This window comes from Petromyzon marinus (genome assembly GCF_048934315.1).
Source record: "Petromyzon marinus isolate PM22_M1 ecotype Great Lakes invasive population chromosome 84 unlocalized genomic scaffold, UKy_Petmar_22M1.pri1.0 chr84_unloc.2, whole genome shotgun sequence".
NCBI lineage: Eukaryota > Metazoa > Chordata > Hyperoartia > Petromyzontiformes > Petromyzontidae > Petromyzon > Petromyzon marinus.
Window position 1 is genome coordinate 273,214 of NW_027422639.1, and position 144,179 is coordinate 417,392.

Sequence of the window (144,179 nt, forward strand, 5' to 3'; positions counted from 1 at the left end):
GAGTAGCAGCACCTACACACAGACAAAGATCCTCCAGGTAGTCTTTAGCAGGCTGTAGTGGCAAGTGCTGTTAGTAGCGAGTAGCAGCACCTGCACACACAGACAAAGATCCCCCAGGTAGCCTCTAGCAGGCTGTAGGTGTATGTGCTGTTATTATCGAGTAGCAGCACCTACACACACAGACAAAAATCCCCCAGGTAGCCTCTAGCAGGCTGTAGGGGCAAGTACTCTTAGTAGCGAGTTGCAGCACCTACACACACAGACAAAGATCCCCCAGGTAGCGTTTAGCAGGCTGTAGGGGCAAGTGCTGTGAGGAGCGAGTAGCAGCCCCTACACACACACACACAGACAAAGATCCCCCAGGTAGCCTATAACAGGCTGTAGGGGCAAGTGTTGTTAGTAGCGAGTATCACAACCTACACACACAAATCTGCCCCAGGTAGCCTCTAGCAGGCTGTAGGGGCAAGTGCTGTTATTAGCGAGTAGAAACATCTACACACACACAGACAAACATCCCCCAGGTAGCCTCTAGCAGGCTGTACAGGCAAGTGCTATGAGTAGCGTGTAGCAGCACCTACACACACAGACAAAGATCCCCCAGGTTGCCTCTAGCAGGCTGTAGGGGCAACAGCTGCTAGTAGCAACTAGCAACACCTACATACACACAGACAAAGATCCCCCAGGTAGCCTCTAGCAGGCTGTAGGTGCAAGTACTGTGTGTAGGGAGTAGCAGCACCTACACACAGACAGACAGAGATCCCCCAGGTAGCCTCTAGCAGGATGTAGGGACAAGTGCTGTTAGTAGCGAGTAGCAGCACCTACACACAGACAGACAAAGATCCCCTAGGTAGCCTCTAGCAGGCTGTAGAGGCAAGTGCTGTTGGTAGCGAGTAGCAGCACCTACACACACACAGACAAATATCTCCCAGGTAGCCTTTAGCAGGCTGTAGGGGCAAATGTTGTTAGTAGCGAGTAGCAGCACCTACACACACAGACAAATATCTCCCAGGTAGCCTCTAGCAGGCTGTAGGGGCAAGTGCTGTTAGTAGCGAGTAGCAGCACCTACACACAGACAAAGATCCTCCAGGTAGTCTCTAGCAGGCTGTAGTGGCAAGTGCTGTTAGTAGCGAGTAGCAGCACCTGCACAAACAGACAAAGATCCCCCAGGTAGCCTCTAGCAGGCTGTAGGTGTATGTGCTGTTATTATCGAGTAGCAGCACCTACACACACAGACAGAGCTCCCCCAGGTAGCCTCTAGCGGGCTGTAGGGGCAAGTGCTCTTAGTAGCGAGTAGCAGCACCTACACACACAGACAAAGGTCCCCCAGGTAGCGTCTAGCAGGCTGTAGGGGTATGTGCTGTTAGTAGCGAGTAGCAGCACCTACACACAGACAAAGATCCCCCAGGTAGCCTCTAGCAGAATGTAGGGGCAAGTGCTGTGAGTAGCGAGTAGCAGCACCTACACACACAGACAAAGATCCCCGAGGTAGCCTCTAGCAGGCTGTAGGGGCAAGTGCTGTTAGTAGCGTATAGCGCCACGTACACACACACAGACAAAGATCCCCCAGGTAACCTCTAGCAGTCTGTAGGGGCAAGTGCTGTTAGTAGCGAGTATCAGAACCTACACACACAAAGCTCCCCAGGTAGCCTCTAGCAGGCTGTAGGGGCAAGTGCTGTTATTAGCGAGTAGAAGCATCTACACACACACAGACAAAGATCCCCCAGGTAGCCTCAAGCAGGCTTTAGGGGCAAGTGCTGTGAGTAGCGTGTAGCAGCACCTACACACACAGACAAAGATCACCCAGGTTGCCTCTAGCAGGCTCTAGGGGCAAGTGCTGTTAGTTGCGAGTAGCCGCATATACACAAACAGACAAAGATCCCCCAGGTAGCCTTGAGCAGGCTGTAGGGGCAATTGCTGCTGGTAGCGAGTAGCAGCACCTACACACAGACAAAGATCCCTCAGGTAGCCTCTAGCAGGCTGAAGGCACAAGTGCTGTTAGTAACCAGTATCAGATCCTACACACACAAAGCCCCCCAGGTAGCCTCTAACAGGCTGTAGGGGAAAGTGCTGTTAGTAGCGAGTAGCAGCACCTACACACACACAGACACAGATCCCCCAGGTAGCCTCCAGCAGGCTGTAGGGGTATGTGCTGTTAGTAGCGAGTAGCATCACCTAAACACACACAGACAAAGATCCCCCAGGTAGCCTCTAGCAGGCTGTAGGGGCAAGTGCTGTGAGTAGCGAGTAGCAGCACCTACACACACAGACAAAGATCCCCCAGGTAGCCTTTAGCAGGCTGTAGGGGCAAGTGCTGTTATTAGCGAGTAGCAGCACCTACACACACACAGACAAAGATCCCCCAGGTAGCCTCTAGCAGGCTGTAGGGGCAAGTGCTGTGAGTAGCGAGTAGCAGCACCTACACACACAGACAAAGATCCCCTAGGTAGCCTCTAACAGGGCTGTAGGGGCAAGTGCTGTTAGTGGCGGGTAGTAGCACCTACACACAGACAAAGATCCCCCAGATAGCCTCCAGCAGGGCTGTAGGGGCAAGTGCTGTTAGTAGCGAGTAGCAGCACCTACACGCACACAGACAAAGATCTCCCAGGTAGCCTCTAGTAGGCTGTAGGGGCAAGTGCTGTGTATAGTGAGTAGAAGTAACGACACACACAGACAAAGATCCCCCAGGTAGCCTCTAGCAGGCTGTAGGGGCAAGTGCTGTTAGTAGCGAGTAGCAGCACCTACATAAACACAGACAAAGATCCCCCAGGTAGCCTCTTGCAGGCTGTAGGGGCAAGTGCTGTCAGTAGCGAGTAGCAGCACCTACACACACAGACAAAGATCCCCCAGGTAGCCTCTAGCAGGCTGTAGGGGCAAGTGCTGCTAGTAGCGAGTAGCTGCACCTACATACACACAGACAAAGATCCCCCAGGTAGCCTCAAGCAGGCTGTAGGGGCAAGAGCTGTGAGTAGCGAGTAGCAGCACCTACACACACACAGACAACGATCCCCCAGGTAGCCTCTACAAGGGCTGTAGGGGCAAGTGCTTTTAGTAGCGAGTAGCTGCACCTACACACACAGACAAAGATCCCCCAGGTAGCCTCTAGCAGGCTGTAGGGGCAAGTGCTGTGAGTCACAAGTAGCAGCACCTACACACAGACAAAGATCCCCCAGGTAGCCTCTAGCAGGCTGTAGGGGTTTGTGCTGTTAGTAGCGAGTAGCATCACCTACACACACAGACAAAGATCTCCCAGGTAGCCTCTAGCAGGCTGTAGGGGCAAGTGCTGTTAGTAGCGAGTAGAAGCACCTACACACACACAGACAAAGATCTCCCAGGTAGCCTCTAGCAGGCTGTAGGGGCAAGTGCTGTTAGTAGCGAGTAGCTGCACCTACACACAAACAAATATCCCCCAGGTAGCCTCTAGCAGGCTGTAGTGGCAAGTGCTGTTAGTAGCGAGTAGCAGCACCTACACACACAGACAAAAATCCCCCAGGTAGCCTCTAGCAGGGTGTAGGGGCAAGTACTCTTAGTAGCCAGTTGCAGCACCTACACACACAGACAAAGATCCCCCAGGTAGCGTTTAGCAGGCTGTAGGGGCAAGTGCTGTGAGGAGCGAGTAGCAGCCCCTACACACACAGACAAAGATCCCCCAGGTAGCCTATAACAGGCTGTAGGGGCAAGTGTTGTTAGTAGCGAGTATCACAACCTACACACACAAATCTGCCCCAGGTAGCCTCTAGCAGGCTGTAGGGGCAAGTGCTGTTATTAGCGAGTAGAAACATCTACACACACAGACAAACATCCCCCAGGTAGCCTCTAGCAGGCTGTACAGGCAAGTGCTATGAGTAGCGTGTAGCAGCACCTACACACACAGACAAAGATCCCCCAGGTTGCCTCTAGCAGGCTGTAGGGGCAACAGCTGCTAGTAGCAACTTGCAACACCTACATACACACAGACAAAGATCCCCCAGGTAGCCTCTAGCAGGCTGTAGGTGCAAGTACTGTGTGTAGGGAGTAGCAGCACCTACACACAGACAGACAGAGATCCCCCAGGTAGCCTCTAGCAGGATGTAGGGACAAGTGCTGTTAGTAGCGAGTAGCAGCACCTACACACAGACAGACAAAGATCCCCTAGGTAGCCTCTAGCAGGCTGTAGAGGCAAGTGCTGTTAGTAGCGAGTAGCAGCACCTACACACACACAGACAAATATCTCCCAGGTAGCCTCTAGCAGGCTGTAGGGGCAAATGTTGTTAGTAGCGAGTAGCAGCACCTACACACACAGACAAATATCTCCCAGGTAGCCTCTAGCAGGCTGTAGGGGCAAGTGCTGTTAGTAGCGAGTAGCAGCACCTACACACAGACAAAGATCCTCCAGGTAGTCTTTAGCAGGCTGTAGTGGCAAGTGCTGTTAGTAGCGAGTAGCAGCACCTGCACACACAGACAAAGATCCCCCAGGTAGCCTCTAGCAGGCTGTAGGTGTATGTGCTGTTATTATCGAGTAGCAGCACCTACACACACAGACAAAAATCCCCCAGGTAGCCTCTAGCAGGCTGTAGGGGCAAGTACTCTTAGTAGCGAGTTGCAGCACCTACACACACAGACAAAGATCCCCCAGGTAGCGTTTAGCAGGCTGTAGGGGCAAGTGCTGTGAGGAGCGAGTAGCAGCCCCTACACACACACACAGACAAAGATCCCCCAGGTAGCCTATAACAGGCTGTAGGGGCAAGTGTTGTTAGTAGCGAGTATCACAACCTACACACACAAATCTGCCCCAGGTAGCCTCTAGCAGGCTGTAGGGGCAAGTGCTGTTATTAGCGAGTAGAAACATCTACACACACACAGACAAACATCCCCCAGGTAGCCTCTAGCAGGCTGTACAGGCAAGTGCTATGAGTAGCGTGTAGCAGCACCTACACACACAGACAAAGATCCCCCAGGTTGCCTCTAGCAGGCTGTAGGGGCAACAGCTGCTAGTAGCAACTAGCAACACCTACATACACACAGACAAAGATCCCCCAGGTAGCCTCTAGCAGGCTGTAGGTGCAAGTACTGTGTGTAGGGAGTAGCAGCACCTACACACAGACAGACAGAGATCCCCCAGGTAGCCTCTAGCAGGATGTAGGGACAAGTGCTGTTAGTAGCGAGTAGCAGCACCTACACACAGACAGACAAAGATCCCCTAGGTAGCCTCTAGCAGGCTGTAGAGGCAAGTGCTGTTGGTAGCGAGTAGCAGCACCTACACACACACAGACAAATATCTCCCAGGTAGCCTTTAGCAGGCTGTAGGGGCAAATGTTGTTAGTAGCGAGTAGCAGCACCTACACACACAGACAAATATCTCCCAGGTAGCCTCTAGCAGGCTGTAGGGGCAAGTGCTGTTAGTAGCGAGTAGCAGCACCTACACACAGACAAAGATCCTCCAGGTAGTCTCTAGCAGGCTGTAGTGGCAAGTGCTGTTAGTAGCGAGTAGCAGCACCTGCACAAACAGACAAAGATCCCCCAGGTAGCCTCTAGCAGGCTGTAGGTGTATGTGCTGTTATTATCGAGTAGCAGCACCTACACACACAGACAGAGCTCCCCCAGGTAGCCTCTAGCGGGCTGTAGGGGCAAGTGCTCTTAGTAGCGAGTAGCAGCACCTACACACACAGACAAAGGTCCCCCAGGTAGCGTCTAGCAGGCTGTAGGGGTATGTGCTGTTAGTAGCGAGTAGCAGCACCTACACACAGACAAAGATCCCCCAGGTAGCCTCTAGCAGAATGTAGGGGCAAGTGCTGTGAGTAGCGAGTAGCAGCACCTACACACACAGACAAAGATCCCCGAGGTAGCCTCTAGCAGGCTGTAGGGGCAAGTGCTGTTAGTAGCGTATAGCGCCACCTACACACACACAGACAAAGATCCCCCAGGTAACCTCTAGCAGTCTGTAGGGGCAAGTGCTGTTAGTAGCGAGTATCAGAACCTACACACACAAAGCTCCCCAGGTAGCCTCTAGCAGGCTGTAGGGGCAAGTGCTGTTATTAGCGAGTAGAAGCATCTACACACACACAGACAAAGATCCCCCAGGTAGCCTCAAGCAGGCTTTAGGGGCAAGTGCTGTGAGTAGCGTGTAGCAGCACCTACACACACAGACAAAGATCACCCAGGTTGCCTCTAGCAGGCTCTAGGGGCAAGTGCTGTTAGTTGCGAGTAGCCGCATATACACAAACAGACAAAGATCCCCCAGGTAGCCTTGAGCAGGCTGTAGGGGCAATTGCTGCTGGTAGCGAGTAGCAGCACCTACACACAGACAAAGATCCCTCAGGTAGCCTCTAGCAGGCTGAAGGCACAAGTGCTGTTAGTAACCAGTATCAGATCCTACACACACAAAGCCCCCCAGGTAGCCTCTAACAGGCTGTAGGGGAAAGTGCTGTTAGTAGCGAGTAGCATCACCTAAACACACACAGACAAATATCTCCCAGGTAGCCTCTAGCAGGCTGTAGGGGCAAGTGTTGTTAGTAGCGAGTAGCAGCACCTACACACACACAGACAAATATCTCCCAGGTAGCCTCTAGCAGGCTGTAGGGGCAAGTGCTGTGAGTAGCGTGTAGCAGCACCTACACACACAGACAAAGATCCCCCAGGTAGCCTCTAGCAGGCTCTAGGGGCAAGTGCTGTTAGTAGCGAGTATCCGCATATACACAAACAGACAAAGATCCCCCAGGTAGCCTCTAGCAGGCTGTAGGGGCAATTGCTGCTGGTAGCGAGTAGCAGCACCTACACACAGACAAAGATCCCCCAGGTAGCCTCTAGCAGGCTGTAGGGGCAAGTGCTGTTAGTAACCAGTATCAGATCCTACACACACAAAGCCCCCCAGGTAGCCTCTAGCAGGCTGTAGGGGAAAGTGCTGTTAGTAGCGAGTAGCAGCACCTACACACAGACAAAGATATCCCAGGTAGCCTCTAGCAGGCTGTAGGGGCAGGTGCTGTTAATATCGAGTAGCAGCACCTACACATACACAGACAAAGATCTCCCAGGTAGCCTCTAGCATGCTGTAGGGGCAAGTGCTGTTAGTAGCGAGTACCAGCACCCACACACAGACAAAGATCCCCCAGGTAGCCTCTAGCAGGCTGTAGTGGCAAGTGCTGTTATTTGCGAGTAGCAGCACCTACACATACAGACAAAGCTCCCCCAGGTAGCCTCTATCAGGCTGTTGGGGCAAGTGCTCTTAGTAGCGTGTAGCAGCACCTACACACACAGACAAAGATCTCCCAGGTAGCCTCTATCAGGCTGTTGGGGCAAGTGTTGCTAGTAGCAAGTAGCAGCAACTACATACACAGAGACAAAGATCCCCCACGTAGCCTCTAGCAGGCTGTAGGGGCAAGTGCTGTGAGTAGCGAGTAGCAGCACCTACACACACAGACAAAGATCCCCTAGGTAGTCTCTAGCAGGGGGTAGGGGCAAGTGCTGCTAGTAGCAAGTAGCAGCAACTACATACACAGAGACAAAGATCCCCCAGGTAGCCTCTAGCAGGCTGTCGGGGCAAGTGCTGCTGGTAGCGAGTAGAAGCACCTACACATACAGACAAAGATCCCCCAGGTAGCTTCTAGCAGGGCTGTAGGGGCAAGTGCTGTTAGTAGCGAATAGCAGCACCTACAAACACACAGACGAGGATCCCCCAGGTAGCCTCTTGCAGGCTGTAGGGGCAAGTGCTGTTAGTAGCGAGTAGCACCACCTACACACACACAGACAAAGATCCTCCAGGTAGTCTCTAGCAGGCTGTAGGGGCAAGTGCTGTTACTAGCGAGTAGCAGCACCTACACACAGACAAAAATCCCCCAGGTAGCCTCTAGCAGGCTGTGGTGGCAAGTGCTTTGAGTAGCGAGTAGGAGCACCTACACACACAGACAAAGATCCCCCAGGTAGCCTCTAGTAGGCTGTAGGGGCAAGTGCTGTTAGTAGCGAGTAACAGCACCTACACACACAAAGATCTCCCAGGTAGCCTCTAGCAGAGCTGTAGGGGCAAGTGCTGTTAGTAGCGAGTAGCAGCACCTACACACAGAGACAAATATCCCCCAGGTAGCCTCTAGCAGGCTGTAGGGGCAAGTGCTGTTATTAGCGAGTAGAAGCACCTACACACAGGCAAATATATCCCAGGTAGTCTCTAGCAGGCTGTAGGGGCAAGTGCTGTTAGTACAGACTGGCAGCACCTACACACGCACAGACAAAGATCCCCCAGGTAGCCTCTAGCATGCATTGGGGGCAAGTGCTGTTAGTAGCGAGTAACATCACCTACACACACAGACAAATATCTCCCAGGTAGCCTCTAGCAGGCTGTAGGGACAAGTGCTGTTAGTAGCGAGTAGCAGCACCTACACACAGACAAAGATCCCCCAGATAGCCTCTAGCAGGGGGTAGGGGCAAGTGCTGCTAGTAGCAAGTAGCAGTAACTACATACACACAGATAAAGATCCCCCAGGTAGCCTCTAGCAGGCTGTAGGGGCAAGTGCTGCTAGTAGCAACTAGCAGCACCTACATACACACGGACAAAGATCCCCCAGCTAGCCTCTAGCAGTCTGTAGGGGCAAGTGCTGGTAGTAGCGAGTAGGAGCACCTACATACACACAGACAAAGATCCCCCAGGTAGCCTCTAGCAGGCTGTAGGGGCAAGTGCTGCTAGTAGCAACTAGCAGCACCTACATACACACGGACAAAGATCCCCCAGATAGTCTCTAGCAGGCTGTAGGGGAAAGTGCTGTTAGTAGCGAGTAGCAGTATATACACACACAGACAAAGATCCCCCAGGTAGCCTCTAGCAGGCTGTAGGGGTATGTGCTGTTAGCAGCGAGTAGCAGCACCTACACACACACAGAAAGATCCCCTAGTTAACCTCTAGCAGGCTGTAGAGGCAAGTGCTGTTAGTAGCGTATAGCAGCACCTACACATAGACAAAGATCTCCCAGGTAGCCTCTAGCAGGCTGTAGGGGCAGGTGCTGTTAATATCGAGTAGCAGCACCTACACATACACAGACAAAGATCTCCCAGGTAGCCTCTAGCATGCTGTAGGGGCAAGTGCTGTTAGTAGCGAGTACTAGCACCCACACACAGACAAAGATCCCCCATGTAGCCTCTAGCAGGCTGTAGTGGCAAGTGCTGTTAGTAGCGTGGAGCAGCACCTACACACACAGACAAAGATCTCCCAGGTAGCCTCTATCAGGCTGTTGGGGCAAGTGTTGCTAGTAGCAAGTAGCAACAACTACATACACAGAGATAAAGATCCCCCACGTAGCCTCTAGCAGGCTGTAGGGGCAAGTGCTGTGAGTAGCGAGTAGCAGCACCTACACACACAGACAAAGATCCCCTAGGTAGCCTCTAGCAGGGGGTAGGGTCAAGTGCTGCTAGTAGCAAGTAGCAGCAACTACATACACAGAGACAAAGATCCCCCAGGTAGCCTCTAGCAGGCTGTCGGGGCAAGTGCTGCTGGTAGCGAGTAGCAGCACCTACACATACAGACAAAGATCCCCCAGGTAGCTTCTAGCAGGGCTGTAGGGGCAAGTGCTGTTAGTAGCGAATAGCAGCACCTACAAACACACAGACGAGGATCCCCCAGGTAGCCTCTAGCAGGCTGTAGGGGCAAGTGCTGTTAGTAGCGAGTAGCACCACCTACACACACACAGACAAAGATCCTCCAGGTAGTCTCTAGCAGGCTGTAGGGGCAAGTGCTGTTACTAGCGAGTAGCAGCACCTACACACAGACAAAAATCCCCCAGGTAGCCTCTAGCAGGCTGTGGGGGCAAGTGCTGTGAGTAGCGAGTAGGAGCACCTACACACACAGACAAAGATCCCCCAGGTAGCCTCTAATACGCTGTAGGGGCAAGTGCTGTTAGTAGCGAGTAACAGCACCTACACACACAAAGATCTCCCAGGTAGCCTCTAGCAGAGCTGTAGGGGCAAGTGCTGTTAGTACAGACTGGCAGCACCTACACACGCACAGACAAAGATCCCCCAGGTAGCCTCTAGCATGCATTGGGGGCAAGTGCTGTTAGTAGCGAGTAACATCACCTACACACACAGACAAATATCTCCCAGGTAGCCTCTAGTAGGCTGTAGGGACAAGTGATGTTAGTAGCGAGTAGCAGCACCTACACACAGACAAAGATCCCCCAGATAGCCTCTAGCAGGGGGTAGGGGCAAGTGCTGCTAGTAGCAAGTAGCAGTAACTACATACACACAGACAAAGATCCCCCAGGTAGCCTCTAGCAGGCTGTAGGGGCAAGTGCTGCTAGTAGCAAATAGCAGCACCTACATACACACGGACAAAGATCCCCCAGCTAGCCTCTAGCCGTCTGTAGGGGCAAGTGCTGTTAGTAGCGAGTAGGAGTACCTACACACACACAGACAAAGATCCCCCAGATAGTCTCTAGCAGGCTGTAGGGGCAAGTGCTGGTAGCGAGTAGCAGCACCTACACACAGAAAAAGATCCCCCAGGTAGCCTCTAGCAGGCTGTAGGGGCAAGTGCTGTTAGTAGCGAGTAGCCGCATATACAAACAGACAAAGATCCCCCAGGTAGCCTCTAGCAGGCTGTAGGGGCAAGTGCTGTTAGTAGCAAGTAGAAGCACCAACACACACAGACAAAGATCCCCCACGTAGCCTCGGGCAGGATGTAGGGGCAAGTGCTGTTTGGAGCGAGTAGCCGCATATACACACAGAGACAAAGATCCTTCAGGTAGCCTCTAGCAGGCTGTAGGGGCAAGTGCTGTTAGTAGCGAGTAGCAGCACCTACACACACAGACAAAGATCCCCCCGTAGCCTCTAGCAGACTGTAGGGGCAAGTGCTGTTAGTAGCGAATAGCAGCATCTACACACACACAGACAAAGATCCCCCAGGTAGCCTTTAGCAGGCTGGAGGGGCAAGTGCTGTTATTAGCGAGTAGCAGCACCGACACACACAGACAAAAGATCCCCCAGGTAGCCTCTAGCAGGCTGTAGGGGCAAGTGCTGCTGGTAGCGAGTAGCAGCACCTACACACACAAAGACAAGATCCCCCAGGTAGCCTCTAGCAGGCTGTAGGGGCAAGTGCTGTTAGTTGCGAGTAGCAGCACCTACACACACCCACAGACAAAGATCCACCAGGTAGCCTCTAGCAGTCTGTAGGGGCAAGTGGTGTTAGGAGCGAGTAGCAGCACCTACACACAGAGACAAAGATACCTCAGGTAGCCTCTAGCAGGCTGTAGGGGCAAGTGCTGTTAGTTGCGAGTAGCAGCACCTACAAACACAGACAAAGATACCCCAGGTAGCCTCTAGCAGGCTGTAGGGGCTAGTGCTGTCAGTAGCGGGTAGTAGCACCTACAAACACAGATAAACATCCCCCAAGTAGCCTCTAGCAGGCTGTAGGGGCAAGTGCTGTTAGTAGCGCGTAGCAGCATCTACACACACACAGACAAAGATCCCCCAGGTAGCCTCTAGCAGGCTGTCGGGGCAAGTGCTGTTAGTAGCGAGTAGCCGCATACACACAGACAAAGATCCCCCAGGTAGCCTCTAGCAGGCTGTAGGGGCAAGTGCTGTTAGTAGCAAGTAGCAGCACATACACACACAGACAAAGATGCCCCAGGTAGCCTCTAGCAGGCTGTAGGGGCAAGTGCTGTTAGTAGCAAGTAGAAGCACCTACACACACAGACAAAGATCCCCCAGGTAACATCGAGCAGGATGTAGGGGCAAGTGCTGTTAGTAGCGAGTAGCAGCATCTCCACAGACACAGACAAAGATCCCCCACGTAGCCTTTAGCAGGCTGTAGGGGCAAGTGCTGTTATTAGCGAGTAGCAGCACCGACACACACAGACAAAAGATCCCCCAGGTAGCCTCTAGCAGGCTGTAGGGGCAAGTGCTGTTAGTTGCGAGTAGCAGCACCTACACACAGAGACAAAGATACCCCAGGTAGCCTCTAGCAGGCTGTAGGGGCAAGTGCTGTTAGTTGCGAGTAGCATCACCTACACAGGCCCACAGACAAAGATCCCCCAGGTAGCCTCTAGCAGTCTGTAGGGGCAAGTGGTGTTAGGAGCGAGTAGCAGCACCTACACACACAGACAAAGATACCCCAGGTAGTCTCTAGCAGGCTGTAGGGGCAAGTGCTGTTGGTAGCGAGTAGCAGCACCTACACACACACAAAGATCCCCCAGGTAGCCTCTAGCAGGCTGTACGGGCAAGTGCTGTTAGTAGCGAGAAGCAGCATCTGCACAGACATAGACAAAGATCCCCCAGGTAGCCTCTAGCAGGCTGTAGGGGCAAGTGCTGTTGGTAGCGAGTAGCAGCACCTACACACAGACAAGATACCCCAGGTAGCCACTAGCAGGCTGTAGGGGCAAGTGCTGTGAGTAGCGTGTAGTAGCACCTACAATCACAGATAAACATCCCCCAGGTAGCCTCTAGCAGGCTGTAGGGGCAAGTGCTGTTAGTAGCGAGTAGCAGCACCTACACAGACATAGACAAAGATCCCCCATGTAGCCTCTAGCAGGCTGTAGGGGCAAGTGCTGTTGGTAGCGAGTAGCAGCACTTACACACAGACAAAGATACCCCAGGTAGCCTCTAGCAGGCTGTAGGGGCTAGTTGTGTTAGTAGCGAGTAGCAGCACCTACAGACAGACACAAATCCCCCAGGTAGCCTCTAGCAGGCTGTAGGGGCAAGTGCTGTTGTTAGCAAATAGCAGCACCTACACACAGACAAAGATCCCCAGGTAGCCTCTAGCAGGCTGTAGGGGCAAGTGCTGTGAGTAGCGAGTAGCAGCACCTACACACACAGACAAAGATCCCCCAGATAGCCTCTATGAGGATGTAGGGGCAAGTGCTGTTAGGAGCGAGTAGCAGCACCTAGACGCAGACAAAGATCCCCCAGGTAGCCTCTAGCAGGCTGTAGGGGCACGTGTTGTGAGTAACGAGTAGCAGCACCTACACACAGACAAAGATCTCCCAGGTAGCCTTATGCAGGCTGTACGGGCAAGTGCTGTGAGTAGCGAGTAACAGCACCTACACACACAGACAAAGATCCCCCAGGTAGCCTCTAGCAGGGCTGTAGGTGCAAGTGCTGTTAGTAGCAAGTAGCAGCACCTACACACACAGACAAAGAACCCCCAGATAGCCTCTAGCAGGCTGTATGGGCAAGTGCTGTTAGTAGCAAGTAGAAGCACCTACACCTACACACACAGACAAAGATCCCCCAGGTAGCCACTAGCAGGGTGTAGGGTTAAGTGCTGCTGGTAGCGAGTAGCAGCACCTACACACAGACAAAGATCCCCCAGGTAGCCTCTAACAGGCTGTAGGGGCAAGTGCTGTTAGTAGCGAGTTTCAGAACCTACACACAGACAAAGATCCCCCAGGTAGCCTCTAGCAGGCTGTAGGGGCAAGTGCTGTTAGTAGCAAGTAGAAGCACCTACACCTACACACACAGACAAAGATCCCCCAGGTAGCCTCGAGCAGGATGCAGGGGCAAGTGCTGTTAGGCGCGAGTAGCCGCATATACACACAGAGACAAAGATCCTTCAGGTAGCCTCTAGCAGGCTGTAGGGGCAAGTGCTGTTAGTAGCGAGTAGCAGCATCTACACACACACAGACAAAGATCCCCCAGGTAGCCTTTAGCTGGTTGTAGGGGCAAGTGCTGTTATTAGCGAGTAGCAGCACGGACACACACAGACAAAAGATCCCCCAGGTAGCCTCTAGCAGGCTGTAGGGGCAAGTGCTGCTGGTAGCGAGTAGCAGCACCTACACACACACAGACAAAGATCCCCCAGGTAGCCTCTAGCAGGCTGTAGGGGCAAGTGCTGTTAGTTGCGAATAGCAGGACCTACACAGACATAGGCAAAGATCCCCTAGGTAGCCTCTAGCAGGCTGTAGGGGCAAGTGCTGTTTGTAGCGAGTAGCAGCACTTACACACAGACAAAGATAACCCAGGTAGCCTCTAGCAGGCTGTAGGGGCAAGTGCTGTGAGTAGCGGGTAGTAGCACCTACAAACACAGATAAACATCCCCCAGGTAGACTCTAGCAGGCTGTAGGGCAAGTGCTGTTAGTTGCGAGTAGCAGCACCTACACACACCCACAGACAAAGATCCCCCAGGTAGCCTCTAGCAGGATGTAGGGGCAAGTGCTGTTAGTAGCAAGTAGCACCACTTACACACACACACAGACAAAGATCCCCCAGGTAGCCTCTAGCAGGCTGTAGGTGCAAGTGCTGGGAGTAGCGAGTAGCAGCACCTACACACACAGACAAAGATCCCCCAGGTAGCCTCTAGTAAGCTCTAGGGCCAAGTGCCGTGAGTAGCGAGTAGCAGCACCTACACACACACACAGACAAAGATCCCCCAGGTAGCCTCTAGCAGGTGTGTAGGGGCAAGTGCTGCTGGTAGCGAGTAGCAGCACCTACACACACAGACAAAGATACCTCAGGTAGCCTCTAGCAGGGCTGTAGGGGCAAGTGCTGTTAGTAGCGAATACCAGCACCTACAAACACAGACAAAGATCCCCCAGGTAGCCTCTAGCAGGCTGTAGGGGCAAGTGCTGTGAGTAGCGAGTAGCAGCACCTACACACAGACAAAGATCCCCCAGGTAGCCTCTAGCAGGCTGTACGGGCAAGTGCTGTTAGTAGCGAGTAGCAGCACCTACACACAGACACAAATCCCCCAGGTAGCCTCTAGCAGGCTGTAGGGGCAAGTGCTGTTGTTAGCAAATAACAGCACCTACACACAGACAAAGATCCCCCAGGTAGCCTCTAGCAGGCTGTAGGGGCAAGTGCTGTGAGTAGCTAGTAAAAGCACCTACACACACAGACAAAGATCCCCCAGATAGCCTCTAGCAGGATGTAGGGGCAAGTGCTGTTAGGAGCGAGTAGCAGCACCTACACACAGACAAAGATCCCCCAGGTAGCCTCTAGCAGGCTGTAGGGGCAAGTGTTGTGAGTAACGAGTAGCAGCACCTACACACACAGACAAAGATCTCCCAGGTAGCCTTAGGCAGGCTGTACGGGCAAGTGCTGTGAGTAGCGAGTAACAGCACCTACACACACAGACAAAGATCCCCCAGGTAGCCTCTAGCAGGGCTGTAGGGGCAAGTGCTGTTAGTAGCGAGTAGCAGCATATATACACAGACAAATATCCCCCAGGTAGCCTCTAGCAGGCTGTACGGGCAAGTGCTGTTAGTAGCGAGTAGCAGCACCTACACACAAACAGATAAATATCCCCCAGGTAACTAGCAGGCTGTAGGGGCAAGTGCTGTTCGTAGGGAGTAGCAGCACCTACACACAGACAAAGATCCCCCAGGTAGCCTCTAGCAGGCTGTAGGGGCAACTGCTCTTAGTAGCAAGTAGCAGCACCTACATACACACAGACAAAGAACCCCCAGGTAGCCTCTAGCAGGCTGTATGGGCAAGTGCTCCTGGTAGCGAGTAGCAGCACCTACACACACAGACAAAGATCCCCCAGGTAGCCTCTAGCAGGGTGTAGGGGTAAGTGCTGCTGGTAGCGAGTAGCAGCACCTACACACAGACAAAGATCCCCCAGGTAGCCTCTAACAGGCTGTAGGGGCAAGTGCTGTTAGTAGCGAGTTGCAGAACCTACACACACAAAGCTCCCCCAGGTAGCCTCTAGCAGGTTGTAGGGGTAAGTGCTGTTAGTAGCGAGAAGCAGCACCTACACACACACAGACAAAGATCCACCAGGTAGCCTCTAACAGGCTGTAGGGGCAAGTGCTGTTAGTAGCGAGAAGCAGCATCTGCACAGACATAGACAAAGATCCCCCAGGTAGCCTCTAGCAGGCTGTACGGGCAAGTGCTGTTAGTAGCGAGAAGCAGCATCTGCACAGACATAGACAAAGATCCCCCAGGTAGCCTCTAGCAGGCTGTAGGGGCAAGTGCTGTTGGTAGCGAGTAGCAGCACCTACACACAGACAAGATACCTCAGGTAGCCACTAGCAGGCTGTAGGGGCAAGTGCTGTGAGTAGCGGGTAGTAGCACCTACACACACACAGACAAAGATCCCCCAGGTAGTCTCTAGCAGGCTGTAGGGGCAAGTGCTGTTGGTAGCGAGTAGCAGCACTTACACACAGACAAAGATACCCCAGGTAGCCTCTAGCAGGCTGTAGGGGCATGTGCTGTGATTAGCGGGTAGTAGCACCTACAAACACAGATAAACATCCCCCAGGTAGCCTCTAGCAGGCTGTAGGGGCAAGTGGTGTTAGTAGCGAGTAGCAGCACCTACAGACAGACACAAATCCCCCAGGTAGCCTCTAGCAGGCTGTAGGGGCAAGTGCTGTTGTTAGCAAATAGCAGCACCTACACACAGACAAAGATCCCCAGGTAGCCTTTAGCAGGCTGTAGGGGCAAGTGCTGTGAGTAGCGAGTAGCAGCACCTACACACACAGACAAAGATCCCCCAGATAGCCTCTATGAGGATGTAGGGGCAAGTGCTGTTAGGAGCGAGTAGCAGCACCTACACACAGACAAAGATCCCCCAGGTAGCCTCTAGCAGGCTGTACGGGCAAGTGCTGTGAGTAGCGAGTAACAGCACCTACACACACAGACAAAGATCCCCCAGGTAGCCTCTAGCAGGGCTGTAGGTGCAAGTGCTGTTAGTAGCAAGGAGCAGCACCTACACACACAAAGAACCCCCAGGTAGCCTCTAGCAGGCTGTATGGGCAAGTGCCCCTGGTAGCGAGTAGCAGCACCTACACACACAGACAAAGATCCCCCAGGTAGCCTCTAGCAGGGCTGTAGGTGCAAGTGCTGTTAGTAGCAAGGAGCAGCACCTACACACACAGACAAAGATCCCCCAGGTAGCCTCTAGCAGGGTGTAGGGGTAAGTGCTGCTGGTAGCGAGTAGCAGCACCTACACACAGACAAAGATCCCCCAGGTAGCCTCTAACAGGCTGTAGGGGCAAGTGCTGTTAGTAGCGAGTAGCAGCATCTACACACACACAGACAAAGATCCCCCAGGTAGCCTTTAGCTGGTTGTAGGGGCAAGTGCTGTTATTAGCGAGTAGCAGCACGGACACACACAGACAAAAGATCCCCCAGGTAGCCTCTAGCAGACTGTAGGGGCAAGTGCTGCTGGTAGCGAGTAGCAGCACCTACACACACACAGACAAAGATCCCCCAGGTAGCCTCTAGCAGGCTGTAGGGGCAAGTGCTGTTAGTTGCGAATAGTAGCACCTACACAGACATAGACAAAGATCCCCTAGGTAGCCTCTAGCAGGCTGTAGGGGCAAGTGCTGTGAGTAGCGGGTAGTAGCACCTACAAACACAGATAAACATCCCCCAGGTAGCCTCTAGCAGGATGTAGGGGCAAGTGCTGTTAGTAGCAAGTAGCACCACTTACACACACACACAGACAAAGATCCCCCAGGTAGCCTCTAGCAGGCTGTAGGTGCAAGTGCTGGGAGTAGCGAGTAGCAGCACCTACATACACCCACAGACAAAGATCCCCCAGGTAGCCTCTAGCAGGCTGTAGGGTCAAGTTCTGTGAGTAGCGAGTAGCAGAACCTACACACACAGACAAAGATCCCCCAGGTAGCCTCTAGTAAGCTCTAGGGCCAAGTGCCGTGAGTAGCGAGTAGCAGCACCTACACACACACAGACAAAGATCCCCCAGGTAGCCTCTAGCAGGTGTGTAGGGGCAAGTGCTGCTGGTAGCGAGTAGCAGCACCTACACACACAGACAAAGATACCTCAGGTAGCCTCTAGCAGGGCTGTAGGGGCAAGTGCAGTTAGTAGCGAATACCAGCACCTACACACACAGACAAAGATCCCCCAGGTAGCCTCTAGCAGGCTGTAGGGGCAAGTGCTGTGAGTAGCGAGTAGCAGCACCTACACACAGTCAAAGATCCCCCAGGTAGCCTCTAGCAGGCTGTACGGGCAAGTGCTGTTTGTAGCGAGTAGCAGCACCTACACACAGACACAAATCCCCCAGGTAGCCTCTAGCAGGCTGTAGGGGCAAGTGCTGTTGTTAGCAAATAACAGCACCTACACACAGACAAAGATCCCCCAGGTAGCCTCTAGCAGGCTGTAGGGGCAAGTGCTGTGAGTAGCTAGTAAAAGCACCTACACACACAGACAAAGATCCCCCAGATAGCCTCTAGCAGGATGTAGGGGCAAGTGCTGTTAGGAGCGAGTAGCAGCACCTACACACAGACAAAGATCCCCCAGGTAGCCTCTAGCAGGCTGTAGGGGCAAGTGTTGTGAGTAACGAGTAGCAGCACCTACACACACAGACAAAGATCTCCCAGGTAGCCTTAGGCAGGCTGTACGGGCAAGTGCTGTGAGTACCGCGTAACAGCACCTACACACACAGACAAAGATCCCCCAGGTAGCCTCTAGCAGGGCTGTAGGGGCAAGTGCTGTTAGTAGCGAGTAGCAGCATATATACACAGACAAATATCCCCCAGGTAGCCTCTAGCAGGCTTTACGGGCAAGTGCTGTTAGTAGCGAGTAGCAGCACCTACACAAACACAGATAAATATCCCCCAGGTAACTAGCAGGCTGTAGGGGCAAGTGCTGTTCGTAGGGAGTAGCAGCACCTACACACAGACAAAGATCCCCCAGGTAGCCTCTAGCAGGCTGTAGGGGCAACTGCTGTTAGTAGCAAGTAGCAGCACCTACATACACACAGACAAAGAACCCCCAGGTAGCCTCTAGCAGGCTGTATGGGCAAGTGCTCCTGGTAGCGAGTAGCAGCACCTACACACACAGACAAAGATCCCCCAGGTAGCCTCTAACAGGGTGTAGGGGTAAGTGCTGTTAGTAGCGAGAAGCAGCATCTACACACACACAGACTAAGATCCCCCAGGTAGCCTCTAGCAGGCTGTAGGGGCAAGTGCTGTTATTAGCGAGTAGCAGCACCTAGACACAGACAAAGATCCCCCAGGTAGCCTCTAACAGGCTGTAGGGGCAGAGTGCTGTGAGTAGCGAGTAGCAGCACCTACACACACACAGACAAAGATCCCCCAGGTAGCCTCTAGCAAGCTGTAGGGGCAAGTGCTGCTGGTAGCGAGTAGCAACACCTACACACACAGACAAAGATCTCCCAGGTAGCCTCTAGCAGGGCTGTAGGGGCAAGTGCTGTTTGTAGCGAGTAGCTGCACCTACACACACAAACAAAGATCCCCCAGGTAGCCTCTAGCAAGATGTAGGGGTAATTCCTGCTGGTAGTGAGTGTGGCGGTTAGTCTGTGGGTCTCTGTGTGGTGAGTCTGTGGGTCTCTGTGTGGTGAGTCTGTGGGTCTCTGTGTGGTGAGTCTATGGGTCTCTGTGTGATGAGTCTATGGGTCTCTGTGTGGTGAGTCTATGGGTCTCTGTGTGATGAGTCTATGCGTCTCTGTGTGGTGATTCTGTGGGTCTCTTTGTGGTGGTGAGTCTGTGGGTCTCTGTGTGGTAAGTGTGGGTCTCTGTGTGGTGAGTCTGTGGTTCTCTGTGTGGTGAGTCTGTGGGTCTCTGTGTGGTGAGTCTATGGGTCTCTGTGTGGTGAGTCTATGGGTCTCTGTGTGGTGAGTCTATGGGTCTCTGTTTGGTGAATCTATGGGTCTCTGTGTGGTGAGTATATGGGTCTCTGTGTGGTGAGTCTGTGGGTCTCTGTGTGGGGAGTCTGTGGGTCTCTGTGTGGTGAGTCTGTGGGTCTCTGTGTGGTGAGTCTGTGGGTCTCTGTGTGGTGAGTCTGTGGGTCTCTGTGTAGTGAGTCTGTGGGTCTCTGTGTGGTGAGTCTGTGGGTCTCTGTGTGATGAGAGAGAGAGAGCTAAGAGAGAGCTAAGAGCGAGCTAAGAGAGCTAAAAGAGAGCTAAGAGAGAGGTAAGAGAGAGCTAAGGGAGAGCTAAGAAAGAGCTAAGAGAGATCTAAGACAGAGCTAAGGGAGCGCTAAGAGAGAGCTAAGAGAGAGCTAAGAGAGAGCTAAGAGTGAGAGATCTAAGAGAGAGCTAAGAGAGATCTAAGAGAGAGCTAAGAGAGAGATCTTAGAGAGAGCTAAGAGAGAGCTAATAGTGAGCTAAGAAAGATCTAAGAGAGAGTTAAGAGAGCTAAGAGAGCTAAGAGAGAGCTAAGAGAGAGCTAAGAGAGAGCTAAGAGAGAGCTAAGAGAGAGCTAAGAGAGATCTAAAAGAGAGCTAAGAGAGCTAAGAGAGAGCTAAGAGAGAGCTAAGAGAAAGCTAAGAGAGAGCTAAGAGAGAGCTAAGAGAGAGCTAAGAGAGATCTAAAAGAGAGCTAAGAGAGAGCTAAGAGAGAGCTAAGAGAGAACTAAGAGAGAGCTAAGAGAGAGATTTCCTCGTGGAAATTCCGGCAGTTCATCTAACCTTAAACCTAACCTCCAGGTGAAGAGGAGGAAGCAAAAACCTCTCACCCCTCCCCTCACCCCCCTCACCCCTCCCCTCAGCCCCCTCACCCCCCCTCACCCCTCCCCTCACCCCTCCCCTCACCCCTCCCCTCACCCCTCCCCTCACCCCCCTCACCCCCCCTCACCCCTCCCCTCACCCCTCACCTCACCCCCCTCACCCCCCCACACCCACTCAGGGGTGGACAGTCCTCCACTCGGGGCAGCAGACTGCCAAACAACAGGGTGTGGCTCTTCTTTTTAACAAAAGAATGAAGGGGGCGTGGGAGCGTGGCGGTGAGGTGTGGGAAGCTGCAAGTCCCAGGCTACTTTGGGCTCGCCTTCCCATCAACCGGAGGCGAGGAGTGGTGGTCGTGGTTACTTATGCCCCCACCGAAGATGAACATCCGTGGAGGGATGCAGGCAAAGCCGATGAGTCAGATGCCTTCTATGACCTCCTGTCACAGGTGCTGGCTAAAGTGGCACCTCGGGATAGAGTTATCATGTTGGGTGACTTCAATGCCCGGAGTGATTGGAGGGCATGGGCCAGATCAGCTCAATAACAACGGTAGGAGGCTGCTAGATTTTTGTGCAGCCCATGGGCTTGTAATTACCAATACGCTGTTCCGGCATCAGCGCATCCACACAACATCATGGATGCATGCCTGGTCCAAGCAAGAACATCTGCTGGACTACATAGTGACGGACCAGCGGATGCGAGCCCATGTCCTTGACACCAGGACCTACCGTGGAGCTGATCTGCCCTCTGACCATCGACTAGTCATCTGTAAGATGCGCCTGCCATTCTTCCACTCCGGTGGTGGGTGTACACCCAGGACCCCATTCCAACCTAAAGTGGCCTGGTCTCAGTTATCTGATGAAAGTTGCAAGCGAGAATTTCATCATCGCGTGCGGCTGGGGTTGGCATCGTCCCTCATTCCTCCTGATGTCGAGGGTTAATAGGCGAGGTTTAGGACTGTGACTCATGCAGCTGTATTGGCTGCTTTGGGTACGCGGTCCAGACCTCCCCAGAGACCCAGGCTGACAGAGGAGGTGTTCAGGATGGTTTAGAAAAAACGACAGGCCCACTGTCATCGGCTACAAAATCCCACGTCAGAGAATGAGGAGGCTTACCGCAGCCTTCGCTCGGAGATTCGGAGAGCCGTGAGGTGCTGCAAGGATGGGTGGTGGTCGCGTGTTGCTGAGGAGATGGAGTCTGCCTTAGTGGTCCGCGATCACAAATCTCTATTTAACTCCATCAAAAAAGTAACCTGCAGCGCCACACCTATTACCATCATTAGGGGAAAAACGGTGATTCAAGCTCCGACCCCCAGGAACAGGTTTGCAGATTTGCTGAGCATTTCTGTGAGGTCCTGGGGGAGGGGAAATCCCTCAGCCAGGAAAACATCGTGGCACAAAGTGGGGATGACCCTGCTGAGGCTGCGGTGCCTCAAATATTGGAATAAGTCACCCCCTGTGAGTGGCTGGCTGAGGTGCCATCTGTTGAGGAAGTACTGAAGGCCATCCGGAGGCTGAGACCAGGAAAGGCACCGGGCAGAGATGATCTCCCAAGCGTAATGCTGAGGGAGGGTGGCGTATGTGCACAGACTGCCCTACATGACATCATAACAACAGTGTGGACCACTGGACGGGTTCCGCAGGATTGGAAGGATTCCCTGGCGGCCCCCCTCTTCAAGAAGGGGGACCGCACAGACTGTAACAACTACAGGGGCATCTCACTCCTCAGTGTGCCGGGAAAGGTCCTGGCAAGGATTATTCAACATCGCCTTGGCAGGCACGCTGAGGAGAGGCTTGCAGAGCCCCAATGCGGTTTCAGGAAAGGGCGGTCCTGCACAGATGCCATTTTCTCTGTCCGTCTGCTACAGCAGAGGTGTAGGGAATTCCTGCAAGACCTACATCTCTGCTTTATTGACCTGGTCAAGGCCTATGCTACCATCAGTAGGCCTGGGCTCTGGGTTGTTCTTCGTGCTTTTGGAGTCCCTGACCCTCATTAAGGACCTTCATGATGGTGAGCGGGCCCGGGTATTACTACGTGGTCGGGAGTCAGAGCCATTCCCTGTACACCTTGGGGTGCGACAGGGATGTCCTCTGGCTCCCACATTATTTAACATATATTTTGACCACGTAGTTCGTGAAGCCTTCAATAGCTGTACCGGGGGAATCTCCATATGGTACAGATATAATGGGAGGCTGATCGATGCCTGGGTGCGGTCAAGGGATGGCTTCCCATTGCTCAACCACGTTATGTATGCCGATGATTTGGTAATAGCTGCTCATTCAGAGGAGGAGTTGGAGACGCTGCTGCTGAGACTGGAGCGTGCCACTAAGAGATGGGGCCTTACCATCAGCCCCACCAAAATTAAGCAACTGCCTGGGTATTTTGTACCATCGGACACTCCACCCCCACAATTCCCAATCGGTGATGGGGCAGTTGTGGAGAGAGTGGAGAGTTTCCCATACTTGGGCAGTGTGCTTATGACCGGCTCCAGTTTAACAGCAGAGGTCTCACTCCGAATCAGTCGAGCGGCAATATCTTTTCATCGGTTGCGTAACGCTGTGTTGAAGCTACCTGGTCTGTCGCTCCGCACTAAGCTTCAGGTCTTCTCGGCCACGATCATTCCCTCCCTTCTCTACGCTTGCGAAACGTGGATCCTCTTAATGGAGCATCTTCGCCGGTTGGAAACATTTAGGCTGGCCTGCCTATCCATCCTGGGTTTAACCAGGCTGGATTGTGTGAGGAGCTCACAAATCCTCGAAAGATCTGGGCAAGGTCCCATCGGTGAGCTACTCCGGCAGGCAAGGCTGCGATGGCTGGGTCATGTAGCCCGCATGCCCAGCCACCGCATGCCGAAACAGCTTTTGTTCGGCCGGATCGAGGAGGCTAAATGGGCGTGGCACGGGCTAGAGAAGAGATGGAGTGATGCGGTACAGGAGGACGTGGAGCTGAGTGGACTTGCCGATGACTGGTACCAGCGGTGTCAAGATCGGCCTCTGTGGAGGAGGCTCGTGAATAACGCTACTGGGCAGTTGGAGGCAGTCGCCCTCCAACAACAACGGAGGGCGGAGGAGCGACGCTCACAACAACTAGCGGAGAGCCGGGTGGCTAAAGCACAGCAAGTTGGCACAGTAGGGGGCACAGGTGGTGCATCAGCCAGTCATCTCAGTCAGTCGACCCGTGGCACCTGGGTCTGCCCCGTGACCTTCTGCCAACGGGCGTTCGACACTTCACGTGGCCTCAAGGTGCACATGGCCTGGCACAAGCGTCGTGGTGACGTCACCGCCACTTAGTGGCGAATGGCGCTTGTTGTTGTGGGTGTTGTGTCAATGTGTGTGTCTGTGTGTAGCTGTGTGTGTGTCTGTGATGTGGAGACTCACATGAGTAGCTGGTGTAGATGTGTAGTAAACATCACCACTGGGGAGACAAAGGCGGCCGGGCGTGGTGTTCGCCACCCCCTGGTGTGCCGTGCCGGCCTTCACAGGTTTCAAACAACAGCACTTGCCCCTACAGCCTGCTAGAGGCTACCTGGGGGATCTTTGTCTGTGTGTGTGTAGGTGCTGCTACTCGCTACTAACAGCACTTGCTCCTACAGCCTGCTAGAGGCTACCTGGGGGATCTTTGTCTGTGTGTGTAGGTGCTGATACTCCCTACTAGCAGCACTTGCCCCTACAGCCTGCTAGAGGCTACCTGGGGGATCTTTGTCTCTGTGTGTGTAGGTGCTGCTACTCGCTACTAACAGCACTTGCCCCTACAGCCTGCTAGAGGCTACCTGGGGGATCTTTGTCTGTGTGTGTGTAGGTGCTGCTACTCGCTACTCACAACACTTGCCCCTACAGCCCTGCTAGAGGCTACCTGGGGGATCTTTGTCTGTGTGTGTAGGTGCTGCTACTCGCTACTCACAGCACTTGCCCCTACAGCCTGCTAGAGGCTACCTGGGGGATCTTTGTCTGTGTGTGTAGGTGCTGCTACTCGCTACTAACAGCACTTGCCCCTACAGCCCTGCTAGAGGCTACCTGGGGGATCTTTGTGTGTGTGTGTAGGTGCTGCTACTCGCTACTAACAGCACTTGCCCCTACAGCCTGTTAGAGGCTACCTGGGGGATCTTTGTCTGTGTGTGTAGGTGCTGCTACTCGCTACTAACAGCACTTGCCCCTACAGCCCTGCTAGAGGCTACCTGGGAGATCTTTGTCTGTGTGTGTAGGTGCTGCTACTCGCTACTAACAGCACTTGCCCCTACAGCCCTGCTAGAGGCTACCTGGGAGATCTTTGTCTGTGTGTGTAGGTGCTGCTACTCTCTACTAACAGCACTTGCCCCTACAGCCCTGCTAGAGGCTACCTGGGGGATCTTTGTCTTTGTGCAGAGCAGTAGAATGGGGAAGTGGCGTCACGCGTGCTGTCCCGTGCGATGACGTGACGTCATGCGCTCGGGGCAGCAGAATGACGTCACGGCTCCTCAAGTATAAAAGGGGGGGGGGGGGGGTGGTGACCCTCCGTGACGTAAGCGGGGTCGTGACTGGCGGCTCGAATCGTAGAAGGGTGTAACAGGGAGCGGTGGGCAGGGATGGGTACCCCTACCCCTGTGGGTGTTGTTAACATTTGTAATGAACCCTTGGCGGAAGCCCTTGACTCACCTCAGCCTCCGAGTGAGGCGTCGGGAAGTTCTCGACATTCGTAAAAAATAAAAACCCCGACTTTATTCAAAGTGGATCAATTTTACTCGCGAGACGTAAAATCCATCCGTGCGGAATTCTCCCCCCCCTCGAGAGTGTCATTCTCAGGACTCTCCCTTAGCTCTCTCTTAGCTCTCTCTTAACTCTCCCTTAGCTCTCTCTTAACTCTCCCTTAGCTCTCCCTTAGCTCTCTCTTAACTCTCCCTTAGCTCTCTCTTAATTCTCTTAGCTCTCCCTTAGCTCTCTCTCTTAGCTCTCTCTTAATTCTCTCTTAACTCTCTCTTAGCTCTCTCTTAACTCTCTTAGCTCTCCCTTAGCGCTCTCTCTTAGATCTCTCTTAACTCTCCCTTAGCTCTCTATTAGCTCTCTCTTAACTCTCTTAGCTCTCTCTTAACTCTCTCTTAGCTCTCTCTTAACTCTCTCTTAGCTCTCTCTTAGCTCTCTCTTAACTCTCTCTTAGCTCTCTCTTAACTCTCCCTTAGCTTTCTCTTAGCTCTCTCTTAGCTCTCTCTCAGCGCTCTCTTAGCGCTCTCTTAACTCTCCCTTAGCTCTCTCTTAGCTCTCTCTCTTAGCTCTCCCTTAGCTCTCTCTTAGCTCTCTTTTAACTCTCCCTTAGCTCTCTCTTAGCGCTCTCTTAACTCTCCCTTCGCTCTCTCTTAGCTCTCTCTTAGCTCTCTCTTAACTCTCCCTTAGCTCTCTATTAGCTCTCTCTTAGCTCTCCCTTAGCTCTCTCTTAGATCTCCATTTGCTCTCTCTTAGCTCTCTCTTAGCTCTCTCATAGCTCTCTCTTAGCTCTCTCTTAGCTCTCTCTTAGCTCTCTTAACTCTCTCTTAGCTCTCTCTTAGCTCTCTCTTAGCTCTCCCTTAGCTCTCTCTTAGCTCTCTCTTAGCTCTCTCTTAACTCTCTCTTAGCTCTCTCTTAGCTCTCTTAGCTCTCCCTTAGCTCTCTCTTAGCTCTCTCTTAACTCTCTCTTAGCTCTCTCTTAGCTCTCTCTTAGCTCTCTCTTAACTCTCTCTTAGCTCTCTCTTAGCTCTCTCTCAGCTCTCTCTTAGCTCTCTCTTAGCTCTCTTTTAGATCTCTTAGCTCTCCCTTAGCTCTCTCTTAGCTCTCTCTTAGCTCTCTCAGCTCTCCCTTAGCTCTCCCTTAGCTCTCTCTTAACTCTCTTAGCTCTCTCTTAACTCTCTCTTAGCTCTCTCTTAACTCTCTCTTAACTCTCTCTTAGCTCTCTCTTAGCTCTCTCTTAGCTCTCCCTTATCTCTCTCTTAGCTCTCTTTTAGCTCTCTCTTAACTCTCCCTTAGCTCTCTCTTAGCGCTCTCTTAACTCTCTCTTAGCTCTCTCTTAGCTCTCTCTTAGCTCTCTCTTAACTCTCTCTTAGCTCTCCCTTAGCTCTCTCTCAGCTCTCTCTCTTAGCTCTCTCTTAGCTCTCTCTTAACTCTCTCTTAGCTCTCTCTCTTAGCTCTCTTAGCTCTCCCTTAGCTCTCTCTTAGCTCTCTCTTAACTCTCTCTTAGCTCTCTCTTAGCTCTCTCTTAGCTCTCTCTTAACTCTCTCTTAGCTCTCTCTCTTAGCTCTCTTAGCTCTCCCTTAGCTCTCTCTTAACTCTCTCTTAGCTCTCTCTTAACTCTCTTAGCTCTCTCTTCGCTCTCTCTTAGCTCTCTCTTAGCTCTCTCTTAGCTCTCTGTTAACTCTCTCTTATCTCTCCCTTAGCTCTCTCTTAGCTCTCCCTTAGCTCTCTCTTAGCTCTCTCTTAACTCTCTCTTAGCTCTCTCTTAGCTCTCTCTTAGCTCTCCCTTAGCTCTCCCCTCTCTTTTAGCTCTCTCTTAGCTCTCTCTCTTAGCTCTCTCTTAGCTCTCTCTCTTAGCTCTCTTAGCTCTCTCTTCACTCTCCCCCCTCTCTCTTAACTCTCTCTTAGCTCTCTCCTAGCTCTCTCTTAGCTCTCTCTTAGCTCTCCCCTCTCTCTTAGCTCTTCCTTAGCTCTCCCTTAACTCTCTCTTAGCTCTCTTCGCTCTATCTTAACTCTCTCTTAGCTCTCTCTTAGCTCTCTCTTAACGCTCTCTTAGCGCTCCCTTAACTCTCTCTTAACTCTCTCTTAACTCTCTCTTAGCTCTCCCTTAGCTCTCTCTTCGCTCTCTCTTAGCTCTCCCTTAGCTCTCTCTTAATTCTCTCTTAATTCTCTCTTAGCTCTCCCTTAGCTCTCCCTTAGCTCTCCCTTAGCTCGCTATCTTAGCTCTCCTCCTTCTCTCTTAGCTCTCTCTTAACTCTTTTAGCTCTCCCTCTTAGCTCTCTCTTAACTCTCTCTTAACTCTCTCTTAGCTCTCTCTTAGCTCTCTCTTAACTCTCTCTTAGCTCTCTCTTAACTCTCTCTTAGCTCCCTTAACTCTCTCTTAACTCTCTCTTAGCTCCCTTAACTCTCTCTTAACTCTCTCTTAGCTCTCTCTTAACTCTCTCTTAGCCCTCTCTTAGCTCCCTTAACTCTCCCTTAGCTCTCTCTTAGCTCTCTCTTAGCTCTCTCTTCGCTCTCCCCCCCTCCACGCGCTGCGCTGACGTCACCCCCAGGTGCCGGGGAGAGGGCGGGGGGAAGCCCGGTGGGGCGATCACGTGACCGTGGCACCTGCCCCCCCGCTACCGCCCCCGCCCTCCGTTGCCACGACGACCGCAGGCTTCGCCTGAGCGCGCAGGCCGCAGGCCTCCCGCCACCAAAATTCGCTTCAATCGAAGGCGCTGAACGGGCGCAGATTTTGTCGTCAAAAGTCACCAGTCGCTGAGAGTGGTGGTGATGATGGTGGTGGTGGTGACGATGTTGCTATTATCCACTTGGCGTCGCTGCTATCACTCCGTGTGATGTTCAGGTCACCCTGAACAAACAGCTCAGTGGGATTCAGCTCACATCATGAACACCGAGTTGCGTGGATTGTTTAAAGTTCTCTGTGTCCGTGGCTCTCCTCGTCACCTTCTTAGCTGCTAAGCAGGAACCTTTGATGGCGTTATTAAAAGTATTTAAATACGAGATAAAGTGTTACCCTTTCTGGCTGTACAACAGCAGACGTTGCGTTAAGATGTTCAAACACCGAACAGAAAGCTCGCGAGCCCTGTGGAAACCAGGAGAACCTCACAAATCTGGTCCTCGTGGCCATTGTTCATGTCCGTTTCAAAGTCAATGCCATTTCTATTCTCAATATCCTTGCAAAAAAGGTTTTCGCTTGGTGCTTGAACATCTCCAACGCAACGGTTTGAACATCTTTAGCACAGGAATGCGAACTAGTCTCCTATTTCACTGCAGGTCAAGGGAAGTCCCTTTGATGTAGCTGCTTAGCGTGAGCTGTCGATGTGAGTGGCATTGTCCTGGTGCTGGCCCTCTGCCGCCCTCTGCCCCTGGCCTAACGCCGTCTGAGACGAGGTTCTGAAGGGTGCCGCCTCTACCGTGGAGCGAATTCGTGTCAAAGACATCACAATCATCATCACCATCATCATCACCATCATCACCACCATCATCACCATCATCACCACCACCATCATCATCACCACCATCATCATCACCACCATCATCACCATCATCACCACCACCATCATCATCATTATCACCACCATCATCACCATCATTATCACCACCATCATCACCATCATCATCACCACCATCATCACCACCACCATCATCACCATCATCACCACCACCATCATCATCATCACCATCATCATCACCATCATCACCACCATCATCACCATCATCATCACCACCACCATCATGATAACCACCATCACCACCACCACCATCATCACCACCATCATCATCACCACCACCACCATTACCACCACCACCATGACCATCACCACCACCACCATCATCACCACCACCATCATCATCACCACCACCACCATGACCATCACCACCATCATCATCACCATCACCACCACCATTACCACCACCACCATGATCATCACCACCATCATCACCACCACCATCATCACCATCATCACCACCATCATCGCCACCACCATCATCACCACCACCATCACCACCATCACCACCATTACCACCACCACCATCACCACCACCATGACCATCACCACCATCATCACCACCACCGCCATCACCACCACCATCACCACCATCACCATCATCATCACCACCATCACCATCACCGCCGCCACCATCATCACCACAACCACCATCACCACCACAACCACCACCACCACAACCATCACCACCACGACAACCACCATCACCACCGCCGTGAGACGCGAGTTTTTATTCTCGAGACTTGAAACGAGGCGCGGTCCGGCACTTCAAACAGCTGCTGCCCACGCTCTGCAGTCCCCGACGTACGAGGGTGTTCCCCGCTCACCAGTGACACACAGACACACACACACACTGACACACAGTCACACTGACACACTGACACACACTAACACACACTGACACACAGACACACACAGACACACACACAGTCACACTGACACACACACTGACACACACTAACACACACACTGACAAACTGACACATACACTGACACACACTGACACACACACACTGACACACACTGACACACACACACTGACACACACTGACACACACTGACACACTTGACACACACACACTGACACACACACTGACACACACACTGACACACACTGACACACACACTGGCACACACACTGACACACTGACACACACACACACACACTGACACACACACTGACACACACACTGACACACACACTGACACACACACACTGACACACACACACACTGACACACACACTGACACACACACTGACACACACTGACACACACACACACACTGACACACACACTGACGCACACTGACACACACACACTGACACACACACACTGACACACAGACACGCCGAGCAGCAACAGGCCGCGTGAGGCGTCTATTGCAGGTGCTGCCCCTTTGACAAATCATGTAAACACAATTACTAAACAGTTCATTAAATAGCAATTAAATATCAATAAATTAAATGGCAAACAATTAAATAAAATTAAATAAATAAGTGGACACCCGTGCGCTGTGGGCACCTTGCGGTGTGGGCGAGCACTACACAGACAAAGGTCCCCCAGGTAGTCCACACAGTGCTAGAGGGGCAGGAGCTGTCTCTCCCCAGTGCTGATAGACATACACAGTGCGCTAACCGCTGCACCACCACTCCCCCCACACTCACAGTGCGCTAACCACTGCACAACCACTCCCCCCACACTCACAGTGCGCTAACCACTGCACCACCACTCCCCCCACACTCACAGTGCGCTAACCACTGCACCACCACTCCCCCCACACTCACAGTGCGCTAACCACTGCACCACCACTCCCCCCACACTCACAGTGCGCTAACCACTGCACCACCACTCCCCCCACACTCATACAGTGGATGTAGCTGTAGTGTAGCTGTAGCGTAGCTGTAGTGTAGCTGTAGTCTAGTGTAGCTGTAGTGTAGCTGTAGTGTAGTGTAGCTGTAGTGTAGCTGTAGTGTAGTGTAGCTGTAGTGTAGCTGTGGTGTAGTGTAGCTGTAGTGTAGCTGTAGTGTAGGTGTAGCTGTAGTGTAGCTGTAGTGTAGCTGTAGTGTAGTGTAGCTGTAGTGTAGCTGTAGTGTAGTGTAGCTGTAGAGTAGCTGTAGTGTAGCTGTAGTGTAGTGTAGCTGTAGTGTAGCTGTAGTGTAGCTGTAGCTGTGGTGTAGCTGTAGCTGTAGAGTAGCTGCAGTGTAGCTGTAGTGTAGTGTAGCTGTAGAGTAGCTGTAGTGTAGCTGTAGTGTAGCTGTAGTGTAGTGTAGCTGTAGAGTAGCTGTAGTGTAGCTGTAGTGTAGCTGTAGCTGTAGAGTAGCTGTAGTGTAGCTGTAGTGTAGCTGTAGAGTAGCTGTAGAGTAGCTGTAGTGTAGTGTAGCTGTAGTCTAGCTGTAGCTGGCTATGTGCGCGCTAGTAGTCGTAGCGTCTTGTGGAGCTGTGCACGGAGCTCCCTCAGCAGCAGCAGAGCTCTGAGGGCTGCGTCGGGGCCCTCCCAGAAGTCGCGCGACGCGTACGTCTCGTGGAGCTGCACGCCTCCACCAGGGGGCCCACCTCCACCAGGGGGCCCGGGGGGGCACAGTGAGGAGATCTACGGGGAGGGAGAGAGAGAGAGGAGTGGTGAGTGAGTGGTGAGTGAGTGGGTGGTGAGTGGTGAGTGAGTGGTGAGTGAGTGGTGGGTGGTGAGTGGGTGGTGAGTGGTGAGTGGTGGGTGGTGAGTGAGTGGTGAGTGAGTGGGTGAGTGAGTGAGTGGGTGAGTGAGTGGGTGGGTGAGTGAGTAGGTGGTGAGTGGTGAGTGAGTGGTGAGTGAGTGGTGAGTGAGTGGGTGAGTGAGTGGGTGAGTGAGTGGGTGGGTGGTGAGTGGGTGGTGAGTGGTGAGTGAGTGAGTGGGTGAGTGAGTGGTGAGTGAGTGGGTGAGTGAGTGAGTGGGTGAGTGAGTGGGTGGGTGAGTGGGTGAGTGAGTGAGTGGGTGAGTGGGTGAGTGAGTAAGTGCGTGAGTGAGTGGTGAGTGAGTGAGTGGGTGAGTGAGTGAGTGGTGAATGAGTGGGTGAGTGAGTCAGTGAGTGTCTGAGTGGGTGAGTGAGTGAGTGTGTGAGTGAGTGAGTGATTGAGTGGGTGAGTGAGTGAGTGGGTGAGTGAGTGAGTGGGTGAGTGAGTGAGTGGGTGAGTGAGTGAGTGGGTGAGTGGTGAGTGAGTGGTGAGTGAGTTGTGAGTGAGTGAGCGAGTGGTGAGTGACTGGTGAGTCGGTGAGTGAGTGGTGAGTGAGTGGTGAGCGAGTGGTGAGCGAGTGGTGAGTCGGTGAGTGAGTGGTGAGTGAGTGGTGAGTCGGTGAGTGAGTGGTGAGTGAGTGGTGAGTGAGTGGTGAGTCGGTGAGTGAGTGGTGAGCGAGTGGTGAGTCGCAGAATGGTGGTGAGCGAGTGGTGAGTGAGTGGTGAGTCGGTGAGTGTATGAGTGAGTGAGTGGTGAGTGAGTGAGTGAGTGGTGAGTAAGCGAGCGAGCGGTGAGCGAGCGGTGAGTCTGTGAATGGTGAGTGAGTGGTGAGTGCTGAGTGTGTGAGTGAACGAGCAAGTGGTGAGCGAGTGGTGAGCGAGTTAGTGAGTGTGTGAGTGAGCGAGCGAGCGGTGACCGAGTGGTGAGTGAGTCGGTGAGCGAGTTGGTGAGTGTGTGAGTGAGCGAGTGAGTGGGTGTGTGTGTGAGTGAGTGGTGAGTGAGTGTCTGAGCGAGTCGGTGAATGTGGAAGTGAGTGAGCAAGCGGCGAGCGAGTGGTGAGTGAGTCGGTGAGTGAGTTGGTGAACGAGTCGGTGAGCGAGTGGTGAGCGAGTGAGTTGGTGAGTGTGTGAGTGAGCGAGCGAGTGGTGAGTGAGCGAGCGAGCGGCGAGTGAGTGAGTGAGTGGTGAGTGGGTGTGTAAGTGAGTGTGTGAGTGAGTGAGTGGTGAGTGGGTGAGTGAGTGAGCGAGTGGTGAGCGAGTGGTGAGTGAGTAAGTGAGCGAGCGATCGGTGAGTCGGTGAATGGTGAGTGAGTGGTGAGTGAGTGTGTGAGTGGTGAGTGTGTGAGTGAGTGAGCGAGTCGGTGAGCGAGCGGCGAGCGAGTGGTGAGTGAGTCGGTGAGTGAGTGAGCGAACGAGTCGGTGAGTGGGTGAGTGAGTGGGTGAGTGAGTGGGTGAGTGGTGAGTGAGTGTGTGAGTGAGCGAGTGAGTGTGTGAGTGAGTGTGTGAGTGAGTGAGTGTGTGAGTGAGTGTGTGAGTGAGTGTGTGAGTGAGTGAGCGAGTGAGTGTGTGAGTGTGTGAGTGAGTGAGTGTGTGAGTGAGTGTGTGAGTGAGCGAGTGAGTGTGTGAGTGAGTGTGTGAGTGGTGAGTGAGTGTGTGAGTGAGCGAGTGAGTGTGTGAGTGAGTGGGTGAGTGAGTGGGTGAGTGAGTGACTGAGTGTGTGAGTGAGTGAGCGAGTGAGTGTGTGAGTGAGTGTGTGAGTGAGTGAGTTTGTGAGTGAGTGTGTGAGTGGTGAGTGAGTGTGTGAGTGAGCGCGTGAGTGTGTGAGTGAGTGTGTGAGTGAGTGAGTGGTGAGTGAGTGAGTGTGTGAGTGAGTGTGTGAGTGAGCGAGTGAGTGTGTGAGTGTGTGAGTGAGTGAGTGTGTGAGTGAGTGTGTGAGTGGTGAGTGAGTGTGTGAGTGTGTGAGTGAGCGAGCGAGTGGTGACCGAGTCGGTGAGCGAGTGGTGAGTGGTGAGTGAGTGTGTGAGTGAGCGAGCGAGTGGTGAGTGAGTGGTGAGTGAGTGGGTGAGTGAGTGAGTAGGTGAGTGAGTGAGTGGGTGTGTGAGTGAGTGTGTGAGTGAGTGAGTGGTGAGTGAGTGTGTGAGTGGTGAGTGAGTGAGTGTGTGAGTGAGTGAGTGTGTGAGTGAGTGAGTGGGTGTGTGAGTGAGTGTGTGAGTGAGTGGTGAGTGAGTGTGTGAGTGAGTGAGTGTGTGAGTGAGTGTGTGAGTGTGTGAGTGAGTGAGTGTGTGAGTGAGTGTGTGAGTGGTGAGTGGTTAGTGAGTGTGTGAGTGAGAGAGTGAGTGTGTGAGTGAGTGTGTGAGTGGTGAGTGAGTGTGTGAGTGAGCGAATGAGTGTGTGAGTGTGTGAGTGAGTGGGTGAGTGAGTGGGTGAGTGAGTGACTGAGTGTGTGAGTGAGTGAGCGAGTGAGTGTGTGAGTGAGTGTGTGAGTGAGTGAGTGTGTGAGTGAGTGTGTGAGTGTGTGAGTGAGCGAGTGAGTGTGTGAGTGAGTGTGTGAGTGAGTGAGTGGTGAGTGAGTGAGTGTGTGAGTGAGTGTGTGAGTGAGCGAGTGAGTGTGTGAGTGTGTGAGTGAGTGAGTGTGTGAGTGAGTGTGTGAGTGGTGAGTGAGTGTGTGAGTGAGCGAGCGAGTGGTGACCGAGTCGGTGAGCGAGTGGTGAGTGAGTGGTGAGTGAGTGTGTGAGTGAGCGAGCGAGTGGTGAGTGAGTGATGAGTGAGTGGGTGAGTGAGTGAGTAGGTGAGTGAGTGAGTGGGTGTGTGAGTGAGTGTGTGAGTGAGTGAGTGGTGAGTGAGTGTGTGAGTGAGTGGTGAGTGAGTGAGTGTGTGAGTGAGTGAGTGTGTGAGTGAGTGAGTGGGTGTGTGAGTGAGTGTGTGAGTGAGTGGTGAGTGAGTGAGTGTGTGAGTGAGTGGTGAGTGAGTGGTGAGTGAGTGAGTGTGTGAGTGAGTGGTGAGTGAGTGGTGAGTGAGTGAGTGTGTGAGTGAGTGAGTGTGTGAGTGAGTGAGTGTGTGGGTGTGTGAGTGAGTGAGTGGGGAGTGAGTGGTGAGTGAGTGGTGAGTGAGTGGGGAGTGAGTGGTGAGTGAGTGAGTGTGTGAGTGAGTGGTGAGTGAGTGGTGAGTGAGTGGTGAGTGAGTGAGTGTGTGAGTGAGTGAGTGTGTGAGTGAGTGAGTGTGTGAGTGAGTGAGTGGGTGTGTGAGTGAGTGTGTGAGTGAGTGGTGAGTGAGTGGTGAGTGAGTGAGTGTGTAAGTGAGTGAGTGAGTGTGTGAGTGTGTGAGTGAGTGAGTGGTGAGTGTTGAGTGAGTGAGTGTGTAAGTGAGTGGTGAGTGAGTGAGTGTGTGAGTGAGTGGTGAGTGAGTGGTGAGTGAGTGAGTGTGTGAGTGAGTGGTGAGTGAGTGGTGAGTGAGTGGTGAGTGAGTGGTGAGTGAGTGTGTAAGTGAGTGAGTGAGTGTGTGAGTGTGTGAGTGGTGAGTGGTGAGTGAGTGTGTAAGTAAGTGAGTGTGTGAGTGAGTGAGTGGTGAGTGAGTGGTGAGTGTGTGAGTGAGTGAGTGTGTGAGTGGTGAGTGAGTGGTGAGTGAGTGTGTAAGTGAGTGAGTGTGTGAGCGGGCGAGCGAGCGGCGAGCGAGTCGGCGAGCTCCTCACCTTTGTGTTGATGTGCCGCACGAGGTCCCGCAGATCGAGCTCCAGGCTCCGCGAGTCGGGGTGAGTGAGCGGTGAGCAGGGGGCGTGGCCTGGCGAGCGAGGGGCGATGGTGAGCGAGTGGTGAGCGAGCGCGAGGTACTCGCGGTACAGCTGCAGGTTCCTCACCTCGGCGCTCAGCTGCTCGCAAGTCTGCACGGGGTGGGGGGCACGGAGTTTGTTAGGCGAGTTTGTCTACACGGTACAAACTCCTCGGGGGTGGGTGGGTGAGGGGGTGGGTGAGGGGGTGGGTGAGGGGGTGGGTGAGGGGGTGGGTGAGTGAGTGAGTGGGTGAGTGGGTGAGGGGGTGAGTGGGTGAGGGGGTGAGTGAGTGAGGGGGTGAGTGAGTGAGGGGGTGAGTGAGTGAGGGGGTGAGTGAGTGGGTGAGGGTTTGAGTGGGTGAGGGGGTGAGTGAGTGGGTGGGTGGATGAGGGAGTGGGTGAGTAGGCGGGTGGGTGAGTGGGTGAGTAGGTGGGTGGGTGAGTGGGTGAGGGGGTGAGTGGGTGAGTGAGTGGGTGGGTGGGTGAGTGAGTGGGTGAGTAGGTGGGTGGTTGAGTGAGTGGGTGAGGGGGTGAGTGGGTGAGGGGGTGAGTGGGTGAGTGGGTGAGTAGGTAGGTGAGGGGGTGAGTGAGTGGGTGAGTGAGTGAGGGGGTGAGTGAGTGAGTGGGTGGGTGGGTGAGTGAGTGGGTGAGTAGGTGGGTGGTTGAGTGAGTGGGTGAGGGGGTGAGTGGGTGAGGGGGTGAGTGAGTGGGTAGGTGAGGGGGTGAGTGAGTGGGTGAGTGAGTGAGTGAGGGGGTGAGTGAGTGAGTGGGTGAGGGGGTGGGTGAGTGGGTGGGTGAGGGGGTGAGTGAGTGAGGGGGTGAGTGAGTGGGTGGGTGGTTGAGGTGGTAGGCGAGTGAGTGAGTCTTTGTGAGTCTTTGCGAGTGAGTAGCAGTGCTAGTTAGTGCTAGTTTGTAGTAGCAGTCGGTAGTAGTTAGTACCATTGGTAGTCTCCACTGGGCTGAGATGGACTGGGCTGAGGGCAGGCCTGGTAACGTGGAGTGGGGCGCCTCGAACAAAGCATCACAGAACCTGGACAGCGCCTGGCACGCACACAGACACACAGCCACACAATCTTACTATTTATACTTTCATATTTATACTATACTACCAAGCGGCGGCGGTGACGTCACCAAGCGGCGGCGGTGACGTCACCAAACGGCGGCGGTGACGTCACCAAGCGGCGGTGGTTCATAGTTCATTTCATAGTTTCATTTATTTGGTATAGCCCTGTGAGCCATTCGGCTCTTGAATCGGGTGCAACCACAACAAACAAAAACACGAACAAGAAAAAACATCTTAAAGTGACTTTGTGTGATTGTGCAAACAGAAAAATCCAGGAAAAAAACCATCAAAATATTCCTGAAATAGCACCGTACACCAACGCTGTCACTGTGGGGTTTGTGTGTGCACGTGCGAGTGAGTGTGTGCGCGTGTGCCTGTGTCTGTGTCCGGCAAACAACCCCCTAACTCCTCGCGGTGCCGGACGGGCAACTCTGTCGTGGACAGTGCCGTGGTGGGAAGGCCAATTCCGTTTGGCCCTCTCCCCTCAGGGCGTCTGTGGCCACCACAGCGGCTAAACGGGGGCTCTGGACGGGTGCGAGGGGCTGGTAACCCCTCCACCTTCAATTAATTACCGCTAAACCGCGAATTAAGTATACAACTAATACACTTGTGCCGGAGGCCCCGGGGGGCCAGGCGTCTATGACGTCTCCTGGCCAAACCCCAATTGGCGGAGCCAGGAGATTGAATCTCTACCCTCGGGGCTCCTCCAGAAACAAAGAAAAGCCACTTCGTGTGGCCACGTGGAATGTCCGAATGCTCACTGCGGAGGAGAGGCTGCCACTCCTCTGTCGGGAGCTGGACCGGTACCGCCTGGATCTCTGTGGCATTCAGGAGGTCCGGTGGACCGGTCTGGCTCCTGCCACCATGAGGGGTGGACAATCCTCTACTCGGGGCAGCAGACTGCCAAACAACAGGGTGTAGCTCTTCTTCTGATAAAATAATGAATGGCGTGGGAGCATGGCGGTGAGGTTTGGGAAGGTGTAAGCCTCAGGCTACTTTGGGCTCGCCTTCCGATCAACCGGAGGTGAGGAGTGGTGGTCGTGGTTACTTATGCCCCCCCCCCCACCGAAGGCGAACATCCGTGGAGGGATGCAGGCTGAGGTGCCATCTGTTGAGGAAGTACTGAGGGCGATCCGGAGTCTGAGACCAGGAAAGGCAGCGGGCAGAGATGATCTCCCAAGCGAAATGCTGAGGGAGGGTGGCGTTTGTGCACAGACTGCCCTATATGACATCATAACAACGGTCTGGACCACTGGACGGGTTCCGCAGGATTGGAAGGATGCCCTTGTGGTCCCCCTCTTTAAGAAGGGGGACCGCACAGACTGTAACAACTACAGGGGCATCTCACTCCTCAGTGTGCCGGGAAAGGTCCTGGCAAGGATTATTCAACATCGCCTTGCCAGGCACGCTGAGGAGAGGATTGCGGAGCCCCAATGCGGTTTCAGGAAAGGGCGGTCCTGCACAGATGCCATATTTTCTGTCCGTCTGCTACAGCAGAGGTGTAGGGAATTCCAACAAGACCTACATCTCTGCTTTATTGACCTGGTCAAGGCCTATGATACCATCAATAGGCCTGGGCTCTGGGTCGTTCTTCGTGCTTTTGGAGTACCTGACCCTCTGCTCACGATCATTAAGGACCTTCATGATGGTGAGCGGGCCCGGGTAAAACTACGTGGCCGGGAGTCAGAGCCATTCCCTGTACACCTTGGGGTGCGACAGGGATGTCCTCTGGCTCCCACATTATTTAACATCTATTTTTACCACGTAGTTCGTGAAGCCTTCAATAGCTGTACCGGGGGAATCTCCATATGGTACAGATATAATGGGAGGCTGATCGATGCCCGGGTGCGGTCAAGGGATGGCTCCCTATTGCTCAACCACGTTATGTATGTTGATGATTTGGTAATAGCTGCTCAGTCAGAGGAGGAGTTGGAGACGCTGCTGCTGAGACTGGAGCGTGCCACTAAGAGGTGGGGCCTTACCATCAGCCCCACCAAAACTAAGCACCTGCCTGGGTATTTCGGTGGTGTGTGTGTGTGTGTATAGTGGTGTGTGTGTATAGTGGTGTGTATGTGTAGTGGTGTGTGTGTATAGTGGTGTGTGTGTAGTGGTGTGTGTGTGTGTAGTGGTGTGTGTGTAGTGGTGTGTGTATAGTCGTGTGATAGGGCAGTTGTGGAGAGAGTGGAGAGTTTCCCATACCTGGGCAGTGTGCTTATGACTGGCTCCAGTTTAACAGCAGAGGTCTCACTCCGAATCAGTCGAGCGGCAATATCTTTTCATCGGGTGCGTAACGCTGTGTGGAAGCTACCTGGTCTGTCGCTCCGCACTAAGCTTCAGGTCTTCTCGGCCACGGTCATTCCCTCCCTTTTCTACGCTTGCGAAACGTGGACCCCCCTAATGGAACATCTTCGCCTGTTAGAAACATTTAGGCTAGCCTGCCTACGATCCATCCTGGGTTTAACCAGACTGGATTGTGTGAGGAGCTCACAAATCCTTGAAAGATCTGGGCAGGGTCCCATCGGTGAGCTCCTCCGGCGGGCAAGGCTGCGATGGCTGGGTCATGTAGCCCGCATGCCCAGCCACCGCATGCCGAAACAGCTTTTGTTTGGCCGGATTGAGGGGGCTAAGTGGGCGCGGCACGGGCTAGAGAAGAGATGGAGTGATGTGGTACAGGAGGACGTGGAGCTGAGTGGACTTGCCAATGACTGGTACCAGCGGTGTCAAGATCGGCCTCTGTGGAGGAGGCTCGTGAAGGATGCTACTGGGCAGTTGGAGGCAGTCGCCCTCCAACAACAATGGAGGGCGGAGGAGCGACGCTCAGAACAACGAGCGGAGCGCCGGGTGGCTAAAGCACAGCAGGTTGGCACAGTAGGTGGTGCATCAGCCAGTCATCTCAGTCAGTCGACCCGTGGCACCTGGGTCTGCCCCGTGACCTCCTGCCAGCGGGCGTTCGACACTTCACGTGGCCTCAGGGTGCACATAGCCTGGCACAAGCGTCGTGGTGACGTCAACGCCACTTAGTGGCGAATGGCGGTTGTTGTTGTTGTCACTGTGTGTCACTGTGTGTGTCACTGTGTGTGTGTGTCACTGTGTGTGTGTCACTGTGTGTGTGTGTCACTGTGTGTGTGTGTCACTGTGTGTGTCATCGTGCGCGTCTAACAGAACGTGACCCCCTTAATCCCCCGGGAGGTTACCCGGGGGAGCTTTGTCTTGCTGATGAAACCACGCGGCCACGAAACCGAAACTGGAAGTGGCTTCTGAAACCGGGAAACCGCGGAGCAGAGACAAAAACAAAGCTACCCCAGGTAACCTCGGGGAGGGCCGCAGGGGCAAGTGCTGCTACACACACACCACTACACACACACACCACTACACACCACTACGCACACACACCACTATACACACACGACTACACACACACACCACTACACACACACACGACTACACACACACACCACTACACACACACACGACTATACACACACACCACTACACACACACACCACTATACACACACCACTATACACAACAACAACAACAACCGCCATTCGCCACTAAGTGGCGGTGACGTCACCACGACGCTTGTGCCAGGCTATGTGCACCCTGAGGCCACGTGAAGTGTCGAACGCCCGCTGGCAGGAGGTCACGGGGCAGACCCAGGTGCCACGGGTCGACTGACTGAGATGACTGGCTGATGCACCACCTGTGCCCCCTACTGTGCCAACCTGCTGTGCTTTAGCCACCCGGCGCTCCGCTCGCTGTTGTGAGCGTCGCTCCTCCGCCCTCCGTTGTTGTTGGAGGGCGACTGCCTCCAACTGCCCAGTAGCATCCTTCACGAGCCTCCTCCACAGAGGCCGATCTTGACACCGCTGGTACCAGTCATCGGCAAGTCCACTCAGCTCCACGTCCTCCTGTACCACATCACTCCATCTCTTCTCTAGCCCGTGCCGCGCCCGCTTAGCCCCCTCAATCCGGCCAAACAAAAGCTGTTTCGGCATGCGGTGGCTGGGCATGCGGGCTACATGACCCAGCCATCGCAGCCTTGCCTGCCGGAGGAGCTCACCGATGGGACCCTGCCCAGATCTTTCAAGGATTTGTGAGCTCCTCACACAATCCAGTCTGGTTAAACCCAGGATGGATCGTAGGCAGGCCAGCCTAAATGTTTCTAACCGGCGAAGATGTTCCATTAGGGGGGTCCACGTTTCGCAAGCATAGAGAAGGGAGGGAATGACCGTGGCCGAGAAGACCTGAAGCTTAGTGCGGAGCGACAGACCAGGTAGCTTCCACACAGCGTTACGCAACCGATGAAAAGATATTGCCGCTCGACTGATTCGGAGTGAGACCTCTGCTGTTAAACTGGAGCCAGTCATAAGCACACTGCCCAGGTATGGGAAACTCTCCACTCTCTCCACAACTGCCCCACCGATTGGGAGTTGTGGTGGTGGAGTGTCCGATGGTACAAAATACCCAGGCAGGTGCTTAGTTTTGGTGGGGCTGATGGTAAGGCCCCACCTCTTAGTGGCATGCTCCAGTCTCAGCAGCAGCGTCTCCAACTCCTCCTCTGACTGAGCAGCTATTACCAAGTCATCAGCATACATAACGTGGTTGAGCAATAGGGAGCCATCCCTTGACCGCACCCGGGCATCGATTAGCCTCCCATTATATCTGTACCATATGGAGATTCCCCCGGTACAGCTATTGAAGGCTTCACGAACTACGTGGTCAAAATAGATGTTAAATAATGTGGGAGCCAAAGGACATCCCTGTCGCACCTATACACTATACACACACCACTATACACACACACCACTACACACACACACCACTACACACACACACCACTACACACACACACCACTACACACACACACACCACTACACACACACCACTACACACACACCACTATACACACACCACTATACACACACCACTATACACACAGAACTATACACACACACACCAGTATACACACACACCACTATACACAACAACAACCGCCATTCGCCACTAAGTGGCGGTGACGTCACCACGACGCTTGTGCCAGGCCATGTGCACCCTGAGGCCACGTGAAGTGTCGAACGCCCGCTGGCAGGAGGTCACGGGGCAGACCCAGGTGCCACGGGTCGACTGACTGAGATGACTGGCTGATGCACCACCTGTGCCCCCTACTGTGCCAACCTGCTGTGCTTTAGCCACCCGGCGCTCCGCTCGTTGTTGTGAGCGTCGCTCCTCCGCCCTCTGTTGTTGTTGGAGGGCGACTACCTCCAACTGCCCAGTAGCATCCTTCACGAGCCTCCTCCACAGAGGCCGATCTTCACACCGCTGGTACCAGTCATCGGCAAGTCCACTCAGCTCCACGTCCTCCTGTACCACATCACTCCATCTCTTCTCTAGCCCGTGCCGCGCCCGCTTAGCCCCCTCAATCCGGCCAAACAAAAGCTGTTTCGGCATGCGGTGGCTGGGCATGCGGGCTACATGACCCAGCCATCGCAGCCTTGCCTGCCGGAGGAGCTCACCGATGGGACCCTGCCCAGATCTTTCAAGGATTTGTGAGCTCCTCACACAATCCAGTCTGGTTAAACCCAGGATGGATCGTAGGCAGGCCAGCCTAAATGTTTCTAACCGGCGAAGATGTTCCATTAGGGGGGTCCACGTTTCGCAAGCATAGAGAAGGGAGGGAATGACCGTGGCCGAGAAGACCTGAAGCTTAGTGCGGAGCGACAGACCAGGTAGCTTCCACACAGCGTTACGCAACCGATGAAAAGATATTGCCGCTCGACTGATTCGGAGTGAGACCTCTGCTGTTAAACTGGAGCCAGTCATAAGCACACTGCCCAGGTATGGGAAACTCTCCACTCTCTCCACAACTGCCCCACCGATTGGGAGTTGTGGTGGTGGAGTGTCCGATGGTACAAAATACCCAGGCAGGTGCTTAGTTTTGGTGGGGCTGATGGTAAGGCCCCACCTCTTAGTGGCATGCTCCAGTCTCAGCAGCAGCGTCTCCAACTCCTCCTCTGACTGAGCAGCTATTACCAAGTCATCAGCATACATAACGTGGTTGAGCAATAGGGAGCCATCCCTTGACCGCACCCGGGCATCGATTAGCCTCCCATTATATCTGTACCATATGGAGATTCCCCCGGTACAGCTATTGAAGGCTTCACGAACTACGTGGTCAAAATAGATGTTAAATAATGTGGGAGCCAAAGGACATCCCTGTCGCACCTATACACTATACACACACCACTATACACACACACCACTACACACACACACCACTACACACACACACCACTACACACACACACCACTACACACACACACACCACTACACACACACCACTACACACACACCACTATACACACACCACTATACACACACCACTATACACACAGAACTATACACACACACACCAGTATACACACACACCACTATACACAACAACAACCGCCATTCGCCACTAAGTGGCGGTGACGTCACCACGACGCTTGTGCCAGGCCATGTGCACCCTGAGGCCACGTGAAGTGTCGAACGCCCGCTGGCAGGAGGTCACGGGGCAGACCCAGGTGCCACGGGTCGACTGACTGAGATGACTGGCTGATGCACCACCTGTGCCCCCTACTGTGCCAACCTGCTGTGCTTTAGCCACCCGGCGCTCCGCTCGTTGTTGTGAGCGTCGCTCCTCCGCCCTCTGTTGTTGTTGGAGGGCGACTACCTCCAACTGCCCAGTAGCATCCTTCACGAGCCTCCTCCACAGAGGCCGATCTTCACACCGCTGGTACCAGTCATCGGCAAGTCCACTCAGCTCCACGTCCTCCTGTACCACATCACTCCATCTCTTCTCTAGCCCGTGCCGCGCCCGCTTAGCCCCCTCAATCCGGCCGAGCAAAAGCTGTTTCGGCATGTGTTGGCTGGGCATGCGGGCTACATGACCCAGCCATCGCAGCCTTGCCCGCCGGAGGAGCTCACCGATGGGACCTTGCCCAGATCTTTCAAGAATTTGTGAGCTCCTCACACAATCCAGTCTGGTTAAACCCAGGATGGATCGTAGGCAGGCCAGCCTAAATGTTTCTAACCGGCGAAGATGTTCCATTAGGGGGTCCACGTTTCGCAAGTGTAGAGAAGGGAGGGAATGACCGTGGTCGAGAAGACCTGAAGCTTAGTGCGGAGCGACAGACCAGGTAGCTTCCACACAGCGTTACGTAACCGATGAAAAGATATTGCCGCTCGACTGATTCGGAGTGAGACCTCTGCTGTTAAACTGGAGCCAGTCATAAGCACACTGCCCAGGTATGGGAAACTCTCTACTCTCTCCAAAACTGCCCCATCACCGATTGGGAGCTGTGGGGGTGGAGTGTCGGATGGTACAAAATACCCAGGCACATACACACTGACACACACACACTGACACACTGTGACACACAGTGACACACACACACACTGACACACAGTGACACAAAGTGACACACTGACACACACACAGTGACACACACTGACACACACAGTTACACACACTGACACACACACACTGTGACACACACGCACACTGACACACAGTGACACACACTGACACACACACAGTGACACATAGTGACACACACACTGACACACAGTGACACAAAGTGACACACTGACACTCACACACTGTGACACATACACGCACACTGACACACAGTGACACACACTGACACACAGTGACACACACTGACACACACACACTGACACACAGTGACACACACTGACACACACACACAGTGACACACAGTGACACACACTACACACACACACTGACACACAGTGACACACACACTGTGACACACACACACTGACACACAGTGACACACACTGACACACACACAGTGACACATAGTGACACACACACTGACACACAGTGACACAAAGTGACACACTGACACTCACACACTGTGACACATACACGCACACTGACACACAGTGACACACACTGACACACAGTGACACACACTGACACACACACACTGACACACAGTGACACACACTGACACACACACACAGTGACACACAGTGACACACACTACACACACACACTGACACACAGTGACACACACACTGTGACACACACACACTGACACACAGTGACACACAGTGACACACACACACTGACACACAGTGACACACACACACTGACACACAGTGACACAAAGTGACACACTGACACACACACAGTGACACACACTGACACACACAGTGACACACACAGTGACACACACACACACTGTGACACACACACGCACACTGACACACAGTGACACACATACACTGACACACAGTGACACACACTGACACACACAGTGACACACACTGACACACACACACTGACACACACTGACACACACACAGTGACACACAGTGACACACACACTGTGACACACACACACTGTGACACACACACACACTGTGACACACACGCACACTGACACACAGTGACACACATACAGTGAAACACAGTAACACACACTGACACACACACACTGACACACAGTGACACACACACACTGTGACACACACACACTGACACACATTGACACACACACACTGACACACAGTGACACACACACTGTGACACACACACACTGACACACAGTGACACACATACACTGACACACACTGACACACACACACACTGACACACAGTGTGACACACACGCACACTGACACACAGTGACACACAGTGACTCAGTGACACACACTGACACACACACACTGACACACAGTGACACACTTGACACAGTGACACACAGTGACACACACACACTGACACACAGTGACACACACACACAGTGACACACACACAGTGACACACAGTGACACACACACACTGACACACAGTGACACACACACACACAGTGACACACACACACTGACACACAGTGACACACACACACTGACACACAGTGACACACACACACAGTGACACACACACAGTGACACACAGTGACACACACACACTGACACACAATGACACACACACACACAGTGACACACACACACTGACACACAGTGACACACACACACTGACACACAGTGACACACACACACAGTGACACACACACAGTGACACACAGTGACACACACTGACACACACACTGACACACAGTGACACACACACACTGACACACAGTGACACACACACACTGACACACAGTGACACACAGTGACACACACACACAGTGACACACAGTGACACACAGTGACACACACACGCTGACACACACACTGACACACAGTGACACACACACACTGACACACAGTGACACACACACACTGACACACAGTGACACACAGTGACACACACACAGTGACACACAGTGACACACACACACACTGACACACAGTGACACACAGTGACACAGTGACACAGAGAACCACTCACAAACGCAGCAAGGAGCTCCTTCGCCAAGCTGAACGCCTTCAGCGCCATCAGCTCCACAGGTTTGCGACTCCCGTACAGCCGCTGCTGCTGCTGCTGATGCCGCTCCTGCTGCTGATGCTGCTGCTGATGCTGCTGCTGATGATGATGAAGCTGCTGCTGCTGCCGCCGCTGCTGCTGATGCTGCTGATGATGAAGCTGCTGCTGCTGCTGCTGCCGCCGCTGATGCTGCTGCTGATGCCGATGCTGCTGATGACGCTGCTGAGATGTCCTTGCAAGGCACCGTGCAGTCATGAGCAGCATCAGCACCGCCATCATCATCAGCAGCAGCGCTCCTCCTGCGGATGGTCGGGAGTGGACAGTTCACAGCGGCGGTCAGGAGATCACAAAGACAAAGATCCCCCAGGTAGCCTCTAGCAGGCTGTAGGGGCAAGTGCTGTTAGTAGCGAGTAGCAGCACCTACACACACAAAGACAAAGATCCCCCAGGTAGCCTCTAGCAGGCTGTAGGGGCAAGTACTGTCACACACTTTCATTCACAGACATTCTTACATTCAATCACAGTTAGACACTGACTCTTACACTCACTCACACTCACTCACTCTTACACTCACTCACACACTCTTACACTCACTCACACACTCTTACACTCACTCACTCTTACATTCACTCACTCTTACATTCACTCGCTCACTCTTACACTAACTCACTCTTACACTCACTCACACACTCACTCTTACACTCACTCACACACTCTTACACTCACTCACTCTTACATTCACTCGCTCACTCTTACACTAACTCACTCTTACACTCACTCACACACTCACTCTTACACTCACTCACTCACTCTTACACTCACTCACTCTTACATTCACTCACACACTCTTACACTAACTCACTCTTACACTCACTCACTCTTACACTCACTCACTCTTACAATCACTCTTACAATCACTCTTACATTCACTTACTCACTCTTACACTCACTCACTCTTACACTCACTCACTCTTACACTCACTCACACACTCACTCTTACACTCACTCACACACTCTTACACTCACTCACTCTTACACTCACTCACACTCACTCACACTCACTCTTACACTCACTCTTACACTAACTCACTCTTACATTCGCTCACTCACTCTTACACTCACTCACTCTTACAATCACTCTTACAATCACTCTTACATTCACTCACTCACTCTTACACTCACTCACTCTTACACTCTTACATTCTTGCATTCAATCACAGTTAGACACTGACTCTTACACTCACTCACTTTTACACTCACTCACACACTCACTCTTACACTCACTCACACACTCTTACACTCACTCTTACACTCACTCACACTCACTCTTACACTCACTCTTACACTCACTCACTCTTACATTCACTCACTCACTCTTACACTCACACTCACTCTTGCACTCACTCACCCTTACACTCACTCTTACACTCACCCACCCTTACACTCACTCACCCTTACACTCACTCTTACACTCACTCACTCTTACACTCACTCACCCTTACACTCACTCTTACACTCACTCACACTCACTCTTACACTCACTCTTACACTCACCCACCCTTACACTCACTCACCCTTACACTCACTCTTACACTCACTCACTCTTACACTCACTCACCCTTACACTCACCCTTACACTCACTCTTACACTCACTCTTACACTCACTCACTCTTACACTCACTCACTCTTACACTCACTCACACACTCACTCTTACACTCACTCACACACTCTTACACTCACTCACTCTTACACTCACTCACACTCACTCTTACACTCACTCTTACACTAACTCACTCTTACATTCGCTCACTCACTCTTACACTCACTCACTCTTACAATCACTCTTACAATCACTCTTACATTCACTCACTCACTCTTACACTCACTCACTCTTACACTCTTACATTCTTGCATTCAATCACAGTTAGACACTCACTCTTACACTCACTCACTCTTACATTCACTCACTCACTCTTACACTCACACTCACTCTTACACTCACCCACCCTTACACTCACTCACCCTTACACTCACTCTTACACTCACTCACTCTTACACTCACTCACCCTTACACTCACTCACCCTTACACTCACTCACTCTTACAATCACTCTTACAATCACTCTTACATTCACTTACTCACTCTTACACTCACTCACTCTTACACTCACTCACTCTTACACTCACTCACACACTCACTCTTACACTCACACTCACTCTTGCACTCACTCACCCTTACACTCACTCTTACACTCACCCACCCTTACACTCACTCACCCTTACACTCACTCTTACACTCACTCTTACACTCACTCACTCACTCTTACACTCACTCACTCTTACACTCACTCACTCTTACACTCACTCACACACTCACTCACCCTTACACTCACTCTTACACTCACTCACTCTTACACTCACTCACCCTTACACTCACTCTTACACTCACTCACTCTTACACTCACTCACCCTTACACTCACTCACCCTTACACTCACTCTTACACTCACTCACTCTTACACTCACTCACCCTTACACTCACTCTTACACTCACTCACTCTTACACTCACTCACACTCTCACTCACTCTTACACTCTACCTCTCATGTTAGGCGCACGCGTCTTGTTGCTGATGATGATGCTGCTGATGATGCTGCTGATGATGATGATGCTGTTGCTGATGATGCTGATGATGATGCTGCTGCTGCCGCTGATGATGCCGCTGAGTTCTTGAGTGGACTCTACGGTGCAAGTCGACACAAACTGGGACTTTTAAATACCCCGCAAGTATTTATACACAGACACACCGAGTCGCACCTCACACACAAACACAGCGCTCCTCACATCGCCCACACATTCACACACCCACACACCACTCACCGGGTGCCGGCGAGGGAAAATCACCGCCACCAGAACCACCCCACAGCACTCGGCATCAGCGGCATGACGCGGAGGAGGGGAATCCGAGAGACTCTGCACGCTGGGAATTTACATTCAGCTGCATCACGTCGCACTCCGAAACTCTGCGTGTGTGTGTGTGTCTGTGTGTGTGTCTGTGCGTGTGTCTGTGCGTGTGTCTGTGTGTGTGTCTGTGTGCGTGTGTCTGTGTGTGTGTCTGTGTGTGTCTGTGTGTGTGTGTCTGTGTGTCTGTGTCTGTGTTTCTGTGCGTGTGTGTGTGTGTGTCTGTGCGTGTGTCTGTGTTTCTGTGCGTGTATGTGTCTGTGCGTGTGTCTATGTGTGTCTGTCTGTGTGTGTCTGTGCGTGCGTGTGTGTGTGTGTCTGTGTGCGTGTGTCTGTGTCTCTGTGCGTGTGTCTGTGTGTATCTCTGTGCGTGTGTCTGTGTGTGTCTGTGTGCGTGTGTCTGTGTGTGTGTCTGTGTGCGTGTCTGTCTGTGTCTCTGTGCGTGTGTCTGTGTCTCTGTGCGTGCCTGTGTGTGTCTGTGTGCGTGTGTCTGTCTCTGTGCATGTGTCTGTGTGCGTGTGTCTGTGTCCGTGTGTCACTGTGTGTCTGTGTGCGTGTGTCACTGTGTCTGTGTGTGTGTGTCTGTGTGCGTGTGTCACTGTGTGTCTGTGTGTGTGTTTGTGTGTGTGTGTCTGTGTGTGTCTGTGTGTGTGTTTCTGGCAACAACCTACCTTCTCGTGGTGCCGGACGGGCAACGTTGTTTAAACGGGCGCGGCACGGGCTAGAGAAGAGATGGAGTGATGCGGTACAGGAGGACGTGGAGCTGAGTGGAATTGCCGATGACTGGTACCAGCGGTGTCAAGATCGGCCTCTGTGGAGGAGGCTCGTGAAGGACGCTACTGGGCAGTTGGAGGCAGTCGCCCTCCAACAACAACGGAGGGCGGAGGAGCGACGCTCACAACAACGAGCGGAGCGCCGGGTGGCTAAAGCACAGCAGGTTGGCACAGTAGGGGGCACAGGTGGTGCATCAGCCAGTCATCTCAGTCAGTCGACCCGTGGCACCTGGGTCTGCCCCGTGACCTCCTGCCAGCGGGCGATCGACACTTCACGTGGCCTCAGAGTGCACATGGCCTGGGACAAGCGTCTTGGTGACGTCACCGCCACTTAGTGGCGAATGGCGGTTGTTGTTGTATGTGTCTGTGTGTGAGTCTATGGGTCTCTGTGTGAGTGTATGGGTCTCTATGTGAGTGTATGGGTCTCTGTGTGAGTCTATGGGTCTCGATGTGAGTCTATGGGTCTCTGTGTGAGTCTATGTGTCTCTATGTGAGTCTATGGGTTTCTGTGTGAATCTATGGGTGTCTGTGTGAGTATATGGGTCTCTGTGTGAGTCTATGGGTCTCTGTGTGAGTCTATGGGTCTTTGTATGAGTCTATGGATCTCTATGTCAGTCTATGGGTCTCTGTATGAGTCTATGGGTGTTTGTTAGTCTATGGGTCTCTGTGTGAGTCTATGGGTCTCTGTGTGAGTATATGGATGTCTGTTAGTCTATGGGTCTCTGTGTGAGTCTATGGGTCTCTGTGTGAGTCTATGGGTCTTTATGTGAGTCTATGGGTCTCTGTGTGAGTCTATGGGTCTCTGTGTGAGTGTATGGGACTCTGTGTGTGTCTATGGGTCTCTGTGTGTCTATGGGTCTCTGTGTGTCTATGGGTCTCTGTGTGAGTCTATGGGTATCTGTGTGAGTCTATGGGTCTCTGTGTGAGTCTATGGGTCTCTGTGTGAGTCTATGGGTCTCTGTGTGAGTCTATGGGTGTCTGTATGAGTCTATGGGTCTCTGTGTGACTCTATGGGTCTCTGTGTGAGTCTACGGGTCTCTGTGTGAGTCTATGGGTCTCTGTGTGTCTATGGGTCTCTATGGGTCTGAGGTTCAATGACGTCACAGTTCCTCACTTGAAGGGGTGGGGGGAGGGGGCGGAAGTGGGGGAGGGGGGCGGGGGGGATATTCCGTGGGGGAGGGGGGCGGGGCTCGCAAGTGGATTCCCCCGCAACTTTTCCCACACGGGGGGTGGAGAGGAGTGGGTGGGGCGAGAGCGTTGCCCCTACAGCACTTGCCCCTACAGCCTGCTAGAGGCTACCTGGGGGATCTTTGTCTGTGTGTTTGTAGGTGCTGCTACTCGCTACCAACCGCACTTGCCCCTACAGCCTGCTAGAGGCTACCTGGGGGATATTTGGCTGTGTTTGTGTAGGTGCTGCTACCCGCTACTCACAGCACTTGCCCCTACAGCCTGCTAGAGGCTACCTGGGGGATCTTTGTCTGTGTGTTTGTAGGTGCTGCTACTCGCTACCAACAGCACTTGCCCCTACAGCCTGCTAGAGGCTACCTGGGGGATCTTTGTCTGTGTGTAGGTGCTGCTACACGATACTCAGAGCACTTGCCCCTATAGCCTGCTAGAGGCTACCTGGGGGATCTTTGTCTGTGTGTGTAGGTGCTGCTACTCGCTACTAACAGCACTTGCCCCTACAGCTTGCTAGAGGCTACCTGGGGGATCTTTGTCTGTGTGTGTAGGTGCTGCTACTCGCTACTCACAGCACTTGCCCCTACAGCCTGCTAGAGGCTACCTGGGGGATCTTTGTCTGTGTGTGTAGGTGCTGCTACTCGCTACTAACAGCACTTGCCCCTACAGGCTGCTAGAGGCTACCTGGGGGATCTTTGGCTGTGTGTGTAGGTGCTGCTACCCGCTACTAACAGCACTTGCCCCTACAGCCTGCTAGAGGCTACCTGGGGGATCTTTGTGTGTGTAGGTGCTGCTACTTGCTACTCACAGCACTTGCCCCTACATCCTGCTAGAGGCTACCTGGGGGATCTTTGTCTGTGTGTGTAGGTGCTGCTACTCGCTACTCACAGCACTTGCCCCTACAGCCTGCTAGAGGCTACCTGGGGGATCTTTGTCTGTGTGTTTGTAGGTGCTGCTACTCGCTACCAACAGCACTTGCCCCTACAGCCTGCTAGAGGCTACCTGGGGGATCTTTGTCTGTGTGTAGGTGCTGCTACTCGCTACTCACAGCACTTGCCCCTACAGCCTGCTAGAGGCTACCTGGGGGATCTTTGTCTGTGTGTGTAGGTGCTGCTACTCGCTACTAACAGAACTTGCCCCTACAGCCTGCTAGAGGATACCTGGGGGAGCTTTGTCTGTGTGTGTGTGTAGGTGCTGCCACCACGGCTCCAACGCAGCGCCTCGCGGCCAGCAACATGCAGCACCAACTAGACTGGCGATGGTGATGGTGGTGATGATGGTGGTGGTGATGGTGGTGGTGATGGTGGTGATGATGGTGGTGGTGATGATGGTGATGATGATGATGCTGGCGGTGATGGTGGTGATCATGATGCTGGTGGTGATGATGATGCTGGTGGTGATGGTGGTGGTGATGGTGGTGATGATGATGGTGGTGATGATGATGATGGTGGTGGTGATGATAGTGGTGGTGGTGATGATGATGGTGGTGATGGTGGTGGTGATAGTGGTGATGATGGTGGTGATGGTGGTGATGATGGTGGTGATGATTGTGGTGATGATGATGGTGATGATGGTGGTGATGATGCTGCTGGTGATGATGGTGGTGATGATGGTGGTGATGATGGTGGTGATGATGGTGATGATGATGGTGGTGGTGATAATGGTGATGATGGTGATGATGATGGTGGTGATGATGCTGATGATGGTGATGATGCTGATGATGGTGGTGATGCTGATGATGGTGGTGATGATGGTGGTGATGATGGTGGTGGTGATGATGGTGGTGGTGATAATGGTGATGATGGTGATGCTGATGATGGTGATGATGCTGATGATGGTGGTGATGATGGTGGTGATGATGGTGATGATGGTGGTGGTGATGATGATGGTGGTGGTGGTGATGATGGTGGTGATGATGATGGTGGTGATGATGATGGTGGTGGTGATGATGATGGTGGTGATGATGATGGTGATGATGATGGCGGTGATGGTGGTGATGATGGTGGTGATGATGGTGGTGGTGATAATGGTGATGATGGTGATGATGATGCTGATGATGGTGATGATGCTGATGATGGTGGTGATGATGGTGGTGATGATGGTGATGATGGTGGTGGTGATGATGATGTTGGTGGTGATGATGATGGTGGTGGTGATGATGATGGTGGTGATGATGGTGGTGGTGATGGTGATGGTGGTGATGGTGGTGATGGTGGTTGTGATGATGGCAGTGATGGTGGTGATGATGATGGTGGTGATGGTGGTGGCTGTGATGATGGCGGTGATGGTGGTGATGATGATGGTGGTGATGATGGTGATGATGGTGGTGATGATGATGGTGATGATGATGGTGGTGATGATGGCGGAGATCATGGTGGTGATGGTGGTGGTGATGGTGGTGATGGTGATGATGGTGGTAATGATCGTGGTGATTATGGTGATGATGGTGGTGGTGGTGATGATGGTGGTGATGATGGTGGTGGTGATGGTAGTGATGATGGTGATGATGGGAATTCCAAACGATTTCCTGTGACTCAGAACGCCTGGCGGCCAGCAACAATGAGCACTCAGCGTCCTCACTCATTCTCAAGAAGCCGCTCGCCTTTCCTGGATCGAGTGCCGAGATTTATCGTAAAGATGTGAGGTGGGGGGGTGAGGTGGGGGGGGAGGTGGGGGGGAGACGGGTGTGGGTGAGAGTGAGTGGGTGGAGGTGAGTGAGAGTGGGTGTGTGTGTGGTGTGTGTCGCGTGTGTGGTGTGGTGTGTGTGGTGTGTGTGTGTGGTGTGTGTGGTGTGTGTGGTGTGTGTGTGGTGAGTGTGTGTCGTGTGTGTGGTGTGTGTGGTGAGTGTGGTGAGTGTGGTGTGTTTGGTGAGTGTGGTGAGTCTGGTGTGTGTGTGGTGAGTGTGTCTGCCCTTGTGTGTGTGTGTGCACGCCTCTGTGTGTGTGCGCCTGTGTGTGCCTGTGTGTGTCTCACTCACCCACTCACACACTCACTCACCACCCGCTCACTCACACACTCACCACACACTCACTCACACTCACCACACACTCACTCACTCACACACACTCACTCACCCACTCACTCACACACTCACTCACACTCACCACACACTCACTCACTCACACACACACACTCACTCACACACTCACTCACACTCACCACACACTCACTCACTCACACACACTCACCACACACTCACTCACTCACACACTCACACACTCACTCACACTCACCACACACTCACTCACTCACACATACTCACATTCACACACTCACACTCACTCACCCACTCACTCACACACTCACTTACCACACACTCACACACTCACACCCTCACTCACTCACTACACAGGCAGTAGATAAATCACACAGAGGCTCACTGACAGGACATTGTTACTGAGTTGTATTGAAGGCATTGTGAGTGAGTGAGTGTGTGGGTCAAAGTTTAAGTTATCAGTGAGCACAACAAAGACAAAGATGTCCCCTATAGCCTTAGCAGACTGTAGGGGCAAGTGCTATTTGCGAGTAGCACCGATGAACAAACACACACATACACACAGGCACGCACACACACACACACAGACACACACACACACAGACACCCACACACACAGACGCACACACACACAGAGGCGCACACACACACACAGGCGCACACACACACAGGCGCACACACACACAGGCGCGCACACACACAGGGACACACACACAGGTGCACACACACACACAGGCGCACACATACACACAGGTGCACACACACACACAGGTGCACACACACAGGTGCACACACGCACATACACAGGCGCACACACACACACAGGTGCACACACACACACGTGCACACACACACAGGTGCACACACACACAGGCGCACACACACACAGGTGCACACACACACACAGGTGCACACACACACACAGGCACACACACACACACAGACACCCACACACACAGACGCACACACACACACAGGTGCACACACATACACACAGGTGCACACACACACAGGTGCACACACACACAGGCGCACACACGCACAGGTGCACACACACACAGGCGCACACACACACACAGGTGCACAAACACACAGGTGCACACACACACAGGTGCACACACACACACAGGCGCACACACACACACAGGTGCACACACGCACACACACAGGCGCACACACACACAGGTGCACACACACACACAGGCGCACGGACACACAGGTGCACGGACACACAGGTGCACGGACACACACAGACACACACTGACACACACCAGGCAGGTGCACACACACACACAGACACACACTGACACACACCAGGCAGGTGCACACAGACACACACCAGGCACACACACACACTGGCACACACACACATACACACACACACAGACACACACAGACACACAATGGCACACACACACACAGACACACACACACAGCCCAAGGGCTGAGTGAGCCCGCTCCTCCTCCACCTCCTCCTCCTCCACCTCCTTCTCCTCCTCCTCCTCCACCTCCTACTCCTCAACCTCCTCCAAGTTCCACCTCCTTCTCCTCCACTGCAGACAGCAGCTGGGACTGAGCGAGAGGAAAGGGCGGGGTGAGTGGATGAGTGAGTGGGTGAGTGAGTGAGTGGGTGAGTGGGTGAGTGAGTGGGTGAGTGAGTGAGTGGGTGAGTGAGTGGGTGAGTGAGTGAGTATTTGAATGAGTGGGTGAGTGAGTGGGTGAGTGAGTGGGTGAGTATTTGAGTGAGTGAGCGAGTGGGTGAGTAAGTGGGTGAGTGAGTGGGTGAGTGAGTGAGTGGGTGAGTGAGTGGGTGAGTGAGTGGGTGAGTGAGTGAGTGAGTGGGTGAGTGAGTGAGTATTTGAATGAGTGGGTGAGTGAGTGGGTGAGTGAGTGGGTGAGTATTTGAGTGAGTGAGCGAGTGGGTGAGTGCAAGTACTTATCTAACTAAAGTGCACCTAGCCTGGCACCTGCGTGGCGCTGAGCCCTGCCAGCTGGGTCGTCATGGCAACAGCGCGTCTCAGCTCCGCCCGGGCGCGGGACACGGAGACACGGAGACAACTCTCGTCCGCGGAGACACGGAGACACGGGGACACGCGGAGACGAGAGACACGGTCCAACAGAGACACGGCGTTCTGTAGGCACACAGAGACACGGAGACACAGACACAGTGACACCGAGACGCGGGGACACGGGAACACGGGAACACGGAGACACGGAGACACGGGGACACGGGGACACAGATACACGGGGACACTGAGACACAGAGACACTGAGATACTGAGACACCGAGACACAGAGACACTGAGATACTGAGACACCGAGACACCGAGACACTGAGATACAGAGACACTGAGACACAGAGACACAGACACTGAGACACCGTGTCCCCGTGTCCCCGTGTCTCAGAGACACAGAGACACTGAGACACAGACACACGGGGACACTTAGACACTGAGACACTGAGACACTGAGACACGGGGACACTGAGACACTGCGACACTGAGACACTGAGACACTGAGACACGGAGACACTGAGACACTGAGACACGGGGACACTGAGACACTGCGACACTGAGACACTGAGACACGGAGACACTGAGACACAGAGACACGGGGACACAGAGACACGGAGACACTTAGACACGGAGACACAGAGACACGGAGACACGGAGACACGGAGACACAGAGACACTGAGACACGGAGACACTGAGACACTGAGACACGGGGACACAGAGACACGGGGACACTGAGACACGGAGACACAGAGACACGGAGACACGGAGACACGGAGACACAGAGACACAGACACAGAGACACTGAGACAGAGACACTGAGACACAGAGACACGGAGACACGGGGACACAGAGACACAGAGACACGGGGACACAGAGACACGGAGACACAGAGACACTGAGACACTGAGACACGGAGACACTGAGACACTGAGACACTGAGACACGGGACACAGAGACACGGGGACACTGAGACACGGAGACACAGAGACACAGAGACACGGAGACACGGAGACACAGAGACACAGAGACACTGAGACACAGAGACACGGAGACACGGAGACACGGGGACACGGGGACACAGAGACACAGAGACACGGGGACACAGAGACACGGAGACACAGAGACACGGGGACACAGAGACACAGAGACACAGAGACACGGGGACACGGAGACACGGAGACACAGAGACACGGGGACACAGAGACACAGAGACACTGAGACACGGAGACACTGAGACACAGGGACACAGAGATTCTGAGACACGGAGACACAGAGACACGGGGACACGGGGACACGGGAACACGGAGACACGCAGACACAGAGACACGGAGACACAGAGACACAGAGACACTGAGACACAGAGACACGGAGACACGGAGACACTGAGACACTGAGACACTGAGACACAGAGACACGGAGACACGGAGACACGGAGACACAGAGACACTGAGACACTGAGATACGGGAACACTGAGACACTGAGACACTGAGATACGGGGACACTGGGACACTGAGACACGGACACACGGGCACACAGAGACACTGAGACACGGAGACACTGAGACATTGAGATACGGGGACACTGAGACACGGACACACAGAGACACTGAGACACTGAGATACGGGGACACAGAGACACTGAGACATGGGGACACTGAGACACAAGGGGAGACACAGAAACACAGACACACAGGGTGACACACACACACAGGGTGACACAGGGTGACACACACAGGGTGACACACACACAGGGTGACACACACAGGGTGACTCAGGGTGACACACACACACAGGGTGACACACACAGGGTGATACACACAGGGTGACACACTCAGGGTGACACACACACACGGTGACACACACACAGGGTGATCACCTCAGGGTGACACACAGGGTGACACACGCAGGGTGACACACGCAGGGTGACACACACACAGGGTGACACACACACAGGGTGACACACACACACGGTGACACACACACACGGTGACACACACACGCAGGGTGACACACACAAGCAGGGTGACACACGTGACACGTGACACACACACGTGACACGTGACACACACACGTGACACACCATGACACACACGTGACACACAGCGTGACACACAGGGTGACACACACGTGACACACACACGTGACACACCGTGACAGGGGCTCTGCCGCCACTCCCAGAGGCCTCCAGGAGGAGGCGGCGCCTCATCAGCAGCAGCTCCGAATCGGCTCCCTGCACCTGCACCTCCCGTCCAGCGGCACACACCACCACCACCGCTCTCCCCCACTCTCTTCATTCTCCTCACTCTCTCCTCACTCTCCTCCTCACTCTCCACTCTCTCCCCTCACTCTCCACTGTCCACTCTCCCCCTCACTCTCCACTCTCCCCCTCACTCTCCACTCTCCACTCCCCTCACTCTCCACTCTCCCCCTCACTCTCCACTCCCCTCACTCTCCCCCTCACTCTCCACTCTCCCCCTCACTCTCCACTCTCCCCCTCACTCTCCCCTCACTCTCCACTCTCCCCTCACTCTCCACCCTCCTCTCACTCTCCACCCTCCTCTCACTCTCCACTCCCCTCACTCTCCACTCTCCCCCTCACTCTCCACTCTCCCCTCACTCTCCACCCTCCACTCTCCACTCCCCTCACTCTCCACTCTCCCCTCACCCTCCCCTCACTCTCCACTCTCCTCACTATCTCCACTCTCCCCTCACTCTCCACTCTCCCCCTCACTCTCCACTCTCCCCCTCACTCTCCACTCTCCACTCCCCTCACCCTCCCCTCACTCTCCCCCTCACTCTCCACTCCCCTCACTCTCCACTCTCCCCCTCACTCTCCACTCTCCCCTCACTCTCCACCCTGACCCCACTCTCCACTCCCCTCACTCTCCACTCTCCCCTCACTCTCCACCCTCCACTCTCCACTCTCCCCTCACTCTCCACTCTCCCCCTCACTCTCCACTCTCCACTCCCCCTCACTCTCCACTCTCCCCCTCACTCTCCACTCCCCTCACTCTCCCCCTCACTCTCCACTCCCCTCACTCTCCACTCTCCCCCTCACTCTCCACTCTCCCCTCACTCTCCACTCTCCCCTCACTCTCCACCCTCCTCTCACTCTCCACCCTCCACTCTCCACTCCCCTCACTCTCCCCCTCACTCTCCACTCTCCCCTCACTCTCCACTCTCCCCTCACTCTCCACTCTCCCCTCACTCTCCACTCTCCCCTCACTCTCCACCCTCCACTCTCCACTCCCCTCACTCTCCACTCTCCCCTCACCCTCCCCTCACTCTCCACTCTCCTCACTATCTCCACTCTCCCCTCACTCTCCACTCTCCCCCTCACTCTCCACTCCCCTCACTCTCCACTCTCCACTCCCCTCACTCTCCACTCCCCTCACTCTCCACTCTCCCCCCTCACTCTCCACTCCCCTCACTCTCCACTCCCCCTCACTCTCCACTCTCCCCCTCACTCTCCACTCTCCCCCTCCACTCTCCACTCTCCCCTCACTCTCCACTCCCCTCACTCTCCCCCTCACTCTCCACTCCCCTCACTCTCCCCCTCACTCTCCACTCCCCTCACTCTCCACTCTCCCCTCACTCTCCACCTTCCCCTCACTCTCCACTCCCCTCACTCTCCACTCTCCCCCTCACTCTCCACTCTCCACTCCCCTCACTCTCCACTCTCCCCCTCACTCTCCACTCTCCCCCTCACTCTCCACTCTCCCCCTCCACTCTCCCCCTCACCATCGCCTCCAGCTTCGCCACCGCCTCCTCCATCTTCTCGCTTTCCCGCCTTTCGGGGTTGCAATGAGGGGCGTCCTCCCATTGGCTGGAATTCATCGAGACGCGACAAAACGCGTTTTTCTATTGGCTAGATTTTTTGAGCCCCGGATGAGACGACGTTTTCTATTGGCTCAATGTGTAAACAGGAGGGCGGGGCTCCAGTTTCATTGGAAACGCCCCTTTATTTTCCCAAACCAATCAGCACGTCGCTCTCATTCGCCATTCGCCACCCGGCATGAGCCGGCGTCTCCCATTGGTCATCAGCAACCCCGCCCCCCTCCCACCAACAGAGTGGAGCGGTGGTGCAGCGGTTAGCGCACAGATCCTTGTGAGATCTGGATGCAGTCTCTATCATTGTAGAGATCTCAGATCCTTGTGAGATCTGGATCCAGTCTCTATCATTGTAGAGATCTCAGATCCTTGTGAGATCTGGATCCAGTCTCTATCATTGTAGAGATCTCAGATCCTTGTGAGATCTGGATCCAGTCTCCATCATTGTAGAGATCTCAGAACCTTGTGAGATCTGGATCCAGTCTCCATCATTGTGGAGATCTCAGATCCTTGTGAGATCTGGATGCAGTCTCTATCATTGTAGAGATCTCAGAACCTTGTGAGATCTGGATCCAGTCTCCATCATTGTAGAGATCTCAGATCCTTGTGAGATCTGGATGCAGTCTCTATCATTGTAGAGATCTCAGATCCTTGTGAGATCTGGAACCAGTCTCTATCATTGTAGAGATCTCAGATCCTTGTGAGATCTGGATAGTCTCTATCATTGTAGAGATCTCAGATCCTTGTGAGATCTGGAACCAGTCTCTATCATTGTAGAGATCTCAGATCCTTGTGAGATCTGGATCCAGTCTCCATCATTGTAGAGATCTCAGATCCTGGTGAGATCTGGATGCAGTCTCTATCATTGTAGAGATCTCAGATCCTTGTGAGATCTGGAACCAGTCGCTATCATTGTAGAGATCTCAGACCCTTGTGAGATCTGGATAGTCTCTATCATTGTAGAGATCTCAGATCCTTGTGAGATCTGGATGCAGTCTCTATCATTGTAGAGATCTCAGATCCTTGTGAGATCTGGATGCAGTCTCTATCATTGTAGAGATCTCAGATCCTTGTGAGATCTGGATCCAGTCTCCATCATTGTGGAGACCTCAGATCCTTGTGAGATCTGGATGCAGTCTCTATCATTGTAGAGATCTCAGAACCTTGCGAGATCTGGATCGTCTCCATCATTGTAGAGATCTCAGATCCTTGTGAGATCTGGATGCAGTCTCTATCATTGTAGAGATCTCAGATCCTTGTGAGATCTGGAACCAGTCTCTATCATTGTAGAGATCTCAGATCCTTGTGAGATCTGGATAGTCTCTATCATTGTAGAGATCTCAGATCCTTGTGAGATCTGGATAGTCTCTATCATTGTAGAGATCTCAGATCCTTGTGAGATCTGGATGCAGTCTCCATCATTGTAGAGATCTCAGATCCTTGTGAGATCTGGATAGTCTCTATCATTGTAGAGATCTCAGATCCTTGTGAGATCTGGATAGTCTCTATCATTGTAGAGATCTCAGAACCTTGTGAGATCTGGATGCAGTCTCTATCATTGTAGAGCTCTCAGAACCTTGTGACATCTGGATGCAGTCTCCATCATTGTAGAGATCTCAGAACCTTGAGAAATCTGGAACCAGTCTCTATCATTGTAGAGATCTCAGATCCTTGTGAGATCTGGCGAGTGAATGCTCGAGTGGGCAGGTCAGTGAGTGAGGAGATGGAGCTGATCCGGCACTGGATGATGCGTGGCCGAGTGGTCTTGGCCGATGCCCGCTACCAGCGGTGTCAAGATCGGCACTCTGGGGAGGTGGCTCACCTCAGCTCACACTCACCCTCACACTCACCCCTAACCCCACTCACACTCACCCTCACACTCACCCTAGCCTCACTCACCCTCACACTCACCCTCACTCACCCCTAACCCACTCACCCTCACCCTCACTCACCCCTAACCCCACTCACCCTCACACTCACTCACCCCTAACCCCACTCACCCTCACACTCACTCACCCCTAACCCCACTCACCCTCACACTCACTCACCCCTAACCCCACTCACCCTCACACTCAACTCACCCCTAACCCCACTCACCCTCACACTCACTCACCCCTAACCCCACTCACCCTCACTCTCACTCACCCCTAACCCCACTCACCCTCACACTCACTCACCCCTAACCCCACTCACCCTCACACTCACTCACCCCTAACCCCACTCACCCTCACACTCACTCACCCCTAACCCCACTCACCCTCACACTCACTCACCCTAACCCACTCACCCTCACACTCACTCACCCCTAACCCCACTCACCCTCACACTCACTCACCCCTAACCCCACTCACCCTCACACTCACTCACCCCTAACCCCACTCACCCTCACACTCACTCACCCCTAACCCCACTCACCCTCACACTCACTCACCCCTAACCCCACTCACCCTCACACTCACTCACCCCTAACCCCACTCACCCTCACACTCACTCACCCCTAACCCCACTCACCCTCACACTCACTCACCCCTAACCCCACTCACCCTCACACTCACTCACCCCTAACCCCACTCACCCTCACACTCACTCACCCCTAACCCACTCACCCTCACACTCACTCACCCCTAACCCCACTCACCCTCACACTCACTCACCCCTAACCTCACTCACCCTCACACTCACTCACCCCTAACCCCACTCACACTCACCCTCACACTCACCCTAGCCTCACTCACCCTCACACTCACCCTCACTCACCCTAACCCCACTCACCCTCACTCACCCCTAACCCCACTCACCCTCACTCACTCACCCCTAACCCCACTCACCCTCACTCACTCACCCCTAACCCCACTCACCCTCACTCACTCACCCCTAACCCCACTCACCCTCACTCACTCACCCCTAACCCCACTCACCCTCACTCACTCACCCCTAACCCCACTCACCCTCACACTCACTCACCCCTAACCCCACTCACCCTCACACTCACTCACCCCTAACCCCACTCACCCTCACACTCACTCACCCCTAACCCCACTCACCCTCACACTCACTCACCCCTAACCCCACTCACCCTCACACTCACTCACCCTAACCCCACCACGCCTCACACTCACTCACCCCTAACCCCACTCACCCTCACACTCACTCACCCCTATCCCCACTCACCCTCACACTCACTCACCCCTAACCCCACTCACCCTCACACTCACTCACCCCTAACCCCACTCACCCTCACACTCACTCACCCCTAACCCCACTCACCCTCACACTCACTCACCCCTAACCCCACTCACCCTCACACTCACTCACCCCTAACCCCACTCACCCTCACACTCACTCACCCCTAACCCCACTCACCCTCACACTCACTCACCCCTAACCCCACTCACCCTCACACTCACTCATCCCTAACCCACTCACCTCACACTCACTCACCCCTACCCCACTCACCCTCACACTCACTCACCCCACCCCACTCACCCTCACACCACACACACTCAACCCTAACCCCACTCACCCTCACACTCACTCACCCCTAACCCCACTCACCCTCACACTCACTCACCCCTAACCCCACTCACCTCTCACACTCACTCACCCCTAACCCCACTCACCCTCACACTCACTCACCCCTAACCCCACTCACCCTCACACTCACTCACCCCTAACCCCACTCACCCTAACACACCTACTCACTCACCCCTAACCCCACTCACCCTCACACTCACTCACCCCTAACCCCACTCACCCTCACACTCACTCACCCCTAACCCCACTCACCCTCACACTCACTCACCCCTAACCCCACTCACCCTCACACTCACTCACCCCTAACCCCACTCACCCTCACACTCACTCACCCCTAACCCCACTCACCCTCACACTCACTCACCCCTAACCCCACTCACCCTCACACTCACTCACCCCTAACCCCACTCACCCTCACACTCACTCACCCTAACCCCACTCACCCTCACACTCACTCACCCCTAACCCCACTCACCCTCACACTCACTCACCCCTAACCCCACTCACCCTCACACTCACTCACCCCTAACCCCACTCACCCTCACACTCACTCACCCCTAACCCCACTCACCCTCACACTCACTCACCCCTAACCCCACTCACCCTCACACTCACTCACCCCTAACCCACTCACCCTCACCCTCACCACCCTAGCCACACTCCACCCTCACACTCACCCTAGCCTACTCACCTCACACACCCTCACTCACCCCTAACCCCACTCACCCTCACTCACCCCTAACCCCACTCACCCTCACTCACTCACCCCTAACCCCACTCACCCTCACTCACTCACCCCTAACCCCACTCACCCTCACTCACTCACCCCTAACCCCACTCACCCTCACTCACTCACCCCTAACCCCACTCACCCTCACTCACTCACCCCTAACCCCACTCACCCTCACTCACTCACCCCTAACCCCACTCACCCTCACACTCACTCACCCCTAACCCCACTCACCCTCACACTCACTCACCCCTAACCCCACTCACCCTCACACTCACTCACCCCTAACCCCACTCACCCTCACACTCACTCACCCCTAACCCCACTCACCCTCACACTCACTCACCCCTAACCCCACTCACCCTCACACTCACTCACCCCTAACCCCACTCACCCTCACACTCACTCACCCTAACCCCACTCACCCTCACACTCACTCACCCCTAACCCCACTCACCCTCACACTCACTCACCCCTAACCCCACTCACCCTCACACTCACTCACCCCTAACCCCACTCACCCTCACACTCACTCACCCCTAACCCCACTCACCCTCACACTCACTCACCCCTAACCCCACTCACCCTCACACTCACTCACCCCTAACCCCACTCACCCTCACACTCACTCACCCCTAACCCCTCTCACCCTCACACTCACTCACCCCTAACCCCACTCACCCTCACACTCACTCACCCCTAACCCCACTCACCCTCACACTCACTCACCCCTAACCCCACTCACCCTCACACTCACTCACCCCTAACCCCACTCACCCTCACACTCACTCACCCCTAACCCCACTCACCCTCACACTCACTCACCCCTAACCCCACTCACCCTCACACTCACTCACCCCTAACCCCACTCACCCTCACACTCACTCACCCCTAACCCCACTCACCCTCACACTCACTCACCCCTAACCCCACTCACCCTCACACTCACTCACCCCTAACCCCACTCACCCTCACACTCACTCACCCCTAACCCCACTCACCCTCACACTCACTCACCCCTAACCCCACTCACCCTCACACTCACTCACCCCTAACCCCACTCACCCTCACACTCACTCACCCCTAACCCCACTCACCCCTAACCCCACTCACCCTCACACTCACTCACCCCTAACCCCACTCACCCTCACACTCACTCACCCCTAACCCCACTCACCCTCACACTCACTCACCCCTAACCCCACTCACCCTCACACTCACTCACCCCTAACCCCACTCACCCTCACACTCACTCACCCCTAACCCCACTCACCCTCACACTCACTCACCCCTAACCCCACTCACCCTCACACTCACTCACCCCTAACCCCACTCACCCTCACACTCACTCACCCCTAACCCCACTCACCCTCACACTCACTCACCCCTAACCCCACTCACCCTCACACTCACTCACCCCTAACCCCACTCACCCTCACACTCACTCACCCCTAACCCCACTCACCCTCACTCACCCCTAACCCCACTCACTCACCCCTAACCTCACTCACCCTCACTCACCCCTAACCCCACTCACCCTCACACTCACTCACCCCTAACCTCACTCACCCTCACACTCACTCACCCCTAACCCCACTCACACTCACCCTCACACTCACCCTAGCCTCACTCACCCTCACACTCGCCCTCACACTCACTCACCCCTAACCCCACTCACCCTCACACTCACTCACCCCTAACCCCACTCACCCTCACACTCACTCACCCCTAACCCCACTCACCCTCACACTCACTCACCCCTAACCCCACTCACCCTCACACTCACTCAGCCCTAACCCCACTCACCCTCACACTCACTCACCCCTAACCCCACTCACCCCTACCCCACTCACCCTCACACTCACCCTCACTCACCCCTAACCCCACTCACCCTCACACAATAACAGAATGCACAGAGTTGAGAGCAGAGCCCACGCGGAGTGTTATTACCGCACGTGCTCCACGTCCGCCACGCCGACGTCCGTCACGTGTGGCGTCCGTCACGTGTGGCGTCCGCCACGCCGGCGTCCGTCACGTGTGGCGTCCGTCACGCGTGGCGTCCGTCACGCGTGGTGTCACGCGTGGTGTCACGCGTGGTGTCCGTCACGCGAGGTGTCCGTCACGCGTGGTGTGTCACGTGCGGTGTCCGTCACGTGTGGTGTCCGTCACGTGTGGCGTGTGTCACGTGTGGTGTCACGTGTGGAGTCCGTCACGTGTGGTGTGTCACGTGTGGTGTCACGTGTGGTGTCACGTGTGGTGTCACGTGTGGTGTCACGTGTGGTGTGTCACGTGTGGAGTCTGTCACGTGTGGCGTCCGCCACGCCAACGTGTCACGTGTGGCGTGTCACGTGTGGCGTGTCACGTGTGGCGTCTGTCACGTGTGGAGTCTGTCACGTGTGGAGTCTGTCACGTGTGGAGTCTGTCACGTGTGGAGTCACGCGTGGAGTCACGCGTGGTGTCACGTGTGGAGTCTGTCACGTGTGGAGTCTGTCACGTGTGGAGTCTGTCACGTGTGGAGTCCGTCACGTGTGGAGTCCGTCACGTGTGGCGTGTGTCACGTGTGGCGTCCGTCACGTGTGGAGTCTGTCACGTGTGGTGTCTGTCACGCGTGGAGTGTCACGTGTGGTGTGTCACGTGTGGTGTGTCACGTGTGGTGTGTCACGTGTGGTGTCTGTCACGTGTGGAGTCTGTCACGTGTGGTGTGTCACGTGTGGAGTCTGTCACGTGTGGAGTCCGTCACGTGTGGTGTGTCACGTGTGTGTCACGTGTGGTGTCACGTGTGGAGTCTGTCACGTGTGGTGTCACGTGTGGAGTCTGTCACGTGTGGTGTCACGTGTGGAGTCTGTCACGTGTGGTGTGTCACGTGTGGAGTCTGTCACGTGTGGTGTGTGTCACGTGTGGTGTGTGGCTGCCCGCCGCCGCTCCTCGGCATCCACGACCATTTCAAGTGTGTGGGGCGGTGGGCGGTGAGGCCACAAAGAGGTCCGCCATGCCCCAGCGGTGCTGGTCGGCCACCAGCACCACGCCACGGCCGCCTTTGTCTCTCCCCACCGGTGCTGGCGATGTTCACCACACACCACGGCGACACCGGGCAGCGCTCGGTCGAGGCCGAGTCGACCTAGGGGAGGCCCGGGACCGCTTCGAGTGATCGTCACCGGCGCCAACCGCTGCGCCACCGCTCCCCACGGTCGCAGGCACGGCAAACTTAAAGTCAATGATATCACGCAAAAGGCAAAGGTACTCCCCCCTACCCAGGTAGTCCGCACAGGGCTGCAGGGGCAAGTGCTGCTAGTAGCGAGTAGCAGCACCTACACACACACACAGACAAAGATCCCCCAGGTAGCCTCTAGCAGGGGCTGTAGGGGCAAGTGCTGTGAGTAGCGAGTAGCAGCACCTACACACACACAGACAAAGATCCCCCAGGTAGCCTCTAGCAGGCTGTAGGGGCAAGTGCTGTTAGCGAGGAGCACTTCAATGAAGGCCGGTAGGGGGTGGGTGACCATCGCCGTGACCGGCCGGCTTTGTCTCACCAGGGGCGATGCTTACTGGGACCCCTGGTCTCCACTCTAGACACTGGGACGTGGTCTCCACTCTAGACACTGGGACCTGGTCTCCACTCTAGACACTGGGACCTGGTCTCCACTCGAGACACTGAGACCCATGGTCTCCACTCTGGGACCTGGTCTCCACTCTAGACACTGGGTTCCGTGGTCTCCACTCTAGACACTGGGACCCCTGGTCTCCACTCTAGACACTGGGACCTGGTCTCCACTCGAGACACTGGGACCTGGTCTCCATTCTAGACACTGGGACCTGGTCTCCACTCTAGACACTGGGAACTGGTCTCCACTCTAGACACTGGGACCCCTGGTCTCCACTCGAGACACTGGGACCTGGTCTCCACTCGAGACACTGGGACCTGGTCTCCACTCTAGACACTGGGACCCCTGGTCTCCACTCGAGACACTGGGACCCGTGGTCTCCACTCTAGACACTGGGACCCCTGGTCTCCACTCTAGACACTGGGACCCCTGGTCTCCACTCTAGACACTGACACTGGGACCTGGTCCCCACTCTAGACACTGGGACCTGGTCTCCACTCTAGACACTGACCCTGAGACCTGGTCTCCACTCTAGACACTGGGACCTGGTCTCCACTCTAGACACTGACCCTGAGACCTGGTCTCCACTCGAGACACTGGGACCTGGTCTCCACTCTAGACACTGGGACCCCTGGTCCCCACTCTAGACACTGACACCTGGTCTCCACTCTAGACACTGGGACCTGGTCTCCACTCTAGACACTGGGACCCCTGGTCTCCACTCGAGACACTGGGACCTGGTCCCCACTCTAGACACTGACACTGAGACCTGGTCTCCACTCGAGACACTGGGACCTGGTCTCCACTCTAGACACTGGGACCCCTGGTCCCCACTCGAGACACTGGGACCCCTGGTCTCCACTCTAGACACTGGGACCTGGTCTCCACTCTAGACACTGGGACCTCGTCTCCACTCTAGACACTGGGACCTCGTCCCCACTCTAGACACTGACACTGGGACCTGGTCTCCACTCTAGACACTGGAACCTGGTCTCCACTCTAGACACTGGGACCCCTGGTCTCCACTCTAGACACTGGGACCCCTGGTCTCCACTCTAGACACTGGGACCCCTGGTCTCCACTCTAGACACTGGGACCCCTGGTCTCCACTCTAGACACTGAGACCCCTGGTCTCCACTCTAGACAGACACTGGGACCTGGTCTCCACTCTAGACTCTCGGACCTGTGGTCTCCACTCGAGACACTGGGACCTGGTCTCCACTCGAGACACTGACACTGGGACCTGGTCTCCACTCTAGACACTGGGTCCCGTGGTCTCCACTCTAGACACTGGGGCCTGGTCTCCACTCTAGACACTGGGACCTGGTCTCCACTCGAGACACTGACACTGGGACCTGGTCTCCACTCGAGACACTGGGACCTGGTCTCCACTCTAGACACTGGGCCCTGGTCTCCACTCTAGACACTGGGACCTGGTCTCCACTCTAGACACTGGGCCCTGGTCTCCACTCTAGACACTGGGACCCCTGGTCTCCACTCTAGACACTGGGACCCGTGGTCTCTACTCTAGACACTGGGACCTGGTCTCCACTCTAGACACTGGGACCTGGTCTCCACTCTAGACACTGACACCTGGTCTCCACTCTAGACACTGACACCTGGTCTCCACTCTAGACACTGGGACCTGGTCTCCACTCTAGACACTGACCCTGCGACCCGTGGTCTCCACTCAACACCAATCCCTAACACTGTCTTTGTTTGTACCATTAGCATACAATTAGCATATAATTGGCATACAATTGGCATACAATTAGCATACAATTAGCATATCATTGGCATCTCATTTGAATGAAGTAAACTAAGGTCAGAGTTCTGTGCCTCCATCCCGCCAGCCTGCTCCAGTCCTTACCCAGGGGAGCGGCAGCAGCACAACGCAAAGTGTGAGCGGCACTGGGGGTGTCCAGACTCACACAGAGACACACAGAGACACAGAGACACACACAGAGACACAGAGAGACACACAGATACACAGAGAGACACACAGAGACTCACACAGACACACAGAGACACACACAGAGACACACACAGAGACACAGAGAGACACACAGAGTCACACACAGACACACAGAGACACACACAGACACACAGAGACACACAGAGACACACACAGACACACAGAGACACACAGAGACACACAGAGACACAGAGACACACACAGAGACACACACAGAGACACACACAGAGACACACACAGAGACTCACACAGAGACTCACACAGAGACACTCACAGAGACTCACACAGAGACTCACACAGACACACACAGAGACACTCACAGAGACTCACACAGAGACACACACAGAGACACACACAGAGACACACACAGAGACGCACACAGAGACACACACAGAGACACACACACAGAGACACAGAGACTCACACAGAGACTCACACAGAGACACACACAGAGACACAGACTCACACAGAGACACACACAGAGACACTCACAGAGACACACAGAGACTCACACAGAGACTCACACAGAGACACACACAGAGACACACACAGAGACACACACACAGAGACACAGAGACTCACACAGAGACACACAGAGACACACACAGAGACACAGACTCACACAGATACACAGAGAGACACACAGAGACTCACACAGACACACAGAGACACACACAGAGACACACACAGAGACACAGAGAGACACACAGAGTCACACACAGACACACAGAGACACACAGAGACACACACAGACACACAGAGACACACAGAGACACACAGAGACACAGAGACACACACAGAGACACACACAGAGACACACACAGAGACTCACACAGAGACTCACACAGAGACACTCACAGAGACTCACACAGAGACTCACACAGACACACACAGAGACACTCACAGAGACTCACACAGAGACACACACAGAGACACACACAGAGACACACACAGAGACGCACACAGAGACACACACAGAGACACACACACAGAGACACAGAGACTCACACAGAGACTCACACAGAGACACACACAGAGACACAGACTCACACAGAGACACACACAGAGACACTCACAGAGACACACAGAGACTCACACAGAGACTCACACAGAGACACACACAGAGACACACACAGAGACACACACACAGAGACACAGAGACTCACACAGAGACACACAGAGACACACACAGAGACACAGACTCACACAGAGACACACACAGAGACACTCACAGAGACTCACACAGAGACTCACACAGAGACTCACACAGAGACTCACACAGAGACACACACAGAGACACACACAGAGACACAGAGACACACACAGAGACACAGACTCACACAGAGACACACACAGAGACACTCACAGAGACTCACACAGAGACTCACACAGAGACACACACAGAGACACACACAGAGACACACACAGAGAGAGAGAGACTCACACAGAGACACACAGAGACAGACTCACACAGACACACACAGAGACTCAGACTCACACAGAAACACAGATTCACAGAGACACACAGAGACAGACTCACACAGAGACACATAGACTTACAGAGATAGACTTACAGAGACACATAAGACTCACACAGACTCAGAGACACGTAGACTTACACAGACAAGACTCACACAGACTCAGAGACACATAAGACTCACACAGAGACACAGACTTACAGAGATACTCACAAAGAAACGCAAATGCATCACTCCCATCACCACCAGCACCATCATCATAATCGTCGCGTATCTAGCGACAGCCATCAGTCACCCGTGACTCCACTGCACCTCCACCACCTCCTGCACCACCTCCACCACCTCCACCACCTCCTGCACCTCCACCACCTCCTGCACCTCCTGCACCTGCACCACCTCCTGCACCACCTCCTGCACCACCTCCTGCACCACCTCCTGCACCACCTCCTGCACCACCTCCTGCACCTCCACCACCTCCACCACCTCCTGCACCTCCACCACCTCCTGCACCTCCACCACCTCCTGCACCACCTCCTGCACCTGCACCACCTCCTGCACCACCTCCTGCACCACCTCCTCCACCACCTCCTCCACCACCTCCTGCACCACCTCCTGCACCACCTCCTCCACCACCGCCGTCAGCTCCACCTCAGACGACTCCCCCATAGCCACCACCCTTGCCTCCAATTCGACCCCCCTGCACCCCGTCACAGTAGCCATTACCCCCACCACCACCACCACCACCCCCACCACCACCCCCACCACCACCACCACCACCGTCATCGTCATCGTCGTCGTAATCGTCGTCGCGTATCCGGTGACTGCCAGCGGTCACCCCGGTCTCTCCACCTCCTCCTCCTCCTCCACCTCCTCCTCCATCAACTCCGCCGCCTCCCCCTCCTCCGTCGAGCTCATTCCGTAGCCGGCTCAGCTCCTCGATCTCCTGCCGGTGGCGCTCCGTCTTGTGCCCAACGAGCGAGCGGTAAAAGTGAGCCGCAAAGAGCACGAAGAGGAGCCCCACGGGAGCCATCACGGCCGTGGCGGCGAGGGCCGCGTCCCTCCCCTCGTCGCTGCCTCCTCCTCCTCCTCCTCCGGCGCCGGCGGGGTAGAGCGGCGGCGAGATGATGAGGGGAGGCGTGGGGGCGATGGCGACGTGGTGGCGGCCGTCGTCCGGCACGGGGGACAGCGCTGGCGGTGGCGGTGGTGGCGGTGGATGCGGCGGCGGTGGATGCGGCGGCGGCGGCGGCAGCTGCTGCTGCGGTCGTTGAGCGGCGCCCAGGGGGAGGAACTTTACCCAGCAGAGGAGGACGACCTGGGGGGAGGGGAGCGCGGGCGAGTGGGCGGGCGGGCGAGTGGGTGGGCGAGTGGGCGGGTGAGTGGGTGAGTGAGTGGGAGAGTGAGCGGGAGAGTGAGTGGGAGAACGAGTGGGTGAGTGAGTGGGAGAGTGAGTGGGTGAGTGGGACAGCGAGTGGGAGAGTGAGTGGGTGAGCGAGTGGGTGAGCGAGTGGGAGAGCGAGTGGGTGAGTGAGTGAGCGAGTGAGCGAGTGGGAGAGTGAGTGGGAGAGTGAGTGGGAGAGTGAGTGGGAGAGTGAGTGGGTGGGCGAGTGGGTGAGCGAGTGGGAGAGCGAGTGGGTGAGTGAGTGAGCGAGTGAGCGAGTGGGAGAGTGAGTGGGAGAGTGAGTGGGAGAGTGAGTGGGAGAGTGAGTGGGTGGGCGAGTGGGAGAGTGAGTGGGAGAGCGAGTGGGAGAGCGAGTGGAAGAGCGAGTGGGAGAGTGAGTGGGAGAGTGAGTGGGAGAGTAAGTGGGAGAGTGAGTGGGAGAGGGAGTGGGAGAGCGAGTGGGTGAGTGAGCGAGTGAGCGAGTGGGAGAGCGAGTGGGAGAGTGAGTGAGTGGGTGAGTGAGTGGGAGAGTGAGTGGGTGAGTGAGTGGGTGAGTGAGTGGGAGAGCGAGTGGGTGAGTGAGTGGGAGAGTGAGTGGGTGAGTGAGTGGGAGAGCGAGTGGGTGAGTGAGTGGGAGAGTGAGTGGGAGAGTGGGAGAGTGAGTGGGAGAGCGAGTGGGAGAGGCAGTGGGAGAGCGAGTGGGAGAGTGAGTGAGTGGGAGAGCGAGTGGGTGAGTGAGTGGGAGAGTGAGTGGGAGAGTGAGTGGGTGAGTGAGTGGGAGAGTAAGTGGGAGAGCGAGTGGGAGAGTGAGTGGGAGAGCGAGTGGGTGAGTGAGCGAGTGAGCGAGTGGGAGAGCGAGTGGGAGAGCGAGTGGGAGAGTGAGTGGGAGAGCGAGTGGGTGAGTGAGTGAGTGGGAGAGTGAGTGGAAGAGTGAGTGGGAGAGCGAGTGGGTGAGTGAGTGGGAGAGTGAGTGGGAGAGTGAGTGGGTGAGTGAGTGGGAGAGCGAGTGGGAGAGTGGGTGGGAGAGCGAGTGGGAGAGCGAGTGGGTGAGCGAGTGGGAGAGCGAGTGGGAGAGTGAGTGGGAGAGTGAGTGGGTGAGTGAGTGGGAGAGTGAGTGGGAGAGCGAGTGGGAGAGCGAGTGGGAGAGCGAGTGGGAGAGCGAGTGGGAGAGTGAGTGGGAGAGTGAGTGGGAGAGCCAGTGGGAGAGTGAGTGAGTGAGCCAGTGGGTAGCAGAGCGAGTGGGAGAGTGAGTGGGAGAGTGAGTGGGAGAGTGAGTGGGAGAGCGAGTGGGAGAGTGAGTGGGAGAGCGAGTGGGAGAGTGAGTGGGAGAGTAAGTGAGTGGGAGAGTGGGAGAGCGAGTGGGAGAGTGAGTGGGAGAGTGAGTTGGAGAGCGAGTGGGAGAGTGAGTGGGAGAGTGAGTGGGAGAGCGAGTGGGAGAGTGAGTGAGTGGGAGAGTGGGAGAGCGAGTGGGAGAGTGAGTGGGAGAGTGAGTTGGAGAGCGAGTGGGAGAGCGAGTGGGTGAGTGAGTGGGAGAGTGAGTGGGAGAGTGAGTGGGTGAGTGAGTGGGAGAGTTGGAGAGTGAGTGGGAGAGCGAGTGGGAGAGGCAGTGGGAGAGCGAGTGGGAGAGTGAGTGAGTGGGAGAGCGAGTGGGTGAGTGAGTGGGAGAGTGAGTGGGAGAGTGAGTGGGTGAGTGAGTGGGAGAGTGAGTGGGAGAGTAAGTGGGAGAGCGAGTGGGAGAGTGAGTGGGAGAGCGAGTGGGTGAGTGAGCGAGTGAGCGAGTGGGAGAGCGAGTGGGAGAGCGAGTGGGAGAGCGAGTGGGAGAGTGAGTGGGAGAGCGAGTGGGTGAGTGAGTGGGAGAGTGAGTGGAAGAGTGAGTGGGAGAGCGAGTGGGTGAGTGAGTGGGAGAGTGAGTGGGAGAGTGAGTGGGTGAGCGAGTGGGAGAGTGAGTGGGAGAGCGAGTGGGAGAGCGAGTGGGTGAGCGAGTGGGAGAGTGAGTGAGTGGGAGAGCGAGTGGGTGAGTGAGTGGGAGAGTGAGTGGGAGAGTGAGTGGGTGAGTGAGTGGGAGAGTGAGTGGGAGAGTAAGTGGGAGAGCGAGTGGGAGAGTGAGTGGGAGAGCGAGTGGGTGAGTGAGCGAGTGAGCGAGTGGGAGAGCGAGTGGGAGAGCGAGTGGGAGAGTGAGTTGGAGAGTGAGTGGGAGAGTGAGTGGGAGAGTGAGTGGGAGAGTGAGTGGGAGAGTGAGTGAGTGGGAGAGTGGGAGAGCGAGTGGGAGAGTGAGTGGGAGAGTGAGTTGGAGAGCGAGTGGGAGAGCGAGTGGGTGAGTGAGTGGGAAAGTGAGTGGGAGAGTGAGTGGGTGAGTGAGTGGGAGAGTGAGTGGGAGAGTGGGAGAGTGAGTGGGAGAGCGAGTGGGAGAGGCAGTGGGAGAGCGAGTGGGAGAGTGAGTGAGTGGGAGAGCGAGTGGGTGAGTGAGTGGGAGAGTGAGTGGGAGAGTGAGTGGGTGAGTGAGTGGGAGAGTGAGTGGGAGAGTAAGTGGGAGAGCGAGTGGGAGAGTGAGTGGGAGAGCGAGTGGGTGAGTGAGCAAGTGAGCGAGTGGGAGAGCGAGTGGGAGAGCGAGTGGGAGAGTGAGTGGGAGAGCGAGTGGGTGAGTGAGTGGGAGAGTGAGTGGAAGAGTGAGTGGGAGAGCGAGTGGGTGAGTGAGTGGGAGAGTGAGTGGGAGAGTGAGTGGGTGAGTGAGTGGGAGAGCGAGTGGGTGAGTGAGTGGGTGAGTGAGTGGGAGAGCGAGTGGGAGAGCGAGTGGGAGAGCGAGTGGGAGAGCGAGTGGGAGAGCGAGTGGGAGAGTGAGTGGGAGAGTGAGTGGGAGAGCCAGTGGGAGAGTGAGTGAGTGAGCCAGTGGGTAGCAGAGCGAGTGGGAGAGTGAGTGGGAGAGTGAGTGGGAGAGCGAGTGGGAGAGTGAGTGGGAGAGTGAGTGAGTGGGAGAGTGGGAGAGCGAGTGGGAGAGTGAGTGGGAGAGTGAGTTGGAGAGCGAGTGGGAGAGTGAGTGGGAGAGTGAGTGGCAGAGCGAGTGGGAGAGTGAGTGGGAGAGTGAGTGAGTGGGAGAGTGGGAGAGCGAGTGGGAGAGTGAGTGGGAGAGTGAGTTGGAGAGCGAGTGGGAGAGTGAGTGGGAGAGTGAGTGAGTGGGAGAGCGAGTGGGAGAGTGAGTGGGAGAGTGAGTGGGAGAGTGAGTGAGTGGGAGAGCGAGTGGGAGAGTGGATAGCAGAGTGAGTGGGCGAGCGCGTAGGCGAGCGAGTGGGCGAGCGGAGATGCGAACGAGTGAGCGGGCGAGCGCGTGGGCGAGCGAGCGAGGTGGTGGTCAGCCGAGCAAGTGTGGGAACGACGACGGAGCGTCCGTCCGCGCCCGTCCGTGTCGCCCCCCCACGACCCCCCACCACCACCCCCCACCACCACCCCCCACCACCCCCCACCACCACCCCCCACCACCACCCCCCACCACCCAGCACACCTCGGCGAGGAAGAGCAGCGTGCCGATGACGGTGCTGAAGGCCCAGGCGAGCTCGATGTAGCCGTGCATGCGCTCGTGCGGGCTCTCGTCTACCGCGTGCAGGTTGTGGACGTTGCTCACCGCCTCCAGGTTGGGCAGGATGCACGTGCTGATGAGCAGCGCAAAGAGGTGCACGGCCACCAGCACCGTGGTGCACACGGAGAAGGCCACCAGCAGCCCACGCGGGTACACGTGGCCTACGTCCAGCTGCACCTCCACCATCGCCACCTGGGCGAGGGTGGCGATGGTCAGGGTGGTGAGGGTACAGGGTGAGGGTGACAGGGTGAGGGTGACGGGGTGAGGGTGACGGGGTGAGGGGTGAGGGTGACGGGGTGAGGGGTGAGGGTGACGGGGTGAGGGTGACGGGGTGAGGGGTGAGGGTGACGGGGTGAGGGGTGAGGGTGACGGGGTGAGGGTGACGGGGTGAGGGGTGAGGGTGACGGGGTGAGGGTGACGGGGTGAGGGGTGAGGGTGACGGGGTCAGGGTGACGGGGTCAGGGTGAGGGTGACGGGGTGAGGGTGACGGGGTGAGGGTGACGGGGTCAGGGTGACGGGGTGAGGGTGACGGGGTGAGGGGTGAGGGTGACGGGGTGAGGGTGAGGGTGACGGGGTGAGGGTGACGGGGTGAGGGTGACGGGGTCAGGGTGAGGGTGACGGGGTCATGGTGAGGGTGACGGGGTGAGGGTGACGGTGATGGGGTGAGGGTGACGGGGTGAGGGTGTGGATGAGGATGACGTGGTGAGGGTGACGGGGTGAGGGTGACGGGGTGAGGGTGACAAGGTGGAGTGGGTTAGGGAACACAAAGACAAAGATCCCCCGCATAGCTGCACCAGACTGTTGTGGCAAGTGCTGTTGGTAGCGAGCAGTGCCCATGAAGGCTGCCGGCGCTGTGGCACAGAGGGAGCGGAGGCCGACACAACGCCCGCCCGGCCGCCTTTGTCTCTCCCCAGTGCTGGCGATGTTTAACCAAACACACCGTAGCTAGGTCACTCATTTGACGCCGAGTGGACCTAGGGGGGGAAGAGGCCCAGGACCGGTTCAGGTAACCACCGCTACTGGCCGCGAGATGGGATAATCGAACCACTACCATCATCATCATCACCACGACTCCCGTGGGCGATAAAGCTGGAGTAACCCAACTCAGCTGCGACACTTACCGCCCAGTTTGTTGGGGAAGGTGTTTTATTTATTTATTTTACGGCTTTAAAAGTTACAAACTCACCGCCGCCGACGACCAAACGACACTTTCTGTAACTCGCAAAGCGGCGAAAGATTGTCGCCCCATCTCAAATAAATAATTAAGAGATAAAAAACTACCCCCCCCCCCCCGTGGGATGCGCAGTAAGGCCGCTACGATGCCTACGCTCTTGCCTGAGCGGCCTGCCGTAAAACACGAGGGGTGGAGGGTAGAGGAGGAGGAGGGGAGGCGTCCGGGGTAGAGATCGGTGTTGGTTCTCGTCAAGCGAGGGGAGGCTGCGAAGCGTCGGGGCTATCCATTCACCATGGCGAAGCCGGAGAGCAGCGCCGACGTGCGGGAAGACGCCTTGAGTTTGGCGCGGCTGAGGTAGAGTTTGCGCCAGGACAGCGCCTGGATGGAGTGTTCGTTCGCAGTCATCAGGTGGACGTAGCCTCGCTGGACCCAGCCGGGATAGGAGTCATGCCCGGGAGGGCGGCCCCGCGGCGGCGGGGTCGAGCAGGCGAGGGAGGGGGGCCCGGCCCCGCCAGGGCCCCACATTTGGGTTCAAGTGGGCGGAGACTTTTTTTAAAATAATTTTTCTGAGGGGATTTTTTTTATTTTAAGGATTTAAATTTTTGTTTGTCGTCTTCCGTCAGTTGTGCGTCTTTAAAAATAACACAAAATATGTTTTAATTACAAACAAAGCGGTCCGTGTTAATTATATTTATCGGATTGATATATCGGGTTTAAGGGACTGCCACTCTGCGTATTTGGTTACAAGTATTGGGGGAGTTCGTCTAAAGTATCGAATTTAAATGCTTAGATTTTAAACGTGCAGATTTTAAACATTTATAACGATAACCTTTTGCAATGTAACTATTGTCGCGTGCACGCTGTGATAGTGAATGTTAATCTCGCACCGTAAATTGTTAACCCAGCTTTAAGGTCGCAAATTACAATCCGCTATTGTTACGCTGGTAACATAATAACCCCCTAGAGTTCGTACAATATAAGTTATATTAATACCGGTATTTGATTAATAGTTTGCTACGTGCGATGGTAAGTGGATGTTATAATCCTATTTCGAGTTAAATGTGTCTAAATAATAGATCACATTCGCTTCAATGCAATTATAATAAGCCTTTGATATAATATATTAACCGGTCCTGTAAAATCAACAACTTTAATATATATTCCTTCCACTTATGTACAACACATTATGTTTACAGATGACTGTGCAGTCCATAATCTTGTAAATAAAATCGGCTTTTAAATTCGGTATTATGTTACGAGCAGCAGCCAATGAAGGCTACTCACACTGCAATGTATACAATTAAATTACTATTACATTTAAACGTGCGACCAAAGGCATTTTATTTACACGTGGGTGTACATTGAAATCGCTAAGTTTATATTTTAACGAAGAAAAACCTTTAAAAAAATGTTTAAAATTACATCACCAGGCGCGTGTGGAGAGGAGGCGATGCCTCAATCCAGCAGTGGATCGAGCAACGCCGACCAGGCCTCGTTTGTAAATTTAGTTTAATTCTTTTGTTAAATTCGTAGCGAGACGATGGCTAAAGTTTGGGTTTATCGCCAACCACGCCTCGAGAGTTATTTAATTATCAACGTCTTCGCTTCACTCGCATTTTAGGGCATTTTTTTTTGGTAAACACGCCACGTTGGTTGGGGAGGCCAAACCATTTGTGTGTAGGGGAGTGCGTGAGGCGTAGTGGGGGGGAGTTGGGTCATTATCCTATTAGTAATTAGGACGAAACCATTAAATTTGTAGATTTCCCCCCCTATGCTTACCACCACGTCCCCACCGTTGACTGAATTTGTAAAGATGGTACGGTCCGGGGCGGATGGACATTATTTTTTGATAAACATTCGCACAGCCGGGGGTTTGCCGCGACGCGGAGTAAACCAATGCGGCTTTTAGGCAGAGGGGTGTTTGTACCAAAATGCCTTTGACTTCTGAAGAACGAAACCACGCGAATAAGCGAACACCCCCTACCCCCCCCTTCTCAGATATATTGGTCGAGCCAATGGCAATTTGATAAACATTTACAGAGTTTCGCGCGGTGTGGAGCAAACCATTACCGGTTACACTTGGGGGGTGCGCCGAAGGGCTCTGAGGAGCAATGCTGTTGAATGATTTAGGGCGATACCATAATTGAAACAAGAATAACCCCCTTATTATAATTGACTACCCAAGAATGTCAGTAACGCGTGTAACGTCATATTCTTGGTTCTTTCGGTAAAGTCACCACCACGTAGAAGGGAAACAATAAAATAATACTAAAATATAAAACAAGAAAATTATCACGACGTTTCGACTGCAACGCAAGAAGCAATCATCATCAGTTGGGAAAACCACAGCAAGACATTTTAAAAAAAAAAGTGGCGGTGTTTTTTTAACGTTAGCACCACGGAGAGCGATTTGGCAGTCGTTCAGATGGACGAGTCCATCTATGTTCGGAAAAGAGGAGGGGAGACGAACACAGATGGACTCGTCCATCTGAACAAACTGTCAAATCGCTCTCCGTGGTGCTAACGTCAAAAAAACCGCCACTTTTTTAAGAAAAAATTATTGCCGTGATTTTCACACCTGACGGTGATTGCTTCTTGCGTTGCAGTCGAAACGCCGTGAGAATTTTATTGTTTTATATTTTTTATTTTATTGTTTCCCTTCTACGCGGTGGTGACTTTACCGAAAGAACCAAGAATATGATGTCACAGCAGTCACGAAAGCTTTAAATCAAAATTTGAGTCCATCTATGTTCAGAAAAGAGGAGGGGGGAGACGAAAATTAATGTATGCGGTCTGAAAGCCACCGTAAGCGTGAACAATCAATTAAGACCCGAAATGGTTTATAAAATCCTTCCAATGATTGCTAAGCCAGAATCCATCTTCTCGGTTGAAATTGTCTCCGTGTTTGTGTATGTGGATAGCCTCGTTAACGAATCTCTCACGGTAGCCAGATGGCTTGCAGAGAACCTCTGTCTTGGAGAAGTCAATGTCACGTGAGCCCACTGAATTATAACAGTGATCTGCCACGGCCGAGGTGTTGGTCCTACCGTGTTTTAGGTCTGCTTGTTTAATGTTTCCCTTCTACGTGGCGGTGACTTTACCGAAAGAATCAAGAATATGAATCACAGCAGTCACAAAAGCTTTGAATCAAAATGTTCTGTGACATCGTGTATAAATCAGCCCCAAGTACTGTACTGAAGGAGCTTGACTCCATCTATCACTCGGCCTTAAGATTTGCAATGAACTGCCCATATAGAAACTCACCGCTGTGACCTCTACATGGGGTCAAACTTAACATCTCTGAATGTTCGACGGCTTGTGCACCGGATCTTATTGATCCACGATGTGCTTACAAAAAAATCCGCAGACTTTACCTGCTGCTGGATCTCCTCTCTGTTTCAAAGAACAAATTTGACCTCAGGTCTTCGCTCATTTACCAGCTTCACATTCCCCTATTGCCGTACAAAAACCGGAGGAAGGGCCTTTGCTATTGATGCCCCCAGGGTCTGGAATGCTATTGCCAATAAACTGTGACTTGAATCATTACCAATGAGATCTTCACTCAAAGCTGCTCTAGAGGAGTTGTACACCCCTAGCTGCCGCTGCTATTCAGTGGCCTAAAATAAAATAAAATGTTTCGCTCCGGATGACCGCTGCAAAGTATGATCTGTATTTTGATTTAGCGTGCTGATCTTAAAGGTGCATTGAAAAATGTGATACTCCGACTGATGCTCCTGATGTTTGTGGAGTAACTCATGCAGCCAGCTGTGGCTCTAGGATTTGGTGTTACATGTTATTTATGTAGTTTATTGTTAAAAATTCGGTCACAGTCCCTGTGATCACTGTTACGTTGCAATTATGGCTTTATTTGGGTGATTTCGAAAAGTTTTTTGGTTTGGCCATGTTTGTTTTGTTGTAGTACGGAGTTAGACTGACGGCCTTAATCTAAGTTGTCTTGTGGTTGTTGTTGTTGTTTGATTTGCATCCCACTGGGATTTTTTTGTACACAGCGTTGGTGGTGTACGGTGCTTTTTACAGGAATATTTTGATGTTTTTTTTCCTGGATTTTCTGTTTGCACAGTCACACAAAGTCACTTTAAGATGTTTGTCTTGTTCGTGTTTTTGTTTGTTGTGGTTGCACCCGATTCAAGAGCCGAATGGCTCACAGGGATATACCAAAATACATGAAACTGAAAAACTTAAACTTCGTCATAGCACGTACGATAATTTCCTTAAGGCAGCGGTGTTGTTGAAATGAATAAAAATGTTAAGTGCCATGACGAAGGGTCGCTGCCAGAAACGTCGCAAATTAATTATAGAAAGGTTGGACCGTGTCGCGAGTGCCTCGCAGCGCTGTTGATTCAGCAGCGCTGCCTGCTCCAACTCCTCCCGGCTGGCTCCAGAACTTAATACAGAAAACTCGCACAGACACTCACCTACCCACTCACTCACTCACCCACTCACTCACTCTCACTCACCTACTCACTCACCTACCCACTCACTCACCTACTCACTCACCTACTCACTCACCTACCCACTCACCCACTCACTCACTCACCCACCTACTCACTCACCTCACCCACTCACTCACTCACCCACTCACTCACTCTCACTCACCCACTCACTCACTCACCCACTCACTCACTCTCACTCACCCACTCACTCACTCACCCACTCACTCACCTACCCACTCACCCACCCACTCACTCACTCACCCACCTACTCACTCACCTCACCCACTCACTCACTCACCCACTCACTCACTCTCACTCACCCACTCACTCACTCACCCACTCACTCACTCACTCACCCACTCACTCACTCACTCTCACTCACCTACTCACTCACCTACCCACTCACCTACTCACTCACTCACCCGCTCACTCACCTACCCACTCACTCACCCACTCACTCACCCACTCACTCACCCACTCACTCACTCACCCACTCACTCACCCACCTACTCACCCACCTACTCACTCACCTACTCACTCACTCACTTACCCACTCACTCACTCTCACTCACCTACTCACTCACCTACTCACTCACCTATTCACTCACCTACTCACTCACCTACTCACTCACTCACCCACTCACTCACTCACCCACTCACTCACCCACTCACCCACCCACTCACCTACTCACTCACCTATTCACTCACCTACTCACTCACCTACTCACTCACTCACCCACTCACTCACCCACTCACTCACCCACTCACTCACTCACCCACTCACCCACTCACTCACCCACTCACTCACCCACTCACTCACCCACTCACTCACCCACCTACTCACTCACCTACCCACTCACTCACCCACTCACCTACTCACTCACCTACCCACTCACTCACTCACCTACTCACTCACCCACCCACTCACCTACTCACTCACCCAACCACTCACTCACCTACTCACTCACCCAACCACTCACTCACCTACTCACTCACCCACTCACCCACTCACTCACCCAACCACTCACTCACCTACTCACTCACCCACTCACTCACCTACTCACTCACCCACTCACTCACCTACTCACTCACCCACTCACTCACCCACCCACTCACTCACCCAACCACTCACTCACCCACTCACTCACCTACTCACTCACCCACCCACTCAGCTACTCACTCACCTACTCACTCACCTACTCACTCACCCACTCACCCACTCACTCACTCACTCACCCACTCACTCACCCACTCACTCATACACCTACCCACTCATTCACCCACTCACTCACCCACTCACTCACTCACCTACCCACTCACTCACCTACTCACTCACTCACCCACTCACTCACCCACTCACTCATACACCTACCCACTCATTCACCCACTCACTCACCCACCCACTCATACACCTACCCACTCATTCACCCACTCACCCACTCACCCACTCACTCACCTACTCACTCACTAACCAACTCACCTACCCACTCACTCACTCACCGACCCACTCACTCACCTTCCCACTCACCCACTCACTCACTCACCTACCCACTCACTCACCTACTCACTCACCCACTCACTCACCCACTCACTCATACACCTACCCACTCATTCACCCACTCACTCACCTACTCACTCACTCACCCACTCACTCACCCACTCACCCACTCACGCATACACCTACCCACTCATTCACCCACTCACTCACTCACCCACTCACTCACCTACTCACTCACCTACCCACTCACTCACCCACCCACCCACTCACCCACCCACTCACCCACCCACCCACTCACCTACCCACTCACCCACCCACCCACCTACTTCACCCACCCACTCGCGTCACCCAACCAACACAAGGCAAAGACGTGATTGGTATAAAATAATTTTAACTCAAATCTCCACCAAACCCAAACCCACCCACCCTCACACCCACACATCGTAACGAGTGAAGTCGTATGAACATTATAAACGTCGTTAAATATTCAAAACGCGTACACTGTGGTAAGCCGGCCGACATTCAGTGTTACACTCTGGCCTTGCCAAGTCAAACGTGCTCGCTTGAAATCGGATTACTTTGTGCCCAGTGTAATTAAAGGCTTGCGCGTCAACTTGTAATCGGATTACTTTGTACCAAGTGTAATTAAAGACTTGTGCGTCAAATTGTAATCGGATTACTTTGTACAAAGTGTGACTAAATGTTTGCACACTCAATTGTAATCGGATTACTTTGTCCCAAGTGTGATGAAAGGCGTGTACACTCAATTATAATCGGATTACTTTGTGCCAAGTGTAATTACATTTTTGCAGCACTATGTAATCGGATTACTTTGCGCCAAACGTATTTTGATTATTTTGCAGTAACTTGTAATCGGATTACTTTGTACAACATGCAATTGCATTCTGGCCTTCGGTGGCGTTCCAGGACCGTGCGTGGCTGATGCGATGCGTAAAAAACATGGAAATGTCAAGTAGGTTCATTGTCTAATCAGCTGTGAAGTACTCACAGACTCACCACACAGACCCACAGACTCACCACACAGACCCACAGACTCACCTCACAGAGACCCACAGACTCACCACACAGAGACCCACAGACTCACCACACAGAGACCCACAGACTCACCACACAGAGACCCACAAACTCACTACACAGAGACCCACAGACTCACCACACAGACCCATAGACTCACCACACAGAGACCCACAGACTCACCTCACAGAGACCCATAGACTCACCACACAGAGACCCACAGACTCACCACACAGAGACCCACAGACTCACCACACAGAGACCCATAGACTCACCACACAGAGACCCACAGACTCACCACACAGAGACCCATAGACTCACCACACAGAGACCCATAGACTCACCACACAGAGACCCACAGACTCACCACACAGAGACCCACAGACTCACCACACAGAGACCCATAGACTAACAACACAGAGACCCATAGACTCACCACACAGACCCATAGACTCACCACACAGAGACCCACAGACTCACCACACAGACCCATAGACTCACCACACAGAGACCCACAGACTCACCACACAGAGACCCACAGACTCACCACACAGAGACCCACAGACTCACCACACAGAGACCCATAGACTAACAACACAGAGACCCATAGACTCACCACACAGACCCATAGACTCACCACACAGAGACCCATAGACTCACCACACAGAGACCCACAGACTCACCACACAGACCCATAGACTCACCACACAGAGACCCACAGACTCACCACACAGAGACCCATAGACTCACCACACAGAGACCCACAGACTCGCCACACAGAGACCCACAGACTCACCACACAGAGACCCATAGACTCACCACACAGAGACCCATAGACTCACCACACAGAGACCCACAGACTCACCACACAGAGACCCATAGCAAGTCGGCACAGTAGGGGGCACAGGTGGTGCATCTGCCAGTCATCTCAGTCAGTCAAACCATGGCACCTGCAGGGTCTGTCACGTGACCTCCTCCTGCACCTAGCCTGGCACAGCAATACAACCCATGGCACCTGCAGGGTCTGTCACGTGACCTCCTCCTGCACCTAGCCTGGTACAGCAGTACAACCCATGGCACCTGCAGGGTCTGTCACGTGACCTCCTCCTGGTGTACCTAGCCTGGCACAGCAGTACAACCCATGGCACCTGCACGGTCTGTCCCGTGACCTCCTGCCAGCAGCGAGCGTTCGATACTTCACGTGGCCTCGGAGTGCACCTAGCCTGGCACATGCGTCGTGGTGACGTCACCTCCACTTAGTGGCGAACAGCAGCTGTTGTTTTCGTGTGTACGTGTGTGTCATGTGTGTGTGTACGTGTGTGTACGTGTGTATGTGTGTGTGTTTACATGTGTGTGTATGTGGGTACATGTGTGTGTGTACATGTGTGTATGTGTGTGTGCGTGTACGTGTGTGTACATGTGTGTGTATGTGTGCGGTTTCAGGAAAGGGCGGTCCTGCACAGATGCCATATTTTCTGTCCGTCTGCTACAGCAGAGGTGTAGGGAATTCCAACAAGACCTACATCTCTGCCTTATTGACCTGGTCAAGGCCTATGATACCATCAGTAGGCCTGGGCTCTGGGTTGTTCTTCGTGCTTTTGGAGTACCTGACCCTCTGCTCACGATCATTAAGGACCTTCATGATGGTGAGCGGGCCCGGGTAAAACTACGTGGCCGGGAGTCAGAGCCATTCCCTGTACACCTTGGGGTGCGACAGGGATGTCCTCTGGCTCCCACATTATTTAACATCTATTTTGACCACGTAGTTCGTGAAGCCTTCAATAGCTGTACCGGGGGAATCTCCATCTGGTACAGATATAATGGGAGGCTGATCGATGCCCGGGTGCCGTCAAGGGATGGCTCCATATTGCTCAACCACGTTATGTATTCATAATAAAGGTTTTTGGGGTGTTAGATCGCGTTATTAATAAATGTGTCGTAACCCTCCACCACCCGACACGGCCAATCAGCAAAAAAGTGTCACCATTGACAAAAGACAAATAGTTCACTACTTTAGCCCACCGGTGTGTTGAAGAGTGAATCCACAACATTTACAGTTTGAGTTGTACGACGTTTCGCTGGTAATTGCATCCAGCATCATCGGGCAATTCGCCAGAATGGTAAAGCCCTCACTTGCTCCCGGTCTTACATAGAGCACCAGGGTGACGTCATCACTTAACTCATATCAGGTGCAGTAATTATATAATCGATTGGTAATCAGTCAATGGTTATGATTAGTAATGAGTTGTAGATGAGTAATTAGTTGTAATGTGTTTTATTGTGATTGTATGCTACGTTAGCAATCCGTTAATTAGTATGTGTTTCCCCTATAAGGAATTATAATATGTATTATTTAATAATAATAATACGCTTCCAAGACGCGCTAAGCCTGTAGCTGTCAGAGCGATTAAAGTTATTTCTAGTCCTCTCAATTTCAATGGATTTTTTAATTAGTCTTTGCCAGTAATAATTAGTTTTACACAACACTTCAAGGTTATCAAAATCAATTGAGTGTCCTTGTTGACAAGCATGTTCTGCCACTGCCGACAGTTGTGTTTGAGATAATTTAATATTTCTTTGATGTTCTTTTAGTCTTATGCTGATGTTACATCCCGTCTGTCCAATATAGCATCTGCCACATAAACAATGAATCCGATATACACATTCTGTTGATAATTTAGGTAATGCGTCTTTAGTGCAAGATACTAGTTTTTGAATTTTGTGTACTGTACCAAATCTTACTGTAACGTTTTGCTTTTGCAAAACACGGGCTAATTTGTCAGTTACTCCTGAGATATGTGGAATTTTAATTGCTTTAACAATCTGATCGCTTTCAGCAGTATTGCTTTGCGATCGTGATTTGGCGTTCAGTGCTCTGTTAACTTGAGCATTATTGTAGCCATTCTGTCGTAGTGCGTCTTTAACGTGTTTGAACTCTCTCACTAGACTCTCACCATCTGACACTGCTTTAGCCCAATGTATGAGCGTCTTAATAAGAGAGGATTTCTGAGCTGGATGATGATGTGAATCTTGATACACTAGTAAAGAATACAGGTCTACCAAAATATATTTTCAGAAACTTGCTGACCATTGTTTAAATAACACTTACTTCTTATGGAGAGTGGATTTCTTTAAACAAAAGGAAGGAGCAGCAATGGGCTCTCCTTTATCCCCTGCTATAGCAAATCTGTACATGGAAAACTTTGAAATAAGAGCACTTGCCTCGAGCACATTAAAACCATCTTTTTGGTGTAGATATGTGGATGACACTTTGGTTGTCCAGCCACATGGCAAAGATAAACTTAATGATTTTCTAAATCATCTCAATGCACAAAACCCAGCCATCCAGTTCACCATGGAAATGGAGGTGAATAACACACTCCTGTTCCTAGATATTTTACTTGGACATGGCCTAAACGGTAAAATAACACCACACAGCGTTTACAGAAAGCAAACGCACACTTGATGCCTATCTGAATGCAGATTCGCATCATCATCCAGCTCAGAAATCCTCTCTTATCAAGACGCTCATACATTGGGCTAAAACAGTGTCAGATGGTGAGAGTCTAGTGAGAGAGATTAAACACGTTAAAGACGCACTACGACAGAATGGCTACAATAATGCTCAAATTAACAACACACTGAATGCCAAATCACGATCGCAAAGCAACACTGCTGAAAGCGATCAGATTGTTAAAACTATTAAAATTCCATATATCTCAGGAGTAACTGACAAATTAGCCCGTGTTTTGCAAAAGCAAAACATTACAGTAAGATTTGGTACAGTACACAAAATTCAAAAACTAGTATCTTGCACTAAAGACACATTACCTAAATTATCAACAGAAGGGGTATATCGGATTAATTATGTGGCAGATGCTATATTGGACAGATGGGACGTAACATCAGTATAAGACTAAAAGAACATCAAAGAAATATTAAATTATCTCAAACACAACTGGCGGCAGTGGCAGAACATGCTTGTCAACAAGGACACTCAATTGATACTGATAAAGTTGAAGTGTTGCGTAAAACTAATTATAACTGTTAAAGACTAATTAGAGAATCCATTGAAATTGAGAGGAATAGAAATAACTTTAATCGCTCTGACAACTACAGGCTTAGTGCGGCTTGGAAGCGTATTATTAAATAATACATATTACAATCCTTATAGGGGAAACACATACTAATTAACGGATTACTAACGTAGCATATAATCACAATAACACACATTACAACTAATTACTGATCTACAACTCATTACTAATCTTAACCATTGACTGATTACCAATCGATTATATAATTACTGCACCTGAATGAGTTAAATGATGACGTCACCCGGCTGCTCTATTTAAGACCAGGAGCAAGTGAGGGTTTTACCATTCTGGCGAATTGCCCGATGATGCTGGGGATGTAGTTACCAGCGAAACGTCGTACAACTCAAACTGTAAATGTGGATTCACTCTTCAACACACCGGTGGGCTAAAGTAGTGAACTATTTGTCTTTTGTCAACGTGACACTTTTTTTTGATTGGCCGTGTCGGGTGGTGGAGGGTTATGACACATTTATAAATAACGCGATCTAACCCAAAAACCTTTATCATGAATAATATTGGTCGCGAAAGCCTACGTGTTAAACACGTTATGTATGCCGATGATTTGGTAATACCTGCTCTTTCAGAGGAGGAGTTGGAGACGCTGCTGCTGAGATGGGAGCGTGCCACTAACAGATGGGGCCTTACCATCAGCACCTGCCTGGGTATTTTGTACCATCGGACACTCCACCCCCACAACTCCCAATCGGTGATGGGGCAGTTGTGGAGAGAGTGGAGAGTTTCCCATACCTGGGCAGTGTGCTTATGACCGGCTCCAGTTTAACAGCAGAGGTCTCACTCCGAATCAGTCGAGCGGCAATATCTTTTCATCGGTTGCGTAACGCTGTGTGGAAGCTACCTGGTCTGTCGCTCCACACAAAGCTTCAGGTCTTCTCGGCCACGGTCATTCCCTCCCTTCTCTACCTTTGTGAAACGTGGACCCCCCTAATGGAGCATCTTCGCCGGTTAGAAACATTTAGGCTGGCCTGTCTACGATCCATCCTGGGTTTAACCTGCAGGCTGGATTGTGTGAGGAGCTCACAAATCCTTGAAGTCCCAACGGTGAGCTCCTCCGGCAGGCAAGGCTGCATTGGCTGGGTCATGTAGCCCGCATGCCCAACCACCGCATGCTGAAACAGCTTTTGTTCGGCCGGATTTAGGGGGCTAAACGGGCGCGGCACGGGCTAGAGAAGAGATGGAGTGACGTGGTACAGGAGGACGTGGAGTTGAGTGGACTTGCCGATGACTGGTACCAGCGGTGTCAAGATCGGCCTCTGTGGAGGAGGCTCGTGAAGGATGCTACTGGGCAGTTGGAGGCAGTCGCCCTCCAACAACAACGGAGGGCGGAGGAGCGACGCTCACAACAACGAGCGGAGCGCCGGGTGGCTAAAGCACAGCAGGTTGGCACAGTAGGGGGCACAGTTGGTGCATCAGCCAGTCATCTCAGTCATCTCAGTCAGTCGACCCGTGGCACCTGGGTCTGCCCCGTGACCTCCTGCCAGCGGGCGTTCGACACTTCACGTGACCTCAAGGTGGCCTGGCACAAGCGTCGTGGTGACGTCACCGCCACTTAGTGGCGAATGGCGGTTGTTGTTGTGTGTGTGTCAGTGTGTGTGTCAGTCTGTGTGTGTCAGTGTGTGTGTGTCTGTGTGTGTGTCAGTGTGTATGTGTCAGTGTGTGTGTGTCTGTGTGTGTGTGTCTATGTGTCTGTGTGTGTGCACGACGATCTGATTTTGTGTTTCCAGATTCAGAAATCTCTGCCACAGCATTTCACCTTGACGCACGCAGAGTGTGACTCTGTGGACACACACACAGACACACACACATACACACACACACAGACACACACACAGACACACACACAGACACACACACACAGACACACAGACACACAGACACACACACAGACACACATACACACAGACACACACACGTACATACACACACACAGACACACACAAACACACAGACACACATACAGACACACACACACAGAGACACACACACAGACAGACACACACACAGACACACACAGACACACACACACAGACACACAGATAAAGATAAAGATCCCCCGAATAGCCTTAGCTCACCCACCCACTCACACACCCACCCACCCACTCACCCACTCACGTACCCACTCACCCACTCACCCACTCACTCAGCCACCCACCCACTCACTCACCCACCCACTGACCCACTCACCCACTCACCCACCCACTCACCCACTCACCCAACCACTCACCCACTCACCCACTCACTCACCCACCCACCCACTCAACCACCCACCCACTCACCCACCCACTCAACCAACCACGCACCCAATCACCCACTCACCCACTCACCCACCCACTCACCCACCCACTCACTCACCCACCCACCCACTCACCCACTCACTCATCCACCCACCCACCCACCACGTATTTATTTTCGGGCTGAGCTGACCTAGGAGGGGCCCAGACCCCGTCACTCACCATGCAGGAGGGGGACGAGACACGGGTTGCTGAGCTCGTCTCTGATTGGCTGATCGCTGAACGGCTCTGAAATGGTGGGAGGAGTCATGGGAGACGGATGTATGGTGACGTCATCACCATCATCATCACCATCATCAACATCATTACCATCATCACCAACATCATCATCATTACCATAACCATCAACATCACCATTATCAACAACATCACCATCATCATCAACATCATCACTATCATCATCACCGTCACCATTATCACCAACATCATCATCATCATTACCATAACCATCAATATCACCATTATCAACATCATCACCATCATCATCAACATCATCACCATCATCACCAACATCATCATCATTACCATAACCATCAATATCACCATTATCAACATCATCACCATCATCAACATCATCATCACCATCATCATCACCATCATCAACATCATCATGACCATCATCACCATCAACATCATTACCATCATCACCAACATCATCATCATCATCACCATCATTACCATCATCACCATCATCAACATCATCAACATCATCATCATTACCATAACCATCAACATCACCATCATCAGCAACATCATCATCACCACCATCTACATCATCAGCACCATCGACATCATCAGAATCATTATCAACGTCGCCATCATCATCCCCATCATCACGATCATCATCACGATCATCACCATCGCACCTTTGTGGGGTGGGCTGATGCGCTCCTCACTCACAGGCAGATCTACACACAGTCACACACACACAGTCACACACACACAGTCACACACACACAGTCACACACACAGACACACACACACAGTCACACACACAGTCACACACACAGACACGCACACAGTCACACACACACACAGACACACACACAGACACACACAGTCACACACACACAGTCACACACACACACAGTGACACACACACACAGTCACACACACAGTCACACACACAGACACACACACAGACATACACACAGTCACACACACAGTCACACACACACACAGTCACAGACACACACACACACAGTCACACACACAGACACACACACAGTCACACACACAGACACACACACAGACACGCACACAGTCACACACACAGTCACACACACAGACATACACACAGTCACGCACACACAGTCACGCACACACAGTCACAACAACAACAACCGCCTTTCGCCACTAAGTGCCGGTGACGTCACCACGACGCTTGTGCCAGGCTATGTGCACCCTGAGGACACGTGAAATTTCGAACGCCCGCTGGCAGGAGGTCACGGGGCAGACCCAGGTGCCACGGGTCGACTGACTGAGATGACTGGCTGATGCACCACCTGTGCCCCCTACTGTGCCAACCTGCTGTGCTTTAGCCACCCGGCGCTCCGTTCGTTGTTCTGAGCGTCGCTCCTCCACCCTCCGTTGTTGTTGGAGGGCGACTACCTCCAACTGCCCAGTAGCGTCCTTCACGAGCCTCCTCCACAGAGGCCGATCTTGACACCGCTGGTACCGGTCATCGGCAAGTCCACTCAGCTCCACGTCCTCCTGTACCACATCACTCCATCTCTTCTCTAGCCCGTGCCGCGCCCGTTAAGCCCCCTCAATCCGGCCAACAAAGGCTGTTTCGGCATGCGGTGGCTGGGCATGCGGGCTACATGACCCAGCCATCGCAGCCTTCCCCGCCGGAGGAGCTCACCGATGGGACCTTGCCCAGATCTTTCAAGGATTTGTGAGCTCCTCAGACAATCCAGTCTGGTTAAACCCAGGAGGGTCCACGTTTCGCAAGCGTAGAGAAGGGAGGGAATGACCGTGGCCGAGAAGACCTGAAGCTTAGTGCGGAGCGACGGACCAGGTAGCTTCCACACAGCGTTACGCAACCGATGAAAAGATATTGCCGCTCGACTGATTCGGAGTGAGACCTCTGCTGTTAAACTGGAGCCAGTCATAAGCACACTGCCCATGTATGGGAAACTCTCCACTCTCTCCACAACTGCTCCATCACCGATTGGGAATTGTGGGGGTGGAGTGTCCGATGGTACAAAATATCCAGGCAGGTGCTTAGTTTTGGTGGGGCTGATGGTAAGGCCCCATCTCTTAGTAGCACGCTCCAGTCTCAGCAGCAGCATCTCCAACTCCCCCTCTGAATGAGCAGCTATTACCAAATCATCGGCATACATAACGTGGTTGAGCAATAGGGAGCCATCCCTTGACCGCACCCGGGCATCGATCAGCCTCCCATTATATCTGTGCCAAATGGAGATTCCCCGGTACAGCTATTGAAGGTTTCACAAACTACGTGGTCAAAATAGATGTTAAATAATGTGGGAGCCAGAGGACATCCCTGTCACACCACAAGGTGTAGAGGGAATGGCTCCGACTCCCGGCCACGTAGTTTTACCCGGGCCCGCTCACCATCATGAAGGGCCTTAATGATCGTGAGCAGAGGGTCAGGTACTCCAAAAGCACGAAGAACAACCCAGCGCCCAGGCCTACTGATGGTATCATAGGCCTTGACCAGGTCAATAAACCAGAGATGTAGGTCTTCCTGGAATTCCCTACACCTCTGCTGTAGCAGACGGACAGAAAATATGGCATCTGTGCAGGACCGCCCTTTCCTGAAACTGCATTGGGGCTCCGCAAGCCTCTCCTCAGCGTGCCTGGCAAGGCGATGTTGAATAATCCTTGCCAGGACCTTTCCCGGCACACTGAGGAGTGAGATGCCCCTGTAGTTGTTACAGTCTGTGCGGTCCCCCTTCTTAAAGAGGCGGATCACCAGGGCATCCTTCCAATCCTGTGGAACCCGTCCAGTGGTCCAGACTGTTGTTATGATGTCATATAGGACAGTCTGAGCACAAACGCCACCATCTCTCAGCATGTCGCTTGGGAGATCATCTCTGCCCACTGCCTTTCCTGGTCTCAGACTCCGGATCGCCTTCAGTACTTCCTCAACAGATGGCACCTCAGCCAGCCACTTACAGGGGGTGACTTCTTCCAATATTTGAGGCACCGCAGCCTCAGCAGGGTCATCCTCACTTTGTGCCACAATGTTTTCCTGGCTGAGGGATTATCCCTCCCCCAGGACCTCACAGAAATGCTCAGCAAATCTGCAAACCTGTTACTGGGGGTCTGAGATTGGATCACCGTTTTTTCCCCTAATGATGGTAATAGGTGTGGCGCTGCAGGTTACTTTTTTATGGAGTTCAATAGAGATTTGTGATCGCGGGCCACTGAGGCAGACTCCATCTCCTCAGCAACCCGCGACCATCACCCATCCTTGCAGCGCCTCACGGCTCTCCGAACCTCCGAGCGAAGGCTGCGGTAAGCCTCCTCATTCTCTGACGTGGGATTCTGTAGCCGATGACAGTGGGCTTGTCGCTTTTTCTCAACCATCCTGAACACCTCCTCTGTCAGCCAGGGTCTCTGAGGAGGTCTGGACCGCGTACCCAAAGCAGCCATTGCAGCCGCATGAGTCACAGTCCTAAACCTCGCCCATTTACCCTCGACATCAGGAGGAGTGGGGGACGATGCCAACCCCAGCCGCAAGCGATGATGAAATTCTCGCTTGCAACTTTCATCAGATAACTGAGACCAGGCCACTTTAGGTTGGAATGGGGTCCTGGGTGTACACCCACCACGGGAGTGGAAGAATGGCAGGCGCATCTTACAGATGACTAGTCGATGGTCAGAGGGCAGATCAGCTCCACGGTAGGTCCTGTTGTCAAGGACATGGGCTCGCATCCGCTGGTCCGTCACTATGTAGTCCAGCAGATGTTCTTGCTTGGACCCGGCATGCATCCATGATGTTGTGTGGATGCGCCGATGCCGGAACAGCATGTTGGTAATTACAAGCCCATGGGCTGCACAAAAATCTAGCAGCCTCCTTCCGTTCTTATTGAGCTGATCTGGCCCATGCCCTCCAATCACTCCAGGCCAGGTGCCAGTATCATGACCAACTCGGGCATTGAAGTCACCCAACATGATGACTCTATCCCGAGGTGCCACTTTAGCCAGCACCTGTGACAGGAGGTCATAGAAAGCATCTGACTCATCGGCTTTGCCTGCATCCCTCCACGGATGTTCGTCTTCGGTGGGGGCATAAGTAACCACGACCACCACTCCTCGCCTCCGGTTGATGGGAAGGCGAGCCCAAAGTAGCCTGGGGCTTACAGCTTCCCACACCTCACCGCCACGCTCCCACGCCCCCTTCATTCTTTTGTTCAAAAGAAGAGCCACACCCTGTTGTTTGGCAGTCTGCTGCCCCAAGTAGAGGACTGTCCACCCCTCATGGTGGCAGGAGCCAGAGCCGGTCCACCGGACCTCCTGAATGCCACACAGATCCAGGCGTTACCGGTCCAGCTCCCGACAGAGGAGTGGCAGCCTCTCCTCCGCAGTGAGCGTTCGAACATTCCACGTGGCCATCCGTAGTGGTTTTTCGTTGTTTCTGGAGGAGCCCCGAGGGTAGAGATTCAATCCCCTGGCTCCGCCAATTGGGGTTTGGCCAGGAGACGTCATAGACGCCTGTCCCCCCGGGGCCTCCGGCACAAGCTTACACCCGTCCAGAGCCCCCGTTTAGCCCCTGTGGTAGACACAGACGCCATGAGGGGAGGAGCCAATCGAAATTGGACCTCCCCCCACAGCACTGTCCACGAGAGAGTTGCCCGTCCGGCACCGCGAGGAGGTAGGGGATTGTTTTGCTGGACTACATACACACACAGATACACATACACACACACATACACACACACTACATACATACACACACTACACACACACACTACACACACACATACACACACACATACACACACCACACACACATACACACACATACACACACTACACATACACAAACACTACACACACCACACACACTACACACACATACACACACACCACACTACATACACACACCACACACACCACACTACACAACTCCCACACACGGACCGAGTGACGTCGCCTCCAGCGCTGCTGTGGAGTGGAACGGAGACAGCGGGGGGCGCCCACCTGGGGGGAGGGGCACGAGGGGTGGGGGGAGCACGGGGGGGGCACGGGGGGTGGGGGTGGATAGGGGGGGGTGAGAAACACCCAGAGTTAGAGATAGACCTTGAGTAGAGACTACTAACTAGTACTAGTTAGTACTAGTACTAGTTAGCAATAGTACTAACTAGTACTAGTACTAAATACTAGTAGTTAGTGTACCACTAACTACTACTAACTAGTACTAGTTAGTACTAGTTAGTAGTATAGTACTAGTTAGTACTAGTTAGTGCTATAGTACTAGTATAGTACTAGTTTAGTGCTAGTTAGTAGTATATTACTAGTATAGTACTAGTATAGTGCTAGTTTGTAGTATAGTACTAGTATAGTACTAGTTTAGTGCTAGTTAGTAGTATAGTACTAGTTAGTACTAGTTAGTATTAGTATATTAGTAGTTAGTACTAGTTAGTGCTAGTTAGTACTAGTATAGCGCTAGTTAGTACTAGTATAGTACTAGTATAGTGCTAGTTAGTACTAGTATAGTGCTAGTTAGTACTAGTTAGTACTAGTATAGTACTAGTATAGAACTAGTATAGTAGTAGTTAGTACTAGTATAGTGCTAGTTAGTAGTATATTGCTAGTATAGTGCTAGTTAGTAGTATAGTACTAGTATAGTACTAGTTTAGTGCTAGTTAGTAGTATAGTACTAGTATAGTACTAGTTAGTAGTATATTACTAGTATAGTACTAGTATAGTGCTAGTTAGTAGTATAGTACTAGTATAGTACTAGTATAGTGCTAGTTAGTAGTATAGTACTAGTATAGTGCTAGTTAGTAGTATAGTACTAGTATAGTACTAGTATAGTACTAGTTAGTAGTATATTACTAGTATAGTACTAGTATAGTACTAGTTTGGTGCTAGTTAGTACTAGTTAGTACTAGTTAGTAGTATAGTACTAGTATAGTACTAGTTTGGTGCTAGTTAGTAGTATAGTACTAGTTAGTACTAGTATAGTGCTAGTATAATACTAGTTAGTGCTAGTTAGTACTCGTATAGTACTAGTTAGTACTAGTTAGTATTAGTATAGTAGTAGTTAGTACTAGTATAGTACTAGTTAGTATTAGTATAGTAGTAGTTAGTACTAGTATAGTACTAGTTAGTACTAGTATAGTGCTAGTTAGTGGTTGAGTGCTCACCGCTGAAGCTCCCTGCATGAGCGCTGAGCCCAGCTCCTGGGTGCAGCTTCCTGGAGACCGTCTGCTTACGCCCTGCAACACGGAGTCAGCACCCTGCCTTAGAGGTGTCAGCACCCTGCTTTAGAGGAGTCAGCACCCTGCTTTAGAGGAGTCAGCACCCTGCTTTAGTGGTGTCAGCACCCTGCCTTAGTGGTGTCAGCACCCTGCTTTAGAGGAGTCAGCACCCTGCTTTAGAGGAGTCAGCACCCTGCTTTAGTGGTGTCAGCACCCTGCCTTAGTGGTGTCAGCACCCTGCTTTAGAGGAGTCAGCACCCTGCTTTAGTGGTGTCAGCACCCTGCTTTAGTGGTGTCAGCACCCTGCAACATGGAGTCAGCACCCTGCTTTAGAGGAGTCAGCACCCTGCTTTAGAGGTGTTAGCACCCTGCTTTAGAGGTGTTAGCACCCTGCTTTAGAGGTGTCATCACCCTGCCTTAGAGGAGTCAGCACCCTGCTTTAGAGGAGTCAGCACCCTGCTTTAGAGGTGTCAGCACCCTGCCTTAGTGGTGTCAGCACCCTGCTTTAGAGGTGTCAGCACCCTGCTTTAGTGGTGTCAGCACCCTGCTTTAGTGGTGTCAGCACCCTGCAACATGGAGTCAGCACCCTGCTTTAGAGGAGTCAGCACCCTGCTTTAGAGGTGTTAGCACCCTGCTTTAGAGGTGTTAGCACCCTGCTTTAGAGGTGTCAGCACCCTGCTTTAGAGGTGTCAGCACCCTGCCTTAGAGGTGTCAGCACCCTGCTTTAGAGGAGTCAGCACCCTGCTTTAGAGGTGTCAGCACCCTGCCTTAGAGGTGTCAGCACCCTGCTTTAGAGGAGTCAGCACCCTGCTTTAGAGGTGTCAGCACCCTGCCTTAGAGGTGTCAGCACCCTGCTTTAGAGGAGTCAGCACCCTGCTTTAGTGGTGTCAGCACCCTGCTTTAGTGGTGTCAGCACCCTGCAACATGGAGTCAGCACCCTGCTTTAGAGGAGTCAGCACCCTGCTTTAGAGGTGTTAGCACCCTGCTTTAGAGGTGTTAGCACCCTGCTTTAGAGGTGTCAGCACCCTGCCTTAGAGGAGTCAGCACCCTGCTTTAGAGGAGTCAGCACCCTGCTTTAGAGGTGTCAGCACCCTGCCTTAGCGGTGTCAGCACCCTGCTTTAGAGGAGTCAGCACCCTGCTTTAGTGGTGTCAGCACCCTGCTTTAGTGGTGTCAGCACCCTGCAACATGGAGTCAGCACCCTGCTTTAGAGGAGTCAGCACCCTGCTTTAGTGGTGTCAGCACCCTGCTTTAGTGGTGTCAGCACCCTGCCTTAGAGGAGTCAGCACCCTGCTTTAGAGGTGTCAGCACCCTGCTTTAGTGGTGTCAGCACCCTGCCTTAGTGGTGTCAGCACCCTGCTTTAGAGGAGTCAGCACCCTGCTTTAGAGGAGTCAGCACCCTGCTTTAGTGGTGTCAGCACCCTGCCTTAGTGGTGTCAGCACCCTGCTTTAGAGGAGTCAGCACCCTGCTTTAGTGGTGTCAGCACCCTGCTTTAGTGGTGTCAGCACCCTGCAACATGGAGTCAGCACCCTGCTTTAGAGGAGTCAGCACCCTGCTTTAGAGGTGTTAGCACCCTGCTTTAGAGGTGTTAGCACCCTGCTTTAGAGGTGTCATCACCCTGCCTTAGAGGAGTCAGCACCCTGCTTTAGAGGAGTCAGCACCCTGCTTTAGAGGTGTCAGCACCCTGCCTTAGTGGTGTCAGCACCCTGCTTTAGAGGTGTCAGCACCCTGCTTTAGTGGTGTCAGCACCCTGCTTTAGTGGTGTCAGCACCCTGCAACATGGAGTCAGCACCCTGCTTTAGAGGAGTCAGCACCCTGCTTTAGAGGTGTTAGCACCCTGCTTTAGAGGTGTTAGCACCCTGCTTTAGAGGTGTCAGCACCCTGCTTTAGAGGTGTCAGCACCATGCCTTAGAGGTGTCAGCACCCTGCTTTAGAGGAGTCAGCACCCTGCTTTAGAGGTGTCAGCACCCTGCCTTAGAGGTGTCAGCACCCTGCTTTAGAGGTGTCAGCACCCTGCTTTAGAGGAGTCAGCACTCTGCTTTAGTGGTGTCAGCACCCTGCTTTAGTGGTGTCAGCACCCTGCAACATGGAGTCAGCACCCTGCTTTAGAGGAGTCAGCACCCTGCTTTAGAGGTGTTAGCACCCTGCTTTAGAGGTGTTAGCACCCTGCTTTAGAGGTGTCAGCACCCTGCCTTAGAGGAGTCAGCACCCTGCTTTAGAGGAGTCAGCACCCTGCTTTAGAGGTGTCAGCACAATGCCTTAGCGGTGTCAGCACCCTGCTTTAGAGGAGTCAGCACCCTGCTTTAGTGGTGTCAGCACCCTGCTTTAGTGGTGTCAGCACCCTGCAACATGGAGTCAGCACCCTGCTTTAGAGGAGTCAGCACCCTGCTTTAGAGGTGTTAGCACCCTGCTTTAGAGGTGTTAGCACCCTGCTTTAGAGGTGTCAGCACCCTGCTTTAGAGGTGTCAGCACCCTGCCTTAGAGGTGTCAGCACCCTGCTTTAGAGGAGTCAGCACCCTGCTTTAGAGGTGTCAGCACCCTGCCTTAGAGGTGTCAGCACCCTGCTTTAGAGGTGTCAGCACCCTGCTTTAGAGGAGTCAGCACCCTGCTTTAGTGGTGTCAGCACCCTGCAACATGGAGTCAGCACCCTGCTTTAGAGGTGTCAGCACCCTGCTTTAGAGGTGTCAGCACCCTGCTTTAGAGGTGTCAGCACCCTGCCTTAGAGGTGTCAGCACCCTGCTTTAGTGGTGTCAGCACCCTGCCTTAGAGGTGTCAGCACCCTGCCTTAGAAGAGTCAGCACCCTGCAACATGGAGTCAGCACTCTGCCTTAGAGGTGTCAGCACCCTGCTTTAGTGGTGTCAGCACCCTGCCTTAGAGGTGTCAGCACCCTGCCTTAGAGGAGTCAGCACCCTGCTTTAGTGGTGTCAGCACCCTGCTTTAGAGGAGTCAGCACCCTGCTTTAGTGGTGTCAGCACCCTGCCTTAGAGGAGTCAGCACCCTGCCTTAAAGGAGTCAGCACCCTGCTTTAGTGGTGTCAGCACCCTGCTTTAGAGGAGTCAGCACCCTGCTTTAGTGGTGTCAGCACCCTGCTTTAGTGGAGTCAGCACCCTGCCTTAGAGGTGTCAGCACCCTGCTTTAGTGGTGTCAGCACCCTGCCTTAGAGGAGTCAGCACCCTGCTTTAGAGGTGTCAGCACCCTGCTTTAGAGGAGTCAGCACCCTGCTTTAGTGGTGTCAGCACCCTGCTTTAGTGGTGTCAGCACCCTGCAACATGGAGTCAGCACCCTGCTTTAGAGGAGTCAGCACCCTGCTTTAGAGGTGTTAGCACCCTGCTTTAGAGGTGTTAGCACCCTGCTTTAGAGGTGTCAGCACCCTGCTTTAGAGGTGTCAGCACCCTGCTTTAGAGGAGTCAGCACCCTGCTTTAGTGGTGTCAGCACCCTGCTTTAGTGGTGGCAGCACCCTGCAACATGGAGTCAGCACCCTGCTTTAGAGGTGTCAGCACCCTGCCTTAGAGGAGTCAGCACCCTGCTTTAGAGGAGTCAGCACCCTGCTTTAGAGGTGTCAGCACCCTGCTTTAGTGGTGTCAGCACCCTGCCTTAGAGGTGTCAGCACCCTGCCTTAGAGGTGTCAGCACCCTGCCTTAGAGGAGTCAGCACCCTGCTTTAGAGGAGTCAGCACCCTGCCTTAGAGGAGTCAGCACCCTGCTTTAGAGGAGTCAGCACCCTGCTTTACAGGTGTCAGCACCCTGCTTTAGAGGTGTCAGCACCCTGCTTTCGAGGTGTCAGCACCCTGCCTTAGAGGTGTCAGCACCCTGCTTTAGTGGTGTCAGCACCCTGCCTTAGAGGTGTCAGCACCCTGCCTTAGAGGAGTCAGCACCCTGCAACATGGAGTCAGCACCCTGCCTTAGAGGTGTCAGCACCCTGCTTTAGTGGTGTCAGCACCCTGCTTTAGAGGTGTCAGCACCCTGCTTTAGAGGAGTCAGCACCCTGCTTTAGAGGTGTCAGCACCCTGCTTTAGTGGTGTCAGCACCCTGCCTTAGAGGAGTCAGCACCCTGCTTTAGAGGTGTCAGCACCCTGCTTTAGAGGTGTCAGCACCCTGCCTTAGAGGAGTCAGCACCCTGCTTTAGAGGTGTCAGCACCCTGCCTTAGAGGAGTCAGCACCCTGCAAAATGGAGTCAGCACCCTGCCTTAGAGGTGTCAGCACCCTGCCTTAGAGGTGTCAGCACCCTGCCTTAGAGGTGTCAGCACCCTGCCTTAGAGGAGTCAGCACCCTGCCTTAGAGGAGTCAGCACCCTGCCTTAGAGGTGTCAGCACCCTGCTTTAGAGGTGTCAGCACCCTGCCTTAGAGGAGTCAGCACCCTGCTTTAGAGGAGTCAGCACCCTGCTTTAGAGGAGTCAGCACCCTGCCTTAGAGGAGTCAGCACCCTGCTTTAGTGGTGTCAGCACCCTGCTTTAGAGGTGTCAGCACCCTGCCTTAGAGGTGTCAGCACCCTGCTTTAGTGGTGTCAGCACCCTGCTTTAGTGGTGTCAGCACCCTGCAACATGGTGTCAGCACCCTGCTTTAGTGGAGTCAGCACCCTGCCTTAGAGGTGTCAGCACCCTGCTTTAGTGGTGTCAGCACCCTGCCTTAGAGGTGTCAGCACCCTGCTTAAGAGGAGTCAGCACCCTGCTTTAGTGGTGTCAGCACCCTGCTTTAGAGGTGTCAGCACCCTGCTTTAGTGGTGTCAGCACCCTGCTTTAGAGGAGTCAGCACCCTGCTTTAGTGGTGTCAGCACCCTGCTTTAGAGGTGTCAGCACCCTGCTTTAGAGGAGTCAGCACCCTGCTTTAGAGGTGTCAGCACCCTGCTTTAGTGGTGTCAGCACCCTGCCTTAGAGGAGTCAGCACCCTGCTTTAGAGGTGTCAGCACCCTGCTTTAGAGGTGTCAGCACCCTGCCTTAGAGGAGTCAGCACCCTGCTTTAGAGGTGTCAGCACCCTGCCTTAGAGGAGTCAGCACCCTGCTTTAGTGGTGTCAGCACCCTGCTTTAGAGGAGTCAGCACCCTGCTTTAGTGGTGTCAGCACCCTGCTTTAGTGGAGTCAGCACCCTGCCTTAGAGGTGTCAGCACCCTGCTTTAGTGGTGTCAGCACCCTGCCTTAGAGGAGTCAGCACCCTGCTTTAGAGGTGTCAGCACCCTGCTTTAGAGGAGTCAGCACCCTGCTTTAGTGGTGTCAGCACCCTGCTTTAGTGGTGTCAGCACCCTGCAACATGGAGTCAGCACCCTGCTTTAGAGGAGTCAGCACCCTGCTTTAGAGGTGTTAGCACCCTGCTTTAGAGGTGTTAGCACCCTGCTTTAGAGGTGTCAGCACCCTGCTTTAGAGGTGTCAACACCCTGCTTTAGAGGAGTCAGCACCCTGCTTTAGTGGTGTCAGCACCCTGCTTTAGTGGTGTCAGCACCCTGCAACATTGAGTCAGCACCCTGCTTTAGAGGTGTCAGCACCCTGCCTTAGAGGAGTCAGCACCCTGCTTTAGAGGAGTCAGCACCCTGCTTTAGAGGTGTCAGCACCCTGCTTTAGTGGTGTCAGCACCCTGCCTTAGAGGTGTCAGCACCCTGCCTTAGAGGTGTCAGCACCCTGCCTTAGAGGAGTCAGCACCCTGCTTTAGAGGAGTCAGCACCCTGCCTTAGAGGAGTCAGCACCCTGCTTTAGAGGAGTCAGCACCCTGCTTTAGAGGTGTCAGCACCCTGCTTTAGAGGTGTCAGCACCCTGCTTTAGAGGTGTCAGCACCCTGCCTTAGAGGTGTCAGCACCCTGCTTTAGTGGTGTCAGCACCCTGCCTTAGAGGTGTCAGCACCCTGCCTTAGAGGAGTCAGCACCCTGCAACATGGAGTCAGCACCCTTCCTTAGAGGTGTCAGCACCCTGCTTTAGTGGTGTCAGCACCCTGCCTTAGAGGTGTCAGCACCCTGCCTTAGAGGAGTCAGCACCCTGCTTTAGTGGTGTCAGCACCCTGCTTAAGAGGAGTCAGCACCCTGCTTTAGTGGTGTCAGCACCCTGCCTTAGAGGAGTCAGCACCCTGCCTTAGAGGAGTCAGCACCCTGCTTTAGTGGTGTCAGCACCCTGCTTTAGAGGAGTCAGCACCCTGCTTTAGTGGTGTCAGCACCCTGCTTTAGTGGAGTCAGCACCCTGCCTTAGAGGTGTCAGCACCCTGCTTTAGTGGTGTCAGCACCCTGCCTTAGAGGTGTCAGCACCCTGCTTTAGAGGAGTCAGCACCCTGCTTTAGTGGTGTCAGCACCCTGCTTTAGAGGTGTCAGCACCCTGCTTTAGTGGTGTCAGCACCCTGCTTTAGAGGAGTCAGCACCCTGCTTTAGTGGTGTCAGCACCCTGCTTTAGAGGTGTCAGCACCCTGCTTTAGAGGAGTCAGCACCCTGCTTTAGAGGTGTCAGCACCCTGCTTTAGTGGTGTCAGCACCCTGCCTTAGAGGAGTCAGCACCCTGCTTTAGAGGTGTCAGCACCCTGCTTTAGAGGTGTCAGCACCCTGCCTTAGAGGAGTCAGCACCCTGCTTTAGAGGTGTCAGCACCCTGCCTTAGAGGAGTCAGCACCCTGCAACATGGAGTCAGCACCCTGCCTTAGAGGTGTCAGCACCCTGCCTTAGAGGTGTCAGCACCCTGCCTTAGAGGTGTCAGCACCCTGCCTTAGAGGAGTCAGCACCCTGCCTTAGAGGTGTCAGCACCCTGCCTTAGAGGAGTCAGCACCCTGCCTTAGAGGTGTCAGCACCCTGCTTTAGAGGTGTCAGCACCCTGCCTTAGAGGAGTCAGCACCCTGCTTTAGAGGAGTCAGCACCCTGCTTTAGAGGAGTCAGCACCCTGCCTTAGAGGAGTCAGCACCCTGCTTTAGTGGTGTCAGCACCCTGCTTTAGAGGTGTCAGCACCCTGCTTAGAGGTGTCAGCACCCTGCTTTAGAGGTGTCAGCACCCTGCCTTAGAGGAGTCAGCACCCTGCTTAGTGGTGTCAGCACCCTGCTTTAGTGGTGTCAGCACCCTGCTTTATAGGTGTCAGCACCCTGCCTTAGAGGTGTCAGCACCCTGCCTTAGAGGAGTCAGCACCCTGCTTTAGAGGTGTCAGCACCCTGCTTTAGAGGTGTCAGCACCCTGCCTTAGAGGTGTCAGCACCCTGCTTTAGAGGTGTCAGCACCCTGCTTTAGAGGAGTCAGCACGCTGCCTTAGAGGTGTCAGCACCCTGCCTTAGAGGTGTCAGCACCCTGCTTTAGAGGTGTCAGCACCCTGCCTTAGAGGTGTCAGCACCCTGCCTTAGAGGTGTCAGCACCCTGCTTTAGAGGTGTCAGCACCCTGCCTTAGAGGTGTCTGCACCCTGCCTTAGAGGTGTCAGCACCCTGCCTTAGAGGTGTCAGCACCCTGCTTTAGAGGAGTCAGCACCCTGCTTTAGAGGAGTCAGCACCCTGCTTTACAGGTGTCAGCACCCTGCCTTAGAGGAGTCAGCACCCTGCCTTAGAGGAGTCAGCACCCTGCTTTAGTGGTGTCAGCACCCTGCTTTAGAGGTGTCAGCACCCTGCTTAGAGGTGTCAGCACCCTGCTTTAGAGGTGTCAGCACCCTGCCTTAGAGGAGTCAGCACCCTGCTTAGTGGTGTCAGCACCCTGCTTTAGTGGTGTCAGCACCCTGCTTTATAGGTGTCAGCACCCTGCCTTAGAGGTGTCAGCACCCTGCCTTAGAGGAGTCAGCACCCTGCTTTAGAGGTGTCAGCACCCTGCTTTAGAGGTGTCAGCACCCTGCCTTAGAGGTGTCAGCACCCTGCTTTAGAGGTGTCAGCACCCTGCTTTAGAGGAGTCAGCACGCTGCCTTAGAGGTGTCAGCACCCTGCTTTAGAGGAGTCAGCACCCTGCCTTAGAGGTGTCAGCACCCTGCCTTAGAGGTGTCAGCACCCTGCTTTAGAGGTGTCAGCACCCTGCCTTAGAGGTGTCAGCACCCTGCCTTAGAGGTGTCAGCACCCTGCTTTAGAGGTGTCAGCACCCTGCCTTAGAGGTGTCTGCACCCTGCCTTAGAGGTGTCAGCACCCTGCCTTAGAGGTGTCAGCACCCTGCTTTAGAGGAGTCAGCACCCTGCTTTAGAGGAGTCAGCACCCTGCTTTACAGGTGTCAGCACCCTGCCTTAGAGGAGTCAGCACCCTGCTTTAGAGGTGTCAGCACCCTGCCTTAGAGGAGTCAGCACCCTGCAACATAGAGTCAGCACCCTGCCTTAGAGGTGTCAGCACCCTGCCTTAGAGGTGTCAGCACCCTGCCTTAGAGGAGTCAGCACCCTGCTTTAGAGGAGTCAGCACCCTGCTTTAGAGGAGTCAGCACCCTGCCTTAGAGGAGTCAGCACCCTGCTTTAGAGGAGTCAGCACCCTGCTTTAGAGGTGTCAGCACCCTGCTTTAGAGGTGTCAGCACCCTGCTTTAGAGGTGTCAGCACCCTGCCTTAGAGGTGTCAGCACCCTGCTTTAGTGGTGTCAGCACCCTGCCTTAGAGGTGTCAGCACCCTGCCTTAGAGGAGTCAGCACCCTGCAACATGGAGTCAGCACCCTGCCTTAGAGGTGTCAGCACCCTGCTTTAGTGGTGTCAGCACCCTGCCTTAGAGGTGTCAGCACCCTGCCTTAGAGGAGTCAGCACCCTGCTTTAGTGGTGTCAGCACCCTGCTTTAGAGGAGTCAGCACCCTGCTTTAGTGGTATCAGCACCCTGCCTTAGAGGAGTCAGCACCCTGCCTTAGAGGAGTCAGCACCCTGCTTTAGTGGTGTCAGCACCCTGCTTTAGAGGAGTCAGCACCCTGCTTTAGTGGTGTCAGCACCCTGCTTTAGTGGAGTCAGCACCCTGCCTTAGAGGTGTCAGCACCCTGCTTTAGTGGTGTCAGCACCCTGCCTTAGAGGAGTCAGCACCCTGCTTTAGAGGTGTCAGCACCCTGCTTTAGAGGAGTCAGCACCCTGCTTTAGTGGTGTCAGCACCCTGCTTTAGTGGTGTCAGCACCCTGCAACATGGAGTCAGCACCCTGCTTTAGAGGAGTCAGCACCCTGCTTTAGAGGTGTTAGCACCCTGCTTTAGAGGTGTTAGCACCCTGCTTTAGAGGTGTCAGCACCCTGCTTTAGAGGTGTCAGCACCCTGCTTTAGAGGAGTCAGCACCCTGCTTTAGTGGTGTCAGCACCCTGCTTTAGTGGTGTCAGCATCCTGCAACATTGAGTCAGCACCCTGCTTTAGAGGTGTCAGCACCCTGCCTTAGAGGAGTCAGCACCCTGCTTTAGAGGAGTCAGCACCCTGCTTTAGAGGTGTCAGCACCCTGCTTTAGTGGTGTCAGCACCCTGCCTTAGAGGTGTCAGCACCCTGCCTTAGAGGTGTCAGCACCCTGCCTTAGAGGAGTCAGCACCCTGCTTTAGAGGAGTCAGCACCCTGCCTTAGAGGAGTCAGCACCCTGCTTTAGAGGAGTCAGCACCCTGCTTTAGAGGTGTCAGCACCCTGCTTTAGAGGTGTCAGCACCCTGCTTTAGAGGTGTCAGCACCCTGCCTTAGAGGTGTCAGCACCCTGCTTTAGTGGTGTCAGCACCCTGCCTTAGAGGTGTCAGCACCCTGCCTTAGAGGAGTCAGCACCCTGCTAAATGGAGTCAGCACCCTTCCTTAGAGGTGTCAGCACCCTGCTTTAGTGGTGTCAGCACCCTGCCTTAGAGGTGTCAGCACCCTGCCTTAGAGGAGTCAGCACCCTGCTTTAGTGGTGTCAGCACCCTGCTTTAGAGGAGTCAGCACCCTGCTTTAGTGGTGTCAGCACCCTGCCTTAGAGGAGTCAGCACCCTGCTTTAGTGGTGTCAGCACCCTGCTTTAGAGGAGTCAGCACCCTGCTTTAGTGGTGTCAGCACCCTGCTTTAGTGGAGTCAGCACCCTGCCTTAGAGGTGTCAGCACCCTGCTTTAGTGGTGTCAGCACCCTGCCTTAGAGGTGTCAGCACCCTGCTTTAGAGGAGTCAGCACCCTGCTTTAGTGGTGTCAGCACCCTGCTTTAGAGGTGTCAGCACCCTGCTTTAGTGGTGTCAGCACCCTGCTTTAGAGGAGTCAGCACCCTGCTTTAGTGGTGTCAGCACCCTGCTTTAGAGGTGTCAGCACCCTGCTTTAGAGGAGTCAGCACCCTGCTTTAGAGGTGTCAGCACCCTGCTTTAGTGGTGTCAGCACCCTGCCTTAGAGGAGTCAGCACCCTGCTTTAGAGGTGTCAGCACCCTGCTTTAGAGGTGTCAGCACCCTGCCTTAGAGGAGTCAGCACCCTGCTTTAGAGGTGTCAGCACCCTGCCTTAGAGGAGTCAGCACCCTGCAACATGGAGTCAGCACCCTGCCTTAGAGGTGTCAGCACCCTGCCTTAGAGGTGTCAGCACCCTGCCTTAGAGGTGTCAGCACCCTGCCTTAGAGGTGTCAGCACCCTGCCTTAGAGGAGTCAGCACCCTGCCTTAGAGGTGTCAGCACCCTGCTTTAGAGGTGTCAGCACCCTGCCTTAGAGGAGTCAGCACCCTGCTTTAGAGGAGTCAGCACCCTGCTTTAGAGGAGTCAGCACCCTGCCTTAGAGGAGTCAGCACCCTGCTTTAGTGGTGTCAGCACCCTGCTTTAGAGGTGTCAGCACCCTGCTTAGAGGTGTCAGCACCCTGCTTTAGAGGTGTCAGCACCCTGCCTTAGAGGAGTCAGCACCCTGCTTAGTGGTGTCAGCACCCTGCTTTAGTGGTGTCAGCACCCTGCTTTATAGGTGTCAGCACCCTGCCTTAGAGGTGTCAGCACCCTGCCTTAGAGGAGTCAGCACCCTGCTTTAGAGGTGTCAGCACCCTGCTTTAGAGGTGTCAGCACCCTGCCTTAGAGGTGTCAGCACCCTGCTTTAGAGGTGTCAGCACCCTGCTTTAGAGGAGTCAGCACGCTGCCTTAGAGGTGTCAGCACCCTGCTTTAGAGGAGTCAGCACCCTGCCTTAGAGGTGTCAGCACCCTGCCTTAGAGGTGTCAGCACCCTGCTTTAGAGGTGTCAGCACCCTGCCTTAGAGGTGTCAGCACCCTGCCTTAGAGGTGTCAGCACCCTGCTTTAGAGGTGTCAGCACCCTGCCTTAGAGGTGTCTGCACCCTGCCTTAGAGGTGTCAGCACCCTGCCTTAGAGGTGTCAGCACCCTGCTTTAGAGGAGTCAGCACCCTGCTTTAGAGGAGTCAGCACCCTGCTTTACAGGTGTCAGCACCCTGCCTTAGAGGAGTCAGCACCCTGCTTTAGAGGTGTCAGCACCCTGCAACATAGAGTCAGCACCCTGCCTTAGAGGTGTCAGCACCCTGCCTTAGAGGTGTCAGCACCCTGCCTTAGAGGAGTCAGCACCCTGCTTTAGAGGAGTCAGCACCCTGCTTTAGAGGAGTCAGCACCCTGCCTTAGAGGAGTCAGCACCCTGCTTTAGAGGAGTCAGCACCCTGCTTTAGAGGTGTCAGCACCCTGCTTTAGAGGTGTCAGCACCCTGCTTTAGAGAAGTCAGCACCCTGCAACATGGAGTCAGCACCCTGCCTTAGAGGTGTCAGCACCCTGCTTTAGTGGTGTCAGCACCCTGCCTTAGAGGTGTCAGCACCCTGCTTTAGAGGTGTCAGCACCCTGCCTTAGAGGTGTCAGCACCCTGCTTTAGAGGTGTCAGCACCCTGCCTTAGAGGTGTCAGCACCCTGCTTTAGTGGAGTCAGCACCCTGCCTTAGAGGAGTCAGCACCGTGCTTTAGAGGAGTCAGCACCCTGCTTTAGTGGTGTCAGCACCCTGCTTTATAGGTGTCAGCACCCTGCTTTAGTGGTGTCAGCACCCTGCTTTAGAGGAGTCAGCACCCTGCTTTAGTGGTGTCAGCACCCTGCTTTAGAGGAGTCAGCACCCTGCTTTAGTGGTGTCAGCACCCTGCCTTAGAGGTGTCAGCACCCTGCTTTAGAGGTGTCAGCACCCTGCTTTAGAGGTGCCAGCACCCTGCCTTAGAGGTGTCAGCACCCTGCTTTAGAGGAGTCAGCACCCTGCAACATGGAGTCAGCACCCTGCCTTAGAGGTGTCAGCACCCTGCTTTAGAGGAGTCAGCACCCTGCCTTAGAGGTGTCAGCACCCTGCTTTAGAGGAGTCAGCACCCTGCTTTAGAGGTGTCAGCACCCTGCTTTAGAGGTGTCAGTACCCTGCTTTAGAGGTGTCAGCACCCTGCCTGAGAGGAGTCAGCAGCCTGCTTTAGAGGAGTCAGCACCCTGCTTTAGTGGTGTCAGCACCCTGCAACATGGTGTCAGCACCCTGCTTTAGAGGAGTCAGCACCCTGCCTTAGAGGAGTCAGCACCCTGCTTTAGAGGAGTCAGCACCCTGCTTTAGAGGAGTCAGCACCCTGCTTTAGTGGTGTCAGCACCCTGCTTTAGTGGTGTCAGCACCCTGCAACATGGTGTCAGCACCCTGCCTTAGAGGTGTCAGCACCCTGCTTTAGAGGAGTCAGCACCCTGCCTTAGTGGTGTCAGCACCCTGCTTTAGAGGTGTCAGCACCCTGCTTTAGTGGAGTCAGCACCCTGCCTTAGAGGAGTCAGCACCCTGCCTTAGAGGTGTCAGCACCCTGCTTTAGAGGTGTCAGCACCCTGCTTTAGAGGTGTCACCACCCTGCCTTAGAGGTGTCAGCACCCTGCCTTAGAGGTGTCAGCACCCTGCTTTAGAGGTGTCAGCACCCTGCCTTAGAGGTGTCAGCACCCTGCTTTAGAGGTGTCAGCACCCTGCCTTAGAGGAGTCAGCACCCTGCTTTAGAGGTGTCAGCACCCTGCTTTAGAGGAGTCAGCACCCTGCTTTAGTGGTGTCAGCACCCTGCATTATTGGTGTCAGCACCCTGCAACATAGTGTCAGCACCCTGCTTTAGAGGAGTCAGCACCCTGCCTTAGAGGAGTCAGCACCCTGCTTTAGAGGAGTCAGCACCCTGCTTTACAGGTGTCAGCACCCTGCTTTAGTGGTGTCAGCACCCTGCTTTAGAGGAGTCAGCACCCTGCCTTAGAGGAGTCAGCACCCTGCTTTAGAGGAGTCAGCACCCTGCCTTAGAGGTGTCAGCACCCTGCCTTAGAGGTGTCAGCACCCTGCTTTAGAGGTGTCAGCACCCTGCTTTAGAGGAGTCAGCACCCTGCTTTAGAGGTGTCAGCACCCTGCCTTAGAGGTGTCAGCACCCTGCTTTAGAGGTGTCAGCACCCTGCTTTAGAGGTGTCAGCACCCTGCCTTAGAGGTGTCAGCACCCTGCCTTAGAGGAGTCAGCACCCTGCTTTAGAGGAGTCAGCACCCTGCTTTAGAGGTGTCAGCACCCTGCTTTAGAGGAGTCAGCACCCTGCTTTAGTGGAGTCAGCACCCTGCCTTAGAGGTGTCAGCATCCTGCTTTAGAGGTGTCAGCACCCTGCCTGAGAGGAGTCAGCACCCTGCTTTAGAGGAGTCAGCACCCTGCTTTAGAGGTATCAGCACCCTGCTTGAGAGGAGTCAGCACCCTGCTTTAGCGGAGTCAGCACCCTGCTTTAGTGGTGTCAGCACCCTGCCTTAGAGGTGTCAGCACCCTGCTTTAGAGGAGTCAGCACCCTGCTTTAGAGGTGTCAGCACCCTGCTTTAGAGGAGTCAGCACCCTGCTTTAGTGGTGTCAGCACCCTGCTTTAGAGGAGTCAGCACCCTGCTTTAGAGGTGTCAGCACCCTGCTTTAGAGGAGTCAGCACCCTGCTTTAGAGGAGTCAGCACCCTGCTTTAGAGGAGTCAGCACCCTGCTTTAGAGGTGTCAGCACCCTGCTTTAGAGGAGTCAGCACCCTGCTTTAGAGGTGTCAGCACCCTGCTTTAGAGGAGTCAGCACCCTGCTTTAGAGGAGTCAGCACCCTGCTTTAGAGGTGTCAGCACCCTGCTTTAGTGGTGTCAGCACCCTGCTTTAGTGGTGTCAGCACCCTGCCTTAGAGGTGTCAGCACCCTGCTTTAGTGGTGTCAGCACCCTGCATTAGAGGAGTCAGCACCCTGCTTTAGAGGTGCAGCACCCTGCCTCAGAGGAGCTGCTTGGGCACGTTCAGCCCTTCTCAGCCCTTCCCCTCTAGGCCCCGCCCCTTCCCCTCTAGGCCCCGCCCCTTCCCATCTAGACCCCGCCTCTTTTCATCCAGGCCCTGCCTCTTCCCATCCAGCTCCCGCCTCTTCCCATTCAGGCCCCGCCCCTTTCCCTCATCACATTAATCTACATCCAGCAGTGAAGAGAGCACGGTCAATGATGCTGATGCCGCTGATGATGTCAAGATGATGCTGCTGATGTCATGATGCCGCTGATGATGTCATGATGATGCTGATGATGTCATGATGCTGATGATATCATGATGCTACTGATAATGCTGCTGCTGATGATATAATGATGCTGATGATGTCATGATGATGCTGCTGATGATGCTGATGATGTCATGATGATGCTGCTGATGATGATGATGCTGATGCCCCTAATGATGTCATGATGATGCTGATGATGTCATGATGATGCTGATGATGTCATGATGATGCTGATAATGCTGCTGCTGCTGCTGATAATGATCCTGCTGCTGCTGATGATGTTGCTCTTGATGCTGCTGCTGATGATTTTGCTGCTGATGATGATGGGGATGATGCTGCTGATGATGGGGATGATGCTGCTGATGATGGGGATGATGCTGCTGATGATGATGATGATGCTGCTGATGATGATGATGCTGTTGATGATGATGGTGATGATACTGCTGATGATGATGCTGCTGCTGATGATGATGATGATGCTGCTGCTGCTGATGATGCTGCTGCTGCTGCTGATGATGATGATGTTGATGATGATGTTGATGATGCTGCTGATGATGATGATGCTGCTGCTGCTGCTGATGATGCTGCTGCTGATGATAATGCTGCTGCTGATGATGATGCTGCTGCTGATGATGATGGTGATGATGATGTTGATGATGATGCTGCTGATGCCCCTGATGTCATGATGATGCTGATGATGTCATGATGATGCTGATAATGCTGCTGCTGATGCTGCTGATGATGATCCTGCTGCTGCAGATGATGTTGCTCTTGATGCTGCTGCTGATGAATTTGCTGCTGATCATGATGGGGATGATGCTGCTGATGATGGGGATGATGCTGCTGATGATTATGATGATGCTGCTGCTGATGATGATGGTGATGATGATGATTATGCTGCTACTGCTGATGATGTTGATGATGATGTTGATGATGCTGCTGTTGATGATGATGCTGCTGCTGATGATGATGCTGCTGATGATGATGCTGCTGATGATGCTGCTGCTGATGAGGATGATTATGGTGATGATGATGCTGCTGCTGCTGCTGATGATGATGATGCTGCTGCTGATGATGCTGCTGATGATGATGATGATGCTGATGAGGATGATTATGGTGATGATGATGCTGCTGCTGCTGCTGATGATGATGATGCTGCTGCTGATGATGCTGCTGATGATGATGTTGATGATGATGCTGCTGCTGTCTGCTGGGACTCACCGATGGGCGAGATTTTGATGAGGCCGCCAGTCGCCAACTTCCCCGAATTCCGCTTCTTATCAGCCCCTGAGGGACAGATCAGCGTTGAAGCCCGCTCAGAAACACACACAGAGATGTTGACTACATCACCTGGTACACAGGAGGTCTATGTGGGTCCTCACTAGAGATGTTGACTACCTCACCTGGTACACAGGAGGTCTATGTGGGTCCTCACTAGAGATGTTGACTACATCACCTGGTACACAGGAGGTCTATGTGGGTCCTCACTAGAGATGTTGACTACATCACCTGGTACACAGGAGGTCTATGTGGGTCCTCACTAGAGATGTTGACTACATCACCTGGTACACAGGAGGTCTATGTGGGTCTTCACTAGAGATGTTGACTACATCACCTTGTACACAGGAGGTCGTGGGTCTTCACTAGAGATGTTGACTACATCACCTGGTACACAGGAGGTCTATGTGGGTCCTCACTAGAGATGTTGACTACATCACCTGGTACACAGGAGATCGTGGGTCCTGACTAGAGATGTTGACTACCTCGCCTGGTACACAGGAGGTCTATGTGGGTCCTGACTAGAGATGTTGACTACCTCGCCTGGTACACAGGAGGTCTATGTGGGTCCTCACTAGAGATGTTGACTACATCACCTGGTACACAGGAGGTCGTGGGTCCTGACTAGAGATGTTGACTACCTCACCTGGTACACAGGAGGTCTACGTGGGTCCTCACTAGAGATGTTGACTACATCACCTGGTACACAGGAGGTCGTGGGTCCTCACTAGAGATGTTGACTACCTCGCCTGGTACACAGGAGGTCTACGTGGGTCCTCACTAGAGATGTTGACTACCTCGCTTGGTACACAGGAGGTCGTGGGTCCTGACGAGAGATGTTGACTACCTCGCCTGGTACACAGGAGGTCTATGTGGGTCCTCACTAGAGATGTTGACTACCTCGCCTGGTCTACAGGAGGTCGTGACAGTGATTATCTGAACCGGTCCTGGGCCTCCCCTAGGTCGACTCAACTGAGTGCTACCTGGTGTAGCTGTGGTGTGTAGTGAACATCGCCAGCACTGGGGGAGAGACAAAGGCGGCCGGGCGTGGTGCTGGTAGCCACCCACCCCCTCTGTGTGTGTGTAGGTGCTGCTACTCGCTACTAACAGCACTTGCCCCTACAGCGTGCTAGAGGCTACCTGGGGGATATTTATCTGTGTGTGTAGGTGCTGCTACTCCCTACTAACAGCACTTGCCCCTACAGCCTGCTAGAGGCTACCTGTGGGATCTTTGTCTGTGTGTGTAGGTGCTGCTACTCCCTACTAACAGCACTTGCCCCTACAGCCTGCTAGAGGCTACCTGGGGGATCTTTGTCTGTGTGTATAGGTGCTGCTACTCGCTACTCACAGCACTTGCCCCTACAGCCTGCTAGAGGCTACCTGGGGGATCTTTGTCTGTGTGTGTGTAGGTGCTGCTACTCGCTACTTGCCCCTACAGCCTGCTAGAGGCTACCTGGGGGATCTTTGTCTGTGTGTGTAGGCGCTGCTACTCGCTAACAGCACTTGCCCCTACATCCTGCTAGAGGCTACCTGGGGGATCTTTGTCTGTGTGTGTAGGTGCTGCTACTCGCTACTAACAGCACTTGCCCCTACAGCCTGCTAGAGGCTACCTGGGGGGTCTTTGTCTGTGTGTAGGTGCTGCTACTCGCTACTCACAGCACTTGCCCCTACAGCCTGCTAGAGGCTACCTGGGGGATCTTTGTCTGTGTGTGTAGGCGCTGCTACTCGCTACTAACAGCACTTGCCCCTACAGCCTGCTAGAGGCTACCTGGGGGATCTTTGTCTGTGTGTGTGTGTGTAGGTGCTACTACTCGCTACTCTCAGCATTTGCCCCTACAGCCTGCTAGAGGCTACCTGGGGGATCTTTGTCTGTGTGTGTGTGTGTAGGTGCTGCTACTCGCTACTAACAGCACTTGCCCCTACAGCCTGCTAGAGGCTACCTGGGGGATCTTTGTCTTTGTTACCTGTGAACAGGCTGAGCGGCAGGTAAATCTTCACGCGACGTCCAGCATGCTCACCTGGTGAGTGGTGAGTTGGGGTGGGGCAATAGGTGAGCATACATAGTGTAGTGTATAGTGTAGTGTATAGTAGTGTAGTGTATAGTAGTGTAGTGTATAGTGTAGTGTATAGTAGTGTAGTGTATAGTGTAGTGTATAGTGTAGTGTATAGTGTAGTGTATAGAAGTGTATAGTGTAGTGTATAGTGTAGTGTATAGTGTAGTGTATAGTAGTGTAGTGTATAGTGTAGTGTATAGTAGTGTAGTGTATAGTGTAGCGTATAGTAGTGTAGTGTATAGTGTAGTGTATAGTGTAGTGTATAGTAGTGTAGTGTATAGTGTAGTGTATAGTGTAGTGTATAGTGTAGTGTAGTGTATAGTGTAGTGTATAGTAGTGTAGTGTATAGTGTAGTGTATAGTGTAGTGTATAGTGTAGTGTATAGTAGTGTAGTGTATAGTGTAGTGTATAGTGTAGTGTATAGTAGTGTAGTATATAGTGTATAGTGTAGTGTATAGTAGTGTAGTGTATAGTGTAGTGTATAGTGTAGTGTATAGTAGTGTATAGTGTAGTGTATAGTGTCGTGTATTGTAGTGTATAGTGTAGTGTATAGTAGTGTATAGTATAGTGTAGTGTATAGTGTAGTGTATAGTGTAGTGTATAGTAGTGTATAGTGTAGTGTATAGTGTAGTGTATTGTAGTGTATAGTGTAGTGTATAGTAATGTAGTGTATAGTAGTGTAGTGTATAGTGTAGTGTATAGTGTAGTGTATAGTGTAGTGTATAGTGTAGTGTGTAGTGTGTAGTGTAGTGTATAGTAGTGTATAGTAGTGTAGTGTATAGTGTAGTGTATAGTAGTGTAGTAGTGTATAGTAGTGTAGTGTATAGTAGTGTAGTGTATAGTGTAGTGTATAGTGTATCTGGGAGAGACCACGTGGGGTGGATGACGGAGACAGGGGAGGGACAGAGAGAAGCCTAGAAGGTGATTGGCTGGTGACAGGGGAGGGAGAGAGAGAAACCTAGAAGGTGATTGGCTGGTGACAGGGGAGGGAGAGAGAGCCTGGATGGTGATTGACTGGTGACAGGGGAGGGAGAGAGAGGCCTGGAAGGTGATTGGCTGGTGACAGGCGAGGGAGAGAGAGGCCTGGAAGGTGATTGGCTGGTGACATGCGAGGGAGAGAGAGGCCTGGAAGGTGATTGGCTGGAGACAGGCGAGGGAGAGAGAAACCTAGAAGGTGATTGGCTGGAGACAGGCGAGGGAGAGAGGCCTGGAAGGTGATTGGCTGGTGATGGGCAAGGGAGAGATAAGCCTGGAAGGTGATTGGCTGGAGACAGGCGAGGGAGAGAGAAGCCTTGATGGTGATTGGCTGGTGACAGGGGAGGGAGAGAGAGGCCTGGATGGTGATTGGCTGGTGACAGGGGAGGGAGAGAGAGGCCTGGATGGTGATTGGCTGGGTGATTCTCTTACCGGGGAGTCGAGTGCCCACGTGCTCCAGGCCTGGTCTCATCCCCTCCACCTCGTCCACCTCCTCCACCTCCTCCTCTCCACCCATCCTTACCTCATCCTCCAAGCCCTGGCGCAGAGACGCGGGATGAGTGGTAGGGCGATGGGAGGTCAGCGTCATCATCGTCGTCATCATCGTCATCGTCGTCATCAACGTCATTGTCGTCGTCATCATCGTCATCATCGTCATTGTCATCATCCTCGTCATTGTCATCAACGTCATTGTCGTCATCATCATCATCGTCGTCATTGTCATCATCGTCATCGTCATCATCGTCATCATCGTCATCGTCGTCATTGTCATCAACGTCATTGTCGTCGTCATCGTCATCATCGTCATCGTCATCATCGTCGTCATTGTCATCAACGTCATTGTCGTCATCATCATCGTCGTCATTGTCATCATCGTCATCGTCATCATCGTCATCATCATCATCATCGTCATCATCGCCATCGTCATCATCATCATCATCGCCATCATCATTGTCATCGTCGTCATCATCATCGTCATCAACGTCATTGTCGTCATTGTCATCGTCATCATCACCAAATGACATGAAATCACTACTAATTATTATTTTTAAAGCTTATTGTTGCACATTCTTGGATGACGTTTTGTAAATTGTCCACGGTACCAAATTGGCTTAACGATGGGACCCAAAATACCACCAGTCAACGAAATGGTGATGTGGTTACTACAGCTGGTGATGGGTGATGGCTGAGATGGTGATGTAGTCACTACAGCTGGTGATGGGTGATGGCTGTGATGGTGATGTAGTCACTACAGCTGGTGATGGGTGATGGTGATGTAGTCACTACAGCTGGTGATGGGGCGATGGCTGAGATGGTGATGTAGTAACTACAGCTGGTGATGGGTGATGGCTGAGATGGTGATGTAGTCACTACAGCTGGTGATAGGTGATGGTGATGTAGTCACTACAGCTGGTGATGGGGCGATGGCTGAGATGGTGATGTAGTAACTACAGCTGGTGATGGGTGATGGCTGAGATGGTGATGTAGTCACTACAGCTGGTGATGGGTGATGGTGATGTAGTCACTACAGCTGGTGATGGGGCGATGGCTGAGATGGTGATGTAGTAACTACAGCTGGTGATGGGGTGATGGTGATGTAGTCACTACAGCTGGTGATGGTTGTGATGGTGATGTAGTAACTACAGCTGGTGATGGGGTGATGGTGATGTAGTCACTACAGCTGGTGATGGGGTGATGGCTGAGATGGTGATGTAGTCACTACAGCTGGTGATGGGTGTGGGGTGATGGCTGAGATGGTGATGTAGTCACTACAGCTGGTGATGGGTGATGGTGATGTAGTCACTACAGCTGGTGATGGGGTGATGGTGATGGTGATGTAGTCACTACAGCTGGTGATGGGTGATGGCTGTGATGGTGATGTAGTCACTACAGCTGGTGATGGCTGAGATGGTGATGTAGTCACTACAGCTGGTGATGGTTGTGATGGTGATGTAGTCACTACAGCTGGTGATGGGTGATGGTGATGTAGTCACTACAGCTGGTGATGGCTGAGATGGTGATGTAGTCACTACAGCTGGTGATGGTTGTGATGGTGATGTAGTCACTACAGCTGGTAATGGGTGATGGCTGAGATGGTGATGTAGTCACTACAGCTGGTGATGGGGTGATGGTGATGTAGTCACTACAGCTGGTGATGGCTGAGATGGTGATGTAGTCACTACAGCTGGTGATGGGGTGATGGCTGTGATGGTGATGTAGTCACTACAGCTGGTGATGGCTGAGATGGTGATGTAGTCACTACAGCTGGTGATGGGGTGATGGCTGAGATGGTGATGTAGTCACTACAGCTGGTGATGGGGTGATGGCTGTGATGGTGATGTAGTCACTACAGCTGGTGATGGGGTGATGGTGATGTAGTCACTACAGCTGGTGATGGGTGATGGCTGAGATGGTGATGTAGTCACTACAGCTGGTGATGGGGTGATGGCTGAGATGGTGATGTAGTCACTACAGCTGGTGATGGGGTGATGGTGATGTAGTCACTACAGCTGGTGATGGCTGAGATGGTGATGTAGTCACTACAGCTGGTGATGGGGTGATGGTGATGTAGTCACTACAGCTGGTGATGGGTGATGGTGATGTAGTCACTACAGCTGGTGATGGGGTGATGGTGATGTAGTCACTACAGCTGGTGATGGGGTGATGGCTGAGATGGTGATGTAGTCACTACAGCTGGTGATGGGGTGATGGCTGAGATGGTGATGTAGTCACTACAGCTGGTGATGGGGTGATGGTGATGTAGTCACTACAGCTGGTGATGGCTGAGATGGTGATGGGGTGATGGGGTGATGGCTGAGATGGTGATGTAGTCACTACAGCTGGTGATGGGTGATGGCTGAGATGGTGATGTAGTCACTACAGCTGGTGATGGGGTGATGGCTGTGATGGTGATGTAGTCACTACAGCTGGTGATGGGGTGATGGTGATGTAGTCACTACAGCTGGTGATGGCTGAGATGGTGATGGGGTGATGGGGTGATGGCTGAGATGGTGATGTAGTCACTACAGCTGGTGATGGCTGAGATGGTGATGTAGTCACTACAGCTGGTGATGGGGTGATGGTGATGTAGTCACTACAGCTGGTGATGGGGTGATGGCTGAGATGGTGATTTAGTCACTACAGCTGGTGATGGCTGTGATGGTGATGTAGTCACTACAGCTGGTGATGGGTGATGGTGATGTAGTCACTACAGCTGGTGATGGCTGAGATGGTGATGTAGTCACTACAGCTGGTGATGGGGTGATGGCTGAGATGGTGATGTAGTCACTACAGCTGGTGATGGGGTGATGGTGATGTAGTCACTACAGCTGGTGATGGGGTGATGGCTGAGATGGTGATGTAGTCACTACAGCTGGTGATGGGGTGATGGTGATGTAGTCACTACAGCTGGTGATGGGTGATGGCTGAGATGGTGATGTAGTCACTACAGCTGGTGATGGGGTGATGGTGATGTAGTCACTACAGCTGGTGATGGTTGTGATGGTGATGTAGTCACTACAGCTGGTGATGGGGTGATGGTGATGTAGTCACTACAGCTGGTGATGGGGTGATGGCTGAGATGGTGATGTAGTCACTACAGCTGGTGATGGGTGATGGCTGAGATGGTGATGTAGTCACTACAGCTGGTGATGGGGTGATGGCTGAGATGGTGATGTAGTCACTACAGCTGGTGATGGGGTGATGGCTGAGATGGTGATGTAGTCACTACAGCTGGTGATGGGTGATGGCTGAGATGGTGATGTAGTCACTACAGCTGGTGATGGGGTGATGGCTGAGATGGTGATGTAGTCACTACAGCTGGTGATGGGGTGATGGTGATGGTGATGTAGTCACTACAGCTGGTGATGGGGTGATGGGGTGATGGCTGAGATGGTGATGTAGTCACTACAGCTGGTGATGGTTGTGATGGTGATGTAGTCACTACAGCTGGTGATGGGTGATGGCTGTGATGGTGATGTAGTCACTACAGCTGGTGATGGCTGTGATGGTGATGTAGTCACTACAGCTGGTGATGGGGTGATGGTGATGTAGTCACTACAGCTGGTGATGGGGTGATGGTGATGTAGTCACTACAGCTGGTGATGGGGTGATGGGGTGATGGCTGAGATGGTGATGTAGTCACTACAGCTGGTGATGGTTGTGATGGTGATGTAGTCACTACAGCTGGTGATGGGGTGATGGCTGAGATGGTGATGTAGTCACTACAGCTGGTGATGGCTGTGATGGTGATGTAGTCACTACAGCTGGTGATGGGGTGATGGTGATGTAGTCACTACAGCTGGTGATGGGGTGATGGTGATGTAGTCACTACAGCTGGTGATGGTTGTGATGGTGATGTAGTCACTACAGCTGGTGATGGGGTGATGGCTGTGATGGTGATGTAGTCACTACAGCTGGTGATGGTTGTGATGGTGATGTAGTAACTACAGCTGGTGATGGGGTGATGGCTGAGATGGTGATGTAGTAACTACAGCTGGTGATGGGGTGATGGATGATCGACCGTCAATAACAAAGACGTCCGGCCACCGGATCACCAAATCTTCACCTTGCCGCCTCCCCAGCCATCCTTGCGCCCGTCCCAGCCGCCGTCCGGGCCCTGGGCCTCTCGCAGGGCCTCGGCCGCGGGGTACGGCGCCGCCTCGGGGTACCCGAGCACGCCCAGGTCGTGCAGGGCCCCCGCCCCCGCCGGCTCCCGGTAGCCAAAGCGGCCGTCCCGGCGGTCGCCCTCCCCGGCCGCCCCCTCGCCGCCGGCCGCGGGGCCGCCGCCGGCGAGGAGGCCCCGGGAGGGGGCGGCCTCGACGCTCGAGTCGGGGTGGCGGCGGGGCGAGAGGCTCCGCCAGGCGAGCCTGGGCCCCGCCGCTTGACCGGGCCGCGGGCCGTAGCCGGCCTTGATGCCTGCGTCAGGATATCCCTGTCGCCCCAGATTCTGAGATCCGCCTGCCTTCAGATTACCGTCAGGATATCCCTGTCGCCCCAGGTTCTGAGATCCGCCTGCCTTCAGATTACCGTCAGGATATCCCTGTCGTCCCAGATTCTGAGATCCACCTGCCTTCAGATTAACATCAGGATATCCCTGCCGTCCCAGATTCTGAGATCCGCCTGCCTTCAGATTACCGTCAGGATATCCCTGTCCTCCAAGACTCTGAGACCCGCCTGCCTTCAGATTACCGTCCGGATATCCCTGTCGGCCCAGATTCTGAGATCCGCCTGCCTTCAGATTAACCTCAGAGTATCCCTGTCCTCCCAGATTCTGAGACCCACCTGCCTTCAGATTACCGTCAGGATATCCCTGTCCTCCAAGACTCTGAGACCCGCCTGCCTTCAGATTACCGTCAGGATATCCCTGTCGGCCCAGATTCTGAGATCCGCCTGCCTTCAGATTAACCTCAGAGTATCCCTGTCCTCCCAGACTCTGAGATCCACCGGCCTTCAGATTAACGTCAGGATATCCCTGTCCTCCAAGATTCTGAGACCCGCCTGCCTTCAGATTACCGTCAGGATATCCCTGTCGTCCCAGATTCTGAGATCCGCCTGCCTTCAGATTAACCTCAGAGTATCCCTGTCCTCCCAGACTCTGAGATCCACCGGCCTTCAGATTAACGTCAGGATATCCCTGTCCTCCAAGATTCTGAGACCCGCCTGCCTTCAGATTACCGTCAGGATATCCCTGTCGTCCCAGATTCTGAGATCCGCCTGCCTTCAAGTTAACCTCAGAGTATCCCTGTCCTCCCAGACTCTGAGATCCACCGGCCTTCAGATTAACGTCAGGATATCCCTGTCCTCCAAGATTCTGAGACCCGCCTGCCTTCAGATTACCGTCAGGATATCCCTGTCGTCCCAGATTCTGAGACCCGCCTGCCTTCAGATTAACGTCAGGATATCCCTGTCGTCCCAGATTCTGAGACCCACCTGCCTTCAGATTACCGTCAGGATATCCCTGTCGTCCCAGATTCTGAGACCCACCTGCCTTCAGATTAACGTCAGGATATCCCTGTCGTCCCAGATTTTGAGACCCGCCTGCCTTCAGATTACCGTCAGGATATCCCTGTCGTCCCAGATTCTGAGACCCGCCTGCCTTCAGATTACCGTCAGGATATCCCTGTCGTCCCAGATTCTGAGATCCACCTGCCTTGACACTCACGTCAGGATATCCCTGTCCTCCCAGACTCTGAGACCCGCCTGCCTTCAGATTAACGCCAGGGTATCCCAGTCCTCCGAGATTCTGCGATTCGGCTACTTTCACACTCACGTCAGGGTACCCGTGCCCTTCGAGACTCTGCGATCCGGATTTGGCTCCTTCCGGGTATCGCTGCCGTGCACCGGCGTGGTGGTACCCTGCCCCCGAGTCCACGTCGGGGTATCTGAGAGCGCCCAGGCCCTGCACTCCGGCCTTGAGGCCCTCCTGGGATCCCGCGTGGGCGTATCGCTCCGGGAAGCGCGGGCTGGGCCTGAGCCCGGCGCCGGGGCTCAGGCCGTGAGGGCCGAGGTATTTCTGCGTGCCTCCTGCTCCTCCAATGGACGCTCCGACCGAGGTGGCAGCCTTCACCGAGCCCTGCCGATAGCCGTAGGGGCGCGGTCCGAAGTACCGGGCCGAGAAACCGTGCCCGGCCTTCGGGCTGCCAACTTGAGGCCTCCACGAGCCGCCGGGTTGACGCTGCACCGGCTGGAGGCGGTAGCGGAGGTGCTGCTGCTGTAGCCGCTGCTGCAGCTGCTGCTGCTGCTGCTGCTGCTGGTTGTAGGTGGCGTGTTGCAGGACGTGGCCGGACAGGGGCAGCACTGGGGGGGCGTAGTCGGGATTGAGGCTCTGTGAAGAGCCGGCCTTGAGGCCCACGGGGATGTGGGCCTGTCCTGAAGAAGGCCGCGACTGAGGGCCCTGCTGCTGTTGGCTGCCGTGGTGACTGTTGCCGATGTCTCGGTAGCGATTGTTGGGGGTGTAGACACCTGAACGACGACGATGACGTCCGCACGGACGACACACGCACGCACACACACGCGCACGCACACGCGCACACACGCACACACACACAGCACACACGCACGCACACACAAACACAAGCACACGCACGCACACACATACACACACACATACACACACACACGCACACACATACACACACACATACAAACACATGCACACACATACAAACACACGCACACACATACACACACACACACACGCACACACGCACATGCCTTGAGTGAGAGGTCAATGTGTAGCCGGGCCGGTGCTGGTTGAAGGAGTAGCGCCTCCCCGTGACCTCTGACATCATAGGCCCTGCCAACTGGCGATTGGTCCCCACTGCTACAGATTCCACCCATTGCTCAACGAGCCCCCAGCTCCACTGGTCTCTAAACCTGCAGAGTAGTTGCTGGGGGTCGGAGATCGGATGACCGATCTTTCCCTTAAGGGCGGTGATCGGTGTGGCCACCGCCAGTTACTTTTGTGATGGAGTTAACGACGAGAGATTTGTGATCGCGGGCTACCGAGGCAGACTCCATCTGCTCAGCAACCCGCGACCACCACCCATCCTCGCAGCGCCTCACGGCTCTCCGAACCTGCGGTAAGCCTCCTCATTCTCCGACGTGGGATTCTGTAGCCGATGACAGTGGGCCTGTCGCTTTTTCTCAACCATCCTGAACACCTCCTCTGTCAGCCAGGGTCTCTGGGGAGGTCTGGACCGCGTACCCAAAGCAGCCATTGCAGCTGCATGAGTCACAGTCCTAAACCTCGCCCATTTACCCTCGACATCAGGAGGCGTGGGGGACGATGCCAACCCCAGCCGCAAGCGATGATGAAATTCTCGCTTGCAACTTTCATCAGCTAGCTGAGACCAGGCCACTTTAGGTTGGAATGGGGTCCTGGGTGTACACCCACCACCGGAGCGGAAGAATGGCAGGCGCATCTTACAGATGACTAGTCGATGGTCAGAGGGCAGATCAGCTCCACGGTAGGTCCTGGTGTCAAGGACATGGGCTCGCATCCGCTGGTCCGTCACTATGTAGTCCAGCCGATGTTCTTGCTTGGACCCGGCATGTATCCATGATGTTGTGTGGATGCGCCGATGCCGGAACAGCGTGTTGGTAATTACAAGCCCATGGGCTGCACAAAAATCTAGCAGCCTCCTACCGTTGTTATTGAGCTGATCTGGCCCAAGCCCTCCAATCACTCCAGACCAGGTGCCAGCATCATGACCAACTTGGCAATTGAAGTCACCCAACATGATGACTCTATCCTGAGGTGCCACTTTAGCCAGCAACTGGGACGAGTCATAGAAGGCATCTGACTCATGGGCCTTGTCTGCATCCCTCCACTGGTGTTCATATTCAGTGGGAATGCAAGCCACGACCACCGCCACTCCTCACCTCCTGTTGATGGGGAGAGGAACTCACAGCAGCCTGAGGCTTACAGCTTCCCACACCTCACCGCCACGCTCCCACGCCCCCTTCATCGTTTCAAGAAGCAATGCCACTCCCTGTCGTTTGGCACTCTCCTGATCAGAGCAGAGGAATGTCCACCACTCGTGGTGATTGGAGCCAAAACCGGTTCGCTGGACCTCCTGAATGCCACAGATGTCCAGGCGGTAGCTATCCAGCTCCCGACGGAGGAATGGGCAGCCTCTCCTACCGCAGCACGAGTTCCAACATCCCGAGGTGGCTAATCGCAGAGCTCGCCTGTCCCCGGAGGAAACGCGATGCGGGTTTGGCCAGAAGGCGTCAAACGCTAGTCCCCTGGGGCCTCCGTCGCCACCTTAGTCGGGGTTTTCCCGCCGCGGCGTTTGCTAAGACGTAGAGCCAGGTGGAGGTGTTACCAGTCCCTCGCTAACCTAAAAGAAACGCACCGACCGAACTGCACACACGAACTTAACAACAACAACAACAGCAGTAGCAGCCATTCGCCACTAAGTGGCGGTGACGTTACCACAGGGCCTGTACCAGGCCATGTGCACCTTGAGGCCACGTGAAGTGTACAGGTCACAGGGCAGACCCAGCAGGTGCCACGGGTCGACTGACTGAGATGACTGAGATGACTGGCTGGTGCACCACCTGTGCCCCCTACTGTGCCAACCTGCTGTGCTTTAGCCGATCGGTGCTCCGCTCATTGTTGTGAGCGTCGCTCCTCCGCCCTCCGTTGTTGTTGGAGGGCGACTGCCTCCAACTGCCCAGTAGCGTCCTTCACGGGCCTCCTCCACAGAGGCCGATCTTGACACCGCTGGTACCGGTCATCCGCAAGTCCACTCAGCTCCACGTCCTCCTGTACCACATCACTCCATCTCTTCTCTAGCCCGTGCCGCCCCCTTCTAGCCCCCTCTATCCGGCCAAACAAAAGCTGTTTGGGAATCCGATGCCTGGGCATGCGGGCTACATGACCCAGCCAACGCAGCCTTGCCTGCTGGAGCTCACCGATAGGACTGTGTCCAAATTTTTCAAGGATTTGTGAACTCCTCACACAATCCAGCCTGCAGGTTAAATCCATGATGGATCGTAGGCAGGCTAGCCTAAATGTTTCTAACCAGCGAAGATGTTCCATTAGGGGGGTCCACGTTTCGCAAGCGTAGAGAAGGGAGGGAATGACCATGGCCGGGAAGACCTGAAGCTTAGTGCGGAGCGACAGACCAGGTAGCTTCCACATAGCTACGCAACCGATGAAAAGATATTGCCGCTCGACTGATTCGGAATGAGACCTCTGCTGTTAAACCGGAGCCGGTCATAAGCACACTGCCCAGGTATGGGAAACTCTCCACTCTCTCCACAACTGCCCCATCACCAACGGGGAGCTGAGGGTGTGGAGTGTTTGATGGCACAGAATACCCAAGCACTATCACCACCACCACCACCATTACCACCACCAAAAAACAAAGATCCCGCGTGTAGCCTTAACAGACTGTAGGGGCAAGTGCTGTTAGCAAGCACCTATCAAGGCCGGAACGGTACACGAGGCGGTGGGTGGCCAGCACCACGCCCGACCGCCTTTATCTCCCTAGTGGCGATGTTTACACACCGCACCAGGTACTCAATTGAGGCAGAGTCGACCTAGGGGAGGCCCGGGACCGGTTCAGATAATCGTCACCGGTGGTGTTGGCCGTGAGCGGGAATCGAACCCGGGTCGCCAGATTCATAGCGCAGCGTAGCGCTAACTGCTGCACCACCGCTCCCCACATTACCACCACTACCACCATTACCACCACCATCGCCACCACCACCGTCACCGTCACCACCACCGTCATCGTCACCATCACCACCACCATCACCACCACCACCGTCACCACCACCGTCACCGTCACCACCACCGTCATCATCACCACCACCACCACCGTCACCACCACCATCACCACCGTCACCACCACCACCACCGTCACCACCACCATCACCACCACCATCACCACGCGTGCTACTCAACTCTTCTGGAGCGACGAGTGGAGGAGGAGGCTGCAGACGAGAAGCCACGCGGGCAGACTCCACGTGGGAAGATTCATCGCGAGCGGAGAACGCAGAACGCGGTGGTGCCGATGGCGGTGACGGTGATGATGATGGCGGTGATGGTGGTGATGGTGGTTTCTCCACGGCGGTGGCGGTGATGTGAGAGTTGGTGATGTTGTGAAAATCGCGTTCGGCTGGGCAAGCGGTTTTATAATAATGATGTGGTGGGCGAGTGGGGTGGGTGGAGAGGTGAGGGGGGGGTTGGGGTCTGTCCGTGTCTGTCCGCATGTGTCCGTGTGTCTGTGTGTCCGTGTGTGTGCCTGTGTGTGTGTCCGTGTGTGTGTCTGTGTGTGTGTGTCTGTGTGTGTGACTGTGTGTGTGTATGTCTGTGTGTCTGTGTGTGTGTGTGTGACTGTGCTGTGTGTGTGTCTGTGTGTGTGTCTGTGTCACTGTGTGTGTGTGACTGTGCTGTGTGTAATTGTGTGTGATTGTGTGTGTGTGACTGTGTGTGTGTGATTGTGTGCGTGTGTAATTGTGTGTGTGTGCCCCAATGCGGTTTCAGGAAAGGGCGGTCCTGCACAGATGCCATGTTTTCTGTCCGTCTGCTACAGCAGAGGTGTAGGGAATTCCAACAAGACCTACATCTCTTCTTTATTGACCTGGTCAAGGCCTATGATACCATCAGTAGGCCTGGGCTCTGGGTTGTTCTTCGTGTTTATAGAGTACCTGACCCTCTGCTCACGATCATTAAGGACCTTCATGATGGTGAGCGGGCCCGGGTAAAACTACGTGGCCGGGAGTCAGAGCCTTTCCCTCTACACCTTGGGGTGCGACAGGGATGTCCTCTGGCTCCCACATTATTTAACATCTATTTTGACCACGTAGTTCGTGAAGCCTTCAATAGCTGTAACGGGGGAATCTCCATTTGGTACAGATATAAGGGAGGCTGATCGATGCCCGGGTGCGGTCAAGGGATGGCTCCCAATTGCTCAACCACGTTATGTATGCCGATGATTTGGTAAAAGTTGCTCATTCAGAGGAGGAGTTGGAGACGCTGCTGCTGAGACTGGAGCATGCAACTAAGAGATGGTGCCTTACCATCAGCCCCACCAAAACTAAGCACCTCACTGGGTATTTGTACCATCAGACACTCCACCCCCACAACTCCCAATCGCTGATGGGGCAGTTGTGGAGAGAGTGGAGAGTTTCCCATACCTGGGAAGTGTGCTTATGACCGGCTCCAGTTTAACAGCAGAGGTCTCACTCCGAATCAGTCGAGCGGCAATATCTTTTCATCGGTTGCGTAACGCTGTGTGGAAGCTACCTGGTCTGTCGCTCCGCACTAAGCTTCAGGTCTTCTCGGCCACGGTCATTCCCTCCCTTCTCTACGCTTGCAAAACGTGGACCCCCCTAATGGAACATCTTCGCCGGTTAGAAACATTTAGGCTGGCCTGCCTACGATCCATCCTGGGTTTATCCAGACTGGATTGTGTGAGGAGCTCACAAATCCTTGAAAGATCTGGGCAAGGTTCCATCGGTGAGCTCCTCCGGCGGGCAAGGCTGCGTTGGCTGGGCCAAGTAGCCCGCATGCCCAGCCACCGCATGCTGAAACAGCTTTTGTTCGGCCGGATCGAGGGGGCTAAGCGGGCGCGGCACGGGCTAGAGAAGAGATGGAGTGATGTGGTACAGGAGGACGTGGAGCTGAGTGGACTTGCCGATGACTGGTACCAGCGGTGTCAAGATCGGCCTCTGTGGAGGAGGCTCGTGAAGGACGCTACTGGGCAGTTGGAGGCAGTCGCCCTCCAACAACAACGGAGGGCGGAGGAGCGACGCTCACAACAACGAGCGGAGCGCCGGGTGGCTAAAGCACAGCAGGTTGGCACAGTAGGGGGCACAGGTGGTGCACCAGCCACTCATCTCAGTCAGTCGACCCGTGGCACCTGGGTCTGCCCCGTGACCTCCTGCCAGCGGGCGTTCGACACTCCACGTGGCCTCAAGGTGCACATAGCCTGGCACAAGCGTCGTGGTGACGTCACCGCCACTTAGTGGCGAATGGCGGTTGTTGTTGTTGTGACCGTGTGACTGTGTGTGTGTCTGTGTGTGTGTCTGTCTGTGTGTGTCTGTGTGTGTGTGTTTGTGTGTGTGTGTCTGTGTGTGTCTGTGTGTGTGTGTCTGTGTGTGTGTCTGTGTGTGACTGTGTGTGACTGTGTGACTGTGTGTGTGACTGTGTCTGTGTGACTGTGTCTGTGTGTGTGTGTAGGTGTGTCTGTGTCTGTGTCCGCGCTATGAACCCGGCCACCTGAGTTCCACTTCCACGCTCGGGGCCAAAACCGGCGATGGCGATTCTCTGAACCGGCCCGGGCCTCCCCTAGGTCGACTCAGCCTCAAACGAGCAGCAAACATCAGCAGCACTTGCCCCTAGCGGCACTTGCCCCTAGCGGCACTTGCCCCGACAGCACTTGCCCCTAGCGGCACTTGCCCCTAGCGGCACTTGCCCCTAGCGGCACTTGCCCCTACAGCACTTGCCCCTAACGATACTTGCCCCTAGCGGCACTTGCCCCTAGCGGCACTTGCCCCGACAGCACTTGCCCCGACAGCACTTGCCCCTACAGCACGTGCCCCTAACGACACTTGCCCCTAGCGGCACTTGCCCCGACAGCACTTGCCCCTGCGACGCAGCGTCGACTACGCGGGGGACCTTTGCCTGTGTGTGCGGTGGCACGGCCGTGCGCCCTGACGCGTGGGCGAGAATTCTCTCGCCTAGGGGACATTTCTCATGCCTGTGTGACACACACAGACACACACAGACATACAGACACACACAGACACACACAGACATACAGACACACAGACACAGAGACACACAGACACACACACAGAGACACAGAGACACAGACACACACATAGACAGAGACACACAGACACACACAGACACACACAGACATACAGACACACACAGACACACACAGACATACAGACACACACAGACATACAGACACACAGAAACACACATAGACACACAGAGACACACAGACACACAGACACACACAGACATACAGACACACAGAGAGAGACACAGACACAGAGACACACAGACACACACATAGACAGAGACCCACAGACACAGACAAAGATAAAGATCCCCCGCATAGCCTTAACAAACTGTAGGGTCAAGTGCTGTTAGCGAGCACCTATGAAGGCCGGATCGGTACACGAGGGGGTGGGTGGCCAGCACCACGCCCGACCGTCTTTGACTCCCTAGTGGTGATGTTTACACACCGCACGAGGTACTCATTTGAGGCTGAGTCCACCTAGGGGAGGCCCGGGACCGGTTGGCCGTGAGCGGGAATCGAACCCGAGTCGCCAGGTTCATAGCGCAGCGTAGCGCTAACCGCTGCACTAGACAGAGACACACAGGGACACACACAGTGACACACAGACACAACAACAACAACCGCCATTCGCCACTAAGTGGCGGTGACGTCACCACGACGCTTGTGCCAGGCTATGTGCACCTTGAGGCCACGTGAAGTGTCGAACGCCCGCTGGCAGGAGGTCACTGGGCAGACCCAGGTGCCACGGGTCGACTGACTGAGATGACTGGCTGATGCACCACCTGTGCCCCCTACTGTGCCAACCTGCTGTGCTTTAGCCACCCGGCGCTCCGCTCGTTGTTGTGAGCGTCGCTCCTCCGCCCTCCGTTGTTGTTGGAGGGCGACTGCCTCCAACTGCCCAGTAGCATCCTTCACGAGCCTCCTCCACAGAGGCCGATCTTGACACCGCTGGTACCAGTCATCGGCAAGTCCACTCAGCTCCACGTCCTCCTGTACCACATCACTCCATCTCTTCTCTAGCCCGTGCCGCGCCCGCTTAGCCCCCTCAATCCGGCCAAACAAAAGCTGTTTCGGCATGCGGTGGCTGGGCATGCGGGCTACATGACCCAGCCATCGCAGCCTTGCCTGCCGGAGGAGCTCACCGATGGGACCCTGCCCAGATCTTTCAAGGATTTGTGAGCTCCTCACACAATCCAGTCTGGTTAAACCCAGGATGGATCATAGGCAGGCCAGCCTAAATGTTTCTAACCGGCAAAGATGTTCCATTAGTGGGGTCCACGTTTCGCAAGCGTAGAGAAGGGAGGGAATGACCGTGGCCGAGAAGACCTGAAGCTTAGTGCGGAGCGACAGACCAGGTAGCTTCCACACAGCGTTACGCAACCGATGAAAAGATATTGCCGCTCGACTGATTCGGAGTGAGACCTCTGCTGTTAAACTGGAGCCAGTCATAAGCACACTGCCCAGGTATGGGAAACTCTCCACTCTCTCCACAACTGCCCCATCACCGATTGGGAGTTGTGGGGGTGGAGTGTCCGATGGTACAAAATACCCAGGCAGGTGCTTAGTTTTGGTGGGGCTGATGGTAAGGCCCCACCTCTTAGTGGCACGCTCCAGTCTCGGCAGCAGCGTCTCCAACTCTTCCTCTGACTGAGCAGCTATTACCAAATCATCAGCATACATAACGTGGTTGAGCAATAGGGAGCCATCCCTTGACCGCACCCGGGCATCGATTAGCCTCCCATTATATCTGTACCATATGGAGATTCCCCCGGTACAGCTATTGAAGGCTTCACGAACTACGTGGTCAAAATAGATGTTAAGTAATGTGGGAGCCAGAGGACATCCCTGTCGCACCCCAAGGTGTACAGGGAATGGCTCTGACTCCCGGCCACGTAGTTTTACCCGGGCCCGCTCACCATCATGAAGGTCCTTAATGATCGTGAGCAGAGGGTCAGGTACTCCAAAAGCACGAAGAACGACCCAGAGCCCAGGCCTACTGATGGTATCATAGGCCTTGACCAGGTCAATAAAGCAGAGATGTAGGTCTTGTTGGAATTCCCTACACCTCTGCTGTAGCAGACGGACAGAAAATATGGCATCTGTGCAGGACCGCCTTTTCCTGAAAAACCGCATTGGGGCTCCGCAAGCCTCTCCTCAGCGTGCCTGGCAAGGCGATGTTGAATAATCCTTGCCAGGACCTTTCCCGTCACAGACACACACAGAGACACACACATAGACACAGAGACCCACAGACACACAGAGACACAGAGACACACAGACACACACATAGACACAGAGAGACACACAGAGACACACAGAGAGACACACAGAGACACACAGAGACACACAGGGACACACAGACACACAGAGACACACACAGACACACACATAGACAGACACACACAGACACACAGACACACACATAGACACACAGAGACAGAGACACACATACACACAGACATACAGAGACACACAGAGACACACAGACACACACAGACACACAGAGACACACAGACACACAGAGAGACACACAGACACAGAAACACACACAGACACACACAGAGACACACAGACACACAGAGAGACACACAGAGACACACAGACACAGAGACATACAGAGACACACATAGACACAGAGACCCACAGACACACAGAGACACAGAGACACACAGACACACACATAGACACAGAGAGACACACAGAGACACACAGACACACACAGAGAGACACACAGAGACACACAGAGACACACAGACACACACAGGGACACACAGACACACAGAGACACACACATAGACAGATACACACAGACACACACAGACACACACATAGACAGATACACACAGACACACACAGACATACAGACACACAGACACACACATAGACACACAGAGACAGAGACACACATACACACAGACATACAGAGACACACAGGGACACACAGAGATACACAGACACACACAGACACACAGAGACACACAGATACACACAGAGACACACACAGACACCCAGACACACACAGAGACACACAGACACACACAGAGACACACAGAGACACACAGACACACAGAGACACACAGACACACACAGAGACACACAGACACAGAGACACACACAGACACACAGACACACACAGAGACACACAGACACACACAGAGACACACAGACACACAGAGAGACACACAGACACAGAGACACAGAGACACACACAGACACACAGACACACAGAGACACACAGACACACACAGAGACACACAGGGACACACACAAACACACAGAGACACACAGAGACACAGAGACACACAGAGACAGAGACACAGAGACACAGAGAGAGACACACAGACACACACAGAGACACAGACACACACAGAGACACACAGAGACACACAGAGACACAGAGAGACACACAGAGACACACAGAGACAGAGACACACAGAGACACACAGAGAGACACATAGAGACAAACAGACACACAGAGAGACACAGACACACATAGAGACACACAGAGACACAGAGAGACACACAGAGACACACAGGGACACACAGAGACACACAGAGACAGAGACACACAGAGAGACACACAGAGACACACAGACACACAGACACACACAGAGACACACAGACACACACAGAGACACACAGACGCACAGAGAGACACAGAGAGACACACAGAGACACACAGAGAGAGAGACACACAGAGACACACAGAGAGACACAGAGACACACAGACACACACAGAGACACAGACACACACAGAGACACACAGACACACAGAGACACAGAGAGACACACAGAGACACAGAGAGACACACAGAGACACACAGAGAGACACACAGAGACACAGATACACACAGAGACACAGAGACACACAGAGACACACAGAGACACAAAGACACACACAGACACACACAGAGACACACAGAGACACAGAGACACACAGAGACACACAGAGACACAAAGACACACACAGACACACACATAGACAGAGACCCACAGACACACAGAGACACACAGGGACACACAGGGACACACAGACACACAAAGACACACAGAGACAGAGACACACAGAGACACACAGACACACACAGAGACACACAGAGACACACAAACACACAGACACACACAGGGACAGAGAGAGACACATAGAGACACACAGAGACACAGAGAGACACACAGAGACACACAGAGAAACAGAGAGACACACAGAGACACACAGAGACAGAGACACACAGACACACACATACACAGAGACACACAGAGACAGAGACACACACAGACACACAAAGAGACACACAGAGACACACATAGACACACAGAGAGACACACAGAGACACACAGAGACACAGACACACAGAGACACACAGGGACACACAGAGACACACAGACACACAGACACACACAGAGAGACACACAGAAACACACAGAGACACACAGACACACAGGGACAGAGACACACAGAGACACACAGAGACACACAGACACACACAGAGACACAGAGACACACATAGACACACAGAGACACACAGAGACAGATACACACAGAGACACATTCACAGAGACACACAGACACACACAGACACAGAGACGCACAGAGACATACAGAGTCACACATACACAGAGACACACAGAGACACACAGAGACAGAGACACACAGAGAGACACAGAGAGACAGAGACACACAGAGACACACAGAGACAGAGACACACAGAGAGACACAGAGAGACAAAGACACACAGAGACACACAAAGACACACAGAGACAGAGACCCACAGAGACACACAGACACACAGGGACACACAGGGACACAGAGACACACAGAGACACAGAGACAGAGACACACATAGACACACAGAGACACAGACACACAGAGACACACATAGACAGAGACACACAGAGACAGAGACACACAGAGACAAAGACACACAGAGACAGAGACACACAGAGACACACAGACAGACAGAGACACACAGAGAGACAGAGACACAGAGACAGAGACACAGATACACACAGAGACAGACAGAGACACACAGAGACAGAGACACACAGAGACACGCAGAGTCACACAGAGACGGAGACACACAGAGACACACAGGGACACACAGACAGACAGAGACACACAGAGACAGAGACACAGAGACACACAGAGACCAACAGAGACACACAGAGACAGACAGAGACACACAGAGACAGAGACAGACAGAGACACACAGAGACAGAGACACAGAGACACACAGAGACAGACAGAGACACATAGAAACCTACAGAGACACACAGAAACAGACAGAGACTCACAGAGACACACAGAGCCAGAGACACAGAGATACACAGAGACACACAGAGACACAGAGACACACAGAGACACACAGAGAGACACAGAGACACACAGAGACAGACACACAGAGACATACAGAGACAGACACACAGAGACACACAGAGAGAGACAGACACACAGAGAGACACAGAGACACACAGAGACACAGAGAGAGAGACAGAGTCACACAGGGACACACAGAGACCCACAGACACAATGAGCCACACAGAGACACACAGAGACACAAAGACAGACAGAAACACAGAGACACACAGAGACACAATGAGCCACACAGAGACACACAGAGACAGACAGAGACACAATGAGCCACACAGAGACACACAGACACAATGAGCCACACAGAGACACACAGAGACACAAAGACAGACAGAAACACAGAGACACACAGAGACACAATGAGCCACACAGAGACACACAGAGACAGACAGAGACACAATGAGCCACACAGAGACACACAGAGCCACACAGAGACACAGAGAGACACAATGAGACACAAAGAGACACAGAGACACAAAGAGACAGACAGAGACACAATGAGCCACACAGAGACACACAGAGCCACACAGAGACACAGAGACACACAGAGACACACAGAGATACAATCAGCCACACAGAAACACACAGAGACAGACAGAGACACACAGAGACAGAGAGCCAGACAGAGACACACAGAGACACACAGAGACACAATGAGCCACACAGAGACACACAGAGACACAATGAGCCACACAGAGACACACAGAGACACAAAGACAGACAGAAACACAGAGACACACAGAGACACAATGAGCCACACAGAGACACACAGAGACAGACAGAGACACAATGAGCCACACAGAGACACACAGAGCCACACAGAGACACAGAGAGACACAATGCGACACACAGAGACACAAAGAGACACAGAGACACAAAGAGACACAGAGACACAATGAGCCACACAGAGACACACAGAGCCACACAGAGACACAGAGAGACACAAAGAGACACAGAGACACAATGAGACTCACAGAGACACAAAGAGACACAGAGACACAGAGACACACAGAGACTCATAGGCTCACCACAGAGTAGTGTAGTGTATAGTGTAGTGTATAGTGTAGTGTGAACACCGTGATGTTCACAGGTAACAAAGACAAAGATCCCCCAGGTAGCCTCTAGCAGGCTGTAGGGGCAAGTGCTGTGAGTAGCGAGTAGCAGCACCTACACAAACAAAGATCCCCCAGGTAGCCTCTAGCAAGCTGTAGGGGCAAGTGCTGTGAGTAGCGAGTAGCAGCACCTACACACAGACAAAGATCCCCCAGGTAGCCTCTAGCAGGCTGTAGGGGCAAGTGCTGTTAGTAGCGAGTAGCAGCACCTACACACACAAAGATCCCCCAGGTAGCCTCTAGCAGGCTGTAGGGGCAAGTACTGTTAGTAGCGAGTAGCAGCACCTACACACACAGACAAAGATCCCCCAGGTAGCCTCTAGCAGGCTGTAGGGACAAGTGCTGTTAATAGTGAGTAGCAGCACCTACACACAGACAAAGATCCCCCAGGTAGCCTCTAGCAGGCTGTAGGGGCAAGTGCTGTGAGTAGCGAGTAGCAGCACCTACACACAGACAAAGATCCCCCAGGTAGCCTCTAGCAGGCTGTAGGGGCAAGTGCTGTTAGTAGCGAGTAGCAGCACCTACACACACAAAGATCCCCCAGGTAGCCTCTAGCAGGCTGTAGGGGCAAGTGCTGTGAGTAGCGAGTAGCAGCACCTACACACCCAAACAAAGATCCCCCAGGTAGCCTCTAGTAGGCTGTAGGGGCAAGTGCTGTGAGTAGCGAGTAGCAGCACCTACACGCACAAAGATCCCCCATGTAGCTTCTAGCAGGCTGTAGGGGCAAGTGCTTTGAGTAGCGAGTAGCAGCACCTACACACACAAAGATCCCCCAGGTAGCCTCTAGCAGGCTGTAGGGGCAAGTGCTTTGAGTAGCGAGTAGCAGCACCTACACAAACAGACAAAGATCCCCCAGGTAGCATCTAGCAGGCTGTAGGGGCAAGTGCTATTAGTAGCGAGTAGCAGCACCTACACACACAGACAAAGATCCCCCAGGTAGCTTCTAGCAGGCTGTAAGTGCAAGTGCTGTTAGTAGCGAGTAGCAGCACCTACACACACAGACAAAGATCCCCCAGGTAGCCTCTAGCAGGCTGTAAAGGCAAGTACTGTTAGTAGCGAGTAGCAGCACCTACACACACAGACAAAGATCCCCCAGGTAGCCTCTAGCCGGCTGTAGGGACAAGTGCTGTTAATAGTGAGTAGCAGCACCTACACACAGACAAAGATCCCCCAGGTAGCCTCTGGCAGGCTGTAGGGGCAAGTGCTGTGAGTAGCGAGTAGCAGCACCTACACACCCAAACAAAGATCCCCCAGGTAGCCTCTAGTAGGCTGTAGAGGCAAGTGCTGTGAGTAGCGAGTAGCAGCACCTACACACACAAAGATCCCCCATGTAGCTTCTAGCAGGCTGTAGGGGCAAGTGCTGTTAGTAGCGAGTAGCAGCACCTACACACACAAAGATCCCCCAGGTAGCCTCTAGCAGGCTGTAGGGGCAAGTGCTGTTAGTAGCGAGTAGCAGCACCTACACACACAAAGATCCCCCAGGTAGCCTCTAGCAGGCTGTAGGGGCAAGTGCTTTGAGTAGCGAGTAGCAGCACCTACACAAACACAGACAAAGATCCCCCAGGTAGCATCTAGCAGGCTGTAGGGGCAAGTGCTATCAGTAGCGAGTAGCAGCACCTACACACACACACAAAGATCTCCCAGGTAGCCTCTAGCAGGCTGTAGGGGCAAGTGCTGTGAGTAGCGAGTAGCAGCACCTACACACAGACAAAGATCCCCCAGGTAGCTTCTAGCAGGCTGTAGGGGCAAGTGCTGTTAGTAGCGAGTAGCAGCACCTACACACACACAGACAAAGATCCCCCAGCCTCTAGCAGGCTGTAGTGGCAAGTGCTGTTAGTAGCGAGTAGCAGCACCTACACACACACAAAGATCCCCCAGGTAGCCTCAAGCAGGCTGTAGGGGCAAGTGCTGTGAGTAGCGAGTAGCAGCACCTACACACACAAACAAAGATCCCCAAGGTAGCCTCTAGCAGGCTGTAGGGGCAAGTGCTGTTAGTAGCGAGTAGCAGCACGTACACACACAAATATCCCCCATGTAGCCTCTAGCAGGCTGTAGGGGCAAGTGCTTTGAGTAGCGAGTAGCAGCACCTACACATACACAGACAAAGATCCCCCAGGTAGCCTCTAGTAGGCTGTAGGGGCAAGTGCTGTGAGTAGCGAGTAGCAGCACCTACACACACAAAGATCCCCCAGGTAGCTTCTAGCAGGCTGTAGGGGCAAGTGCTGCGAGTAGCGGCACCTACACACACAGACAAAGATCCCCCAGGTAGCCTCTAGCAGGGCTGTACGGGCAAGTGCTGTTAGTAGCGAGTAGCAGCACCTACACACACAGAGGGCGTGGGTGGCTACCAGCACCACCCCCGGCCGCCTTTGTCACACAGACACACAGACACACACACGTTACCTGTATAAACCTGTATAAAATATACCTGAGAGCCAGAAATCATTCTGATTGAGAGGGTGTCAAATACTTATTTCCCTCGTTAAAAAAAAAATCTATTTATAACATTTTTCACATGTGTTTTTCTGGATTTTGTTGTTGTTATTCTGTCTCTCACTGTTTAAATAAACCTACCATTAAAATTATAGACTGATCATTTCTTTGTCAGTGGGCAAACGTACACAATCAGCAGGGGATCAAATACTTTTTTTCCCTCACTGTATGGGACCTTGCCCAGATCTTTCAAGGATTTGTGAGCTCCTCACACAATCCAGCCTGGTTAAACCCAGGATGGATCGTAGGCAGGCCCCCCTAAATGTTTCTAACCGGCGAAGATGTTCCATTAGGGGGGTCCACGTTTCGTAAGCGTAGAGAAGGGAGGGAATGACCGTGGCCGAGAAGACCCGAAGCTTCGTGCGGAGCGACAGACCAGGTAGCTTCCACACAGCGTTACGCAACAGATGAAAAGATATTGCCGCTCGACTGATTCGGAGTGAGACCTCTGCTGTTAAACTAGAGCCGGTCATAAGCACACTTCCCAGGTATGGGAAACTCTCCACTTTCTCCACAACTGCCCCATCAGCGATTGGGAGTTGTGGGGGTGGAGTGTCCGATTGTACAAAATACCCAGGCAGGTGCTTAGTTTTGGTGGGGCTGATGGTAAGGCCCCACCTCTTAGTGGCATGCTCCAGTCTCAGCAGCAGCCTCTCCAACTCCTCCTCTGAATGAGCAGCTATTACCAAATCATCGGCATACATATCGTGGTTGAGCAATAGGGAGCCATCCCTTGACCGCACCCTGGCATCGATCAGCCTCCCATTATATCAGAATCAGAAAGGGTTTTATTCGCCATGAAAGTTCGCACAGACAAGGAATTTACTTTGGCAGGAAGGTGCATACATTCAACATATAGGAATCTTAAATCTTAAATAAGTGGTGTACAAGTCTAACTATACTAAAGGTACAAAGTCTAACTAACACTAAAGGGGCTAAAGTATGTAAAATTTTGAATAAATATTGAATAGAATGTAGCTATACGATACAATCTAAAAATACAAAAAATACAAATAGGGTAACATGGTGTAAATATGGCAAGGTGTCATTTTGTAGATAAAATGTTCAAGTCAGTGCAAGCCCTTGGCCTTGTTGAAGAGGCCAGCAGCGAATGGGAAGAAACTGTTTGTGTGGCGTGAGGTTTTGGTTCTGATGATCCGCAGCCTTCTGCCGGAGGGGAGTAGCTGGAACAGAGAGTGTCCAGGGTGGGAGGAATCGGCCACAAATCTTCCTCGCTCGCCTCGTGGTCCTCGTGGTGTGCAGGTCCTCGAGGGTTGGTAAATTGCAGGCAATTACCTTCTCAGCAGTGTGGATGATACGCTGCAGTCTGCTCTTGTCCTTGGCAGCAGCGTACCAGACGGTTATGGAGGAGGTGAGGATGGATTCAATGATCGCTGTATAGAAGTGCACCATCATTGTCTTTGGCAGGTTGAATTTCTTCAGCTGCCGTAGGAAGTACACCCTCTGTTGAGCTCTCTTGGTGAGAGGGAGCTGATGTTCAGTTCCCACTTGAGGTCCCGGGAGAGAATAGTGCCCAGGAAGGGGAAGGACTCCACAGTTTTGACTGGGGAGTCGCACAGGGTGATGGGGGTGAGTGGGGCTGCATTCTTCCTGAAGTCCACAACCATCTCAACTGTCTTTAGAGCATTTAGCTCGAAGTTGTTCTGGCTTCACCAGGTCACCAGGTTGTCAGCTTCCCACCTATAGTCAGACTCATCCCCACCAGAGATCAGCCCAATGAGGGTGGTGCCGTCCGACAAACTTCAAGAGTTTGACGGACAGATGATTGGAGGTGCAGCTGTCGGTGTACAGGGAGAAGAGCAGTGGGGAAAGGACGCAGCCCTGAGGAGTTCCGGTGATGATGGACCTGGAGTCAGAGACTTGTGTTCCCAGCTTAACGCACTGCTTCCTGTCAGACAGGAAGTCTGTGATCCACCTGCAGGTGGAGTCGGGCACGTTCAGCTGCGAGAGCTTGTCCTGAAGCAGGGCAGCAGGGACGATGGTGTTGAAGGCAGAGCTGAAGTCCACAAACAGGATCCTGGCGTAGGATGCTGGGGAGTCCAGATGCTGTAGGGTGAAGTGGAGGGCCATGTTAACTGCGTCGTCCACAGACCTGTTGGCTCTGTAGGCAAACTGAAGGGGGTCCAGGAGAGGGTCTGTGATGGCTTTGAGGTGTGCCAGAACCAGGCGTTCAAAAGACTTCATTACCACAGATGTAAGGGTGACCGGTCTGTAATCATTTAGTCCTGTTGGCCTTAGCTTTTCGGGCACAGGGATGATGGTGGAGGACTTGAGACAGGCCGGTACATGGCATGTCTCCAGGGAGGTGTTAAAGATGTTGGTGAACAGCGGAGACAGCTGGTCAGCGCAGTGCCTGAGGGTGGCTGGAGAGACAGAGTCCGGCCCAGCTGCTTTGCGTGGATTCTGCCTCTTGAAAAGTCTATTAACTTCTCCCTCCTTAACGGAGAGAGTCGTCTCTGTAGTGTGGGCGGGGGATGGGGCCTCTTGGGTGGGAAGGGGTAGTTCAGGACAGTCCAATTGTCTTTCAAATCTACAGTAGAACTCGTTCAGGTCGTTGGCTAGGCGGGAGTCGTCAGTGGTGTGGGGGGCTCTGGGCTTGTAGTTGGTGATCTACCTGAGCCCTCTCCAGACAGAGAAGCAGAGTTGTTAGCAGAGAACTGGTGTTTTAGTCTCTCTGAGCACAGTCGTTTAGCCTCGCTCACCGCCTTGCTAAACCTGTTCTTCGACTCCTTGAATCTGTCTCTATCCCCACTCCTAAACGCTTCCTTCTTCTCCAACCTCAACCTTCTGAGCTTTGCTGAGAACCAGGGCTTGTTGTTGTTGTTGTTGAAGTTCACCCTGGTACGTGTTGGGATACAGCAGTCCTCACAGAAGCTGATGTACAACGTCACAGCCTCTGTGAGTTCATCTAGACTATTGGTAGCAGTCGTGAAAATATCACAGTCAGTACAGTCTAAGCACGCCCACAAACCCTCCACAGCCTCACTGGTCCACTGTTTGGATGTCCTCACAGCAGGTTTACAGAGCTTTAGTTTCTGCCTGTATGCAGGAATCAGGTGGACCATGGCATGGTCAGAGTGTCCCAGTGCTGCTCGGGGGACGGCGTGGTAGGCCCTACTAACTGTAGTGTAGCAGTGATCCAGACTGTTGGGCATTTAATGAATTGTATGTATTTGGGGAGTTCGTGGCTGAGATTACCTTTGTTAAAGTCGCCAAGTGCGATAACCAGCGAATCTGCATTTGCTCGCTCCACGCTCAGAATCTGTTCGGCGAGCATCCGTTGGGCCTCTTTAACCTGAGGACCCGGCGGCAGATAAACTCCGGCCAAAATGAGCGATGCGAACTCGCGAGGCGAGCAGAAAGGTTTACAGGTTATAAAAAAATGATTCAAGGAGCGGAGAACAACGTTGCAGAATCGCTGTGACATCTACACACCAGCCGCTGTTAATGTAAAAACAAAAACCACCGCCTTTCGTCTTGCCGGAGAGTGCTATGTCACGATCCGATCTTACAAGATGGAATCCTGCTAGTTGTAGCGCAGCGTCCGGGCATCAAATCACGCAGCCATGTCTCCGTGATGCACAAAACAGAAGCTGAAAGAAAGTCTCTGTTTTTCACCATCAGTGGCTGAAGTTCGTCCATTTTGTTGCACAGTGAACGTACGTTGGAGAGGAAAAAGCTCGGAAGCACTGTTCGGATCCCGCGTCTGCATAGCCGTACGAGAGCCCCCGACCGTTTACCCCTTGGGCGGCGTTTCGCTGCTTGAGCAAAGCCTAGCGCGGCTATGACCAGAATGCCCACTAATTCTGCCGCTGGAAGCAGAAAAGTGGGAAATAAATCCACAGAGAGTTGTTTCCCTGATGTTTAAAAGTGCGTCTCTGGTTAGGGAACTCCGAAAATCTTGGCCAAACACTGAATAGACAGACAAAACAAGACAAAATATGGCGCACCGACCAGCTGAGGATACCATCATCGGCGCCATCTTCTCACCAGCATGGGTATGCTGAACAGCAGGCCCCTCTCACCAGCACGGGTGTGATGAACAACAGGCATCTCTCACCAGCACGGGTGTGCTGAACAGCAGGCCTCTCTCACCAGCACGGGTGTGCTGAACAGCAGGCCTCTCTCACCAGCACGGGTGTGCTGAACAACAGGCATCTCTCACCAGCACAGGTGTGCTGAACAGCAGTCCCCTCTCGCTAGCACGGGTGTGCAGAACAGTAGGCCCCTCTCACCAGCACGGGTGTGCTGAACAGCAGGCCTCTCTCACCAGTGCTGTTGTGATGAACAGCAGGCCCCTCACACCAGCACGGGTGTGCTGAACAGCAGGCCCCTCTCACCAGCACGGGTGTGCTGAACAGCAGGCCTCTCTCACCAGCACGGGTGTGCTGAACAGCAGGCCTCTCTCACCAGCACGGGTGTGCTGACACAGCAGGCCTCTCTCACCAGCACGGGTGTGCTGAACAGCAGGCCCCTCTCACCAGCACGGGTGTGCTGAACAGCAGGCCTCTCTCACCAGCACGGGTGTGCTGACACAGCAGGCCTCTCTCACCAGCACGGGTGTGCTGACACAGCAGGCCTCTCTCACCAGCACGAGTGATCAAGCAAAACCGGACAAAACAGGGCGCAACAACCGGCCGAGGCTGCCATCATCGGCGCCCGGTACAGCTACTGAAGGCTTCACGAACTACGTGGTCAAAATAGATGTTAAATAATGTGGGAGCCAGAGGACATCCCTGTCGCATCCCAAGGTGTACAGGGAATGGCTCTGACTCCCAGCCACGTAGTTTTACCCGGGCCCGCTCACCATCATGAAGGTCCTTAATGATCGTGAGCAGAGGGTCAGGGACTCCGAAAGCACGAAGAACGACCCAGAGCCCAGGCCTACTGATGGTATCATAGGCCTTGACCAGGTTAATAAAGCAGAGATGTAGGTCTTGTTGGAATTCCCTACACCTATGCTGTAGCAGACGGACAGAAAATATGGCATCTGTGCAGGACCACCCATTCCTGAAGCCGCATTGGAGCTCCGCAAGCCTCTCCTCAGCGTGCCTGGCAAGGCGATGTTGATTAATCCTTGCCAGGACCTTTCCCGGCACACTGAGGAGTGAGATGCCCCTGTAGTTGTTACAGTCTGTGCAGTCCCCCTTCTTAAAGAGGGGGACCACCAGGGAATCCTTCCAATCCTGCGGAACCCGTCCAGTGGTCCAGACGGTTGTTATGATGTCATATAGGGCAGTCTGTGCACAAACGCCACCATCCCTTAACATTTCGCTTGGGAGATCATCTCTGCCCTGGTCTCAGACTCTGGATCGCCTTCATAACTTCCTCAACAGATGGTACTTCAGCCAGCCACTCACAGGGGGTGACTTCTTCCAATATTTGAAGCACCGCAGCCTCAGCAGGGTCATCCCCACTTTGAGCCACGATGTTTTCCTGGCTGAGGGATTTCCCCTCCCCCAGGACCTCACAGAAATGCTCAGAAAATCTGAAAACCTGTTTCTGGGGGTCGGAGATTGGATCACCGTTTTTTCACTTAATGATGGTAATAGGTGTGGCACGGCAAGTTACTTTTTTGATGGAGTTAAATAGGGATTTGTGATCGCGGGCCACTGAGGCAGACTCCATCTCCTCAGCAACCCGCGACCACCACCCATTCTTGCAGCGCCTCACGGCTCTCCGAACCTCCGAGCGAAGGCTGCGGTAAGCCTCCTCATTCTCTGACGTGGGATTCTGTAGCCGATGACAGTGGGCTTGTCGCTTATTCTCAACCATCCTGAACACCTCCTCTGTCAGCCAGGGTCTCTGGGGAGGTCTGGACCGCGTACCCAAAGCAGCCACAGCAGCTGCATGAGTCACAGTTCTAAACCTCGCCCATTTACCCTCGACATCAGGAGGAGTGGGGGACGATGCCAACCTCAGCCGCAAGCGATGATGAAATTCTCGCTTGCAACTTTCATCAGATAACTGAGACCAGGCCACTTTAGGTTGGAATGGGGTCCTGGGTGTACACCCACCACCGGAGTGGAAGAATGGCAGGTGCATCTTACAGATGACTAGTCAATGGTCAGTGGGCAGATCAGCTCCACGGTAGGTCCTGGTGTCAAGGACATGGGCCCGCATCCGGTGGTCCGTCACTATGTAGTCCAGCAGATGTTCTTGCTTGACCCGGCATGCATCCATGATGTTGTGTGGATGCGCCGATGCCAGAACAGCATGTTGATAATTACAAGCCCATGGGCTGCACAAAATCTAGCAGCCTCCTACCGTTGGTATTGAGCTGATCTGGCCCATGCCCTCCAATCACTCCAGACCAGGTGTCAGCATCATGACCAACTCGGGCATTGAAGTCACCCAACAAGATGACTCTATCCCGAGGTGGCACTTTAGCCAGCACCTGTGACAGGAGGTCATAGAAGGCATCTGACTCATCGGCTTTGCCTGCATCTCCTCCACGGATGTTCATCTTCGGTGGGGGCATAAGTAACCACGACCACCACTCCTCGCCTCCGGTTGATGGGAAGGCGAGCCCAAAGTAGCCTGGGGCTTACAGCTTCCCACACCTCACCGCCACGCTCCCACGCCCCCTTCATACTTTTGTTCAAAATAAGAGCCACACCCTGTTGTTTGGCAGTCTCCTGCCCCGAGTAGAGGACTGTCCACCCCTCATGGTGGCAGGAGCCAGAGCCGGTCCACCGGACCTCCTGAATACCACAGCGATCCATGCGGTACCGGTCCAGCTCCCGACAGAGGAGTGGCTGCCTCTCCCCCGAAGTGAGCGTTCGAACATTCCACGTGGCCACCCGTAGTGGCTTTTAGTTGTTTCTGGAGGAGCCCCGAGGGTAAAGATTCAATCTCCTGG

At 53.5% G+C, this 144,179-nt stretch overlaps 4 protein-coding genes across 43 annotated transcripts; all 4 read right to left on the reverse strand.

Moving 5' to 3' along the window:
- Nucleotides 1–29,217: 29,217 nt before the first annotated feature.
- Nucleotides 29,218–50,299, reverse strand: LOC116936884 (uncharacterized). Of its 2 annotated transcripts, XM_076059040.1 has the most exons (6): nucleotides 49,121–50,299; nucleotides 48,369–48,468; nucleotides 45,454–45,788; nucleotides 35,916–36,017; nucleotides 34,900–35,088; nucleotides 29,218–31,093 (listed from the first exon to the last, which is right to left on the reverse strand). In XM_076059040.1, the coding sequence occupies exons 3-6, from the start codon at nucleotides 45,769–45,771 to the stop codon at nucleotides 30,905–30,907; spliced, it is 798 nt and encodes a 265-aa protein (XP_075915155.1). In that variant the 5' UTR covers nucleotides 45,772–45,788; nucleotides 48,369–48,468; nucleotides 49,121–50,299; the 3' UTR covers nucleotides 29,218–30,904. The 2 variants fall into 2 exon arrangements, with proteins under 2 accessions (XP_075915155.1, XP_075915156.1); XM_076059041.1 differs by lacking the exons at nucleotides 48,369–48,468; nucleotides 49,121–50,299 and having other exon boundaries at nucleotides 45,454–45,893.
- Nucleotides 50,300–50,386: 87 nt separating this feature from the next.
- LOC142908410 (uncharacterized) lies at nucleotides 50,387–59,915 on the reverse strand. Of its 2 annotated transcripts, XM_076059042.1 has the most exons (4): nucleotides 59,154–59,903; nucleotides 57,562–57,648; nucleotides 55,364–55,528; nucleotides 50,387–54,968 (listed from the first exon to the last, which is right to left on the reverse strand). In XM_076059042.1, exon 4 carries the CDS (start codon nucleotides 52,772–52,774, stop codon nucleotides 51,551–51,553), a length of 1,224 nt encoding a protein of 407 aa, XP_075915157.1. In that variant the 5' UTR covers nucleotides 52,775–54,968; nucleotides 55,364–55,528; nucleotides 57,562–57,648; nucleotides 59,154–59,903; the 3' UTR covers nucleotides 50,387–51,550. The 2 variants fall into 2 exon arrangements, with proteins under 2 accessions (XP_075915157.1, XP_075915158.1); XM_076059043.1 differs by lacking the exon at nucleotides 55,364–55,528 and having other exon boundaries at nucleotides 59,154–59,915.
- Nucleotides 59,916–65,431: 5,516 nt separating this feature from the next.
- LOC116936880 (calcium release-activated calcium channel protein 1-like) lies at nucleotides 65,432–78,630 on the reverse strand. 38 transcript variants are annotated; one of them, XM_076059074.1, is made up of 6 exons: nucleotides 76,977–78,623; nucleotides 75,437–75,703; nucleotides 70,923–71,874; nucleotides 67,879–70,874; nucleotides 67,767–67,846; nucleotides 65,432–67,654 (listed from the first exon to the last, which is right to left on the reverse strand). In XM_076059074.1, exons 1-3 carry the CDS (start codon nucleotides 77,208–77,210, stop codon nucleotides 71,212–71,214), a joined length of 1,164 nt encoding a protein of 387 aa, XP_075915189.1. In that variant the 5' UTR covers nucleotides 77,211–78,623; the 3' UTR covers nucleotides 65,432–67,654; nucleotides 67,767–67,846; nucleotides 67,879–70,874; nucleotides 70,923–71,211. The 38 variants fall into 38 exon arrangements, with proteins under 38 accessions (XP_075915189.1, XP_075915192.1, XP_075915186.1 ...); XM_076059077.1 differs by having other exon boundaries at nucleotides 65,432–67,570; nucleotides 67,629–67,654; nucleotides 67,767–70,874; XM_076059071.1 differs by having other exon boundaries at nucleotides 65,432–67,570; nucleotides 67,629–67,654; nucleotides 67,687–70,874.
- A 40,971-nt stretch (nucleotides 78,631–119,601) lies between these two features.
- On the reverse strand, nucleotides 119,602–125,713 carry LOC142905307 (uncharacterized). Its single transcript, XM_076059038.1, has 2 exons — nucleotides 125,470–125,713; nucleotides 119,602–122,012 (listed from the first exon to the last, which is right to left on the reverse strand). Exons 1-2 carry the CDS (start codon nucleotides 125,543–125,545, stop codon nucleotides 119,602–119,604), a joined length of 2,487 nt encoding a protein of 828 aa, XP_075915153.1. The 5' UTR covers nucleotides 125,546–125,713.
- Nucleotides 125,714–144,179: the final 18,466 nt, after the last annotated feature.

Bases quoted from the DNA above. Each gene is read 5' to 3' on its own strand.
- LOC116936880 (XM_032944025.2), bottom strand. From the start codon at position 77,210: ATGTGGGGCCCTGGCGGGGCCGGGCCCCCCTCCCTCGCCTGCTCGACC. The intron at 75,704-76,976 runs GTGAATGGATAG...ACCCTCGCCCAG, and splicing joins TGCTCTCCGGCTTCGCCATG to GTGGCGATGGTGGAGGTGCA. The intron at 71,875-75,436 runs GTGTGCTGGGTG...CCCTCCCCCCAG, and splicing joins CGCTGCTCTTCCTCGCCGAG to GTCGTCCTCCTCTGCTGGGT.
- LOC142905307 (XM_076059038.1), bottom strand. From the start codon at position 125,545: ATGAATCTTCCCACGTGGAGTCTGCCCGCGTGGCTTCTCGTCTGCAGC. The intron at 122,013-125,469 runs GTTGAGTAGCAC...GTCGTCGTTCAG, and splicing joins CCACTCGTCGCTCCAGAAGA to GTGTCTACACCCCCAACAAT.
- LOC116936884 (XM_076059040.1), bottom strand. From the start codon at position 45,771: ATGATGATGGCGGTGCTGATGCTGCTCATGACTGCACGGTGCCTTGCA. The intron at 36,018-45,453 runs GTGAGTGGTTCT...TGTGCGTGCCAG, and splicing joins AGGAGCTCCTTGCTGCGTTT to GCGCTGTCCAGGTTCTGTGA. The intron at 31,094-34,899 runs GTGAGGAGCTCG...CCCTCCCCGTAG, and splicing joins TGCGGCACATCAACACAAAG to ATCTCCTCACTGTGCCCCCC.
- LOC142908410 (XM_076059043.1), bottom strand. From the start codon at position 52,774: ATGATCTCCGCCATCATCACCACCATCATCATCACCATCATCATCACC.